Here is a 144,179-nt window from a genome sequence, read left to right as displayed (position 1 = left end):
CGTGGGAATTCATCCTTTCATACATATACATTGAGTACCTCTTATACATACTGAGTACTATTAAAACACTTTCATGTTTATGTGTATGATACAGTTCATACTTGCATGAAAAGTACAAATTTATTAATAAGATGTGGAGACTCACAGTATGATTTGAGGCCACATATCACTTATTCATGCAGAAAATATTAAATATCCCCTAAATACACATGGTGGGTTCCCAAAGAGATGGGGAAGAAGTGCCCATAGCTTCATGATGAGGAAAGTCTTGGAGTGGGCTTTATGTTCTGGGTTTTAGAAGGCAGATAACATTTCCAAACAAAAAGTTGGAAGTGGAGGGTATGTTAACTGAGGGAAATAGTATGGGTAGTTGAACATGTAAGGTTGAGAACACAAAGAAAGACATAGTGGCAAATGGGTTCTTGAGAGGTTCCCCTGTCTTCTGAAAGACTGAATCTCTGCTATATAACTTCAACCTTTACTCACCCATCCATATCTCACGGTCATATAATATAATTCAGAGCAGTGGGTCATTCTGCTCTTGTATTATGGACACACATCTTAGGGGACATGTTCAGGTATACAGAAAACATTACATATTTTTTCCTGTATAATTGTTCTTGTAAACCTCAATTCCACTGGGGTGGTAGAAATGTAAATCTTCATTAAATTGTGTGTCCCTCTAGCTACCCCTTCTCTCTCAAGTTGCATCATCTAAGTTCCAGGAGCTTTTGGGGGGAATTTAGTAGGGCCCTGATAACCTTCAACTCAGCATCTGATACCTAGGTTATCAGGCATAGGCAAATCGCTGCTGAGTTGACCCTAATTCCTATACTCAAGCTGCCTTCAGGTCCCACTGCTATTCCCATGCTACACTATGGCATGATACACTCTGGCACTTTGGGAGTTGGCTTTCATGTTCTCCCAGGGTGGGTAAGAGGCAAGGTCTCATTTTTCCTTAAACTCCCATCATTTCCCTTTCCCCTCTTCTTTTCCCTCTACTCATAAAATAATTTTTAGTGACAAGGCAGGAGTTGGTGCAAATATTATTCAGTTTTTTTCCGTCCCAAACATTGTTTATTCATTGAGCACTTTCCATCCTTAAGGGTTTTGAAACTCCGAAGTGAGAAAGAGACATCCTGTTCTCTTTCTGCTCTCATAGCTCGAAACGGAGGGTGGAAGAAAACATAAAAAGTAACAGGGCAGGGAATAGAGTGAGGCATCTGAGATACCTACAGCACAAAATGTAAGGACATACTCACTTTCAGGATCATATAAATGCTCACTCTACAGAACTCTGAGAATGAGAGCCTCCTAAATTTTGTGCCCTAAACACCTCACTTGCCTCACCCTAATCCCAGACTTGGAAAGAAATACCAGTCATTACCAAAAAAGCATTTAAGAATTAACATTTTAGCCTGACGTAGATAAAAGAAATGCCAACAGTGGCTCTCTCTTCATAGTGGATTATTGATGATATCTATGTTCTTTATTCTATTAAATATTTTTAATAATTTTCTCCAATAAACATGTAACAATTCTATAATTAAAAATAAAACTACATAAAATAAAATTACTGTAAAATATTGACAATTAGGAAAGCTAGGTGAGGTATGTATGGGGGTTCTTTGTACTATTCTTACAGTTTTTCTGTGAGCTTGAGATTATTTCAAATTAAAAATTTGCTTAAGCCATGAAAAATCAAAACCTTTATTCAAAATTAAAAAAATATGTATTAAAATAGTTAAAACCCCTGTGGTCCAAAGTATGTTGGAGACCAGCCCAAAATATTTGTAAGTCTTGGAGGTCAACATAGTTTCTCCAACTTTGCCTATATGGGCTACTTGGTGGCTGTTTGGATCACCAAATTTAGGAAACTTTAAAAAAAGATTCATTTACATTTTTATAATGAATAAAGGTTAGCATGTGTGAAACAGATGATGTTACTTGAAGACTTTCGAAAAGAATTTCTATGCAGCTTGAGCTGTTGGTCAAGCTCTATATCCAGTGGAGTTTTTATTTTTATTTTTTGGTTTATTTTCTAATGTTATACCTGCTAAAGTAGTTGACCTTAAGCTCCACTCCAGATCATTTGGACTGGCAGCATGTTTTGGTTATCACAGTTAGCTACTCCTCAATATATGATCAAGTGTAAACCCTGAAATCACTGAGCAATTTCTCACTGATGCCATTTTCAACACTACATGAACATATACCCCAAACTAGAAAGGTAAATATTTCAACGTGGAATAGAGAAAAAATGGATTCTTTTTATTTGTTTTTGTTTTTGAGATGGAGTCTCTCTCTGTCGCCCAGGCTGGAGTGCAGTGGTGATCTTGGCTCACTGCAACCTTTGCCTCCCATATTCAAGCGATTCTCCTGCCTCAGCCTCCCGAGTAGCTGGGATTATAGGTGCCTGCCACCACGCCTGGCTAATTTTTGTATTTTTAGTAGAGACAGGGTTTTCACCATGTTGGCCAGGCTGGTCTTGAACTCCTGACCTCAGGTGACCTGCCCTTAGCAAATTTCAAGAATACAATATAGTATTAACTGCTGTCACTATGCTGTACAATAGATATCCAGAACTTATGCATCTTGTCTAGCTGAAACTTTATACTCTGTGACCAACAGGGGCTGGGTTGGAGGGATGTGGGTTTTAAAAATATAGGTAAAATATGGGATATGTGGTAAAAAAGAATACACTTTATGCTTCGGAGAATTTTTAGGTTTACAACAAAATTAAACAAAAACTGCAGAAAATTCCCAGATACTTTCTACCACACATATGCACAGCCTCTCCAACTATCAACATCTTCCAGAGAATGGTAGACTTGTTACAATCAATGAACCTACATTGACAACTCTGTGTCACCTGTAGTCCATAGTTTACCTTAAGGTTCACTCTTAGTGTTGTACATTCAGTGGGTTTTGACACATCTATACTGGCATGTATCCACTATTATATGAAATGGCTATGCAACTATTCTGAATGGTATTATAATAGTGAGAACAGATCCTCTGTGCTTCACTTATTTGTCACTCCTCCACACTAACCTCTGGCAACCACTGATCCTTTTATTGTCTCCATAGTTTTGCCTTTTCCAGGATGTCACATAGTTGGAATCAGGCAGTATGTAGCCTTTTCAGATTAGCTTCTTTCACTTAGTAATATGTACTTAAGTTTCCCCCCATGTCTTTTTATGGCTCAGTAGCTCATTATTTTTAGTGCTGAATATGATTCCATCGTTGGATATACTACAGTTTATCCATTCATCTACTGAAGGACATCTTGGTAGCTGCCAAGTTTTTGGCAATTATGAATTAAGTTGCTTTAAACATGAGTGTATGGGTTTTGTGTGGACATAAGTTTTCAACTCCTTTGGGTAAATACCAAGGAGTATGCTTAATTTTCTAAGAAACTGCCAAACTGTCTTCCAAAGTGGCTATCTCATTTTGCAATAAATGAGAGTTCACATCCTTGCCAGCATTTGGTGTTGTCAGTGTTTTGAGTTTTGGCTGTTCCAATAGATGTGTAGTGGTATCTCATTGTTGTTTTAATTTGCATTTCCCTAATGATATGTGATGTGGAACATCTCTTAATATGCTTATTTCCCATTTGTGTATCTTTCTTGAAAAGGTGACTGTTCAGAGTCTTTGCCAATCTCCCTTCCAACTTAATTGAGACAAATTAATGACAAATTAAACTTAATGACAAATTAAAAATTATATATTTTAAAGATGTACAATGTACTATTTTGGTATATGTGTACATTGTAAAATGATTACCACCATCAAGCTAATTAACATATCCATTACCTCATATGTTTACCTTTTTTTTTTGGTGAGAATATTTAAGTTCTACTTTCTTAGTGAATTCCAAGTATATATGTTATTGTTAACTATAGTCACCATGCTATACATTAGCTCTCCAGAACTTATTTCTTCTGCATAACTGAATCTTTGTATCCTTTGACCAACATTTCCCCATTTCCTCTGTCCTATATCCCCTGGAAACACCATTCATTCTACCTTCTGCTTCTATGAGTTCGACTTGTTTAGATTCCACATAAAAGAATTATCATGCAGTATTCATCTTTCTGTGCCCGGCTTATTTAACTTAGCATCATGTCCTCCAAATTCACCTATGTTGTTGCAAATGACAGGATTTCCTACTTTTTTTTTTTTTTTTTTTTTTTTTTTTTTTTTTGAGACGGAGTCTCTGTGGCCCAGGCTGGAGTGCAGTGGCGCAATCTCAGCTCACTGCAAGCTCGCCTCCTGGGTTCATGCCATTCTCCTGCCTCAGCCTCCAGAGTAGCTGAGACTACAGGTGCCTGCTACTATGCCCGGCTAATTTTTTTTGTATTTTTTTTAGTAGAGACGGGGTTTCACAGTGTTAGCCAGGATGGTCTCGATCTCCTGACCTCGTGATCCGCCTGCCTCAGCCTCCCAAAATGCTGGGATTACAGGTGTGAGCCACCGCACCCGGCCGATTTCCTACTTTTTAAAAGTAGAATAATATTCCATTGTGTATATGTGTGAATATATATATATATGTGTGTTTGCGTGCGTGTGTGTGTGCTGCAATGCATCTGGGAATGTAGATATCTTTTCAAGATACTGATTTTATGTCTTTATGTCTTTTGTTTCCAGAAATGGAATTGCTGGATCATAGAGTAGTTCTAGTTTTAATTATTTGAGGAAGCTCTATATGGTTTTCCATAGTGGCTATGCCAATTTACATTCCCACCAACAGTATACAAGAATTTCAATTTCTGTATATGCTTGCCAACATTTGTTATCTTTTGATGTTTTGATAATAGCCATTCTAAGGTATGAGGTAATATCTCATTTCAGTTTTGCTTTATTTTCTTTATTTTTTTGAGATGGAGTCTTACTCTGTCACCCAGGCTGGAGTGCAGTGGCACGATCTCGGTTCACTGCAACCTCCGTCTCCCGGGTTCAAGCAATTCTTCTGCCTCAGGCTCCCGAGTAACTGGGATTACAAGCATGCACCACCACCCCCGGCTAATTTTTGAATTTTTAGTAGAGACAGGGTTCCACCGTATTGGCCTGGCTAGTCTCAAATTCCTGACCTCAGGTGATCCGCCCACCTCAGCCTCCCAAAGCGCTGGGATTATAGGCATGAGCCACTGTGCCTGGCTTAGTTTTGATTTTCATTTCCCTGATGATTAGTGATGTTGAGCATTTTCTTTCATGTACTGTTTGGCCATTTATATATCTTCTTTTTAAACTTTTTTTATTTGTTTAAATTTATGGCATAGTATGTCTTCATCTAAGAAATGTCTATTCAGGTCTTTTTCCCATTTTTTAATTGTGTTTATCTGTTTTCTTGCTATTGAGTTCTTGTTCATTTTCTTATTATTAACTTTTAAGAGTTCTTTGTATATTTTTGTTAATAGTCCTTTATTAAATATGCATTTTGCAAATATTTTCTCCCAGTCTATGGCTTGTTTGTTTTCTCATTCTCTTGACAGTGTTCCACAGAGCAGAAGTTTTCATTTTAATTAAGTCCAGCTTATCAATTATTTATTTCTTGGACCATCACTTTGGTGTTGTATCTAAAAAGTCATCACTATGCCCAAAGTCATCTAGATTCTCTCCTGTGTTGTCTTCCAGGAGTGTTATGGTTTTGCATTTTACATTTCGTTCTATGGTCTATTTTGAATCAATTTTTGTGAAGGGTGTGAAGTCTGTGTCTAGATTCATTTTTTTCTATGTGTCCAGTTTTTCCAATATCATTTGTTGAAAAGACTATGTTTTCTACATTGTATTACCTTTGCTCCTTTGTCAAAAATCAGTTGCCTATATTTATATGTGGGTCTATTTCTGGGATGTCTATTATTCTGTTCTGTTGCTCTACTGTCTATTCTTTTGCCAATAACACTGCTTGGTACTGTACTTTATAGCAAGTCTTAAAAGTTGAATAGCTTCAATCCTCCAACTTTGCTTTTATCTAATATTGTGGTAGTTATTTTGGGTCTTTTGGGTCTTTGTGTAAACTTTAGAATCAGTTTGTTGAAAACAACAAAATAACTTGCTAGGATTTTGACTGAGATTGTGCTGAATCTAGAGAATAAATTAAGAAAAATAGCTATCTTGATAATAGTGAGTCTTCCTACTCATGAACATGAACTATCTCTTTATTGTTTTAGTTCTTCTTGGATTTCCCTAACAGAGCTTTGTAGCTTCTTTCATATAGATCTTGTTGCTGCCCTTTTAAAAGTATATACATAGAAAGACATATATGTAATGTGTTGCAATTTATGTTTAAAGTTTTCCCAACTATTTATTTTATTACTCTACTTGCATAACATGGTAAAATAAAACCAAGCTATTGGCCAATTTCTGAAAGTTTCCCACAAACAACAATTAGGTGGTGACAATTAGCTATAAATGGTGACAACTTTTGATCAAGACTGTCATGGAAGGGCCCTGTAGATACGTTTCATTCCCAACAAGAATATGACATCATGGCTAACATAAATTGTACTAACGTTGATAGTTACAGCTGGTTACAATTCCGAATCTCCTTCATGAAGCTAGCAAGTCAGGTGAAATAATTTTTTAAAGTCTTACAATGGTTAAGATCAAGAAATATAGAAATACATGGAAAAGTGTTAGGAGTGTTCCTGACTACTGATTAAAGGAGACTAAAGAGACATGACAATGAAATGTAGTGCGTTATTCTGGACTGGCAGAAACACAGCAATAAAAGGTGAATTAAAATCCGTAAACTTTAATATGGGTAGTGAATTAGATAATAGTATTGCATCAATGTTAAATTTCCTGATTTTGATAATTGCACAGTGCTTATCTAAGAGAATCTCCTAGTACTTTAGAAATATACACTGAAGTATTTAATGGTACAATGTTTCCCTTTTCCAAATGATATAGAAAGAATACATACATTTGCATATACAAAAGTGTTGCATTGCTAACACTTTTCCATGTATTTCTATATTTCTTGATCTTAACCATTGTAAGACTTTAAAAAATTATTTCACCTGACTTGCTAGCTTCATGAAGGAGATTCGGAATTGTAACCAGCTGTAACTATCAACGTTAGTACAATTTATGTTAGCCAAGAATACATACATTTGCATATACAAAGTGAGGATGATAAAGCAAATGCAGACAAATGTATGCAAACTGGGTAAAGAGTGTATGAAAATCTGTACTAGTCCTTGCAATTTTTCTGTAAGTTAAGAAAGGTTTACAACTATGGGACAGGCATGGTGGCTCACGCCTGTAATCCCAGCACTTTGAGAGGCTGAGGCAGGTGGATCACTTGAGTTCAGGAGTTCGAGACCAGCCTGGCCAACATGGTGAAACCACATCTCTACTAAAAACACACAAAAAATTAGCTTGGTGTGGTGGCGCATGCCTGTAATCCCAGCTACTTGGGAGGCTGAGGCATGAGAATCACTTGAACCCAGGAAGTGTAGGTTGCGGTGAGCCAAGATTGCACCACTGCACTCCAGCCTGGGTGACAGAGTGAGACACCATCTCACATACACAAACACACACACACACACACACAGGTGTACAACTATGTCTTTGACATAGTTTCTCGATTTCATTCTAATAATCTAGACTTTTTTTTTTTACCTCACTCAATGGCTGCAGTTAGACTATTTGGCCTAAATATGTAAACATAAGAGGAAAATTTTTTAATTATCACATAATGTTCTATCAATACATAGCTGCTAGATGGAATATATAAAATTGAAGAGAAAGAAAAGTTTCATCATAGAATCTTACAACATTTTGTTCTGCTATTCATGATATTAACTCTGATGTAAAGGTGACAGGGCTGTAAGTAGTTTTTTCCTTTAGTGAAGGAGATCTGGGAGAAGATGGTATATCTCTTTCTTTTCATAAGAAATTGGAAGCATTTAGGAGTAAAGGGCTGTGACATCAGCAATTTTAATCACAAATGATCCAGAAAATAAAAATATGAGAGAGGGCCGGGCGTGGTGGCTCACGCCTGTAATCCCAGCACTTTGGGAGGCTGAGGCAGGCGGATCACGAGGTCAAGAGATCGAGACCATCCTAGCTAACGCCGTGAAACCCTGTCTCTACTAAAAATACAAAAAAATTAGCTGGGCGTGATGGCAGGCGCCTGTAGTCCCAGCTGCTCGGGAGGCTGAGGCAGGAGAATGGCGAGAACCCGGGAGGCGGAGCTTGCAGTGAGCCGAGATAACGCCACTGCACTCCAGTCTGGGCGACAGAGCGAGACTCCGTCTCACACACACAAAAAAAGGGCATATTGATGCTACACACTTGCTTAATTGTATAAGCTGCCAAATGATCCTGGCCAGTCTGACCAATCCTGATGGATTTTCTCTGTATATTGAAGTTCTCAACTGACTCATACTCACGTATACGTAGTCACAGTGTTTGAGATGCAGGCTGAGAAAAATGCAGTAGCAAACTGAGGTGGAGCTAGGCATTTGCCACTGTAGACAACTACCTTATAAAGACGATCATGTTACCTGGATTTAGTACTGATACTAGAGAATGAGGGTTATGAGGAGAAGGGACTATATGAGAATTCATAATATACTTGTTGATATTTTCCTGTAATTTTAAAATTTTGAAATAATTTTTAAACAACAGAAAAATTGCAAGACAGAGAAAAAGAGATGTACAAAGAACTCTTGTATACTTTTTTTTTTTTTTTTTTTTGCGACGGAGTCTTGCACTGTTCCACAGGCTGGAGTGCAGTAGTGCCATCTCGGCTCACTGCAAACTCCGCCTCCCGGGTTCTCGCCATTCTCCTGCCTCAGCCTCCCAAGTAGCTGGGACTACAGGCACCCGCCAACACGCCCGGCTGATTTTTTGTATTTTTGGTAGAGACGGAGTTTCACCATGTTAGCCAGGATGGTCTCGATCTCCTGACCTTGTGATCCGCCCGCCTCGGCCTCCCAAAGTGCTGGGATTACAGGCATGAGCCACGGCGCCCGGCTTCTTGTATACTGTTTATTGCAATTCACCACTTGTTGAAGTTATGCCACCTTTGCTTTATTAGTTTCTCTCTCTCTCTCTGTCTCTCTCTCTCTTTTTTTTTTTTTTGAGACGGAGTCTTGCTCTAAATGGCCAGGTTCACGCCATTCTCCTGCCTCAGCCTCCCAAGTAGCTGGGACTACAGGCACCCGCCAACACGCCCGGCTAATTTTTTGTATTTTTTAGTAGAGACGGGATCTCACTGTGTTAGCCAGGATGGTCTCGATCTCCTGACCTCGTGATCCACCCGCCTCGGCCTCCCAAAGTGCTAGGATTACAGGCCTGAACCACCGCGCCCGGCCGCCCATTTTTAAATCTATGCTGTTCAGTTGAAATCCTAAAAACGTAACAGAAGCTACTTTGCATTGAAAACAGATTACTTTGAGGTTTTCTATTTGCATAAATACTCAGTAACTGAGGGCTCTGCAACAGCTGTCTGCAGCTGACCTGATGTAGTGCACTTTGGCCTCTCCAGACTTCCAATCTCTGTGTTTATAATATTTATTTTCATGATTTCCTTCAGTATTAAGTCAAGGTCAATTAGCATATTATTCCTCACCAAAACAGTGAATAAAGCAGAATGTGGATTGACATTCAGTCCAACCTTTTTTATTTGCCCTCCCTTGCTGTCTATGTAATCAGTCCAGATATTAAAAGCACACTTTCCAGACTAGTAGTATTATAAAAAATAATATTAATTAGTAATATTACTAATTTATTTTATTGGATTTCAGATATTTAAGATAGCTAATAAGTAATTTATATTTAGTAGAGGATTTGAAAAGGAAGATATGTAATCATATGGTTATCTATGCTCAGGAATGTTTAGTGAAAAATATTTTGTAAATAATTTAGTGTAAAATATAATCAGTGGAATTAGATGAATATGTTTCGATCAGTGGAGTATTTGGGGACTGATATGGTTTGGATATTTGTCCTGCCCAAATCTCATGTTGAAATGTAATCTTCAGTGTTGGAGGTGGGGCCTGGTAGGAGGTGTTTGGGTCATAGGCTAGATCCCTCTTGCCTTGGGGCTATCCTCACGGTAGTGAGTGTGTACGCCTGAGATCTGGTTATTTGAAAGTGTGGCACCTCCCCTCCCTTGCTCCCACTCTCACCATGTGATGTGGCTGCTCCTGTTTCACTTTCTGCCATGAGCAAAAGCTCCTTGAGGGCCCCATCAAAAGCTAAGCAGATGTTGGTGCCATGCATATGCAGACTACAGAACCGTGAGACAATTAAACTTCTTTTCTTATTAAATTATCCAGTCTCAGGTATTTCTTTACAGCAATGCAAAGAATGGTCTAGCACAGGAGCACAGGCATGATAACAAAGAAGCATTGGTACAGTTTCTACAGTCTTGTAGTCAAAAAGTGAAGTGAGACAAGAAAAGAGGTGGGATCTGACCAAGGGTGATGGAGGTCTTGACTGAGAACAGATTGCATAACCATATGATTGCATGCTAATGACTTCTGCCCATGTGAATTACATTGTAATGGGCAATGTTGCAGGAAAATAAAATAAGTTGTATACCAGAGGTAATGGAGCACTTAGGGGTTTATTGGAAATATGTTATTAGAAAAAGTTTGAGGAAAAGACTTAAAAATTAAGGCTGGGCACAGGTGGCTCACTCCTGTAATCCTAGAGCTTTAGGAGGCTGAGGTGGGAGAATCGATCACTTGAGGCCAGGAGTTTGACACTAGCCTAGGCAACATAGTGAGAACTATGTCTCTGCAAAAAATAAAAAAAATTAGCCAGGCATGGTGGTGTCTGCTTTTAATCCCAGCTACTCAGGAGGCTGAAGCAGGAGGACTGCTTTGAGTCCAGGAGTTTGTGCCTGCAGTGAGCTATGTTCACACCACCATACTCCTGCCTGGGCAATAGAGTAAGACCCTACATCTATAAAATATATATATGTATTAAATTATCTGGCATAGGTTTTAGATAAAAGGGATATACTGCACCTGTGTGTTCCTGAGTATCTTGGCCACCATGTGCACCTATTGTTTCTTCCCCTGGTGTAGTTACAACCCGTGGAAACCAACCAACAATCTGTGGATCCATATGGAGTCACTTGTCTTGCTTATCAGTGCTACTGTATGGAGAAAATCCGAAAGGGAGACAACAAAGCTTCCTATTCTCATTTCTTTTGAGCATGACTTGATATGAACATGAGAGGAGCTGGCTATTCTATTTCCCCAGTCCGTACAGGAGATGTGAGACCAAGGTGAGATGGGTCAAACTCAAAAAAGAAAACATTCTCCTGTAAGATGGGCTTTGATAATAAATAGAACAAGAAGTCATTGAGCAGTCTTTCCTATTTGCCAAGAGCTGACTCCTGCTCTGCACAGAATAGCTTTGTCCAACTAAAGAGATAAATATCTGTGAGAATACATACATTATAATTTATTTTCTATGTCCAATAATGTCATTTGATAAATCAGTTTTGCGCCAATAGTTCATTCTGTTAGCTCTCCAAGCATCTTTGTCATTAATTTTGTTGCGTGAATTTTCCAAGATTTGTTAACCACAATGTAATTTTTTTTTTTTTTTTTTTGAGACGGAGTCTCACTCTGTCGCCCAGGCTGGAGTGCAGTGGCGCGATCTCAGCTCACTGCAAGCTCCGCCTCCCGGGTTCACGCCATTCTCCTGCCTCAGCCTCCCGAGTAGCTGGGACTACAGGCACCCGCCAACACGCCTGGCTAATTTTTTGTATTTTCAGTAGAGACGGGGTTTCTCCATGTTAGCCAGGATGGTCTCGATCTCCTGACCTCGTGATCCACCCGCCTCGGCCTCCCAAAGTGCTGGGATTACAGGCATGAGCCACCACACCTGGCCAACAATAAAGGAATTTATTCCTGTTTTTGTTACCTAGAGTGCAACATTGAATGATGTTTTTCTAGTTTGGGTCTCTTCTCCTATGTTTGTAACAAGACATACTAGCTTTATTAGAAGTCATTATTTTGCACTAATTCAAGAAAGACACACAATAGATTTTTACCAGCAAGGTCACTGCTCCTTTTTGAAAACAAAATTATATTTTGATGAATTTATACCAGTAATTGACAAAGTTTCAGAACAGACTATATACTGTGGACTAGGGAAAAATGAATTTCTGAGCTCCCCACAAAATGTCCAAATAGTCATAGTCATATAAAAAATCTAGTTGTATACATATATCCATTATATATTTGTTCTAAAGATCTGTGACAACTCATCAGGAGCTACTTGTTTTTGTTTGTTTGTTTGTTTTGTTTTGTTTTAAACAGAGTCTCACTCTGTTGCCCAGGCTGGAGTGCAGTGGTATGATATCGGCTGACTGCAACCTCCAACTCCAAGGTTCAAGCAATTCTCCTGCCTCAGCCTCCCAAGCAGCTAGGATGACAGGCACGTGCCACCATGCCTGGGTAATTTTTGTATTTTAGTAGAGATGGGGTTTCACCATGTTGGCCAGGCTGGTCTTGAACTCCAGGCCTCAAGTGATCTGCCCGCCTTGGCCTCCCAAAGTGCTGGAATCGCTGGTGTGAGCCACCACGCCCAGCAAGAGATCCTTGTTTCAATCCACTTTTAAAAGTCTTAAGTCCCCTCATCATCCATAAAACAGCCTTTTCCTCTCCAGAAAGAGGTGGGGAAGGGATGAAAGTTAAAATTTGAGGACAGCTGTTGACTACGTTGCTCAAGAAAGTCACATTAAAATCTCTGAACACTGGCCTGCCGCGGTGGCTCACGCCTGTCATCCCAACACTTTGGGAGGCCGAGGCGGGTGGATCACGAGGTTAGGCGTTCAAGACCAGCCTGGCCAAGATGGTGAAACTCCGTCTCTACTAAAAATACAAAAATTAGCCGGGCGTGGTGGCAGGCGCCTGTAATCCCAGCCACTGGGGAGGCTGAGGCAGGAGAATCACTTGAACCTGGGAGGTGGATCTTGCAGTGAGCCGAGATCATGCCACTGCACTCCAGCCTCAGTGACAGAGTAAGACTCCATCTCAAAAAAAAAAAAAAAACCACACACAAAAAAAACTCTGAACATCCTTCTTAGAAAAATAAATTGTATTCTATTTTATTGTTACAAATTAAACATTTAATACTTGCACACAACTTCAAAAAAACTGTTGCAGAATTTGTGGCAAATAGTTGGGCAGTTCCTCAAAAAGTTCAATATAGGGTTACTATGTGACTCAGCAATTCTACTCCTAGGTATATACCCAAGAGAAATAAAAATAGACAAAAATGTGTATGCAGATTTCATAACAGTATTATTCATGACAGCCAAAGAGAAAAACAACCCAAATGTCCATCAACTGATGAGTTAATAGAGAAAATATGGCATATTCATACAATGAAATATTATTCATCCATAAAAAGGTAGGGAGCAGTGATACATGCTACAACATGAACCATGAAAATACACTAAGTGAAAGATGCCACCATAAAAGACTGCATATTGTATGATTCCATTTACATGAAATACCCAGAACAGGCAAATCCACAGGACAGAAATTAGATTAGTGGTGCCTATGAGCTGGGAATTCCCTAGAGGGAGAATGGAGCGTGAACTCCTAAAGGATGTAGGGTTTCTTTTGTGGTGATGAAAATGTTCTGAAGTTAGATAGTAATGATGGTGGCACACCTCTCTGAATATACTAAAAAAAAAATTGAATTGTGCACTTTAAATGAGTGACTTTTTTTTAAGACAGCAGACTTAGGATGAGTTTTGTGGTATATAAATCATAACCCAATGAAACTGTTATTTTTTAAAATGTGCTAACTTTTTGTTTAATATTGCAACTAAAGAGCAGGGAGGAACTTGCTCATGAAGCTAAGCTCAAGTGGGTAATGGATTTATGATTGGATGTCATCCCTGCCAATCTTTACTGCCCTAAGCTGGGTTATATTGGGGGTTGGAGCAAACATCTCCTTTAAAGCCAGTGTCTGGTTGAGAGGATAATCTCCCCTTCCCTAATGCCTTCCCCTCAAAAAAGTTGGAGGATCTCACAGCAGAGGTTTAAGAATTATTTAAGAAAAGGACTGAAATTGTCCGGGCATGGTGGCTCATGCCTGTAATCCCAGCACTTTGGGAGGCCAAGGGAGGCAGATCACCTGAGGTCAGGAGTTCGAGACCAGCATGCCCAACATGGTGAAACCCCGTCTCTACTAAAAATACAAAAAATTAGCTGGGCGTGGTGGTGGGTGCATGTAATCCCAGCTACTCAGGAGGCTGAGGCAGGAGAATCACTTGAACCCGGGAGGCAGAGGATGCAGTGAGCTGAGACCGGGCCACCGCACTCCAGTCTGGGCGACAAGAGCGAAATTCCATCTCAAAAAAAAAAAAAGGACTGAAACCAATGTGATAGTACCTGAATGTTGTTCATTATGATTTTCCATTGAGCAGTAGTTCTCAACCTTGTCAGCATGTTGGAATCACCTGGGGAATTTTAACAATACCAATGCCTGGGTCCCACCTCCAGAGATTCTGACTTACCTGTTTTGAGGTGTGGCCTGGGGACTGGAACTTTAAAAGCTCCCCAAGTGATTCCAGGGTGCAGGCAAGGTTGGGGGGCACTGCCATGGAGAAAAAGGAGCAGCAGAATATTTCACTAATTACTGTTTCTTTGGAGTTCTGAAATTTCCACTTATTGTTCATTTTTAAAGTCTTGAAATTGGGCTTAGCCCAAATAAATGATGTTGACAAATGCCTAGAACAGCTAAATTATTCTTAGTAGTAGTATTTCAGTTACTGTTTTCATTACTAACTTTTGGCTTCCAAGAGCCATGTTATTAAGTTTGGCAAAAGTAAACAATCACATAGAAATAACTCCAAAACACTCTGGCAAAGATAATCTATATCTGGTTAACTGAACTTTAGTCAAAATGAGCAGTTCAGATCCTTCTTTAAGACTGAAATTGCTGATATACCTTCAGAACAGTGTAGAAAAAAAAGACTGTAATACTTATAAGAATGTAACCAGCTTTCTGAGAAAGTCACAGTTAATCTTTTATTTCAAAAGAATGAGTAATATTGTTTATTGCTTTTTCTTCAGAAAACTCCAAAGTGCTTGAGAACCACAGACCAATGCTTCTGAAATCATACCTTCAGAAACACTTTTAGTGGCTTATCATTTCCATCAACAGTAAATTATGCCCGAAGCCACATCTGTAAAGCTTTTTATGGTTCCTTTGACTTATTTAAATGTATTTTTTAAATCAAAATTTTACTTGTAAATGTGAACATTTATGCATACATATTGTATTTCAATAAAATATTTTAATTATACACATGAATAATAATTTTTTTTTCCAGACAGAGTTTTGCCCTTATTGCCCAGGCTAGAATGCAATGGCACAATCTCGGGTCACTGCAACCTCCGCCTCCAAGTTCAAGCAATTCTCCTGCCTCAGCCTCCCAAGTAGCTGGGATTACAGGCATGTGCCACCACACCCGGCTAATTTTGTATTTTTAGTAGAGATGGGATTACACCATGTTGGCTACGCTGGTCTCAAACTCCTGACCTCAGGTGATCTGCCCACCATGAATAATTTTTAAAGGTCAAATAGTTCAATAAACCTGACAGTAAAAAATAGCACACCTTTCCCCATTTTTCCTTTCCACTCCCCATAAGTAACCTGTTTAAGCATTTTTTTTTTGGTATTTACTACCATATTTCTAAATACCAGTTTATGAGGCCATTTAAAAATTTTTTTCAAAATTAAATATTAGCTATTCTTTTCCAAATGGAAATTGAGAATTTATTTTTCTTACATGCCCATTTTCCTTTCCTCACTTTCATTTCCTCTCATCCCATTTTTCCAATATATTTAAATCACAATTTGTGGTTAGCTTAATATTCATAGTAATTTTATTATGAACTATGTAACTATTGTTTATTACTGAGCCACATAGAAAATTGTGATTATATCTCCTTTCTGTGCAATTTTTTGTTCATGCAACCTGTGGATATATAATTGCCTTGGTTTTTTGTTTAATATTTCACATATTTAGCATTGATTCATTCTCAAAATATTTGTAAGAATCATAAAACTTTTCCCAATGGCTATAAACACATAGAAGTTTATCAGTGCAATTGCTTGATATTTTTCCTGGATCCCTCTGTTCTGTCCTAGCCTAGTCTGATTGCTTTCTAGGTGGGCTACACAGCTGTCTCGACTTCATTTTACTAAAATTCAAGAAATTCCCTTCCCTGGTTTATTGTATCTTGGATTCTGTAGTTTTCTCCTTCTTGGTTTATACCTGTATATTGTCTGGATTCTATACTTTTCTCCTTCTTGGTTTATACCTGTATCTTCTGAGGCATATCCTCCACTGGAAGATAAATTATTTAAGACCTAGTATTTCTAACTGCATTTATTCTACACTTATTATTGAGTGGTTTGTCTATAGAATTCTATGTTGTAATTTAGACATTTTAGAAGACATTGCTCAAAGTCTTCTGGATTTCAGTGTTTTCGTTGAGCAGTTGTAGAATGCTTTATTTCAATTGTAGTAAACTTTCAGGTTGATGTATCTTGACATAGTTCATTGTAATGTATTTTTCCAGGCACTCATTGACCCTTGCAATCTGAAAATCCATGTCCTTTAATTTGTAGAAATTTTGTCTTAACTCTTTGAAAATTTCTCCCCTCTGTTTGCTCTGTTTTCTCTTTCCAGAACTCTTATTTGTTGGATGTTGGACTTCCTGGACTAGATGCCCTCACTAATTTTCATATTTTTTTCTTCTATTTTTCCATATCTTTGATTTTTGTTCTGCTTTCTAGGTGACTTCCTCTGTTGTAATTTTCAACCTTTCTATTGCAAAGGGGCTACAGGTCCCATGCAAGTTTGAAATCCAATAGGGCAGTCATTGAACCTTAAAGTTCCAAAATGATTTCCTTTGACTGTATGTCTCACATCCATGTCATGCTGATGCAAGAGCTTGGCTCCCATGGCCTTAGGAAGCTCGACTTCTGTGGCTTTGCAGGGTACAGCACCCCTCCCAGGTGCTTTCATGGGCTTGTGTTGAGTGTCTGCAGCTTTTCCAGATGCGTGCTGCAAGCTGTTGGTGGATCTACCATTCTGGGGCCTGTAGGATGGTGGCCCTCTTCTTACAGCTCCACTAGGCAGTTCCTCAGTGGAGACTCTATGTGGGGGTTCCCACCCCACATTTCCCTTCTGCACTGCCCTAGTAGAAGTTCTCCATGAGGGCTCCACCCCTACAGCACGTCTCTGCCTGGACATCCAGGTATTTCCATATATCCTCTGAAATCTGGGAGGAGGTTCCCAAACTTTAATTCTTGACTTCCGTGTACCTGCAGGCCCAACACCACATGTAAGCCACCAAAGCCTGGAACTTGCATTCTCTGAAGCAACAGCCTGAGCTGTACATTGGCCCCTTTTAGCCACAGTTGGAGCTGAAACAGCTGGGATGCAGCACATCATATCGCATAGAGCAGGGGAGCTGCATAGAGAAGAGGGAGGCCCTAGGCCCAGCCCACAAAATTATTTTTGCCTCCTAGACCTCCAGGCCTGTGATGGGAGGGGCTGCCATGAAGGTCTCTGACATGCCCTGGAGACACTTTCCCCATTGTCTTGGTGATTAACATTTGGCTCCTCTTTACTTATGTAAATTTATGCAGCAGGCTTGAATTTCTCCCCAGAAAATGGTGTTTTCTTTTCTATTGCATCATCAGGCTGCAAATTTTCCAAACTTTTATGCTCTGCTTCCTCTTGAACACTTTGTTACTTAGAAATTCCTCCTGCCAGATACCCTAAATCATCTCTCTCAAGTTCAAAGTTCCACAGATCTCTAGGGCAGAGGCAAAATGCTGCCAGTCTTTTTGCATAGCAAGAGGAGTGACCTTTACTCCAGTTCCCAAGAAGTTCCTCATTTCCACCTGAAACCACCTCAGCCTGGACTTTATTGTCCATATCACTATCAGCATTTTGGTCAAAGCCATTCAACAAATCTCTAGGAAGTTCCAAACTTTCCCACATCTTCCTGTCTTCTGAGCCCTCCAAGTCTCTAGGAAGTTCCAAACTTTCCCACATTTTCCTGCCTTCTTCTGAGCCCTCCAAACTATTCCAACCTCTGCCTGTTACCCAGTTCCAAAGTCACTTCCACATTTCAGGTATCCTTATAGTAGCACCCCACTCCTGGTACCAATTTACTGTATTAGTACATTTTCATACTGCTATGAAGAAATACCTGAGACTGGGTAATTTATAAAGAAAAAGAGGTTTAATGGACTTAGAATTTGACATGGCTGGGGAGGCCACAAAATCATGGTGGAAGGCAAAGAGGGGGCAAAGGCACATCTTACATGGCAGCACGCAAGAGAGCATGTGCAGGGGAACTGCCCTTTATAAAACCATCAGATCTCATGAGACTTTTTCACTATCATGAGAATAGTGTAGGAAAAACCCATCCCCATGATTCAATTACCTCCCACTGGTCCCTCCCATGACATGTGGGGATTATGGGAGCTACAATTCAAGATGAGATTTGGGTGGGGACACAGCCAAATCATATTACTCCCTAGCTTGAACCCTGAATTCAGTGCAATTCCAATAAAAATCCCAGCAGGATTTTATACAGAATTTGACAAGCTGATTCTAAAATTCAAATGAAAATGCAAAGGTCCTACAACAGCTAAAATCACTTTGAGAAAGAAGAACAAAGCTGGAAGACTAACACCACTTACTTTCAAAAGGAATAAAGCTATGGACATCAAGACAGGGTGGTATTGGCATGAAGAGAGACAAATAGAGCAATGGAACAGGATAGAAAGAAGAGAAATAGACCCATACATATATGGACAACTGATTTTCCCAAAGTATGCAGAGGCAATTCGGTGGAGAAATTATAGTCTTTTCAACAAATGCCTCCACAGGAACAATTGGGCATCCATATGCAAGAAAAAAAACGAAACAAAAAATTTAAAAAACAAAGCCTTTGGCCAGGCACAGTGGCTTACATCTGTAAGCCCAGCACTTTAGGAATCTGAGGTTGGAGGATTGCTTGAAGCTGGGAACTCAAGACTAGTCTGGGCAACATAGTGAGATCCCATCTCTTAAAAAAAGAAAAAACCTGGGTGTGGTGGTGCGCACTGGTAGTCCTAACTACTCAGGAGGCTAAGGTAGGAGGATAACTTGAGCCTAGGAGTTGGAGGCTGCAGTGGGCTAGGATTGCACCACTGCACGCCAACCTGGGTGACAAAGCCAGGTTCTGTCTCTAAAAAAATTTAAAAAATTAAAAATTAAAAAAATTTCAATTAAGGGCTTTTACCCTATACAAAAATTAACTCAAAATGGATCATGGACATAAATATAAAACTACAACACTCCCAGGAGAAAACATTAAGAGAAAATTTTTGTGACTTTGGATTAGGCAAAGACTGCTTAAATATAATGTCAAAAGCACAATCCATAAAAGAATAAATTGGTAGAGACTGGGTGCAGTGGCTCATGCCTGTAATCCTAGCACTTTGGGAGGCCATAGCAGGCACATCACCTGAGGTCAGGAGTTTGAGACCAGCCTGCCCAACATGTTGAAACCCCATCTGTACTAAAAATACAAAAATTAGCTGGGCTTGGTGGCACATGCCTGTAATCCCAGCTACTTAGGAGGCTGAGGCAGGAAGATCACTTGGACCCTAGAGGCCAAGGTTGCAGTGAGTTGAGATCGTACCACTGCACTACAGCTTGGGCAAGAGAGTGAGACTTCATCTCAAAGAAAAAAAAAAGAAGAAGAAATTGATAAATTGGACTTCAACAACATTTAAAATGTTCTACTCTTCAAGAGACACTGTTAAGAGCATGGAAAGCCAAGCCATAGACTCAGAAAAAATATTTTCAAAGTAAAATTATGATAAAGAGTTGTATCTAAATTATATTAAGAAATCTATAGTGCCAATAATAGAAAAACAAACAACACAGTTAAAATATGGGCAAAATATCTGAACATACGTGTCACCAAAGAAGACATATGGATGAAAAGATGCTCAACATCTTTAGTCATTAGGACAATGTAAATTAAAATCAGAATGAGATACCATGGCAGACTTATAAAATAAATAAAATTTAAAAGACTGACTATATCAACTGTGGTCAAGGATGTTTCTACACTGCTGGACAATAATCACTTTGGAAACCAACTTGGCAATTTCTTAAAAGTTAAACATATACCTATCATACAATCCTGCCATTCCAATCCTAAGTAGTTACCCAACAGAAGTGAAAGCATATATCCATACAAAGATTTGTTCACAAATATACGTAGGAAGTTTATGTAATAGCCCAAAACAGGAAATAATGCAAATGCTCATCAAGTAATGGATAAACAGAGTGTGGTATGTCCATACAACAAAATATTATTCCACAATAAAGAGGAATAGACTATTGATACCTTCTACAACATAACTCTAAAATAATTATGCTGAATGATAGAAGCCAGACATAAAAGATTACAAACTGTATGATTTCATTTTTATGAAATTCTAGGATGGAAACCAATGTATAGTGACCAGAAAGCAGATCAGTGGGTGCCTGGGAAAGGGTATTGGATGGGGAAGAATCTGAAGAAGGGGTTACAAAGGGACACAAGGAAACTTTTGGGGATTATAGGTAAGTTCATTATCTTGATTTTAATGGTGGAGATGCATATACATATATATACACACACACATACGCATACACTTATAAAACTGTGCACTTTAAATATGTGTAGTTTGTATGTCAAGTGTACCTCAATAAATCCATTAAAAATTCAAGTATAGTTGTTTTGGTGAAGTTTTAGAATGTAGCAAAATAAATAGATACAGTTCATTTGTCATGTTTAACTAAAAATCGAATCACATAACTTTTTGAATAATTCTGTTCTCATTTCAAAAACCACCCTTTTTTTGCTTTTGCTTTTTTGCTTGCTCTCTTTCTCTCTGTCACTCATTAATACTTCCATTCATGTATGCCCCACCTTGTTCATTTATGCCCCATCTTGTTCTCCAATCCAACTAAGTTCTGGGTTGGGTACCAGGTTGGCCCCAGTGCAGTAAATTACCAAGAGTGGTTGGAATGTTATTGCCCAAGGATTAATTCCTAAGTTGAATCAGGTATAGATCTGTCCCTGAAGCAAGAAAATAGACTAAGCTGTCATTCAGGTTCTTTTCTCTTTTATATTTTACGTGTATATATATATATACACACATAGATATACATACATATATATATACACACACACACACATATAATATCAAAGTCATTAGTCATGTTTAATGACTTTAAAATATATAAAATATATATTTGATATTTTGATATATATGTCAAACTCATTAAATTGTCATATTATAAATGGTTAATCTTAAAAGTAAAGGAGGCAGGTAAATTAGACTATATATATTTCATATATATATATTTGATATTTTAATATACATATCAAAGTCATTAAATAGTCATATTATAAATTATAATCTTAAAAATGAAGGAGGCAGGTAAATCAGATAGTGGGTCTTGGCATTTGCAGCTTCATATACACTTCAACCCCTACCCCCACCCCCACCCTTTATTCAAGTCTTAGTAATAACTGAAACAGTCCTTGACTCTACAGGTTCCTGGGAGAGGTGGGGTGAGCATGAATGATGTGCATAGGTAAGGTATGCCTAGGACATGTGTGCACATGCCAGAGGCACACCTATACCATGATTGGTAGATTTAGATTGAAATTATTTTCCCCAGAATTGCTTCAATCATGCATTACTTCTTTTAATAAAAGGAGCCTCTGGTCTTACCAGTTATATTTTACTTACAACTCCTTACAACATTAGGCAAATAATGTTTTTAATTTAAAATGTTTTTGTTCTCACAGTGAATGGGAGAGTCCCAAAATGTTCAGGAATTTTTCTTAAGTATAATTCCAAAATGGAAACCCCCAGATCGCAAAGATATTTAAACAGAAATCAGAAGCCTCCAATCTGGAGTAGCACCTTACAAATGAGGTAAAACACTTTACTAAAGTGTCAAATGAATCAAGGAGGAAAAAGGAAGAAGATTGGAGAGAATGAGCCCATTAAGGGTAGTGTCCATGTTTTATTACCTCTGTATTCACATTGCCAAGAACAGTGGGTAGATATCTGTTGGACATATGGGTGTGATTTGCATTCCTTTCCTCTTACGCTGGTAGTAGGACACCCCTTCTCTGTAGGGGAGCCATTTCATGTGGTTCTGGTGAGGCTCTCCATGTTCACTCACTCATGACCAGGCCTAGCCATTCTTCTCCATGGAAACAGTGATTGGTTCAGACATGGGCATGTGAACCAAGCTGGACCAATTAGAGTACTCTCCAGGGCTTTTCTTGCTTTTTTGTTGGAATGAGAGTTTTTTGAGAGACTGACATAGCTGCTGATTATAAGAGAAAAACATGAGTCCCTGAGAACTGTGTTTGAGCCCCCAAATCCAACTGTAGTTGAAGGTAACCACAATCCTTTTCTATTTGAGCTAGTTTGAGTTTTTGTGACTTGCAACAACAAAAAAATCCCAACTAATGCAATCATAATGATTTAAAATACAATTTTAAAAATAAATATAAAGATCAGCTGTTTTCCAACTCAAATGAAAACAAAATATGAGAAAATAAAATTTAAATACATCTTGAGAGAGTACAGTTTAAAAGTAGGAACAAGTTTAAAATAGTAACATCTCTTAGACAATGAATAGACATAGTGAGGGAATATACACAATTCTTTTTTATAATTTTTAGAGACAATCATTCATCAGAAGTGATTTAGCTACCTAGAACTGAAGAACAAGTCATATCATAAGACCTCTGAGAATGCAACAATAGCCTATATGCCTAAGTTTCACTAAACTTAAAAATAAAATGAAGCTTGGCCAGGTGCAGTGACTCATGCCTGTAATCCCAGCACTCTGGGAGGCCGAGGCGGGAGGATCACTTGAGGTCAGGAGTTTGAGACCAGCCTACCCAACATGGCGAAACCCCATCTCTACTGAAAATACAAAAATTAGCCAGGCCTGGTGGTGGGTGCCTGTAATTCCAGCTACTTGGGAGGCTGAGGCGGAGGTTGCAGTCAGCCAAGATTGCACTACTGCACTCTAGCCTGGGTGATAGAGAGAGACTGTCAAAAAAAAGCAAAAAAAAAGCTACATTTTCTTTAGTATTCTAATTACAATGACTTTGAGCTTCTGCCTACCCACTGAAGAACCTAATCTCTGCTCATATATGCCCTGTCTGTTCTCATAGTTCCCCAGGTGTTGTCTCACATGCTGGGGACAAAATTACTCTCACTCTTCTGCTCCTGCTTCTCATTAGCTTCCTTGACTGTCTGGGTTCTCCAAGAAGAGTCCTTTCTCCTGAGTTCCCTATTACCTCCCAGGGCTGCCAGAGATGTGTGGGCTCTCAAGTCAAGGTGGGGAGAATGCCCGCCCCATACGTGCCTATTGCATATTATCAGCTGAGTGCATTAAAGTCTCATAAAGCTAATCATGAAAACAGGCTGAGCCATAAACTTTAACGTGGTCACACATACACAGACAGACACACACATATATTTATACACTGCTCTTTAGGGCATAGAATATAATCATTTTTCTAAAATAGTCTGCCTATGGTATGAAGAGATTTTATCATTGTCATACTGAGCAATTTAGTAATGTGAAGTCTTTCACATCTCCATTTCAAAAGAAGCTTTTTGGTTTACTTAAAAAAGTGGGATTGGCATAATTTATTACTTTCTTCTTTTTGTATTCTTTGGATTTTTATTTTATTTATTTATTTTATTTTATTTTTATTTTTATTTTTTTGAGATGGAGTCTCACTCTGTAGCCCAGGCTGGAGTGCAGTGGCACGATCTCGGCTCACTACAAGCTCTGCCTCCCGGGTTCACGCCATTCTCCTGCCTCAGCCTCCCGAGTAGCTGGGACTACAGGCGCCCGCCACCACGCCCGGCTAATTTTTTGTATTTTCAGTAGAGACAGGGTTTCACCGTGTTAGCCAGGATGGTCTCGATTTCCTGACCTCATGATCCGCCCGCCTCAGCCTCCCAAAGTGGTGGGATTACAAGCTTGAGTCACTGCACCTGGCCAACTATTTTATTTTATTTTTTGAGACGGCGTTTCCCTCTGTCACCCAAGCTGGAGTGCAATGGTACGATCTCGGCTCACTGCAATCTCCGCCAGCTAGGTTCAAGTGATTCTCCTGCCTCAGCCTCCCGAGTAGCTGGGATTACAGGCGCCTGCCACCGCGCCCGGCTAATTTTTGTATTTTTGGTAGAGACGAGGTTTTACCATGTTGGCCAGACTGGTCTCGAACATAATTTATTACTTTCTTCTTTTTGTATTCTTCGGATTTTTATTTTATTTATTTATTTATTTTATTTTTTATTTATTTTTGTGTTTTTTGAGATGGAGTCTTGCTCTGTAGCCCAGGCTGGAGTGCAGTGGCGTGATCTTGGCTCACCACAAGCTCTGCCTCCCGGATTCACGCCATTCTCCTGCCTCAGCCTCCCAAGTAGCTGGGACTACAGGCGCCCGCCACCATGCCCTCAGGTGATCCACCTGCCTCGGCCTCCCAAAGTGCTGCGATTACAGGTGAGCCACTGTGCCCGGCCTTTTATTTTTTTGTGTCAACATTTTACCAATTTAAGTGAAGTACAGAACAGTTACCTCCCTTTAATTCCCTTTACCCACCCCATTGACAATATAATTGTCTAAAATGTTTCCTCTACATATTTTGGGAATCACATAAGCCAGTGTTATAATTTTTGCTTCAACAATCAAACATAATTTAGAAAACTCAAGAAGAGAATTCTGTTGTATTTATCTACATTTTTACACTTTCCATTGTTCCTTTTTCCTTCCTGATGTTTCATGATTCCCTCTAGTTTTTTTCTGTTTAAAGAGTTCCTTTAGGGCGGGCGCGGTGGCTCACACCTGTAATCCCAGCACTTTGGGAGGCCGAGGCAGGCGGATCATGAGGTCAGGAGCTCGGGACCATCCTGGCTAACACGGTGAAACCCCGTCTCTACTAAAAATACAAAAAAAAAAAAAAAAAAAAAAAATTAGCCGGGCGTGTTGGCGGGTACCTGTAGTCCCAGCTACTCTGGAGGCTGAGGCAGGAGAATGGCCTGAACCTGGGAGGCAGAGCTTGCAGTGAGCCAAGATGGCACCACTGCACTCCAGCCTGGGCGACAGAGCAAGACTCCGCCTCAAAAAAAAAAAAAAAAAAAAAAAAGAGTTCCTTTAGTCATTCTTTTAGAGTTGATCTGCTGGTGACAGATTATTTTAGTTTTTCTTAATATGAGAATGTCTTGATTTTTACCTTCATTCCCGAAGACTATTTTTGCCCATATGTAAATGCATAGGTTCACAGTTCACAATTCTTCTTTCTTTCCCTTTCTTTTTCTTTTCTTTTCTTTCCTTTCTTTTTCTTTCTTCTTTCTTTCTTTCCTTCTCTTTTTCTTTCTTTCTTTCTTTCTTTCTTTCTTTTTTTCCTTCCTTCCTTCCTTCCTTCCTTCCTTCCTTCCTTCCTTCCTTCCTTCCTTCCTTCCTTCTCTCTCTCTCTCTCTCTCTCCTTTCTCTTTCTTTTGACAGGGTTTCACTCTGTTGCCCAGGCTGGAGTGCAGTGGCATGATCTGGGCTCACTGCAATCTCCGCCTCCCAGATTCAAGCTATTCTCCTACCTCAGCCTCCTGAGTAGCTGGGATTACAGGCATGCACCAGCATGCCCGGCTAATTTTTGTATTTTTAGTAGAGATTGGGTTTCACCATGTTGGGCAGGCTGGTCTTGAACTCCTGAACTCAAGTGATCCACCTGCCTCGGCCTCCCAGAGTCCTGGGATTACAGGCGTGAGCCATTGCGTCTGGCCCACAGTTCTTTAAACACTTCAAAAATCTTGTCCCACTTCCTTTTGGCCTGCATGGTTTTGGATGAGAAATCTGCTGTTTGAATTGTTTTTTTCCTACAGGTAAATCATTTCTGTCTTATTGCTTTCAACTTTTTCACTGTCTTTGGTTTCCCAAGTTTGATTATAATATGGCTTGGTTATATTTATTTGTTTGTTTTTTTTTTCTGTTTAAGCCCCAATTAGCCTGTGAAATCTATAGCTTTATGTCTTATGCCAAATTTAGGAAAATTTTAGCCATGAGTTTGTTGAACACTTTTTTAATCTCACACTCTTATTCCTCTCTGATAATACAATTTATTGGTTTTTGTTAAGGTTCCACAGGTCTCTGAGGTTCTGTTGATTTTTTTCTTCAGTATATTTTTCTTCATGTTGTTGAAATTGGTTACATTTTATTGATCTAACTTCAGATTAATTGATTTATTCTTTTGTCTTCTTTAGTCTATTATCGAGCCTATCCTGTGAGTTTTAATATTTTATTGTATTTTTTTCAGTTAAAGGTTTTATTTGGCTCTTCTTTACATGTTTATTTCTTCACCAAAGCTTTCTACTTTTCATTTGTTTCAAGCACGTTCAAAATTTCTCATCGAGTCATTGTATGATGGCTGCTTTAAAATCCTTGTCAGACAGTTCAAATGTCTATGCTGCCTCAATCTGTGGATTGTCTTTTCTCATTCTAGTTAAGATCGTCTTGGTTCTTGGAATAAGGAATAATGAATGATTTTTAAAATGCAATCCTGGATACTTTGGTTATTATGTTGTGAGACTCTGGATCTTATTTAAATCTTTGGTTTTATCAGGTTTCCTCTGATACTGCACCAGTTGGGGGAAGGTTGATGCGCCTTGTTACTGCCAAGTGGAAGTGAAGGTCCAAGCTCTTCATGTGGTCTCCCCTGAAAATGTGGAGAATGGAGGGGCTTGTTACTGCATGATTAGGGTGACAATGCTAGGTGCCCCACCTGGTCTTCTCTGACACTATAACAGTGTTGGGGGAGAAGGAGAGGAGGAATATTTCATGCCAGCTGGGTAAGGATGGAAGTCTAAGCTCTCTACTCAGCCTCTAAGTTGCTGACAAGGGTGGGGATGGGGACCTCAATTTTTCCTGTGGCATTTCACTACAGTAGGACAATTATTGTCTAAGTTTTCTCTCTTGCTAGGTCTCTCCCGTTTTGTCCCTTGGTGAGAAATAACAGGCTTTACCTGGACATTTTTTCCCCCTTTTATTTATGTCTGTTGGCATTTCTGGTTGCCATATCTATATATCTATCTATATATAAAACTATATATAGATAGATAGATACAGTTCAGCCTAACCGCTGGCACATAGTAAGTGCTCGATACAGCATTGAGCTATTATTATTTACAACACAGCATAACCTAGATATATACCAGATTGTACCAACCCATGGATCAGCAGGCTGTCACTTCTTGTTTCAAGGTTTTGCACTATCTAATATATTCCAGAAGAGAGTATCTCAAGTCCACTCCTGAATAATCCACACTTGAACCCAACCTTTCCTATTTGCCACCTCATGGTCTCAATCCTCAGCACCAAAACCGGCCCTTTCCTGCTGGTCACCATTTCCCATATCATAACTGCCCCAGGTAGTTGCAGCCCTCTGCTGCATCAAGTGTTCAAAGACGTCTTGCTTCAGTTTCCCCCACAGCACCTCATATATCAGGCTTACCAAAAGTTTTAGCATATTATTAGAGTATTATTATAGAAAAAAATAAAACATTAAAACTGTTTACCAAGGCCAAGTGCAGTGGCTTACACCTGTGACCCTAGCACATTGGGAGGCTGAGGTGGGAGGATTGCTTGAGGCCAGGAGTTTGGTACCAGCTTGGGCAACATAGTGAGACCCTGTCTCTACAAAAAAATTTAAAAATTAGCTGGGAATGTTGATGTGCACGTGTAGTCCCTTCTAATTGGGAAGCTGAGGGGGAGGATGGCTTGAGCCCAGGAGTTTGAGGCTGCAGTGAGCCATGATAGTGCCACTGCTCTCCAGCCTGGGTGACAGAATGAGACCCTGTTTCAAAAAATAAAATAAAGGCCGGGCATGGTGGCTCACACCTGTAATCCCAGCACTTTAGGAGGCCGAGATGGGCAGATCATGAGGTCAGGAGATTGAGACCATCCTGGCTAACACGGTGAAACCCCATCTCTACTAAAAAATGGAAAAAATTAGCTGGTGCGTGGTGGCGGGTGCCTATAGTCCCAGCTACTCGGGAGGCTGAGGCAGGAGAATGGCGTGAACCCGGGAGGCAGAGCTTGCAGTGCGCCTAGGTCGCACCACTGCACTCCAGGCTGGGCGACAGAGCAAGACCCTGTCTCAAAAAAATAAAATAAAATAAAAACTGTATATCATCAGTCATCATTACTCCTAAATCATCCATACTATAAAATGCTGGTTATTTTGTATCAACTAATACTCTTTGCTTTATTTTTGTCTTTTGCTTTATAGGTTGTTAGACCTGTACTATTTTCCCTAACAACCTATAAAGCGAAAGACAAAAATTATGGCCATAATTTTTCAAACAGCAATATTTTTTCTTGTCCCTATAATACTAGAAACAGCCTACAACAAGGAAGTATTAAAAATATCTTTAAACAAATTTTTATTTTAGGTTTGGGAGTACATGTGAAGGTTTGTTACATAGATAAACACATGTCCATGTCACGGGGGTTTGTTGTAGATATTATTATATCACCTAGGTATTAAGCTCAGTACCCAATAGTTACCATTTCTGCTCCTCTTCCCCCTCCCACCCTCCCACCTCAAGTAGACCTCAGTCTGTTGAAAAACATCTTTTATAGTATGTTTTTTTCTGTGTCATTCCACCACAGATTTAAGCATCTTAAGGTAACATCTAATTAATAACTTCCTAAAGGCTTAATTAATAAACAGATGTAAATATCTTAAGACATAACTAATAAATAATTAATTATGTAACTTTAATTTATATAACTTCATTCCTCCAAACACAGATACATTTTCTTTTTATGTGGCCAAGAAATATTTACAAAGCATGATGAATATAATAGTCCATACAAAATAATCAGGCTGCATTTTGGCTCACGCCTGAAAGAAATTGAAGAGGACACCAAAAAATGAAAAAATATTCCCATGTTCGTAGATTGGAAGAATAAATATTGTTAAAATATACATACTACTCAAAGCAGTCTATAAATTCAATGCAATCTCTATCAAAATACAAGTGACATTCCACATATGTTTACTGCGCACTGTTCACAATAGCAAAGACTTGGAACCAACCCAAATGCCCATCAATGATAGACTAGATAAAGAAAATGTGGCACATATACACCATGTAATACTATGCAGCCATAAAAAAGGATTCATTCACATCCTTTGCAGGTACATGGGTGAAACTGGAAACCATCATTCTCAGCAAACTAGCACAAGAACAGAAAACCAAACACCGCATGTTCTCACTCATAAGTGGGAGTTGAACAACGAGAACACATGGACACAGGGAAGGGAACATCATACACTGGGGCTTGTTGGGGGGTGGAGAGCTAGGGGAGGGATAGCATTAGGATAAATACCTAATGTAGATGATGGGTTGATGGGTGCAGCAAACTACCATGGCACGTGTATACCTATGTAACAAACCTGCAGGTTCTGCACATGTATCCCACAACTTAAAGCATCATTTATAAAAAGACAAAAAGATAAAAAATAATTTGTAAAATGTGTTAATGGATACCCAATATAAAAACATGTAATTTGTGACATCAAAAACAAAAAACAAAAAACAAAATACCCAGTGACATTCTTCACAGAAATAGAAAAAAAAATCCCAAAATTTATATGAAACCACAAAAGGCCCAGAATAGCAAAGCTATCCTAAGCAAAAAGAACGAAACTGGAGGAATAAAACAGAGCTACAGTAACCAAAACAGCATGGTACTGGCATAAAAACAGCACATAGACCAATGGAACAGAGTAGAGAACTCAGAAACAAATCAAAACACGTACAGTGAAGTCATTTTTGACAAAGGTGCCAAGAAAATACATTGAGGAAGGCAGTCTCTTCAATAAATGGTGTTGGGAAAACTGGATATTCATATGCAGAGGGATGAAATTAAACTCCTATCTCTTGCCATATGCAAAATGAAATAAAAATGGATTAAATGCTTAAGTCTAAGACCTCAAACTATGAAACTACTACAAGCTAACATTGGGGAAAATCTCCAGGACATTGATCTGGGCAAAAATTTATTGAGTGGTACCCCATGAGTACAGGCAACTAAAGCAAAAATGGACATATCATATATGATACATATATATGAGATATAATATATAATATGATAAAACATATCATATGTTTGCATATATATAGTATCATATATATATGCAAACTGCCCATCTGACAAAGAATTAATAACCTGAATGTATAAGGAGCTCAAACAACTCCATAGGAAAAAAATCTAATATTCTGATCAAAATGGGCAAAAGATTTGAATAGACATTTCTCAAAAGAAGACATACAAATGGCAAACAGGTATACAAAAAGGTGCACAATATCACTGATCATCAGAGAAATGCAAATAAAAAATACAATGAGATATCATCTCACTCTAGTTAAAATGACTTATATCCAAAAGACAGGCAATACCAAATGCTGGCAAGGGTATAGAGAAAAGAGAACCCTTGGCATCATTGGTGGGAATATAAGTTAGTACAACCACTACTGGAAAACAGTTTAGGTTCCTCAAAAACTAAAAAATGAGCTATATGATCCTGCAATCCCACTGCTGGGTATATACCCCAAATAAAGGAAATCAGTATATCAAAGAGAGATACCTGCACTCCCATGTTTGTTGCAGCACTGTTTACAATGGCTGAGATTTGGAAGCAACCTAAGAGTCCATCAACAGATGAATGGATAAAGAAAATGTGGTACTTAGACACAATGGAGTACTATTCAGCCATAAAAAGAATGAGATCCTGTCATTTACAGCAACATGGATGTATTGGAGATCATTATGTTAAGTGAAATAAGCCGTGCACAGAAAGACAAACATCACTTGTTCTCACTTATTTGTGGGATCTAAAAATCAAAACAGTTGAACTCATGGACACATAGTGTAGAAGCATGGTTACCAGATGCTGGGAAGGGTAGTGGGGAGCTGGGGGGAGGTGGGGATGGTAATGGGTACAAAAGTAGTTAGAGATAATGAATAAGACCTATTATTTCATAGCATAACATAACCTATATGTCCATAATTAAGGGACCAATTACCTTAATTATAGTGGATACATACAACAGAATATTCAACAACCTTTACAAAAGGAACAGCACTATGTGTACTGGTTAGGAGCTGTCTCCAAGATACAGTATCAAATAAGAAGGCAAAGGACAGAATAGTGATAGTGTATGATACCATTTGTGTATAAAACAAAAATAAACCCACAAAACCACATATTTAATATAGTTATTATACATTTATGTATTATATGTGTATATTTTTATATTTCTGGAAGTTTACCCAAGACACTGGCAACTTTGATTATCCCCTCTTAGTGAACTGGGTGGCTGAAGGAAAGACAAAAGAAGGAGTATTACTTTTCACTCTATGTCCTCATCTTATGTCAGTTTCCCTATAATTAGAGTCTGAGACAGAGATTGTTGAGTCTGTGCTCTTCTAAGAGGGGTGAGGCAAGGAGGACAGGGCCTGGATAAAAAATCAAGCAACGTGCCAGGCGCGGTGGCTCACGCCTGTAATCCCAGCACTTTGGGAGGCCGAGGCGGGCAGATCACGAGCTCAGGAGATCGAGACCATCCTGGCTAACACAGTGAAACCCTGTCTCTACTAAAAATACAAAATACTAGCCAGGCATGGTGGTGGGCGCCTGTAGTCCCAGCTACTCAGGAGGCTGAGGCAGGAGAATGGCGTGAACCCTGGAGGCAGAGCTTGCAGTGAGCCGAGATCACGCCGCTACACTCCAGCCTGGCCAACAAAGCGAGACTCTGTCTAAAAAAAAAAAAAAATCCAGCAAGGATGTGGTCTTAGCTGGAGCCTAGCTTCTACTGAAACCCTGAAGAGCTCTGGAGTATGAATAGTTCCATCGAGTTGGTCCTACCTGGAGACAAAGGGGTCAGGCTTTTGTACCTTTCTCAGTCAGTCATTGGCTGTGAGCTGCCCTCAGTGGGAGGAGTACCATTTTAGGAGAGGTGGCTCCTATTGGCCAGGGCAATTCTCTAGAAAAGGAGGCAGCTCTGAGCAATTAGCAATTCACCTTCAGAGCCGCCAAGGGACCAGATTAGAAAAAGAGATCTGGGCCTGATAGGTGTCTGCTACAACCTCATTTTATTTTCTGAAATCTATAAAATATGTATTTACCTCCTCAAAAAAAAAATCAGTTAAAAAATCAATATTACAGAAGGATCTCTTTTTGTGGTTTGCATGGATTCTAAATTCAGCATGTATGCCAAAATTTAAAACAGTAAAAGTTAGCCTTGGAAATCCTTAGCAATTTTTGGGACCCAAACTGGTCATTTTTTCCATCAGTATTGGAACAGATTATGTTTCTTTGGACCAGCACTACATTTAATAGTTGGCTTGCATTTAGGTAACCTTCTGTTTGGAAAATCTACAACATTAAACATTGAGCTCATATTCCTCGATCTGAGTCCCCAGGATGCTTAGAGGAACTGAAGACGAGTAGATATTTGAATCCCTTATCTCAGGCTCACCCCAAAATGGACTGGTAGGGAGATCAAGCATATTATTTGTCTTTATCCCTTATTTTTCCATGTCTAATTATGTGGTTATAAATGTAGTACATGTTATACAGGAAAAATTTTCCAAAATTGAACAAAAGGCAAAAAAATTCTACTAAGTGGCCTTCTAAAATCACATTAGACATTTTCTAATAGACCCACCTGAGGGTGATATTGCTCAGGAAATGTGACTTCATGGAAGTTATTAATAGATGTTAACTTGTAAAACCTGGTAAGGTATGAGTTTTTCCTTCTCTCTGGTAGAGAAGCTAACCCAAAGGTTATGGTTTTATTGACTGGTTGCTTTTTTTTTGTTTGAGACAGAGTCTTGCTCTGTTGCCCAGGCTCGAGTGCAGTGGGGCAGTCTTGGCTTACTGCAGCCTCCACCTCCTGGGTTCAAGCAATTCTCCTGCCTCAGCCTCCCAAGTTGCTGGCGTTACAGGTACCCGCCATCACACCTGGCTAAATTTTTTTTTTTTTTTTTGAGATGGAGTCTTGCTTTGTCACCCAGGCTGGAATGCAGTGATGCCGTCTCGGCTCACTGCAACCTCTGCTTCCGGGGTTCAAGCAGTTCTCCGTCTCAGCCTCCTGAGTAGCTGGGATTACAAGTGCCCGCCACCACGCCCGGCTAATTTTTTTGTATTTTTAGTAGAGACGGGGCTTTCACCATCTTGGCCAGGCTGTTCTTAAACTCCTGACCTTGTGATCTGCCCGCCTTGGCCTCCCAAAGTGCTGGGATTACAGGTGTGAGCCACCATGCCCGGCCACATCTGGCTAATATTTGTATTTTTAGTAGAGCAGGGGTTTCCCCGCGTTAGCCAAACTGGTCTTGACCTCCTAACCTCAAGTGAACTGTCCATCGTGGCCTCTCAAAGTGCTGGGATTACAGGTGTGAGCCACCATGCCCGGCCTTATTGCCTTGTAGCTTATAACCAGTTTTATATCTAACTTTTTTTTTTTTTGAGACAGGGTCTCACTCTGTCACCCAGGATGGAGTGCAGTGGTGCAGTCTCAGCTCACTGCAGCCTTGATCTCTGAAGCTCAGGTGATCCTCCCACCTCAGCCTCTTGAGTAGCTGGGACTACAGGCGTGCACCACCATGTCCGGATAATTTTTGTATATTTTGAAGAGATGGGGTTTTGTCATGTTGCCCAGACTGGACTTGAACTCCTGAGCTCAAGTTATCCTCCTGCCTTGGCCTCTCAAAGTGCTGGGATTACAGGAGTCAGCCATGTGCCCAGCTCATATCTTGTATAACAATCTGATTTCAGCATTTCTTTTCCCACTGACACATATATTCCAGTTTCTCATATCCTCATCAAACTATTGTCTTTTTCTTCTGGTGTCTTCATTAATTAAATAAAACTTTGACATACACTCACTATATGAGATTCATACTTTTAACAATTTGTGAAAATATGCTTTTCAGTATAAATTAGCACATTGTAAATATATGTGGTTAAATGGCCATATGATGTAGCTTGCTATAACATAGTACATTAGATGATGGTGAATCCCAGTGGAATAAAACACTACCAGATTCAATGTACAATACCTTCTCTCTTGAAGGCAGGATTATAGGTGTTTACATCTGAGTTTGTGACTATTGGCTTGACTGCTGAAGTATTTGACATACAGACCCAGGTAGTGCTTTGAAAAATGGCTATACCGGGAAAGAGAAGAAAAAAATAAAAGATATTCATGAATTTTTTTCAATGTATTTCCCCCCTCCACCAAATCTTCTTAGCAGAGCTCTGGGGCTAGGGTTGTCAGATTTAGCAAATAAAAATACAGGATATCAAATCACATTTGAATTTCAAATGAATAATTAATTTTTAGTGTAAGTATGTTCCAAACATTGCAAGTATTTTATTTCAAAACTTTACGTGGGGCATCTCAAAGTCCGGATGGGGTTGCAGGAAGCAGGTGGGGGAAGCAAGGTAGTTGCCAGAAGTGCCAGAAACACAAGGGGTCATTGGCAGAGTTTGAGTCCAGTGCTGGGCAGTAACAAAGGCCAGGTCGTGGAATCCTGTTCGCAATTCCAAGGAGTGAACTGAGGACCAGAGTGAAAGTTGAAGTCTTGAATCAAGAGCTGGGTGATGGCTCATGCCAGCATTTTGGGATGCCAAGGTGGGAGGATCTCTTGAGCCAGGAGTTTGAGACCAGCCCTGGCAAAGACTTCATCTCTACAAAAAATTTAAAAATTAGCTGGGTATGGTGGTGCATGCCTGTAGTCCCAGCTACTGGGGAGGCTGAGGTGGGAGGATCGCTTGAGCCAGGGAGGTCAAGGCTGCAGTGAGACATGGTTGTGCCTCTGCACTCCAGCCTGGGCAGCAGAGTGAGACACTGTCTCAATAAATAAATAAATACAAATGGTCAATCAGCACATGAAAAGATGCTCAACATAATTAGTCATCAGGAAAACACGAATCAAAAACAAAGATACAACTTCACATAGTACTTGGATGGCTATAATAAAAATTTCTGACAGAAGTTGCAGCTAGAACTGATTGGTGGCTGTTGGCCATCTGAGTTTTCATAGAACTGCTCACAATGGAGACAGTCTGCAGCCAACACATCCAACAGAAACCGCAATCTGCCCAGCATCCTGGTGCAATGACAGAATATAATCAAGCAGGACTCACCTGTCCATACTGAGGAGTTTCTATAGCAGTATAATCACCACAATTCCAATGTGGAGATTTTCAAATACCAACCAAATAAATTGAGCAAAGAACTAGCAGAGCTGGTTCTGTTTATGGCACAGATTGTTCACTGCTACCCGGAGCATCTAAGTAACTTTCCTCAAGAGCGCAAAGATCTTCTCTCCTACCATAGCCCTATCTTGGGTCCAGATTTTCTAATGACATTTTGCAAAACTTTGATCTTGCTAAGAAGAATCTCACTAATCTTGGTGACACACAGCCTCCCCGCTTGGGAGGCTGAGGTGGGAGGATTGCTTGAGCCCAGGAGTTCAAGACCTGCCCAGGCAACATAGTGAGAACTCATCTCTACAAAAAATAAAAAATTAACTGGGCAGGGTAGAGTTAGCCTGTAGTCCCAGCTACCCAGGAGGCTGAGGTGGGAGGATTGCTGGAGCCTAAGAGGTTGAGATTGCAGCGAGCCATGATTATGCCACTGGACTCCATTCAGCCTGGGAGACAGAGCAAGACCCTGTCTCAAAAATAAATAAGGTTAAACTAAAAATTTAAAAAGTAGATAGAGAGTAGATTTGCATACAGAAAGAGAGTAGATTTGCAGTTGCCAGAGATTGGGAGAAGAGGGAAGCAGGAGCGACTATTTAAAAATATAGTTTTCTTGGCTGGGTGCAGTGGGCTGTGATTGTACCACTGCACTTCAGCCTGGGTGACAGAGCAAGACCATGTCTCCTCAAAAAAAAAAAAAAAAAAAAAAAAAGTATATTGCTGAATGTTTGATAGACTACTATTCTATTATTTTTTCATAAACTTTAAAAAAGTATCTTTATTGGTATTTAGGGCTTGGAAGTTTCTTAAAATTTTGAGTAAGGAATAAAATTTGTTGAGTTAAAATAACAATGTGTGGAATTGATAAGGATGTAGAAAATACATACTATCAATAGTCTACTGCTAAGGATACAAATTGGTACTAAATTTCTGGAAGGCAACTTGGTAGTATGCATCAAGATTTTAAAACTGTATGTAATAATTGACTTAACAGTTTTAATTCTAGAAATATAGCCTAAGAAAATAATTGAATCAATGTGCAAAGTTCTTTGTTTATTGTATCACTATTTCTTCATTTAGAAACTATACTGCAAGCAGTGTGAATTTTTGCCAGTAGGCATTAAGTTTGACATTCACACAAAGACATACCCTGTGGCCATAATGATATTCATTATCATGGAAAGATGTCTAAAATATACTATTGGTGAAAAAATCAGGTATCAAACAGCATTTATGGACTAATCCCACTGAAATCATAGAGTTCATTCTTTCCTTATTTTTTGCATTTTTGCAGTGCACATGTGTTATCACTTCTCTGCCTTTTGGCTAAGATCAAGTGCGGTGCACATGTGTTATATTTATAATCATAAAAATCAGTAAAGCTATTTCCATCTTAAAGAAAAAGATCCCTCACTTTGCAATAATGAGTGGTTATGCCTCCCTGCCTTGTCTTCTTTAACTACTAGGCAAGATTCATGCCTTGGAATTCCTCTGAACTTCCCTACTACACTACATTACAAGGAAGGCAATGCGGGTATCTCCCTCCTCCGTGACAACTTAAGAGATGCAAGGTCAGGGCAAAGGTCACAACAGAGAAGGACACTGATGGCTAATTCTGGGGCCTTTCACCAGTTGTCCCATTCTGGGCTTTTTAGGTAGAGGGGCTGCTTTCTGCTTCAACGTTAAGCTTGCCTAATATTCCTCTAGGAGCTTTAATGAGCTAAGCACAAATCACTCCACTGAACCCACCAAATACTATGCCTCTCTCAGCCTTGCAGACTTTCCCAATCCACTGACATCACTCTACTAAGCCAGTCCATCCCATCCCCCCTGCTCTGGGAGAATCCTACAGAAGCTTGCTTCAAGTGGTCTCTAAAACCATTTTTGGCCTCACTTCATTAGAGGAGAAGAGGTGCTTGCTGATATCAGTATTTCTTACCAACTCTGTTTCCATCACAGTAAGTATCAGGTATGCTAAAAGCATGTGTTTGCCTGGAAAAAAGTTCCTTTTACTTAGCTGCTCTAGGGTATCTCTATGATTTTGTTCTGCAACCTTAAGGATGATATAACTAAAAAGTAGGAGTATAGAACATCCCCAAGTTTAACATAAGCTGCATTAATTATTATAACCTTCCCTCCTCCCAGCCAAATAAAAAATCAGACTCAGAAACCCCACTGATCTTATGCATGTTGGTACTCCCACATAGTTTACTTTTAATATGTGTCTATTAGATATCGTTATATAAAGTTAACATTGCAGGGAAGCTTAAATGTGTCATTTGTACACCATGGTTGGACCTTGATATGCTGGATATTTTTTAAAAAGCCTCTACTACAACCAAAGTTAGATCCAAATCAATAAACAGATAGATAACATTTCTTTTTTATTTTTTTGAGACAGAGTCTCACTCTGTTGCCCAGGCTAGAGTGCAGTAGCGCGATCTCAGCTCACTGCATCCTCTGCTTCCTGGGTTCAAGGGATTCTCCTGTCTCAGCCTCCTGTGTAGCTGGGATTACAGGCATGTGCCACCATGCATGACTAATTTTTGTATTTTTACTAGAGATGGGGTTTCACCATGTTGGCCATGCTGGGCTCCAACTCCTGACCTCAAGTGATCCACCCACCTTGGCCTTCCAAGGTGCTAGGATTACAGGCATGGGCCACCACACCTGGCCATATAGGTAAAATTTCTATGTATTAAGAGAAAAGGCTGGGGGCAGTGGCTCATGCCTGTAACTTTAGGAGGCTAAGGCGGGTGGATTGTTTGAGGCCAGGAGTTCGAGACCAACCTGGGCAACATGGCAAAACTCCGTCTGTACTAAAAATACAAAGAAGAAAATATTAGCCGGTCATGGTGGTATGCGCCTGTAGTCCCAGCTGTTTGGGAGGCTGTGGCACAAGAATTGCTGGAACCCAGGTGGTGGAGGTTGCAGTGAGCCGAGACCTCACCACTGCACTCCAGACTGGGTGACAGAGTGAGGCTCTTTCTTAAAAAAAAAAAAAGAAGAAAAATTGCATTCTACACAGAGCACTTAAGTCCATAATTCTGTGAGAGAAGTATTTATATAAGACTAAAAAAATTACAGTAATCAGGAGAAATGAAAAAAGTGGAAAATTTGTTTGCCTCAAAATTACCAACCCTGGGCATATTTCATAAAGCTTCCACAAAAAATGGTTTATGAAGCTGAAAATTAATGTGACTGAATCCTAGATTATAAAAATTAGGCAAATCTCAGTCTTTGGAATTATCTATTTTGTGCTTTTTCACACTGACTCTGGGACAGTCTGAAGTTGGTAGTGTCTGTTAAGCTCCTCTAGCTTGCCAATCCAGGTGCCTGGTACCTTCCCAGAACTGCCTTTTTCATGTGACCCTGATATTCATTCCTTTCCCAGTGCTCTTCCTGGGTAACCTGAAAAATAGCCCCAGGATGTTGAAAAGTAGTCTTCTTTCTCATCCAGAGATTAAGTGCATTTTAAGCATGGTCAACTTCTAAAGGAATGAATCATCCTAATCAGGAAAATCTGAGGCACTAGAAGAAGTAGTTATATTTTGCTCGGAAATGCTTTTAGGGATACTGTGTGAGGTGGTATGTACCCATAACCCCAGCTACTGGGGAGCCTGAGGCAGGAGGACTGCTTAAGCCCAGGTGTTTGAGACCAGCCTGGACAACATAGCGTCAAAAACATTTTTTTGAGAACCTGTCTCAAAAAAAAAAAAAAAAAAAGAAAAAAAAAAAAAGGAAATGACTTTAGGTGCTCCTTTATATTGTTGTGAGTCTTGTTCCCATGAGACAGGCTCTATAGTATCTGGCTCTTTTCCTAAGCACTGCAAGAAAGCTAAACACAGGCCACTCTGCCAGGCCTACCAAAGTATGTCCTCAATCTTCCCTATTGCAACATCACTCCCTACCAAGATAGCCCACCCCACCATCTCACACTGGGAAGATTCTGTTTAAGTTTTCTTGAATCTTTAGAAACAATTTTGGCCTCTCTGCTGGGGGAAGGAGTAGAGAATGCTGTTATCTGGGGACTGATAGTTGCGTTTGTTCAGAGGAATAGCTCAGTGGACCACCATTCTTGGTAATGGTATAGTTGACCCTTGGAAAACATGAATGTGAACTGCACAGCTCCACTTATACGTGGATTTCTGCCACCCTGGGAAGAGCAAGACCAACCCTTCTTCTTTCTCCTCTTTCTCAGCTACTCAAAGTGGAAAATGAGGAGAATAAAGACCTTTATGATGATCCACTTCCAGTTAATCAATAGTAAATATATTTTCTCTTCCTTATAATTTTCTTAACATTTTCTTTTCTCTAACTTACTGTATTGTAAGAATACAGTATATGTGTTATATACTGTATATAATACATGTTATATGAAATATGTTTTAATCAACCGTTTATGTTATCAGTAAGTCAATAGTAAGCTATTAGTCATTAAAAGTTTAGGGAGTCAAAAGTTACAGGCAGATTTTCCACTGCGCAGGAATAAGCACCTCTAACTCTGTGTTGTTGAAGGGTTAACTGAAATTCATACAAATTTTCATGAAAAGTTTAATTACTTTTTGTATATTTCTGGACATAGGCTCCCTCTTGTGGTTCATAGGATATATGATATATAAGAGACAGGAAATTTTATCTGCATTTTTGCAGTTGCAAAGATTACTTGGGCACTGGTAGAAAGATGATTATAGCTGAAAGTATTGATTTTTTTTTTGAGATGGAGTCTCGCTCTGTTGCCCAGGCTGGAGTGCAGTGGTGCAATCTCGGCTCACTGCAACCTCCGCCTCCCGGGTTCAAGAGATTCTCCTGCCTCAGCCTCCCCAGTAGCTGGGACTACAGGCGCGTGCCACCACGCTCAGCTATTTTTTGTATTTTTTTAGTAGAGACGGGATCTCACCGTGTTAGCCAGGATGGTCTCGATCTCCTGACCTCGCGATCCACCTTCCTCGGCCTCCCAAAGTGCTGGGATTACAGGTGTAAGTCATTGTATCCAGCCTGCATTGATAATTTTTAAATGAGCATTGTAAAGACCTAAGTTAACTTATTTAAGAATTATGCTTGTATGAAGACCCAGTAGGCAAGAAATTATAGCATTTGAATAAAGAAAAATCTGTTTAACCAGCATTTTAAAAGTAATAACTGGCCGGGTGCAGTGGCTCATGCGTCTAATCCTAGCACTTTGGGAGGCTGAGGTGGGCGGATCACTTGAGGCCAGGAGTTTGAGACCAGCCTGGCCAACATGGCAAAACCCATCTCTACTAAAAATACAAAAAATTAGTTGGGTATGGTGGCGTGCGCCTATAATCCCAGCTATTCGGGAGGCTGAGGCAGGAGAATTGCTGGAACCCAGGAGGCAGAGGTTGCAGTGAGCCAAGATCATGTCACTGCCCTCTGGCCAAAGTGCGACTCTGTCTCAAAAGAAAAAACAAGTAATAACCAATATTTATTGAGTTATTTAATGTTCCAGGTACTATTATAAACACTTTATGTAAACAATTATGTAACTTTTTTTTTTTTTGAGATGGAGTCTCACTCTGTCACTCACGTGGAGTGTAGTGGCATGAGCTTAGCTCACTGCAACCTCTGCCTCCCGGGTTCCAGCGATTCTCCTGCCTTAGCCTCCCGAGTAGCTGGAATTGCAGGCGTGTGCCACCATGCCAGGTGAATTTTTTTTTGTATTTTTAGTAGAGACGGGGTTTCACCATGTTGGCTTGACTGGTCTCGAACTCCTGACCTCAAGTCATCTTCCTGCCTCAGTTTCCCAAAATGCTGGGATTACAGGCATGAGCCACCACATCCAGCCTTATGTAACTTTTTATTATGGAGAATTTCACACTTAAGAAATAAAGAAAAAAGCAAAAAGAGCTTCCATATGTGCATTATCCACTTTCAACTATTTATCAACATTTGAACATTTTGCTATACCTATTTATCTATCACTATCATTCCCCCCGCTCATTCTTTTTCTGGAGCATTTAAAGCAAATGTCAGACGTCCTATAATTCACCTAGAAATATCATAACATTCAAAGCTTTTAATATATATTACCTATTTTAGTCCTTGACAAAAAGTGGATATTATTATTGCCATTTTATGTATGTATAAACTGAGGCAAACAGTATTCAGTGACCCGCGGGGCTCAGGACTCAAACCCTGGAGTCTGAATGCAAAGCTTTATAAGTATGTCATTTCTGAGATTAGGCTGTGGCTTCTCTCTGGGGTTCCCTCTCTGTCTCTCTTTCCTGGATCACTAGTACTTGAGGAAGCCAGCTTACATGTCCAGCAGTCCCATGCAGAGGCCTGCATGGTGAGAAACAGGGCCTCTAGCCAACAGCCAGTTAGGAACTGAGGGCTAACCACAACCACATGAGAGAGCTTGGGAGCAGATTCTCCATTCCTTATGTAGCTTATATTTTAGTGGGCAATATAGACAATGAACAAGTAAACAAATAAGAAAACAAACAAAAAATATATATATATAATGTAGTTTCAGGTAGTGATTAAGTCATATAAAGAGAAATAAAGGAGGATAAAGGAGCAGTGTGTGATGCGGCGGGAGACACTCTTTTTGATGGAGCAATAAAATAAGGTATATCAGTTCTTTTACTTTTGGTACAAATAAGAGAAAACCCAACTGAATGTGGCCCAAACCAAAAAGGAAATTTATTATATCACATAACAACAAGTCCAGAGGTAGGAGGGATCTTAGTTAGTAACAAGCATATCATCAGGGAACCAGGTTCTTTCTGCTTTGCCATCCTTGGTATATCAGTTTTGACTTCCAAACAAAAGAAAAATAGAAATTCTGGGGCAGAGTAAGTTTTTAGCTGAAAAGATATAATTTGAATACAATTTTAGTGTAAAGTCTTGAGTATTTACACATGTTTATAGGTATATAAAAGGAAGCACAGATTTCTGAAGCCTGTGTCTCCAACCAAAGGCAAGAATGGCACCTCTAAAAGCAGAAATCACACATTTTCACAAGGAAAAATGATTGCTTGGTTTAAACAACCCCTTGGATTGTCAGCTCAAAGTTGGTTGGTTACAGTAGAGTTTGGCACAGCTGACTGTTATGCCCCAAGTCAGTTTGTTGAATCCAGATAGTAGAGGCACAAATTTATCATCACGCAGCTTTCCTACTGACTCTGATGAGCTTTCTGAAAAGTGGTTACTTTTGTTCCATCTTCTGGAGCTCTGGGTTATACAGTGTGCAAATCTGAATGCACATACTCAAAGTTCAGCAAAAATTTATTTTATTCTTCTCTTCATGGATGTAAGATGGCTGCAGCAGTTCTAGATGTCAGATCCAGATACACAATATTAAAGGGCTATCTTGTATTATGCTGTAACACAGTGATTTATTAAGTCTTCATTAATCCCTCTCAGCAGTTAAGACTGGATATATACTGGATATAATGTACTGAATTAAAAATGCAACATTCTTTTATCCTCTAGCAGTGAAGCAGTAAAATATCGGTCAGAATGAGAATCATGGGTAGGTCTAATCATGCAGGAACAGGAGATTCTAAATAAGTTGCCAAAGAAATTCATTTTGCATTAGATTATCTTCTTTTCTAGGCAAATGTTGTTTAGGAGCTGTGTTTACATACCAAATAATCCCTGAATTCAAGGCTGTTGTGTGATTACTGAACATCTTAAAGAGCCTACTTCCTTGCACTGCCTGCCTGCAAGATCCATGTCAAGTCCTGTCTAACTACCTGTACAAAACTTGAGGAGGAAAGTGGGCTTTCAGCAAGCACACACTTGGGATAAAAGTAGAAAATAAAGGCCAGAAATCATGGCCGTTTCCTCCAGAGAAAATACCAGAACATATTTAAACTCAGGGGTGGTATGCTGTCTCTGGGGAATTTGCCCTGAGGCTATTTTGATACATGAATTAGGAGTATCTTTGGTGATAGTTTCAACATACTACATATGTTCTTTATAATTTGGAAAAGTTACAGGGAGAGTGGAGAAAACAGGAAGGGATTGTTAGCCTAGAAAAAAGGTTGAAGGAGTGAGGGGGGATCTAGGGGCCACACAGACAGACCAAGCCAGTTTCATGAGCTTACCCGGGGCCAGGTTGAAATGGTTCCTTTGAACCACATCTCTACCTCAGGTTTTCTGTAAATTTCATTCATTATTGCAACTGGCTTGCCATCACCTAATTCAATTCTTCTTCAATGAATCTGGCAGTGTACTTCTTAGAAATAACATGAATGATGACTTAAACCAGTTTTATGTCAAATATCCCTTCCTGGTTTAGTTCATGTTTTGGGGGCTCTTTTTAACATAAGCAGCAATATATCCCTTTTAAGATATGTAGAAGCTTTATAGTCCAGTTTAAATTTTGGTTAACTAGTTATACAGTTTAGATTGGCAAAGCAGATACAATGCCAGCATAACATTTATTCATTCAAGAAATGTTTACTGAGTGCCTGCTGTGTGCCATAAGTAAGATAGCTGTCTCTTTAAGGTTTTAATAATACCTGTTTAGCAATTATTCTTTATCGCTACTGAAGCTGATAGATGCTATCTGACACAGTAGAATTTATTTTAGGAATATATGCATATTAATCATGTTTCTGACCTATAACGTAATAGTTCATGCTCATCAACATTCAAATATTTTTATTCGACCAGCCTGGGCAACATGGTGAAACCCTGTCTCTACCAAAATTAGCTAGGCATGGTGACACATGTCTGTAGACCCAGCTACTGGGGAGGCTGAGGTGGGAGGATCGCCTGAACCTGGGGAGGTGGAGGCTGCAGTGTGCCAAGTTCGCACCACTACACTTCAGCTGGGGCAACAGAGAGAGATACTGTCTCAAAAAAAAAAAAAAAAAAAAAAAAAAAAGGCTAGAGTGCAGTGGCGCAATCTCAGCTCACTGCAGTCTCTGCCTCTCCAGGGTCAGGCAGTCCTCCCACCTCAGCCTCCTGAGTAGCTGGAATTACAGGGACATTCCACCAAACCTGGCTGATTTTTGTATTATTTTGGAAAGACAAGGTCTCACTATGTTGTCTAGGCTGGTCTAGAACTCCTGGACTCAAGTGATCCGCCCTCCTTGGCCTCCCAAAGTGTTGGGATTACAGGTGTGAGCCACTGTGCCTGGCCAAAAATTTTTTAAAAAATTTGAAACCAGCCAGGCGCGGTAGCTCACACCTGTAATCCCAGCACTTTGGGAGGCTGAGGCAGGTGGATCACGAGGTCAGGAGATCGAGACGATCTTGGCCAACATCGTGAAACCCCGTCTCTACTAAGATACAAAAACTTAGCTGGGTGTGGTGGCATGTGCCTGTAATCCCAGCTACTTGGGAGGCTGAGCCAGGGGAATCGCTTGAACCCGGGAGGTGGAGGTTGCAGTGAGCTGAGATCGTGCCACTGCACTCCAGCCTGGCGACAGAGCAAGACTCCATCTCAAAAAAAATAAATAAAATAAATTGAAACCGTACACACAGGCTCACCTTACACAGACAAAACCCTCTTTTGACTCACTGGTTTCTATTCTCCTTTCCTTACCATAGAGTTGCTATTCCTGCCATCTTTACTTTCCACCCTCATACTCTCTTCGGCCCACTTAGATTAGGCTTTCATTCCACCAAAATTGCTCTTGAAGGTTGACCTTAATGATAGCAAATTTAATAATCAAATTTCATTCTTCCTAACAGCACTTTGCGTGATTGATCATTCTCTCTTTTTTGAAATATTTTCTATACTTTGGACTCCAGGACACCATTCTCTTATGGTTCTCCTCCTATGGTTCCGGCTGCTCTGTCTCCTTTGCTGGTTCCTCTTCGTTTACCTGACCTCTAAATATTGGAGGGACCTAGGCTTATATATTGGTGCTTTTTTTTTTTTAACTGTCTACCTTATGATCGCACCCAGTCCTACAGCGTTTTTAATCTTTATTTTTCAATTTTAATTTTATTTTGTTAAAATAATACATACATATTTTAAAAGGTTAAGTAGTACCAAAAAGGTTATGATAAAATGCAGCATTTCCCTTCCCCATTCCTCTCTACTTTCTTCCTTCCTTCCTAGAGACAACTATTTTTTTATGCTTTTAGCTCTCTCTGGCATTTACACCTCTACCTAATTTGTAAGTAACAGGCATATACTATCTTTAGCTATTATCTATCAGCTTCATATTGTAGTAGATGAGAATTTATCTGTCTTACAATGTCATTCTGTCTTCTGCTATCCTTAAATTCTCAATATAGTTATATTACAATAGTTGGTCAAATCAATAATCAGTGTTTACATTATTACATATATGCGAATATAATTCCCAGCAGTGTCGCAGTGTTTTATGATTGTGTTTTCAATATATCTTCCAGTTTGCTATCTGCTGGAAACCCATTCACTTATCTTAAACTTGATTTATGGTTTCTTTCCATTGTCAAATCCAATCAGATTCTTTTTAAAACATGCTCTGTTGCTAGTTATAGTTTCCAGTTTCCTGTTGAAATTTTCAAGCATAATTTTTGTGTCCTTTAACATAGTAAATATAGTTGTTTTATTATTTGTGTTTAATAATTCCAATATCTGGATTCTTTCAGGGCTGTTTGACATCATTTATTTCTGTTGGTTTTTGTTTTTGTTATCTAGCCTTATGGGTTCTAGTTAGATTCCCTGGGTCCTTAATCTGTCTTTCTACATTTAGATTTATCCCCTATTTGGTGAAGCATATCCATCAAGTTAAAAGTATGTTACAATGGCAGAAACATGGTAAGGACAGCGGTTGACATGGCTCTCTCTCATACCACACTGCCCCAATCAGGACTGCTGTGCAGTTGTCATTTGAATATCACAACTTCACCACCAGCATGGAGAGTCTTTTCCTTTTCTCTGTGTTGAATCTCTTATTTTCTATATTCCGTATTTTCTTCTTTCTCAGATGACTCTCTCATCTTAGTACAGGCAATGTGATTGTGTGATGTAGTAGACAGAATACTGGTTCCCTAAAATGTCCACATTCTAATCTCTAAAACTTGTGAATATGTTGCCTTAAATGGCAAAAGAGACTTTGAAGATGTGATCACATTAAGAATGTTTAAATTGGGAGATTATCCTGGATTATTTGGGTAGTCACAGGTAGTAATGAAGGTCTATATAATAGGATAGTAGGAGGTATATGTGTGCATGTGTATGTATGCATGAGAGAAAGAGACAGCGAGAGATAGAAGAGAGAGATGTGCTGGTTTTAAATATGGATGTATGAAGGAAGAGACCACAAGACAAGGAACGCAAGCAGCCTCTGGCAGCAAGGAAGGTAAGGAAATGGATTCTCCTCTAGAGCCTCTGGAAGGTAAACAGTCCTGCTAACATCTTGATTTAGGAATCAAGAACTGTAAGAGAATAAATTTGTGTTGTCTTAAGCCACTAAGTTTGTAGCAATTTGTTATAGCAGCAAAGAAAATCAATATAAATGATAATTTTTTCAGTTTTTTTTTTTGAGACGGAATCTCTGTCGCTCAGGCTGGAGTGCAGAGGCGTGATCTTGGCTCACTGCAACCTCTGCCTCCTGGGTTCAAGCAATTCTCCTGCCTCAGCCTCCCAAGTAGCTGGGATTACAGGCACCCACTACCACATCTGGCTAATTTTCATATTTTTAGTAAAGACAGGGTTTCACCATGTTGGCCAGGCTGGTCTCGAACTCCTGACCTCAAGTGATCCGCCCGCCTTGGCCTCCCAAAGTGCTGGGATTACAGGTGTGAGCCACCGCGCCTGGCCTAATTTTGTTCAGGTGTTACAAGTGTCTATAGTCAATCTTCACATTGCCAGTTTGGTTGGTTATAGGATTTCTAGGTTGGAAGGCATTTTCCATCACATTGAAGACACTCTTCCATTGTCTTCTTCCTTCAAATGTTGCTGAGAAGCCCAGAGTCATTTTTATTATCATTCCTTGTACATGGCCTGTTTTTTCTCTCTCTCCAGACACTTAGAACATTATCTCTTTGTCTCTAATGTTCTGATATTTCACAATGTATGGGCCTATAAGAGTAGAAAATTCCACATGTCAGAAACCTGATGCTTTAAAGTTCCATAAATATAACCAAAACACAAGCAAAAAATTGGGGAAAATATTTGCAACTTGAAAAATAAAGGGTTATTACTCTTATAATGGAAAGCACTCTTAGAAGAAAAATTCTCCAAAAGAAATATTCAAAATAGCAATTTAAAAGAGTACATCTGTAGGTCTAGAACTGAAAGGGAAAAAAAGGAAAAAAGTACAAAAGTGTACAAAAAATCAGCCAAGAAACATATAGAAAAATCCATAGCCTTACTAGAAATAAAATTAATGCAAATTAAAACTGTGAGAAACAATTTTTCACCTTTTTAATTGGTGAAGACTAAAAAAAGAAATTCAAAATAGCTAATGTTGGTTAGGTTTCAGTACTTTCATACACTGTTGTTAGAAATGCAGTCAACCATCTCTTCTAGATGAGGCAAAATTCCGTAAGCCAGATCAAAAGCTTTTAAAAATGTCCATGTTAGGCCAGGTCAGTGGCTCAGGCCTGTAATCTGAGCACGTTGGGACTGAGGTGGGAGGATCACTTGAGCCCAGGAGTTGGAGACCAGCCTGTGCAACATAGTGAGACCCTGTCTCTACAAAAAATAAAACAATTAGCTAGGCATGGTGGATGTGCCTATAAGTCCTAGCTGCTTGGTAGGCTGAGGCAGGAGGATCATTTGAGCCCAGGAGTTTGAGGCTACAGTGAGCTATGATTGCACCATTGCACTCTACCCTGGGTGACAGAGTGAGACTCTTGTTTCAAAAAAAAAAAACAAATCAGTACTTAGAATAATCAGTACTTTGTTGGAATAATCCAACAAAATAATAATGAATGACAAATGCACATAAAGAGTTAACTACTATCTTGGCCATGTTGTTTACAACATTAAGAAAGTGGAAACAGGTCAGCTGGGGTGACACATCTGTAACCCCAGTGCTTTAGGAGACTGAAGCAGAAGGATTGTTTGAGGCCAGGAGTTAAAGGCCAGCCTGGGCAACATAGTGAGACCCCATTTCTACAAAGAGTTTAAAAATTAGCTGGGGATGGTGGTGTCTGCCTGTAGTACTAGCTACTCAGGAGGCTGAAGCAGGAGGATCATCTGAGCTCAGGAGTTTGACGCTACAGTGAGCTATGATTGCACCACTGCATTCCATCCTGGGTGATGGAGTGAGACCCTGTCTCTCTTCAAAAAAGAAAAGAAAAGAAAAAAAGAGTAGAAACAACCTAAATACTCAAAAATAGAAAATTGGCTTAAGTCACTCCCATGGCAATGGGAAGTTTCAGCAGTTTTAAAGCAAATAAGAAGGCCACTAGCCTGAGGTTGTCTCTGCACCCTGAGCCCTTACATAAGCAAGCTGAAGCCTTATTTATTTATTTATTTATTTATTTTTATGAGATGGAGTCTCACTCTGTCACCCAGGCTGGAGTGCAGTGGCATGATCTCAGCTCATTGCAACCTCTGGCTCCCGGGTTTAAGCGATTCTTCTGCCTCAGCCTCCCAAGTAGCTGGGATTACAGGAGCGTGCCACCGCACCGGGCTAATTTTTTATATTTTTGGTAGACAGGGTTTCACCATGTTGGCCTGGCTGGTCTCAAACTTCTGACCTCAAGTGATCTGCCTGCCTCAGCCTCCCAAAGTGCTGGGATTACAGGTGTGAGCCACTGTGTCCAGCCCAAAGCCTAATTTAGAGGTATTTCTTATAACTGACTTAAATAGACAAACAAAAATACAGCCTTAACCAATCACAAACAGCCATTGAGTGAATTGGCTATATAACTAGGGGTCTCCCATCAGACTATACCCAAATAAGGCAAACACTTAGCTGTAGCAATTCAGGTAATTTCTTTACTTTGTTTCTGTGTTCAGCCTATAAAAGGTAGGTGCTTCCAGAGCAGAGCCCATAACCTCTTTTGGTCTTGGTGCTTCCCAATTCGTGAATCATTCTTTTACTCAAATAAATGTGTTAATTTCATTTAAACTTTTTTTTTTTAACAGCAAGATATCGTATTAAATTTATCATATAAAAAGTGGCCGTTATTGGTAAGAGGTTGACTCGGGGAAGTGAAATGAGATTTGGTGAGAAAAAAAATTCTCTGCACTCTGTCCGTCATTTATTAATAGAATGTTTTCTTTCTAGAGATGAACTATTTCTACTTCTAAACATTGAGGAGATACAAAGAAGGGCTTTTGGCTAGACATGGTGGCTCATACCTGTAATTCCAGCACTTTGGCAGGCTAAGGCAGGAGAATCACTTGAGTCCAGGAGCTCAAGACCAGCCTGGGCAAAAAGCAAGACCCCATTACTATTAAAAAAAAAAAAAAAAAAAAAAAAAAAAAGAGGCTTTCAGCAATGATAGTGATAAAATTACAAAAAAAAAAAAAAAAAAAACCAACAGTAACTAACATTGAGTATTTACTGTGTTCTGGGCAACCTGTCAGGTATTTAATGTATTTTATTTAATTCCCATGATATAGCCCTTTGGGGTAGGTAGTATTCTTTATCATCTTTAGGTGTGAAGACTCAGGCTTGGAGATGTTGAGTGAATGGCCTAGAGTGACACAGCTGATAAATATTGTAGTTAGAATTTAAACTCTGGAAGTCAGGATTCCAGACATTCTTATCCACTGGACTGAACTGCCTCGAATAAGCAAAGCATCTCCGTTAGTGGAGATCCCCTAATAGCCCTTTGTTCTGGGAGACACACTGAGAGATCATTTTAATTAGGTAGATGTAAGGAAACACAAGGGAAGGTTGTAGCTGGACATGTGGGAATTGACAATGAAGCTCTTTTCATCATTTTCTTTGGTACATGAAGTTCAAAGGCTGCTGGGAGAAAGTCAGCAAATTTTCCCAAAGACTAAGCTTCTGGGAAGGCAGTTACTGAGACCCCCTGATCACTTCCTTTAGGAGGGTTAATATTACTATATCACCTCTGGACTGGAGTGGCCCTGACCTGACGTGGCAGCAAAAGACAGGAGAAATTCACCATGGAGAGAGGAGCCTGGACTGCTTACCTGGACTTAACAATCCTGGTAGCAACAAGTTTCTAGCTCAGTTCCTACAAATTTTACTCTAGCATCACAGGTGTGTCCTAGGAAAAAAGCCCTTTGTGTTTGTAACTTTGGAACCATAGATTGTCAGAGCATTTACATTTTTTTTTTCTTGGTGACAGAGTCTCGCTCTGTCAGCCAGGCTGAAGTGCAGTGACGCGATCTCGGCTCACTGCAACCTCCGCTACCCGGGGTCAAGCGATTCTCCTGCCTCAACGTTCCGAGTAGCGCGTGATCTACCTGCCTTGGCCTCCCAAAGTGCTGGGATTAAAAGCATAAGCCACCGCGCCCAGCCCAGAGCATTTAATTTTAATAGCTCCATCCTGTGAAAGGTCGTGCTATAGTAGATATTCTGTGTCTCAACAGTGACACCTTGTGGGGCAGAGGTAGCAAAGGCTGGGGTCTGTTTGGACTGGAGTAGTTTTCTATCTTTCTTAAAGTCAGTTATAAGCAGGATTGATCTTTTGGACTCTGTTCCTGAACTTAACATGGAAGGACAAAAACACGTAGAAAAATGATGTACTGTGTACACCTAATCAATTTGAATGTTGAGTTTTGATTTCACTCACAATTCATTCATTAAACATAAAGATTAAAAGTACAATGATACACTACTTTTCGTCTAACAGGTTAATAAATATTAAAAAGTAGGACAGAATTTAGTATTAGTGAGGGTATAAGGAAACTATCAAAAACTGTTACTGGAAATAAAAAATCGTGCAAAAAATTGGAAGATAATCTATGATAACATATACCCAAATTTAAAATGCACAGATTCTATAATCCAGTAATGCCATCATTAAGAATTTAGGACTGTTGCTGGGCACGGTGGCTCATGCCTGTAATCCCAGCATTTTGGGAGGCTGAAGTGGGTGGATCATGAGGTCAGCAGTTCAAGACCAGCCTGACCAACATGGTGAAACCCTGTCTCTACTAAGAATACAAAAATTAGCCGGGCATGGTGGTGGGCGCCTATAATCCCAGCTACCCAGGAGGCTGAGGCAGGCGGAGGTTGCAGTGAGCTGAGATTGCGCCATTGATTGCACTCCAGCCTGGGCAACAGAGCAAGCCTCCGTCTCAAAAAAAAAAAAAAAAAAAAAAAAAGGAATTTAGGAGTGTTTTCTAATGATTTTTTGTTTGTTTAATGTATCAATTAGGATGCAGTCATTTGTAAAGAACAACAACGAAAAAACCCAATTCAAACATGTTTGAACAATGGAGGGGATTTATTAGGCAATGGACTGAGATCCCAGAAATAGAGTGGACTTCACCTGGGGTTTGACTCAGCATCTCAGAGACATCATCGTCCACCCAGTTTCTTTCTAACTCCGTTTTCTGGCTTCTGGGACATCAAACTAATTCCCTATCAAAGTTATAAGGTGGCTGACAACAACTCTCAAGGTATAGTGGACATATGTTTTCTTTATGGCCACAAGGCACCCTTGAAAACCTTTCCTATGGAGAGTTCTCCATCTTATAAGTCCTTATTTCCTCAATGTGAAAATCAGAAATTGTTTCCCAGTCTCCCTTGCAGCTCTGTGAAATCTGGTGACATGAAGATGCAAGCACCATGCAGAAACCCTCCTGGCAAGAGTGGCAGTACTAGCTCCAGAAGCAGCAGTTGCAGAGGTTCAGGTGAAAGTCCCTAGGGACCAGCACCCTTGCCAGTGGGGTATTTGTGCTCATTGGGAGCAACGGTGGTGTTTTCTTTGGAGCAGTTCTACAATAGGATAAATTGTTGTGTGGCCCTAAAGCCGGATTCTCTGGTCTTCCAGAGAGTGTATGAACTCCTTGATATCCTTTAATAAATTTGCTTTCTGCTTAAATTATCCACAGTTCATTTCTATTGTGTGCAAGAACCCTAATATACAGAGATAGTTTTTTTCAGACACATCTAGAGAGTAGGGTCACTTTCAGAAATTCCCTCAAAAGAGCTAAGAAGCTTCCTTCTCTGATGTCTCTGGCAAACCTCTTTTTACATCTCTATAGTCAGAATTGGGTCATTTTTTTTTCTCTACTACTGGGGCTTGAGGACGGGATTATGATAATGATCTAAGGCCTGAGCCACATTCTTATCCCTTAAGGCTTAAGACAAAGAACAAAGAGGGAGAGGCGAGGACACCCAGGTGAGATCAGGATACTAACTTCAGAGAGGGGTGAATGGGTGAAAGTATATCAGAGGTAGAAGAACCACAATGCCTACCAGACAGAGCAACTTACATCAAACCCTTTGAACTTCCAAGCTGGCTCCTCACGTGTGTGGAGAAGTCTGCATAAACCACTATATTATGTTGCTGTTTGTCACCACCTGGAACATCTGGACAGAGTCCTCAGGATAGGATACAACTTCCTTTCCATGGGGCCAGTCACACTCTTTGCTGTCTTGTTCCTTCATTCTGCCTTTAACGAGGGTGGGGTCAACAAAGAAAATGGCAGTAAATTTCTCTTTAGTTTAATGGAAAATTCCTCTGGAAGTTCACCCCTCATTGATATATTCCACTTCCTAATTTTTCTCCCCTATTCTTAGGAGCCAATATCTCTGCAACAATGCTTCCTTCTTCTCACCTTTCAAAGCAAGACTTTATTCATTCTCTGGAACAACCCACCCCTTGCAAATAGATCAGACTATACCCCTAGCAGTATATTTCTCAAAATTTGGAGCCTGTTCTGAGTAATATGCTTTTCAAGTGAATTTTACCCTTAGTACTAGTAACATTTAGGGCTGGATAATATTTTTGTTATGAGAGACTGTCCTGTGCATTGTAGAATGTTTAGAAGCATCTCTAGCTTCTATCCACTAGAGGCTAGCAGCATCCTCTCCCACCAAGTTGTGACAACCAAAAATGTCCATTGGAGAGCAAAATTACCCATTTAATAACAAGTAAGCTAGAATAATACTCTGGGGGAGACTGTGCTGGGTAAGAGTAGAGGAGTTCTCTCATATTCCAAGTTAGGGTGGAGAACGTGCGGAACTTTATCCAGGTTTCACCAAAAAGTAAAGGACAGGTGAAGGAACTCACTTCTCTTGGGAGTTATCAATGAACTTCTTTGCTCTCCTGACTGTGCTGCAGGGGACTGCTGAATCACCATCTCCCAAGGACAAATATTAATTTTCATAGAGTACAGCCTAACCACAATGTAGAAGATACATACTTTCCTATCTGTCCATCTGTCCTATAATTGTACAAGGCCATCTCTCTCTTTCTTTTTTATGAGATGGAGTCTCGCTTTGTCGCCCAGGCAGTAGTGCACAATCTCAGCTCACTGCAACCTCTGCCTCCCGGGTTCAAGTGATTCTCCTGCCCCAGCCTCCTCGGTAGCTGGGATTACAGGCGGCTGCCACCACGCCCGGCTAATTTTTTTGTATTTTTATTAGAATTGGGTTTTCACCATGTTGGCCAGGCTGGTTTCAAACTCCTGACCTCAAGAGATCTGCCCTCCTCAGCCTCCCAAAGTGTTGTGATTACAGGTGTGAGCCACCATGCCCAGCCATGGCCACATCTCTTATAATGAGGTATGACAAATTATTATTCAGCACAGACTTAATCCACCTATCTTGCTTCCAAATGTATCTTCTTTGGATCATCCCTGAGTAATATTTTTTAAAATTCCCTTAGCTACTCACAGAGTTGGCCAAAGATGAGAAATTATTACTTGGAAATGTAATCCTATAGTTTCTTTTTTATGATGGTGGTTGCTGTGTTACTTGGTACACAGATATTTTGGGTTATCTGATACAAAAGTTTGATATTTCAAACTCTTATCTTTATTGTGGCTTTTAGCTACATTTTTTTTTCTGGATAATTTTAGCCTTTAGCATTATGAAATGTCCTTAATTACATTTAAGCCTTTTTGGTCTGAATTGTCTGATATCAAAAGAACGACCCTGCACTCCTATTGTTTCCATTTGTCTGGTGTTTTAATTAGTCCAAGCTGTTATAGATTGGGTGGCTTCAACCAACATTTATTTCTTAACTATGGAGGATGTGAAGTCTAAGAGCAGGGTACCAGCATGATTGGGTTTTGGTGAGTGCCCTCTTACTGCTTTGCATATAGACACCTTTTTACTGTATCCTCACATAGCAGAGTGAGAGAGGAAGCAAGTGCTGTTGTGTCTCTTCTTATAAGGGCACTAATCCTATTCATGAGGGCTCTGTGCTCACAATCTAATTACCTTCCAAAGGTCCCACCTCCAAATACCATCGCATTTGGAACTGAATTTCAAGAAGTGACTCTTGGGGATACACATTCAGTCCACAGCACCTAGTATGTCTGTCTATTCCTTTCTATTTAGCCTTTCTGAATCATTTTGTTTTAGGTATGTTGCTTGCATGTACCATAATGATAGTGTATCAGTTAGCTTCTGTTGCATAACAAACCGCAACAAAACTTAAAAACCAGCCATTTATTTAGCTCATAATTCTGTAGGTTGGCTTAACAGTTCTGGTCTAGATAGGCTCAGCTGATCTCTCAGGTGCTTGCTTCTGTGTCTGAGGTCATCTAGGGTGTTGCCTGGTTGTTGGATGATCTAAGATAGTCTTGTTCATATGTCTGACAATTAGCAGATTGTTGGTTAGGGCTAGGAGAGTGACTCAACCACGTCTCTCATAATCCAGCAGGCAAGACGGCACACATGGAGGTCACAGGGTTGCAAGTGCAGTAAGAGAGGACAAACCCTGATGACTGAAGTGTCTGCTTGCATCACAACTGCTAATGCCCCACTGGCCAAAGCAGCTCACGTCAATGACCTAGACTTAAAGGGTGGAGAAAAAGACTCCACTTCCTGGTGGGAAGATCTGCAATGTCACACTGCAAAATCATGATAAAGGGAGACGAAGAGTTTGTGGCCAATTTTATAATCTATCACATTGGGTTTTCTTTTGTGAGTCATTTTAAAAGTCTTTTTCTTTACTTCCTTTTTTCTTTACCTCCTTCTGCTATTCGATTTTTTAACTTTAAGCGACATTCATTAATATCATTTAAATATGTTTTGACTCCCATCAATTGCCTATTTACCAATAAATTTACTTATTTTACTTTTCCTTTCTGATGACTGCAACTTACTATGAAATGGATCCAAAAAGCAAGGTAGATTTATGGGTGGATAGAGGGAAGATTAGATGGACAGATGTGAGATAAAGCATGCATAGTAAAATGTTAATGTTAGACTCTAGGTGGCGGGTAGGTGAGCATTTATTGCAAAACTCTATGCTGTGTCTGAAATTTTAAAAATGAATTGTGAAGTTGAGGCAGGAGAATCCCTGGAGTCCAGGAGTTTGAGACCAGCCTCGGCAACATAGGGAGATTCCGTCTTTACAAAAAGTAAACAAATAAATTAGCTGGGCATGGTAGTGTGCACCTGTAGTCCCAGCTACTTGGGAGGCTGAGGTGGGATAACTGCTTGAGCCTGGGCCTGGAAGGTTGAGGCTGTAGTGAGCCGTGATTGCACCACTGCACTCCAGCCTGGGCGAAAGAGCAAGACCCTGTCTCAAAAAAACAAAACAAAAAAACAAAGAAAAGAAAAGAAAAGAAAAGAAAAGAAAATATTGGAAGAAAAAGAACACAGGAGCCAGCTTGAGGGTGTTCATATCAGTCAAATCTTGGACAACCTGAGCATCAAAATAAATAATAATAACAGATTATAATCTACTAAATTAAATAAAAATCTATGGGTCCATGCTGGTATAAACATATAAATGAACAAATAAGGGAGAAAGGAAAATTCTTCTTTCTAGAATAATGTCAGCTAATAGATATAGGCAGAATAATGGATAAGAAAATTACCATTTTGCAATCATCACAGAAATACTAGATTCATGGAAGAATCATCAAAGTATGCTAAAACTAGTGGAAGAAAGTTTAATGTGGAACAGTATGTTTATATAGCCTCAAATTATATTTCCACAAATTAGTTGTTAATTACAAAGGGAAAAGAATAATTTTTCCAACGAGAATCCCGGTGGTTTTTATTCTATCTAATCCCTCCAACCTTTTTTTTCTCCTCTATTGGATCTTCCTCCTGCGCCCCTCCACCCGCTTCTTATTCCGGGCTAGTTGTACTTTCTGCTTGCTGCAGAGCTGCCATTTTAGGACTTTCCTTAACTGCTTTCCTAGACCTCCTCCTATGAACTATTTGCTGAACTACCTTATATAAGGGTGGAATAAAGACCTCTGTAAATATATACAATAGATTAATAGATTGGTCATAGAATTCTCTTGAACTACATTTTGTTTGGCACACAGTATAAGCTCAAAAAATATTTGCTGAATAACTTAGTCAGGTCATCCAAGTATTACCAAAACTTTGTACCATGAAGCTTGTAGGATTTGGTTTTCATTTAATGTATGTTATAAATATTAAATAAGTGAAGACAAATGAAATTACATACATTTTGTATATATGCTTACTTTTTCTTTTTAAAAATTTATTTATCTTATTACAGTTCTACACGTTCAGAAAAACTTCTCTATTAACGAACTACAGACATGATATCTGAAAGTAATCTTTATGCATAGTTTTCTTCTAAGAAACTCTAATGTGTTTTATATGAAGAACCACTAATAACCATTTACTACTCTCTGCTACTAAGTCTTGAACAGAGAGCTAATGTATGCCTAAGGGAAAACCAATTAAAGAAACGTTCTTATATAGCTTCAAAAACGAATTAACAACAATAGTCAGGGTGAAAGGGGAAGGTGCTCCTCTTTAACTTGAAGTGCTTAAACAAATATTGGATTTTAGTGAAAACAGGAGTCTTGAAATGTATCCTTAATGTCCAGATACTCACAAGATAACTTTCAATTATCCAGAATTATTTTTTACTCTATAGAGCAATTCTTCCAAAATAGTACATAAATTTATTCTCAGAAGTTATCTTATTCAAGTACAGTGACTCTCATCCAAGAGAGACACTGGTAGCAAAGGGCAGTAGTTACTTAAATAGCAGTGAAACTGATATTAGAGAACTGCCAACTGATAGAAATTTAATCAGCAGTATATGGGATTGGAATGGGCTTATACAGGGAGTAATTCTGAATATAAGGTGTTCAGTAGTTTCTGTTTCTTTAAAATTTTTTGTACAAAGTGGACAAAACTTACACACCCATATTTGAAAAATGGGTAATTTTTCTTTCATTCATTATTATTTTTTAAAATTAAATATGCCAATAAATTAAGGAGACAAATAGTTCTCAATTGCATGTTGTAAAAAATCCAGGGCCCCTGTCCCTTACCATTACCTTTTTTCCATTCCTTACATGAAGTGTGTCTTCCCAGGTGACACGGGAGCCATACTTGATGTTTTTTGTTTCATCAAGTCTATTTGGGTGTTCCTATTCTATGCTTCCTCCCCGCTAGATTCCCGCCTCTACCTCATACTCTAGGTTTATCCTGAGTATGGAGTAGGGAAGTGTGAATACCACATTTACATTTTCCTTTTGTTCTTCACCTTCTCTCTCTTAGACTGTTCCGCTCAGCACCAAAAGGACTTTCTTTCTTGCACTGCAGGAACTTCCCTTACATCAAATCCTTATACTGTTTACTCTCATTTATTGTAAAAATATTACAGTCTTCTGAATCTGACTTCTGTAAGCCTCTTTTCTGCTTAATAACAAAGGCTCCTCCAAAAATCCTAAGTGCTTACTTTCAGGCTATTGTCTCCATGTGGACTTGAAACACACTATTTTGAAACTCAAAGCTGCCTTCAGCAGGGTTCTGTCCATTTGAAGAGGCAACTATTTCCACTGGTTCAATCAGTGGGGTTAATGATAGGCCCAGAACTAAGAATTTTCAAGAAGGAAAATCCACTGACTTAATATTCCCCAAATGTACTCATTATGCTGAGAATACACACTAAGAACATATGGCATTTCATTACATAAATGAAAAACATCATCATAAGCAAGTTTGGCAGCAGTGAAACACACCCTTGGAAGGCATTATGAATGCTCCCTAATATCTGATTCTCCCTTCCCAGTCCCATTGCAGTTTGGTGGAGCCATGTGAAAGGTTCTAGCTAGTGAAATGCAAGTGGAAGTGGGAGGGCTGAGGTAGTGACAAGCTGCTGCATGATGCTATAGATTCCCTCTTCTGCAGTGAAAGTGGAATCTCATGTTGGGATGGCAGAGTTACAAGATCAAAGTGGTCTGGATTGCTCAGACACTGGTTGGAGGACAACTCTAAGCCTGTTCCATATTAGACTTTGTGTGAGCAAAGAACAAATGTTTATTAGTATCTTTGAGTTTAAAATTGAAACTGAGATTTTGAAATTGTTTATTGTCAGAGCATAAGCTAGCCAATCTTGACTAATATGCCATCATTCTTTGCTTATTGGCCTATTGCCTAATTAGCTGGAGTGCTTGTTGTTGGTGAAAGTGTGTTACTTTGGAAGTAGAGAATATATATTATATATATATATATATTTTATAAGGGTGAAATGTATTTAACAATATTTATTGAGTGCCTGCTATACCAAGTGCTAGAGATGCATCAGTATACAAAACACACAATTTTTGCCCTCATGGAGCTTACATTCTAGTGGTGAAGTCAGATAAAAATTAAATCAACAAACAAAATACTTGCAAGTTAGGATAAGTGTTATGAAGGAAATAATGGCTGCGCTAGAGGTTAACAAGGGAGGGAATCTACTTTAGATAGTATGATGATGAGGAGAGGAGAGCTTTTAACTGAGATATGAAGAAAGGGAGAAAACATTCTAGGTCACATGAGGCAAGAAAGATCTTGGTGAGTTTGAGAAACTAAAAAGACCATTGTGACTCAGTGGTAACAAATGAGGAACAAGAGGCAAAATATGAAGTTGCAGAGAAAGATCATCATGTTGTGGCAGGGAGTTTGGTTTTCATTCCAAGCATCAGATAGTATCACCTTCATCTTCCTTTGGTCAATGCCACAAAACTAACCACATCTATGTTAACTTTCTTTTCCCAGACGTCTGCATCAACAAATGTCATGTCCCTCATCTTTCTGATGGCTAATCACTACCTTTGTATCCTCCCTCCTCTGGTTACCCTTTCTCCTCCTCTTTTCATATACTTTGCTTCTTCATTATCTTCCCAATGGGTCAGTCCTGTCAACCAACCTACAAGACACCACCCATCCCCCACCCTCTTCCATGGGTTATCAACTGGTAATGATTCTACTAACCACTCAGATGTTCAGGCCCCAAAACCAGGATCTATCTTGACCACTCTCTTTTCTTTACTTTCCTATGCAGTTCATTGGTAAATGCTTCAGTTTTAAACTCAAAGATATTATCAGTTTGGTTCACTCTTGCTAATGTTAGCTTTCCTGATTTCATCTTGATTTCTGAAATGGTCTCATGATTTGCCTCCTTGCTTCCATTCTTTCCTTCCTCTAATGTTTTCTTTATGCATCAGCCAAGGGTGGCTACTTATTTTAACATAGAATAGTTTAATTAAAATAAACAAAATTTTTTATAAATTGTGGTAAAATAGGCCGGGTGCAGTGGCTCACGCCTATAATCCCAGCACTTTGGGAGGTTGAAGCGGGTGGATCACTTGAGGCCAGGAGTTCCAGACCAGCCGGGCCAACATCGCAAAATCCAGTCTCTATTAAAAATACAAAAATTAGCCAGGCATGTGGCATGCACCTGTAGTCCCAGCTACTCAGGAGGCTGAGGCAGGAGAATAGCTTGAACCTGGGAGGTGGAGGTTGCAGTGGGCTGAGATTGTGCCACTGCACTCCAGCCTGGGTGACAGAGTGAGACTCTTTCCAAAAAAAAAAAAATTGTGGTAAAATAAACTTTTACTATAATGAAAGTAGTCTATGTGCTGCAAAAGTTACAATGAAAAAGATAGGCAAACACAAAGAAAAAAATACACATTTCCACTTCCAAAGATTACCAATACTAACACCTTAGGGTATAAGCCCACTATTTTTTTCGTTGTACATAAATACATATATGTGCATTTTTAAACCAAAATGAGACGCTGTAACATACTATTTCGTGACTTGCTCTTTTCAGTTAATGATCTTTTCCATGGCAATACAATTCTATTTTATCCAATACTCAGTCCATCTACATTCATATTTCTTTAATGGTCCTGAAAATGCATTTTATAGACAGTCTGTTCAAACCAGGATCCAATTCAAACTGTTATGTCCCTTAAATTTCTTTTCATAAAGCAGTTGCTTTTATCATGACAAATTGTTGAAGAGATGGGCCAGTTATCCTGCAGAATGTTTCACCTTCTGGATCTGTCTAGTTACTTCCTCTGGCATCATTTAGTTTGTTCATCTATCAGTTGTATTTTTTATAAACTGTGTTAGATGCAAAGGCTTGACAGATTCAAGTTAAATATTTTTGCCTGGAATATACCATGATGATACTGTATACTACATCCCATCAAAAGACAAACTATCCGATTGAGCTACAACGTGGCCTTTAAAAAATGTAAATTGTAAGTGTATAGCTTCCTCTGCATTTATTATACAATACTAAACAAATTCTTCAACTTGGACTACAAGGTTCTGAACGATTTGATGCCTGCTTACTCATCCAGCTTTATTCCATCCCATTCTATTTGTTTTTAAAGGTCTTGTCACATGTTTCGTTTCTAGTCCCGAAACATGGTAAGTACTTGCCTCCTAGGGCCTCTGCACGCAGGCTTTTGGTTTGGAGGCTCTCCTTTGCCAATCCACCCCTCTCCACTCTTCTCCTTTTCTGATATCAAGCATCTTCTCAAATTACAGGTGTCGTTTTTAATTTATTTAAAATTTTGTTCTTTCTACAAAACAGCAACCACAGACACAGTTCATTTTCAGTTCACCTACTCGGAGAAAACCTACTTTCTTTATCTTATTTAAATTGGGGTCCTCCAAGCGGTCTTAACATCTCCTAAATCGCAAGCACCCTGTTTTTTTTCCTGATACTTTTTCCGTTTACCTTAAGGTCTGTGTGAACCTGAGAGTAAGCTGCACGATGGCAGGGGTCTTGCCTACTAGGTTCCCTGTGCACTCCGTACCTGTGCACAGCAGCCCGTCAACAGTAGTTGAATAAACATCATAGGTCACAATAACCCTGGGACTGCCTCTTGGGGAGGTAGCCGCAAACTCTCGCAGGTGGCAGTGACAGCAGTACTTCTCCAAGGGGTTGTTCGAGTGGAGGAATACTCTTACGTGAAAGTGCTCAGTACATCACTGCGGCAGGAAGGTGGAAGGGAATAATTCCAGATGGGGAGAAAGTAATATTTTGCAGCATAGTACAGGGTAAACTCGGTCCATGTGGGCGTCGCCGTCGCGACACCTTCACGTGACCGCGGACAGCTTAAGGACCCTGCATCCAGTGCGCCTGCGCTGGAGCTCCCGGAAGTTGCCGGACCCGGAACGCAGGCGGAGCGCAAGTCCGTCAGCCAGTCAGTCCGCCAGTCCGCCAGCCCGGTACCTCTCTCTCCTCTGCCCTGGTAAGCTGTCCGCGGTCTGTTTGGCCCGAACGGCGGCAGAGGCGCTGATCATGGCGACATTCATCTCGGTGCAGCTGAAAAAGACCTCAGAGGTGGACCTGGCCAAGCCGCTGGTGAAGTTCATCCAGCAGACTTACCCGAGCGGCGGGGAAGAGCAGGCCCAGTACTGCCGCGCGGCGGAGGAGCTCAGCAAGCTGCGCCGCGCCGCAGTCGGTCGCCCGCTGGACAAGCACGAGGGCGCGCTCGAGACGCTCCTGAGGTGGGCGCGGGGCTGGGAGTGGGTAGGTTGTCTGCCAGCCGTCCCTCGCCGCCCCTCTTCCTGTCTCCCCGCTTCCCTCAATCCTGTAACCTGGGCCGAGCCGCCCTGTCCGGTAGGCCAGGCGCGTAGGTGTGGTCTGCATTCTTTGCTGGTGAGCAGGACCCGCCCTGCAGGCCCGCTGTGACTGCCCGCTTGTCCTGCCTGCACGCCTGCTCCAGCCTTGGTCGGTGAGGGCTCCGTGGATCAGATACCTGGGAGCAGCAGTCTGCCATGTACTGATCTCTTTTGCCACATTTACTTAGAACTAGTTTTCACTTTTTTGGGTCTCTAACTGAAGCTTCCCCTTTCCCCCCATTTTTCCATCACTGTCTTTCTTGGGCCACGTTTAGATTTCATAATAGTAGTGGCTTGAAGGAAGTGGGGGAAGTGGGGGAATTGGAACACTGGACCAAATGTCTGATCAGCTCATCACATTGTCCACATGAAATGGATCGTCTTCCTCAGTTCAAAATAATCAAATGATAGATGGAGAATTCTGAAAGTTAGGAGCTACAACTATTTGAAATAAAACTCTAGTTACATAATAGAACCGTTCAAGGTAGGTTGTTTAAAAGCAGTTTGTTCACAAGCAGGTATATACACAGTAGAGTAAATTTGTTATTTTAGCAAACGCTTATTTAGCCCATGCTGATTTAATGAGGGTTCCTTTCATGATACTTAATAGTTATAAGAACATTTTTGTACGATTTTATAGTTAAAAATTTCTTTTGCCTACCTTGTTAATCTCGTTTTCTCTGTATGGTATATTCTACTTGTTTCATAGGAGAATCACAATTGTATTCCAATCCAAGTAGCAGAAACCCAGGCTAAACTAACTTGAACTAAGAAAAGACTTATTCTGCCGGGCGCGGTGGCTCACGCCTGTAATCCCAGCACTTTGGGAGGCCGAGGCGGGCGGATCACGAGGTCAGGAGATCGACACCATCCTGGCTAGCACGGTGAAACCCCGTCTCTACTAAACATACAAAAAATTAGCCGAGCGTGGTGGCGGGCGCCTATAGTTACAGCTACTCGGGGGAGGCTGAGGCAGGAGAATGGTGTGAACCCGGGAGACGGAGCTTGCAGTGAGCCGAGATCGTGCCACTGCACTCCAGCCTGGGCGACAGAGGGAGACTCCATCTCAAAAAAAAAAAAAAAAAAAAAAGAAAAGTAAGACTTACTCTGCTAACTGAAAAGTCTAGGGATATTCCTTCCTTAGCTTTAGGTAGCACTGGAGATCGTCTTGCCTCCATGATGCTTCCTTCGAAAGCTTTGTTCATGTATTGGGAGGGATGGCTGTAGTGTAATAACAATCGTCCACAACACTCAGTATCTTATAGAAGAGAGTGCTTTTCTCCTTAGCTCTGGTGGAAGTCCAGGGGAGGCTCCTGGGTTTGTTTGCACCCATTTATGATGGTGGGAAATGGGCTAAGTTAGTTGCCCTTATCTGAGTCATCCAACCGGTTTAATTTCTCCTTACCCCATGGATCAAAGCAAGATGAGTCCGGACTGGGGAAGGGTTGGTTCTCCGAAGGAAGGGGTATTGAATAGATTGCTCAGAGGAATTAAGACCCCTTGGTGTCAAATTTTAGAGCTAGAACTGTTGGGCTGCAAGGATCATTAGTCTAATAGCATAAGCATTTTTTTTTAAAGTTAACCTAGAAATACTTAGCCATTCTTTAGAATTAACATAATTAAACAATTTCAAGGTAATTTTTATGTAGGCATGAATAGCATTCAGTGAGGATTTTCCGTTAGTAGTATTAAGAAAACATAGTCGTGGTATAATGAACCCTGTGATAAAAATCTTGTTGAATATATCAAATTTGGTTCCACCCCTCAGATTTGGGGTCTTCAGAAGCACTTGGTGCATGGGTTTTAAGCTAACAGACATGGGAGGTTGGTGGATAATGGTTTGGATACGGTTCTCCTGTCAATTTTAAAACTTAATTCATTTGTTCCTTCCTTTATTCTTTTTACCAGACTTAAATGTGTGAACTGTTCCTAGGTAGTGGACCTGTTGTAGATATAGTTAGTCTCTTTGAAACTGACCATGTTTCTTTGGTCACCTCTGTATAATCCCCTCCTGCCACATTAATTCAACAAATATTAAGTATTTTCACTTTTTGGTCTTCTAGAGGGGTTAGGGGAAGCTTGGAGATATTACTAAAGTTTATAATGGAGGTAGGTACAAAAGTTTCGTAGGTATATATGCTGTAAAATTAGATGTGGATCAGTTGTGTGATGTTCATTCAAATCCGGCAGAATATCTTATTTTTAATAATTATGTTTGGATAATTGTGTAAACTTAACATTAATTTTTTAACTTAATGAACTTTTAAACTAATGAACTTTGAAAAAGAGAGTTTAAACTAATTCCTAAATAATTGAAGCCAGCTTGATAAGTCCTGATGTGCAGCTCCATATATTGCTCCAGTGATAGACTTGTTTTATTACTAACTTGTAGGTGTTCTATTAAAATTTCCTAAAATATACATTTATGCATATTATAATAATGAGAATGAGTACTTAAAACTCATTTGTTCTGGGTGTGGTAGCATGCACTCATAATTCCAGCTGAGGCAGAAGGATCACTAGAGCCCAGGAGTTGGAGACCAGCCTGAACTACATACTGAGACCCTGTCTCAAAACAAAACAAAACAACAACAACAAAAAACCTTTTTATATGATACTTCTTCCTTTATAAAGTGGCTTTTACTAAAAATTGATTAGACCTTGGTAAATGGTGACCTAGGGTGATCAAATGGGAACCGTGCTGGTTTTTTATTTTTTATTTTGTATTTTATTTGAAGCTCCAGATATACCAGTTACCAGCATTGTGTAATTTCTTATGTGGTGATCAGTTTCTTTAGAGAGAAAGCTTCTAGTCTTCCATGAAAAAGTCTGCTTATCAGCTTTCTAAATTTTATCCTGGGGAATGGAGGTTGGGAATCTTAACAATCATGTATGCAGTCTATCAGGTACATCTATTTTTATTATGACACCTGCATTAGGGTTAGGTTCATTTCTATGTGGTAGATCCCAAATTATCTGAGTTAAGATTTTATTTTGTAAAAAGTTGGTAGGTAGGTAGTTCTGGTAGCCCAGGGCTGCTGTAGTGGTTCTGTGGAGTTAATTGGGGCTCAGATTCCTTTCAGCTTTCTGCAGTTTGAAACCTAGAATATTGTTCTCACGTCCAGGTTGCAATCATATCCAAGTTCCAGGTAGTAGGATGGAGAAAGGCATGGGGCTCACCCTTTAGGGTGTTTCCTGGCAACTGTTCCACAACACGCTGCCTTTATGTTACCGGCCATTTTGTGTGTCCTTCTCACAGGATGCTAGGAAAAGGAATTTTCATTATGAGCAGATGTATACTCGGCTAAAGGTACACAGTTTTGTTAATAAGGAATAGGATAGACTGGTAATGATGTAGTCAATTAGCATTCCCTACCCCACTTAGCAGTGCTTGATCTCCACCTTAGTTGTATTTGATATCTCTGACATTTTTTTCTTTTTTCTTTTTTTTTTTTTTTTGAGGTGGAGTTTTGCTCTTGTTGCCGAGGCTGGAGTGCAATGGCATGATCTCGGCTCACCACAATCTCCGCCTCCCGAGTTCAAGCGATTCTCCTGCCTCAGCCTCCTGAGTAGCTGGGATTTACAGGCATGAACCACTCTGCCTGGCTAATTTTGTATTTTTAGTAGAGACGGGGTTTCTCCATGTTGGTCAGGCTGGTCTCGAACTCCTGACCTCGGGTGATCCACCTGCCTTGGCCTCCCAAAGTGCTGGGATTACAGGTGTGAGCCACTGCGCCCGGCCAATCTGACATTTTTCTGAGAGTGAACCTACCTTCAGAGTAGGGGATCTGGGAGCCTGAAGTTTTCTTTGAAGGATTTTCAACCATACCTTCTCATTCCAGCCTCACATTGAACTATCTTCAGAGGTACCTCATGTTTCTTAATTCAGATCCTTTTCTGGCTTCTCTGGCATGAGTTGGCTTCTGCTTTGGCTCCCTTCCCTCTTAGCCAGTTAGATTTTGGCTTTCTCTTTTTCATTCACTTTTCACCTTTTAGTAAATTTTGTTGAAACCTCTTATATCCTGTGTGCCGTTTCCCATTCTTTTTGTCCATGTTCATGTACATCTTTACATTTTTAAATTCTTGTTTTAGTGGGTTTTGATGAGGAGCAAAGAAGGGTGTTTATTCAGATTTATTTGTTTAACTGTAAGAGGAACTTGTTTGCATTTTCAGCTCTCCACAGTGCTTGTAACAATTTACATTCTCATCAGCAGGTATATGGGAGTACTTTATTCCTCCATATCCTTGCTAATACTTACTGATTAATAATTTAATTTATTGCTTTTTGCTAAACTGATGGGTGAGAGATAGTACCTTTAGTTTGCATTCCTCTTATTTTGCTGAGGTTGAACAGTTTTTGTTTACTGGCCACTTTGTTTCTTTTTCTGTGATTGCTTGTTCTTTTCTTTTGCCCATTTTCTATTGAGTTGTTTTTTCCTTACTAATTTGTAGGAGTTGTTGCATTTTCTGGATATTTATACTTTTTTCATTAGGTATGTTGCAAAAATCTTCCAATCTGTTTCTTGTCTCTCAACTGTGTTTATTCTATCTTTTGTCACATGGAAGTTCTCCCAAAATGTTGTCATCTCATAATCTGTAGTTAAGATTTTTTTTCTTATTCCTAATGTTGTGCATGTGTTATGTGTGATTTTCCTCTCTCAGATTTGCCAAAGGTTTGGAGCCACCTTTTCTTTGTTTAAAACCAAGGCTTTTTGGTTGGTTTTTTGCCTTTGTCATTCATTTTTTAAAAAAATGGTCTTTGTTCCCTTTTTCTATCTTTTTGTATTGATTGGTTAGTTTTCCATCTTTTTGGTTTTTCTAATATATTTTAGGACTGTGTATTTTTTTCTCAGTCTGTATTGGTTGCATCCTACTGTCTTTTTCATTTGTAAAATGAAGTTGATGGAATACTCTTTTAATTTCTGAAATATTTTCTACATGGTAGTGCTTTATAGATCAGTAAAGAAAATGTTCTGTTATACTTCACAACTGTTGTTTGGATTCTCATTGTTGGTTTGGTGGTGAACATACTCTTTGCAGAACTTTTCCTTGTCTCATGGCCGTGAAAATTTAGGCTTGCAGACGGTTTGAAGGGTGAGTAAAGCAGGGTTTTATTGGGTGAAAGGGAAGAAAAGGGGGAAACAGGAACTCTCACAAGGCTAGAGTCCCAGTTAGAGCATGTCCCACCCGCAGCTTGAATCTCAGGTTCCACACAGGAAGAGGAGGGGCCAGGTTCCTCCCTATGGAACTTCCCAAGGCTCCACCTTAGTGAACAGGCTGGTTGGAGTTTCTCCAGGGACCCCCTCCTACCTGGCTGTCTCAATATTGAGGTAATATTAGCACAATGACATTGCTATAATTTGTTAACCAAATACTAATGGAGAGTCTGTGCGAACCATACTGTAGGAGACAATGTGGAGGATATAAAGATATACTTGGTCCCTGGTCTCAAGGAATATCTGTAATTGGCAGAACTTTTTGGCTCCGTAATTTTATTCCGCATAGATGAATAAACATACGGGAAGATTTAAAATCTGATTTGTTTTTCTGTGTTTTGACTTTTCTGATGTTTAGTAAATAGCTTATCAGGACTATCATCATTCTGTGTATCTGTAAGAAGAATCTTCTGAGGTACTTTACACAGGAGGTTTAAGCCCACACAGCTATCTTTATGGCAGAACTGGACTAAGATCCTGACCTCTTGATTCCCCAGCTATTTACTTTTTGCCATACTCTCTGCTGCAGTAGTGCTTGATTAATGATTTTTCATGTGTTAAATTGGGTGAAGAAAGAAGTGTGAAAATAAAGTTCACAAAGAATCTATGAACTCCAGCCAATATCTCTGGCCTAGCTCTTCTGATTCTCTTGTTTCATCCTCTAGTTGGTGGTCTGGAGTTGCACATCCATAAATACAGATTGCAGCTGAATAGCGTTGTGTGAATTGTGTGAATTAGCATTGCAGTATTATTTTGGCCATGTGGATTGGTTGTTCTTGATCCCCACACCTTCCCTTTAAATTAAAAAATTCTTTTCCAGCCGGGTGCGGTGGCTCATGCCTGTAATCCCAGCACTTTGGGAGGCTGAGGCGGGTGGATCATGAGGTCAGGAGTTCGAGATCAGCCTGGCCAAAATGGTGAAACCCTGTCTCTACTAAAAATACAAAAAATTAGCCAGTCGTGGTGGTGGGTGCCTGTAATCGCAGCTGCTTGGGAGGCTGAGGCAGAGAATTGCTTGAACCCGGAAGGTGGAGGTTGCAGTGAGCCGAGATCACACCACTACACTGTAGCCTGGGCGACAGAGTGAGACTCTGTCTCAAAAAAAAAAAAAAAAATTTTTTTTTCCTTTTTAAAAATTAAATATAGAATTTAATCTTTATTTAAAAATTTTAACATTTTTGTTTTTTTAAGACAGGGCCTTGGCTGAGTTGCTCAGCTGCCCAGGCTGGAGTACAGTGGTGCCACAATAGCCTACTGCAGCCTCGATCTCCTGGGCTCAAGCAATCCTACTTCAGCCTCCCAAGTGGGTGCATACCACCATACCTGGCTAATTATTAAATTTTTAGTAGAGAGGAGGTCTTGCTGTGTTGCCCGGGCTGGTCTTGAACTCTTGAACTCAAGCAGTCCTCCTGTCTTGGCCTCCCAAGTGCTGGGATTACAGGTGTAAGCCACCATACCTGGCCAATTTTTTTTTTTTTTTTTAACTAGAATTTCTTTTTTTTTTTTTTGAGATGGAGTCTCACTCAGTCGCCCAGGCTGGAGTGCAGTGGCGCTTTCTTGGCTCACTGCAAGCTCCACCTCCCGGGTTCACGCCGTTCTCCTGTCTCAGCCTACCATGTAGCTCATATTGCAGGCGCCCACCACTACGCCCGGCTAATTTTTTTGTGTTTTTAGTAGAGACGGGATTTCACCGTGTTAGCCAGGATGGTGTCGATCTCCTGACCTTGTGATCCGCCTGTCTCGACCTCCCAAAGTGCTGGGATTACAGGTGTGTGCCACCGTGCCTGGCCTAAACTAGAATTTCTAATGGGAATTTGTCCTGTACCTATTTGTGGTATTTCAAAGAAATGTATTTATTTCCTAGTTTCTTTTTCCCCATGAGATTTTTAAGTTGAGTTATTATATATTTGTGCCAAAGTGGTTGAGTTTTATAAAATACTGGAGAACGTATATAAGTACTTCTCCATAGTTGCAAAACAATAATCTATAACTACCATTTGTCATACATGTACTTCTGTGTGTCCAGGCACTATTTTAAGCACTTGATATACAGTACCATTTATTCCTCATGCTTAAAGGAGGTATTATTACTCTTTAGGAAAGGTTCAGAGAGATTGAATAATTTTTTCATGATCACATAGCTAAGAGTTGGGATTCAAACTCAGGGCTATCTGACCTGAAAGACTGTGACATTATACCTTTTAAATATATTTGGGATTTTATAGTTTTGGTTAAAAAAATTCGCTTATTTCTAAAATAGAATCTATAAAGACACCAATTTTTTTGCACCATTATTTTCCACAGTGTGCTAGTTTTTGCCAACTCCCTGGCTTAGCATACTGGCTTTCCCTGTGCCTACTTGTACAAAACTTGCAGCCTAGGTCTACTTTGTTAGAGATACATCCTAGGCTAGAGTCTGCTGCTATAGTAAAGTGTACTTAATTGTTAAAGAGAAGGGTGTGGTAGATTCTCTTGTTTCTGTGGATTCCCTATCTAGAGAACTTTGATACTTGTGATCTGGGCTGAACTATGAGGGATAATACCTTGTGGAATTATATTGAAGGAGTAGCTTATGGTAGTTGGATCTCCTGGAACAGATTTTGCTCGTGGTAACTGCAGTTAGCAATGGCTGCTTTCTTTTGTAAAGCATTTGTTGATCTCTCTCATTTTGTTGGGGTTTTCTCCATACTGATCAGACATTGTTGATTTCCAGTGATTGCCCTCCTGTTGTACTTTTATTTCAACTTCTATAATCTGTCCTAAGATAGCCATTTTACTTTGAGGATTTCATCACATGGCTTCTAATCATTCAAATACAGGATATAAATGCCCTGTTCCCCCCATACAGCTCAGGTTTTGTTAGTTGGCCTCAAAAACTTTGGGGTGAAGAGAATGGGTATAAAAATTTTAGTGCATTCAGTTTAGCCATTCTTCTTTTCCTCACCCATTTGCAGAGGAAGTAACCTCATTTCCTACTACTCCCTTCCTTGTTTACTTTATAGCAAGGGTCAGCAAAATAAGGCCTGCTCAGCTGCCTGTTTTTGTATGGCCTATGGGCACCACTCCAGTGGGTTAGCATTGTGAGTGTTGGAGAACTAGCTTAGCTGTTTGCCTCTGTTCCATTCTCCCCTTTGCTTCTAGCTCCTGTCACCCTGGCCAGTGGCCATGCTTTATTGCTGCCCAGGCTTACTTTGGTGCTGCCTACACGAGAGTGAATATTCTGCTTGGCATTGGCTTGGCACTAAACGGTAGAATCTCAGTCTGGAAATTGGTGACTCAGCAAATTATCTCACCTCCAGCCAGCTGGAGCAGGTGCCCACAGTAGACCCTCCCTGAGAATTTTGGTCTCATTGGGGCAGAGTAAAACTAACCATGTTGATCACTCCTCCTGTCTCCCCATGACTCCTCTCCATGAGACAGGTACTTTTTCTTTGGAGAATGTCTCCAGGATGGCACCTGGGCAGCTGTGTGCCACAATTTTGGGATGGCCCAACCTAGGCAAAAAAGGTACAGGACAGGGCAGAGGTTTTTCCTCTTGTTATATAAGAGTAGTTTCCTCTTGATTTAGCCTTTTTCCCAGCAGAGTCTAGAATATCACTGTTCAGAAAAAGTTTGCCAGTCCTGGCATTTATAGCCATATTGGCCTCCTTGCTGTGCCAAGCACACCTTTAGGCGTGGTTGCCTCAGACCTTTAGCACTTGCTGTTCCCTTCTTATGGGCTTGTTCTTTGATAGCTCCTGTTCATTCACAAACCAGAATTTTAGGTTTTATTTTTCAGAGACAGAAGAAAACTTTGCATTTTACCGATTGATTTGCTTGGGGCTAGCAACAAAACAGAGAGCAAATAGATCTAGTCTTTGCTTTCATGGAATTTAGAATCCTTTGAGAGAAAAGACAATAAACATAATCCCACAAATAATATATCACAAATTGTGTTAAATCCTATGAAGGAAATGTTCAGGGACCTGAGAGATTATACATGGAGGAGCAACTAATTTTAAAAAGGGGTTATATTGACTGTATTTTTTTGAGACAAGATTTCATGCCATGTCCCATCGTGGAGTACAGTGGTGGGAGCACAGCTCACTCCAGCCTTGACCTCCTGGTCTCAAGTGATCCTCCCACCTTATCCCCCTGCATAGTCCCTTTGGGACTGTAGGCCCACCACCACACCTGGCTGACGTGTGTATGTCTGTGTAGAGATGAGGTCTCACTATGTTGCCCAGGGTGGTCTCAAACTCCTAGGCTCAGGTGATCCTCCTACCTCAGCCTCCCAAAGTGTTGGGATTACAGGCATGAGCCACAGCGCCTGGCCTAGATTAACTTTATCACTTCTGCTGCCACCGTGGACTCCATTGATCCGTGCTAGCATCATCTCTTGACTGGATTACTACGGTAGCTTCCTAACTGATCTCTCTACTTCTGCTTGTGCACACCTGCGGTCAGTTTTCTACACAACAGTCATGGTGACTGTATGAAAATAAGTCATGTTGCTGTTTTGTCCAAACCTTTTGATGATTCACCTTCTTACACTATATAGTAAAACTCAGAAGTCTTGCAGTTGCACTCAAGGCATCATTACTTCTTTGACTTCATCACTTAATATTTTCTCCCTTGCTCACTCTATGACCATATTGGTCTCCTTGCCATGCCAGATACATTCTTAAGTACCCTCTTGTCCCAGGGTATTGGCACTTGATTTTCCCTAGATTGGAAATTCTCAGATATCTGCTTGGCTCACCTCATCACCTTTTTCATGCCTTTTATGGTCATGCTGTTTTAAGGTTAAAACTTTTTTTCACGTAGTCAAATGACCATGTTATTTAAAACGACAACCTTCTTACCTCTCCTCATATATTCACTTTACTCCTTTTGTCTCTTTATTCTCCATGGCACTTACCACTGTCTTCTATATAATATTTTTGCTTTTTTGTCTTCCCCTCTAAAAGCTTCACAAGAGCACAGATTTTTAGATGTTTACTGCTAAATTCTTAATGTCCTAAAACTATGTTTGGTGCATAGTAAGCTCTTAGTATATATTTGTTGAATGAATGAATGAGGAGAACTTTCTTTGATAACAGTGTCAGCCTAGACAAAAGTGAGAAATGGTGATAAAAAGAGTGAAGGCCCTGAGCAAGGAGATCATATAATTTAGTGACTAGAATGTATAGTGAATATCCTGAGATGAGGCTGGAGAGTTGGATGATAGCCATATCCTGTAAGACCTTCAACATTTTTGGATGTAATTTTAAGTATAATGGGAATCCACCAAAGGGTTTCAGTACTTAATACTTCAGAGTTTATTTCCTGAGTACAAAGATATTCTCCTATATAACCATAGTACAACTTTCAAAGTCAGGAAGTTGGCATTGATTCATTATTACCATTTAATCGGTAGAATTCATTCAAATATTGCTGATTTTCCCAATATTATTTACAGGTTCAGGATCTAATCTAGAATCATGCAGTACATTTAATTGTTATGTCTCTTTAATCTCCTTCAATCTGGACCAGTTCTTCAGTTTTTCTCGTCTTTCATGACCTTGGCATTTTTGAAGAGTACAGGCTAATTACTTTTTAGAATTTTCCTCAATAAAGGCTTGTCTCATTTTCTTGTGATTTCTGCATTTTTGCATAGGAGTACCAGCGAAGTGATGCTGTGTTCTTTCTAGTGCATATCAGGAAAAATAAGATGTGGATTTGTTCTGTAGTGGTAATGTTTATTTTTATCTCTTGGTTAAGATGGTGTTTGCCAGGTTTCTTGATTTTACAGTTAATAAGCATGTTGTACTAATTAGTAAATATTTTGTGGGGAGATACTTTGGGACTATATAATATCCTGTTTCATTACACACTTTTCATTATTTTATCATTTATTGATGAATCTTACCAGAATTAGATATTATACTCTGAAAGGTACCAAATGGTAATTTTTCTAATTTCATCTAGACTATGGTACCGTAGGATAGAGTTTTCCCTATTCACCTGTTTATTTACTTCAGAATGGTGTTCTTTTCCTCAATGGGTTGTTATTTTTTACTGTTATTTTATTTAGATTGGTTCAATGCTTAGCCATTGGGAGCCCCTTAAAGCTACCTCCTGTGCCCTTTTGACATGTCCTCATCATTTTTTGAGTACTTCCTTAACTTTCTGGCATAGCAAGATGTTTTAGGCTTGAATATTGAATTTTTTCAGTCTCAGCCCTTGAGTCAGCCGTTTCTCTAAGGAACACTTGGCTCCTTTTAATGCAAAAGATTATCTGGGCAGTAGGTGTGCTTATTGCTACTGTGAAGTGTTACTGCTTATAGGCCCTCTTAGCATATACATGTAGGAAATACATACTTATATATTTATACTTGTTTTTATTTCTCTCTGCTACCTTTAAAAAATGAGTTGAAAAACTAGCTGGGTGTGGTGACGTGCACCTGTAGTCCTGGCATCTCAGGGACTGAAGTGGGCAGATTGCTTGAGCCTGGGAGTTCAAGGTTACCATGTACTGTGATTGCGCTACTGTACTGCAGCCTGGGCAACAGAATGATACCCTGTCTGTAAACAAACAAAAAAAGTTCACATTGATATCTCCAGTTCCAGTTTAAAACTGTGGAGTTATTCTAACCTTCTGCCTTCTCATATTTGTGGATTTTTTTTTTTTGAGACAGAGTCTTGCCCAGGCTGGAGTACAGTTGGCGTCATCTTGGCCCACTGCAGCCAAGACCTCTAGATCAAGTGATCCTCCCACCTCAGCCTCATGAGTAGCTGGGACCACAGGTGTGCGCCACCATGCCTGGCTAATGTTTGTATATTTAGTAGAGACCGGGTTTCGTTGTGTTGCCTAGGCTGGTCTCGAACTCTGGGCTCAAGTGATCCACCCGCCTCAGCCTCCCAGAGTGCTAGGATTACAGGTGTGATCCGCTGTGCCTGGCCCTTTCAGGTATTTGTATCTCTGACCTTGAGAAACTTGGCTTCCATTATCTTCAATGTATTTACTTAATTGCGTAGTTTTTCCTGTTTATAACCAAACTCATAGCCATGCCAGCCAAAACTTGGTCTCAGATATGTTGCCCACTCCTGCTGAAAATTTGCCCCCAGAAATAATCATTACAAAAATACCCCTGATGAAGGGGTGGGGGAAGTATAAGGGAAAAGGGAAAGGAGGAAAGCTTAGAGGCCAGTTAGAAAGCTTGGCCTGACCCCTTTCTCCTCCTTTCCCTGCCAGACTTGCTGATTGACAGCTCACGCTGATGGGGGGAAGACTGCTTTATATTTTGTGATCATTCTGGGTGCTATGCAGAAAACAGGTTGGAAAGAATGAGAAAGGAGATGGAGAGGTTGTCTAGGAAACTTTTGGATTTCTAGCTGAAAGACAGTGGTAGCTTTGATGTGCTGTGTGGCAGTGCTGGAGGTAGAGATGGGCTTACCCAAAACATTTGAAAGTTGGTAAACCTGTTTTTAATTGGCAGTTTACCAGAGATACTAATTTGTCTAATGGATACAAACTTATTTATTTTAGTAAGAAATAGTATTTTTAAGAAATATTTTGGTTTTCGGAGCAGATGTTTGCTTTTAGCCAATAACAGTTGATAAATATTTTTCTGTGGTGGTGGGTATGAGTTTTTGTTCATAGTTTTTCACTGCATATATTTTTTAGCTTCTGGTTTACGTACTAAAAAACTTTTTTTCATATAAAATAGCTGCTCAAAGTAAGCATGATTAATTTTTGTATCATTTTAAACCAGTTGTAATTACATAAATGCATGTAATATTTAGCTCTGGTAATTATTAATTCTGCTCTATTTTTTAGATATTATGATCAGATTTGTTCTATTGAACCCAAATTCCCATTTTCTGAAAATCAGGTAAGTCATTAATTCTGTTAAAATTATATGGTAATAGCACCCATTTCCTTCTGCCAATATCTTCACTGTCGTTAGAGTTTTATGAGATAGTGTTATAAAAATAGGAGCTTTTAGGTCTGTCTGATGCGAATATATGTGCTTCTGAGGAAAGAATCTCCTGGAATTCTGTTCATGTCATTCTTCAGTCACTTCTGGGGCTCATGTAGAGCAATGGTTTGTGTTTTTTTGGACTTCATTTTATGTCAGTAGGATCTATTGACTGATTAATCTGCCGTGTCCTTCCCTTTGACTTTTTCAGAATTAGGAAGGAAACTGCACAATTCAGGAATTATTAGTCTCAGTTTATGTGCTTTAAAAATTATTTGCACAAGTTACATTTGCATGTAAAAGTTGCAAATGCTGTTTTGATTAAATGTTAATTACATGAATGTCAACTTTATTTTCTCCTTAAAGGCTAGATGTTGAAAATGCTGATAATTTCTTATAGTTTTATTTTGGAGATTGGATAAAGATTTTAAAATTAGTGATACTTTTAAATTTTAAAATAGTTATAAGAAAAGTACTTTAAACATTCTTGTACTAAAGTTTTTACAGGTGAAATAATTATATGTTGAGATTTCCTTTAAAATATTCCTGGAAAAAAAGTGTAGGTGGCTGGAGGCAGGGCAAGTTGGGAGGTAGATGAACTAAGAAGGGCAAAAGACTAAAGCTGCTGATGGATATACTGGAGTTCATTCTTTTTATTCTCTTTAGTTTTTCTGTATGTTTGAAAATTTCCCTAATCAAGAATTTAGAAATTTTTGTATTAGATTGCAATAAATAATTTAAATGAGGTTTATTTCTTTCTAATCTTTGTATGTGATAATACATATTTCAGGAGCAGAGAGAGAGTTTTTTAATAAAGTAAACATTTAATATTCATGTAGCATACAGAAAAGTGAACAAATCATGGGTATAGCTTGAATCTTACAAAGTGAATATGCCTGTATAACCACCACCGAGATAAATAAATAAAATATTAACCCATCCCCCAAAATAACCATTCTCCTACTTTTGTCATCATGGAATAGTTTTTAATTTCATCTTCTAGGAAACCTGTAGTACTTACTTTTATTTCCCTTTCTTCACTTGGCTTATTTGACAAGCATCTACTACTTATTTTGTTCCGTTAAAGTCATTGTGTGTTTATAAAGATGAATAAGATAGTGTTTATGATTACCAAGGCAGAATGACCATTTGAAATATCCCAGTGCCAGTATTTTACTTTTTTAAAATTTCAATGTAAAAGGAGAAGGAAAGGAAGTTGGGTGGTTATAGGAGATAATATTTTGTGCTTTTGTCCTTTTTTTCATGGTGGATTTTTCTTCAAAGAAGACTTAATATTTAATGAGATTCAGGAAGGTAACATAATTTTCTGTTTTCTTTCATTCTATCCAGATCTGCTTGACATTTACCTGGAAGGATGCTTTTGATAAAGGTTCACTTTTTGGAGGCTCTGTAAAACTGGGTATGTAATTTTTAATAAAAGTGATAGGAAAATTGGTCTAACTACTTTGCGTTGTTTTTAGTTTTTAAGATTGTTAATCCTAATGACTCTTTGTAAATACTAAAGTTTTTTACATCTCATTCTCTTTTTAACTTCAACTTTTAATGCAATTTTGAAATATTTGTAGAGAGCCCATGCCTTGCCAGGCACTGTCCTAGTTATAAAAATGAATAAAACCGATGTACTTAGTTGTTGGGAAGATAGTTGATCATTTAAAAGTGTAATATGTAATATCAGCCTATGAACAAACTCATGGAAGCATATATGAGGAAGAAAGTAATTCTACCTTTTGAAAGCAGACAATGTTTGAGTTAGGCCTTGAAGGATGGATTTGTAGAAAATAATATTACAGATACAAAATCATAACCATAGGTCAGAAGGGTGAGGACATTTGATCTACCAGCTCCAGCAAGATAACCTCTCTGTGCCTTAATTTTCTTATCTGTGAAATGGAGATAATACTGTTTATCTCATTGGATTATTATTATTTTTTTTGAGACAGAGTTTTGCTCTTGTTGCCCAGGATGGAGTGCAGTGGCACGATCTTGGCTCACTGAAACCTCTGCCTATTGGGTTCAAGTGATTCTCGTATCCTCCTGCCTCAGCTGGGATTACAAGCACCCACCACCACACCCGGGTAATTTTTTTAGTAGAGACGGGGTTTCACCATGTTGGCCAGGCTGGTCGCGAACTCCCGACCTCAGGTGATCCACCCGCCTCGGCCTCCCAAAGTGCTGGAATTACAGGTGTGAGCCCCTGGCCTATTCCATTGGATTCTTATGTGGATTAAATGAGTGAATACATGTAAAGTCCTAAGAACAGTGCTTTATTAGCTGTAATGAATAATTATATTATTATATAACATTGTAATGTATATGTGATATATGTATATTTTATGTATATATGTATATACAATGTATATATGATATATGTATTATATGTATATATGTATTATATGTGCACCTATAATGTGTATCATATGCGCACCTATAATGTGTATCATATGCGCACCTATAATGTGTATCATATGCGCACCTATAATGTGTATCATATGCGCACCTATAATGTGTATCATATGCGCACCTATAATGTGTATCATATGCGCACCTATAATGTGTATCATATGCGCACCTATAATGTGTATCATATGCGCACCTATAATGTGTATCATATGCGCACCTATAATGTGTATCATATGCGCACCTATAATGTGTATCATATGCGCACCTATAATGTGTATCATATGCGCACCTATAATGTGTATCATATGCGCACCTATAATGTGTATCATATGCGCACATATGTGTATCATATATGCATGTATGTATATGTGTATATAATGTGTATTATATGTATATATGTAAGTATATATAATATATATTATATACATATATCTATATACTTACATATACACATATATAATATATATTTGTATACATATATACATACATATATACATTTATGTGTATGTATAGTATATATAATATGTATACTATATGTATATATTCATATACATATATGTATATTATATATACACATATATGTATATTATATATACGCAGATAATATGTATATTTTATATACACATATAATATGTATATTTTATATACACATGTATATTATATATACACATATGTATATTTTATATACACATGTATATTTTATATACACATATATGTATATTTTATATACACATATATGTATATTTTATATACACATATATGTATATTTTATATACACATATGTATATTTTATATACATATATGTATATTTTATATACACATATATGTATATTTATATACACATATATGTATATTTTATATACACATATACTATGTATATTTTATATACACATATACTATGTATATTTTATATACACATATACTATGTATATTTTATATACACATATACTATGTATATTTTATATACACATATACTATGTATATTTTATATACACATACTATGTATATTTTATATACACATATACTATGTATATTTTATATACACATGTATATTTTATATAATATATAAGAAATATATGTATATATACACATGTATTATATATAAGTATGTATAATATGCCTTATGGTATATCCTTTTTATAGTATACATATACATTAAGATATGGTATAGTATTTACTATATACCTTATAAGATATAGATATATAATATGTATTATATAGTATGTGCATACCATATACATACATATATCTATATATCTTATATAAGGTTTATACTTATATTTAGGTGAGGAAATGGAAATATATATTTTATAGTAGATATTATATATAATGTTAATTTAATAATAATTATTGTTATGGCTTGTAACCATAGGTTGAATTGGGGATTATGGAGGGTGATGGTATTAGAAAGCAGATTGTGAAGAGTTGCAAATATTATGCTCCTGACTTTGTACTTTTCCCTCTTATATAATAATAGTGCATGTTTATTGGGCATTTATTTTACCCAGGTACTCTGGAAGGGACTTTATAAATAATCTTACTGAATTCTCCAGTAGCTTAATGAGGAAAAGGCACTATTATTGCCAGTTCAACAGACTGGTTTAGAAAGATTACGTGATTTTCTGAAGTCATATGGTTAGGATTTAATGAAGCTGGGATGTGAATCTAGAAGGTCTAACTCCCAGGACTAGAGAGAAATAGACCAGTTAGGAGACTGATGAGAGATGATGAGGTTAGACAAGCTAGTGTGTGTGAGTCACAGAAGAGAGGGATTTCAGACTTTTCAGAGGTGAAGTTGACTGAATTTGCTGACTTCCAGTCAGAAGGAAGAGTAGGAGTTGAGACTTGACTCTGAGATTTAATAAGTTGGTTTGACCTGTTGGATATTTATTCCTCTTAGTAGAAAGGTTGACTCTGATTTTTCTGTGTTATGTCTGGGTAGACATTTCTCTGGCATTTTGAAATAAAGGATTTAAAGCTCAGAAGAGAAAGAGATATACATTTGGAAACAATTATTAGGTGATAATAAATTTATTCCTTCTGGCAGATAATTGAGAAAAGTATCAAAGTCAGAGCTAAGTAATATAACATTCAGGAGAAATAGAGGAAGAGGTTCTGGGAATGAGGTTGAGAAAAAGCTTTCATATCTTACAGGAACCAGGGTAAAATAGAGATGTGAAGGAATGCCAGAAGAGTTTCAAAGGTGATGTGGTCCAGTGGTTCCCAAACCTGGCTGCGTATTAGTATTACCTGGGAAAAATGTTAAAGGTTTATCTTTAAAGATGAAGATACAGAGTGCCAGATGTGATAGGAGAAAGTTTTGGAGTAGGGCACTGGAATTAGTATCTTTGGAAATATCTCCGGGTGGCCGGGCGTGGTGGCTCACGCCTGTAATCCCAGCATTTTGGGAGGCCGAGGCGGGTAGATCACGAGGTCAGGAGTTTGAGATTATCCTGACCAACATGGTGAAATCCTGTCTCTACTAAAATACAAAATTAGCCAGGTGTAGTGGTGCACGCCTTGTAATCCCAGCTACTCAGGAGGCTGAGGCAGGAGACTCACTTGAACCTGGGAGGCAGAGGTTGCAGTGAACTGAGATTGTGCCATTGCACTCCAGCCTGGGTGACAGAGCGAGATTCCGTCTAAAAAAAAAAAAAAAGAAAATATCTCCAGGTAATTCTGATGATCATCCGAGGTCCAGGCTGGAACATCCTTGACAGAGTCATTGTGGCAGAACTCAAGTCATGTAAAGTTGGAGAAGTCACTGGATTTAGCAGAGAGAAGTTTCTCTTGGAGTATCCTGAAGAAGCATCAGATTGAGGGGTGAATGGGAGGTGAGGGAATGGAAACAGTAAATGTGGGTTGCTCATTTCAGGAAATCTACTGATTTGTAAAGTAAAAGTAAAAATCTACTGATCATTAAAGATTTGGGGACAAAGGGAGCGTCATTCTGAGAGGGAGCTAAGGTGAAGAAAAGGATTTTTAGTGTTGTTATGACTTAAGAAATTTGGTAGGCTGAGAATAAGGAGCAGATCGCAGGAGAACTAGGAGACACTTGAGTGATGAACTCAAGTATCCAGAAGAACTGGGAAGCAAAAAATTAGATCATAAACAGGAGGTGGTTCATCAAGGCATTTCTAGTAGCAAAAATTGGTAATTAAATGTCCTTCAGTAATGTCTTCGTTAAATAAAAGGCTACTTATTCATTTGAATATTGTGTACTTTTGGAATACTAAGAATAAAAATGCATATATGTATTTGTTGATATGTAAAGTTATATCAATGGAATATTGAATAAAAGGCCTGCCTTAGTTCAGAGTTGTTGCATTGTACAACTCTAGGTTCCCCTGAATTGGGCTCCTTGGGACACTCCTCATACAGAACCCAGAGTAATTCCTCCTCCCTCGAGTTGTGCATTCCAGGCAACTCGAGTGTGGTATAGTATCCACTTTGTGAAAAGTTATGTGTGTGAATGTTTATGTAGTTATTTGTGAGATACCAAAACATAATTTCTACTTAACTCTGGAAGATGAGATCTTGGGTGATTTTAAATTTTTTTTTGTAGTTAGGAAAAATTGTTTGAATTTTAGAAAGCTGTTATTTTCATTTTGAAAAACTTAGAGGCTGGAAGTGGTGGCTCGTGCCTGTAATCCCAGTACTTGGGAAGGCCGAGACAGGCGGATCACTTGAGCCCAGGAGTACAGGACCAGCTTGGGGAACAGATGAAACTCTGTCTCTACAAAAAATAAAAAAATTAGCCAGACATGGTGGCGTGTGCTTGTAGTCCTAGCTGTTTAGGGGGTTGAGGTGAGAGGATTGCTTGAGCCTGGGAGGTTGAGGCTGCAGTAAGCCATGATCACGCCACTGTACTTCAGCCTGGGTGACAGAGTGACACCTTGTCTCAAAAAAAAAGATAAAAGAAAAACTTAAAAGAGAGCAAGTAAGAAACAAGAATACAGTTAAATACTTAGAAAGTCATCTTTGAAAAAAGGAAAATTAAATATTGTTTTGAAAACCTGGTTTAAGTTTAGATGGATAGAAGAAAATAAAGGAAAAAAAGATAAAATAGCTCTTATATGTAAAATCTCATAAAAGCTCTTATACATGAGAAATTGTCAGAATAAAAGGAGAGACTACAGTCTGATATGATAATATTTATGGGCAACATAATAGACTGAGATATGTATCTGATATATAAACAGTTTACTTTTATTTCTTGTTTGGAATATATTTCATTCTTGTTTTTTTTTTTTTTTTTTTAGAACAGTCTTGCTCTGTTGCCCAGGGTGGATGGAGTGCAGTGGCATGATCTTGGCTCAAAGCAACCTCTGCCTCTGAGGTTCAAGTGATTCTCGTGCCACAGCCTCCTGAGTAGCTGGGATTACAGGCATGCACCACCACGCCTGGTGAATTTTTGTATTTTTAGTAGAGACAGGGTTTCACCATGTTGGCCAGGCTGGTCTCGAACTCCTGGCCTCAAGAGCTCCGCCCACCTTGGCCTCCCAAAGTGCTGGGATTACAGGTGTGAGGCACCACGCCTGGCTGATATTTAATTTTGTTCCTTGCTCTCTCCTGCCACACTGGCCTAATGTATATATTTATTGAATTAATTAAAATTATATTCAGAACTTGAAGGCATTGATCCCTTGCCTTTTTTTTTTTTTTTTTTTTTTTTTGATAGGGAGTCTCAGTCTGACGCTAGGCTGGAGTGTAGTGGCACGATCTCGGCTCACTGCAACCTCCACCTCCAAGGTTCAAGTGATTATCCTGCGTCAGCCTCCTGAGTAGCTGAGGCTACAGGCGCATGCCACCACGTCCAGCTAATTTTTGTATTTTTAATAAGAGACAGGGTTTCACCATGTTGGCCAGAATGGTCTTGTTCTCTTGACCTCGTGATTTGTCCGCCTCAGCCTCCCAAAGTGCTGAGATTACAGGCGTGAGCCACTGCACCTGGCCAATCCGTTGCCTTTTAGTATCTAGTGTTACTGAAGAAAAGTCTGATTTTTGTTATTTTATAAGTGATCTGTTTCTTTGCTCTTGGGAATATTTTTACAGTCTTCTCTTTATCTTTCATGTTTAGAAATCTCAAAAGACTTAATGGGATTTCATTTTATTCGTGTGTAGGGCATTTCTTTTTGGCCCTTTTAGTTTGAACACTTATATCTCCCTTAAGCTCTGGAAAGTTTTCTTATATTTCTTTGATAATTTTCTTGTCTCTTTTGTCTCTCTTTCTTTGGAATATTTTATTAGATGTTGGTTGTTCTGAGTTGTTCACTCATAATTTTTATATTTTTTCTTGACTTTATGTTCTTTCTGAGAGATTGCCTAGATATTAATTTTAAAACTTGAAAAAAAATTTTTTTCCTTCCTCCACCCTTAAAACTTTTGAAAAAAATTTAACAAGTTTTTAATTTTTAGGAGCTTTTTCTTATTAATTAAAAAAATCCTTTTCTTTTGTGGATGTGCCATCTTTGAATCTCTTTAAGGAATGCTAATTGTGATCTTTGGAATATTATCTTTTATGACTGGAATTGTCTTTATTTATTTTGGGCTTAGTTTTTCAGTTCACATTGCTCTTCCTTTATTTTGCTGCAGGCTTTTTTCACAACCTGGTTATTTTAGATTTTCCATATGTTTAATAAAGTAGGTTAGAGTAGCTGGTGTTTATGTCTGCTTTAGTTTAGAATGAGGAGACTAGAACTGGTTTGGAAGCAAGTTGAAAACTGGCCTTTATTACCTAGGAGGCCACCAAAGTACTATAACAAGGAGGGCTTTACTTTATGGTACTACTCTGTGGCACAAACATACAAATGTAGTGTTGTTCTGATTCTCCTAGATTGGTTTGTTCAGTGTTTTTTGTAAGGAGCCTTATTTTGCCTGGTGGTCAATGCCTTGTACATTATGCAAGATCTTGAATTCCAAAGTGATTGAATTCTGTGAGTAATAGGGATCTATTGTAGATTCTTTTTTGAAAGTTATTTTTCAGTTGCGATGCAATATACACAATATGCCTTCTTAACCATTTTAAGTGTACACTTCAGTGGTATTAAGTACATTTACATTATTGTGCAAACATCGTCTCGAGAACTCTTTTTCACTTTACAAAACAAACTCTGCCCAGTAAATGATAACTTCACAGCCTGGGGGCGGTGGCTCATGCTTGTAATCCCAGCATTTTGGGAGGCCGAGGTGGGAGGATTGCTTGAACCAACGAGTTCAAGACCAGCCTAGGCAACATAGTGAGTCCCTGTCTCTACAAAAGATACAAAAATTAGCCGGGTGTGGTGGCCTGTGCCTGTAGTCCCAGCTACTCAGGAGGCTGAGGCAGGAGGATTGATTGAGCCCAAGAGGTAGAGGCTGCAATGAGTGTGATTGCACTAGTGCACTCCAGCCTGGGTGACAGAGTGAAACCCTGTCTCAAAAGAAAAAATACAATTATAATGTCCCATTCTTCCCTCCCCCCTCAACCCTTGGCAACTAGCATTCTTTCAGTCTCTGAATTTAACTGTAGGTACCTCGTACAAGTAGAGTCATAGACTGCATTTAAAAAAAATTTCACAACATGAAATTTATTATCTTAATCATTTTTAAGTGTACAGTTCACTAGTGTTGGGTGTATTTCACATTGTTATAAAATACATCTCCAGAACTTTTTCATCTAGCAAATCTGAAATAATGTACTGATTGAACAACAGTCCCCCTCCCCCCACCACCATCCCTGATAACCATCATTCTGATTTCTGTCTCTGAATTTGATTACTCTAGGTAACTCATATAAGTGGAATCATACAATATTTGTCTTTTTGTGACTGACTTATTTCATTTAGCTTAATGTCCTCAAGATTCATCCGTGTTATAGCATATGATTTCCTTCTTGTTTAAGGCTCACTAATATTCCATTGTATGTATATACCACGTTTTGTTTATATATTCATCAGATCACAGACACTTGGGTTGCTTTCATGTTTGGCTTTGTGAATAATGCTGCTGTGAACATGGGCATACGTATAGCCCTTTGAGACTCTGCTTTCATTTTTTTGGGGGTGTATACCCAAAAGTGGCATTGCTGGATAAAATAGCAGTTCTATTTTTAATACTTTGAGGACCCACCATATTGTTTTCCACAGCAGTTGCACTTTTTTTAATTTTAATTTTTTATTTTGAGACAGGGTCTCGCTCTGTCGCTCAGGCTGAAATATAGTGGCATGATCATAGCTCACTGCAGCCTTGAACTCCTGGGCTCTAGTGGTCCTCCTGCCTCCGAGTAGCTAGGACTATAGACATGCACCACCATACCTGGCTGTTTAAAAACAATTTTTTTTTTTTGTAGAGATGGGGTCTTGCTGTGTTGCTCAGGCTGACCTCAAACTCTTGGCTTCAAGAGATCCTCCTGCCTCAGCCTACTAAAGTGCTGAGATTACAGGAGTGAGCCACCATGCCCAACCACGAGTTTGCGTTCCCGCCAACAGTACAGGAAAGTTCCAGTTTGTCTATATCTTCATCAGTGCTTATTTTCTGTTTGTTTTTTAATAGGAGCTATCCTAAGTGGATGCGAGGTGTGTAGATTTTTTTTTTTTTTTTTTTTATCAGAGTTGGGTTTTAGCCCAGCTAATCTGCTAGCCCGTTGAGAAATGTATTTGCATGAGGGAGTAAAGCATAAGGCCAGCTAGGAGGTAATTGCATTGACTTAGATTTGTCGTAATGAGGAACTGGTTTGATTGTGGTGGGACAATGTGATTTTGAGAGGTGATGGAAAAATGGAAATAATTCATTCAAATTTAAGAAACTGAGAGAAATGACATGAAAATGACTTTTACATTTGAATTTGATTGTAATAGAAATGTGGAAGTAAAGGGAAGGAGAGAAAGAATAACTTACTGTTCTTTAGCGTTTTAGGTGATGGGAATATTGTGGAAATAAACGCCTGTAAGGGCAGCTTGAAATATGGGAGCATGTGACAGCAAGAAAACAGGTCTGGAAACTTGTTTTTGTGAGAGTCAGTGGGATGATAGAGGTCATAGTATTTCTCTTTGAAACATTTGTTTTCTTTAGAAAAAATAATCTGATGAATTTTTCCTTCTCAATTTTTTACAGCTCTTGCAAGCTTAGGATATGAAAAGAGCTGTGTGTTGTTCAATTGTGCAGCCTTAGCTAGCCAAATTGCAGCAGAACAGAACCTGGATAATGATGAAGGATTGAAAATCGCTGCTAAGCATTACCAGGTATGCGGAAAAGTAGTTACTACAATAATGATCAACACTAAATTGGATTAAGTGGAAAATAATTTGCATTTAGGTTTATAGATACTTCTTATGCAACAGATGTTTTCTTAAACGAAGGCACTTTTAAAATGAATTGATTCTTACTTTTGAAGCCCTTAGATAAACTGTCTATAGACCAGGTCTGTTATTCCTCATTGTTTTATACCCAGCGCCTAGCACAGTGCCTGGCACATAATAGAGGCTCAATAATTGTTGGTTGAAGAAATTATGAAATGTCTGAGATTTCGTCTCAGGCATTTAGGGTAAATCCATTTTAAATAAATTACCTAATTAAAAAAAATTTGTACATTATTTTCATATGTTTTCTTAGAGTGAGACACACTTGAAATTTCACTGTTGTTACAAAAATAAAGACAAGAAATTGGCAAGAAAATAAAATTTTAACTTTGAGACTTGTGGAGAGGTCATATTTAAATATGGTCAGACACATAATGTTCATAAGTTGCCTAATCTGTTTTACGTACTGATCATTTACTAATATGGCATATTATTTTGTGGCAGTTTATTTTATTTTATTTTATTTAATTAATTTATTTATTTTTTTTGAGACGGAGTCTTGCTCTGTCGCCCAGGCTGGAGTGCAGTGGCGCAATCTCGGCTCACTGCAAGCTCCGCCTCCCAGGTTCACGCCATTCTCCTGTCTCAGCCTCCTGAGTAGCTAGGACTACAGGCATCCACCACCTTGCCCGGCTAATTTTTTTTGTATTTTTAGTAGAGATGGGGTTTCACCGTGTTAGCCAGGATGGTCTTGATCTCCTGACTTCATGATCCACCCACCTTGGCCTCCCAAAGTGCTGGGATTACAGGTGTGAGCCACCATGCCCGGCCAGCAGTTGTTTATTATTTATTCAGCTTTTTTTTGTTTTGGTTAAAAGAACAGTAAATGATTACTGTTAAGTAATATATATATATAATCATTGTTGTCATTTTATATTACTTTCTAATTTACAAAGTGTTTTCATGTACATTATTCGACTCTCAGATAAACCTTGTGATGTATGTCATATAATGTCATTCCCATTGTACATATGAGGAGACTAAAGGTCTGAAGTCCTAATAAAGCAGTCCATTTGGGTTTCAGTAGTTCTGATTCCAAATTTCATGTAATTCCAAATGTCCTTCTACTGTTTCACCCCCAAACCTCCCATGAAATTTGCTTGTCTCAGAGGTAGTCTGCTTTTTCCTGTTGTTTATGTTTAGGAAAGAGGTGAGTGATGCTATTCTGAGAAAGTAAAAGGAAAATATACCTTAAGCAAACAACATGCTCCAAATTGTGGCTTGCCTTACAGTTTTGAATGGGCATAGATAACAAACATAATGCATACGCTATTTCTTTTTGAGGCTATACATGGCAAATATTTTAAAATGTGAAAACGAGCTGGGCGTGGTGGCTCACACCTGTAACCCCAGCACTTTGGGAGGCCGTGGTATGCGGATCACGAGGTCAGGAGTTCCAGACCAGCCTGGGCAACATGGTGAAACCCTGTCTGTACTAAAAATAGAAAAATTAGCTGAGTGTGGTGGTGGGCGCCTGTAGTCTGAGCTACTTGGGAGGCTGAGGCAGGAGAATCTCTTGAACCCAGAAGGCGGAGGTTGCAGTGAGCTGAGATTATGCCATTGCACTCTAGTCTGGGCGACAAGGGCAAGACTCTGTCTCAAAATAAATAAAATAAAGTAGTGAAAACGAAGTAAAATTTTATTTAGCTTTTGGTTAACTGTAACTCAGTTAGTTGGTATATGAGATTTTAGAAAGGTCATTCTGAATTATGAAAGAAACATTCCATTCTGTGAGGGTTCACAGCAGGGCACCTGGTATCATGGAAAGATAACTGGTGGTATTAGACCTAGGTCCTTGTCTAGGCTGCTTGCCACTCAGAAGTTTTGTGCCGTTGGGCAAGTTCTTTAACCTCTCTAGTACCTCCAGTTCCTTATCTGTAAATGAGAGACTCAGACACCTTGCTGTTCTAGACTTTGATTCACTAGTTTACTAAACAAGTTCAGTTGTTCATTCCTAGCAGATACTCTGGTCTTATAATACTTAGTGACTGCAGAAACATGCTGTTCATTTTAATACATTTGACTTTGAGTTTTCTCTGTGTTGTCTATTTATCTAACTCATGACACCTTTTATTTTTCTTTTTTGAGATGGAGTCTCGCTCTGTTGCCCAGGCAGGAGTACAATGGTGTGATCTTGGCTCACTGCAACCTCCGCCTCCTGGGTTCAAGTGATTCTCCTGCCTCAGCCTCCCGAGCAGCTGGGATTACAAGTGTGTGCCATCACGCCCAGCTAATTTTTGTATTTTTAGTAGAGACGGGGTTTCATCATGTTGGCCAGGCTGGTCTTGAACTCCTGACCTCAGGTAATCCGCCCACCTCACCCTTCCAAAGTGCTGGGATTACAGGCGTGAGCCACCACACCCGGCCAACTCGTGACACCTTTTAATCCCAGACTGATTTATTTCTTTTTCTTAGTATAATTTGTTTCATAAAAGCAAAGTTATTTTAGTATTAACAAAATATAATTGAGATGAAAAATCTGATGGGGAACATTTCACTAGCGAGCTCTGAAGGCCAGACAGAAATCACTAACAATGGGTAGTAATGCTGTTCCTCAGAGGACTAGATGTATGTACTATCTGGGGTGTCCCCTAACTACGGCATGTTTAATTATTTGAAAGATGAATTTGTTTGGGACCAAAGCAAGAGCATTGCAGTACTAAAAATATTTTAATGTTTATCCCTGCCTCTATTCTCATGTTAATTTTGAGGAAGTATATCTAAAAATAGTTTAATCAGATTGTTCCATTAGTTTACTTTGTTTTTCCTTGTAATTTACTTTTAATCTTTGTTAAATCTCTTGTTACGCTATAGAGTTTTAGAAAGATAACCTTATTGTCTGTAGGTCAGATGTTTTAGATTGGTTTTGCATAATATAAAAATTTAAATATATTAACTCTTCACTGAGTTAACATTTGAAATGACTTTTATATGTAACAGTAGGAAATTAAGTCTTGCTGAGTTCCTATAGATTTTAAAGAAATTCTTTTTCCCCCCTTTAGTTTGCTAGTGGTGCCTTTTTACATATTAAAGAGACGGTTTTATCTGCCTTAAATCGAGAGCCTACCGTGGACATATCTCCAGATACTGTTGGGACCCTCAGTCTTATTATGCTGGCACAGGCTCAAGAAGTATTTTTTTTAAAAGCCACAAGAGGTAACTCCAATTTGTCTTTTTGTTGCATGTGAAAAGAAGTGATAAGGCTTTTAAATTAAGAAAGTGATTAGAATATAATATGTTCAATGTCGAGCTTTCCTTCTTGAACTTGATACAGGAATTATGGAAAATTTTCAGCTATCCTTTTCTGAATTTGTGGCACAAATTTACATTTAAGAATGTAGGCTGTGTTTGAAGTCATGAAATGGATCTTCAGTAATTGTCTTTAAACACTGCATTCTGGGATAGTATTTATGTATGTTTTTAACATGTCAGACATTTATTCGCAAATATTTATTGAGTACTTACTCTGTGCCAGTCACTGTTCTAGTTTCTAGATAAATGGAGTTAGAAAACAACCTTATGTTTTGGTGATGGGAGAGATGATAAGCAAGAATTAAGTAGACAGGATAATTTCATAAATAATTGCTATAAGATTTCAGTAATAATTGCTATAAAAAATAAGAAAGAATTATATGATAGTGGCTGGTGGTATGGTTATGGGATAGGGATGTAGGGGAAGCTGGGCTAATTTTAGATTCATTAGTCAAGAAGGCTTTCTTTCAGGAGGTCCTCTTTAAAGTAGACCTAAATGACAAGAAGGAGTCATCCAGGCACAGTCCCTGGCCCTGGGAATGAGGGAATAAGAATAATTCTTATAAGCCATATAAGTTAGCATGAGAGATTGAAATACGGGCTGAATATGTAATATGGGCTGAAACTGAAAATAAGAGATAAGTCATCATGTGGAAGAAATAGGAATTGGAATACTTTTATAATAACAGCTTATATTGAGGTAGAATTTATATACACTAAAGTTCACCCTTCTAAGTATACAACATAAGATTTTTAGTATATTCATAGAGTTTTGATTACCACTATCTTATTTTAGAACATTACCATCATCCCAAAAAGAAGCTGTGTACCCATTAGCAGTCACCCCTCACTCCCCTTTCCCCCACTGCTGGCAACCACTAATCTATTTTGTCTGTTCTAAATTTTGTGCAGAAAATGTGATTTCATCAAGAAAGATGTTTTAAGATGCGTGTACATACTTGTGATCTCAGTTTTTATACTGAGACATGTCAGATTAGCTCATATTTATTTTAATTGTAATGGTTAACTTCATATTGTATTCCAGATAAAATGAAAGATGCCATCATAGCTAAATTGGCTAATCAGGCTGCAGATTATTTTGGTGATGCTTTCAAACAGTGTCAATACAAAGATACTCTCCCCAAGGTCAGTTATTGTTTTTATGAACACTTGCTTACTTTGCATGTGGAAATATTTAGACTTTTTTATGTATAAGAAGCAAGTTGAAATTTATAAAGAAATTTGAAGTTTTAATAGAGTTATCTGAAGTATATAGTAGAAATAGTTTTTTTTTTTTTTTTTTTTTAATTTAAGATGCATGAACAATTCTTTTATGTTTAGGGGATGCCTTTGTCTTTACCTTTTACTAAACTTGTTTTTCCAAGCTAGAACTCTTTCTGGAAAATGTTGACCATCTGTTTTCAATACTTTTATCAAATCAAGGCATTGTGTAGTTCTGAATCATTGGTGATTTGGTACAAGCGTGTATACTTACTTGAGCATGTTGATTATTCACACTTTTAATTATTGTCCTGTTTTCTTAAAGATGAGCCTTAAAGCGCAAAAACAGACATAAAGAAAAAAGGAAAAGAAAACTTAACAAATTCATCTGATACTTTGATTAGAATTCAGTTTTGCCAACAGGGATAAAAAATTGGGCTGCTAATGGACAGCTAAGGAAAAGCAACCATCTTAAACCACATATCACAGGAAGTATAATGTTTTAATGTAAACCTTTCTGAAGTGACAATTGAAAAGACTATTCAGTGATGATCATTTGTTAATGACAAAGCAAATCACTAGTAAATATGGAATGATTAGTAAAGAAAACTTAAAGATTGAGTGAAATATATGTTTCAACTACTTCCTTCAGAAATGTTCAAGGAATTAGTTTCATCATATGGTATCTGTTACATGATTTTTTTTGGTAGGGGAATTTATTGTTTTATAAGTCATATTCAGGAATCTTTGTACATTAAAAAATTGCAGACAACTTGGGGGTGAAGTAAAAATGCACATAAGTGCATTAACAGTACTTATTACTCAGAAAATGATCAATAAGGAATTAATGTGACGATTCCTGGGGATTTAAGATACACCAAGAGCCTAGTAGAAATTTGCCCAGGACTCTTGGTTATTAACAGCCTTCCTCTTAAAAAGAGACTTGGGATCTCCTCTCATGTTTTTTTCATCTGAAAGACCTCATGTTCAGCTGCACAGTGTTCCGTTACATCCTGTTGGGCCATTAGTTCAGTCCTGTCATGGAGAGAAGAAAGTCACCTACAAAGACTTGGAAGCTACCTCTGCAGCATTCCTGGTATTCCTTGAAAATCTCCTGTTTCAGAACCAAGTTGCTCCAGCCTTACCCTGAGAACTGGCATGAGTGTAGTTTGAAATTTAGATGTCTTTTATTTTTTCCTTTTTACTAATAAAGCTCATAAGGTATTTTCATATTCTAGTTATAAAACTGAAAAGTCTGCAAGTAGTGATCCAGGAAGGTAGGAAATTATTCCCTGGGAGACAGGAAAGCACACAAGGTAGTAATTCAGTTTTTGATTCTCTTACATTTTTTGTTTAGATAGTGATTGTCTAGCCTAATTCCTTGGATTTTTTTAATATCATATACTTCCTAAAAGCAGTGAGGTTACAGGTTAGATTTTGACGTTTTGGAAGAGCCACTACTAGTATAATTGCTTTCCTGCTTTATGTCTTTGGATCTTTTGAAATTAATTTTGACTGGAATTATTTTCAAAACAAATAGGCAAAATAACACTTTATCATTATCACTGGTCATATACTTAGTGCATTTGTCTATGATATGTTTTTGAGTATATGATACTGAAATATTAGTGTTATCTATGATACTAAATCATTTTTATATGGCTAAAATCATCTTTAGTAAGAACCCTCTTAGGATATGAATTTATGAGAATTTACTGTCTTTTTTTTAAAACATGATGAAACAGTCATCTATAGAGCAATTTCATTAGTATATGTGAGTAATGATGGTTTAGTTAACTCTACAGGCTGGGTAAGGGCTCATAAGAAAGCTTCTAAAGCCCTGTGCTTGGTGTTCCTCTGTGAATGTCCATTCTACTTCTCTTTCTAATAATGCATGCTTTTCTTTCTTTTTGTAAACAAAATGTTGACTTCATGGCTCAATTAAAGAGAATTGTAAAAACCTAAATTGGCTTCAGTTAACAGTTAAAAAAAACCCCTTCAATTGGAAGAAAAAAAATTTAATTCATAGATTTCAATCCACACAAAATCATGTTGTCTTCTCTGTTTACACCTAATGACTAACCTTAATCTCTAAACCATTAATGGGGTGATTCTAATTTCTGTCTTCTTTTCCTTTTTCTTCCTGCATCCCATGTTGTCTGTGGTGGTTTGTGTGGTTGGACTCTCCCCTGGTCAGTATTTTTATTTCCAGGAGGTGTTCCCTGTCTTGGCTGCCAAGCACTGTATCATGCAGGCCAATGCTGAGTACCATCAGTCTATCCTGGCAAAACAGCAGAAGAAATTTGGAGAAGAAATTGCAAGGTTACAGGTGAGTCTCTTGGTAATAAATATTTAAGTAAGTAACTTGGATCTCTCTTTTTTTTCCTAGTGAGATTTCCAAGTTTGCCCATAAAAACGTTTCCCGTTCATCACCCCTATCAGCAGCGACAAGTGATTGTTTTTATCTTTAGACTTTACTGCATGTTTTTTTGAGGTCTCATATTTTATCTAAAAAATTGATGCAAAATTTGCATTCAATTCTCTTTTTTATCCATGTTTATTTTAATGTAAAAATAATTCTAAATTAATTGCCATCTCCAGATTGTTTTTGTCTTTAGACTTTACTGCATGGTTTATTGAGGTCTCATATTTTATCTGAAAAATTCATGCAAAATTTGCATTCAGTTCTCTTTTTTATTCATGTTTATTTTAGTGTAAAAAAAATTCTAAATTAATTGCCATGCTCCAGGAGTATGTGTAGTGTTTAACTTGTGGCCTGTTCTTTGTCTAAACTGGGGCATATACTTCCACAACTTGAGAAGGACAGTGGAGAGATGTGTGTGCATATATCTATCTATCTGTCTGTCTGTCTATCTATCTATCTATCTATCTATCTTGTGAACAGCAGAGTACCTTCTATGCAGTTGTGTTCATACTGTTGGTATTGGGGTTGTCAGAAACTTGCTGTGACATTATGGCACCTGAGGCAACTTGCCAGCAGGAGCAAGAGCTGTTTGTATGAGTTGTTTGTGTTTTGAGTATTGGTAGACAGAGGATAGAAAGATGACTTATGGCATTTGAGTTAGGGAAGTTTAAATATGTACTGATTTTTAGAAGATACTATGGATGTCTTGGTTCATTTTGTGCTATTATAGCAGAATACCACAGACTGGGTAATTGATAAAGAACAGAAATTTGTCACAATTCTGAAGGCTGAGAAGTCCAATATCAAGGTGCTGGCACCTGGTGAGGGCCTTTGTGTTGTGTTACCCGTGGTGAAATGTAGAAGGGCAAGAGAGTGCTAGTGAGTGAGAGAGAGCAAGAGGGAGCCGAACTGCTCAGTGAAGCCCCTCTCTTGATAACTAACCCTCTCCCGTGATAATGACATTTATCTATTCATGAGGGCAGAGCCCTCTTGACCTAATCACCTCTTATTATGCCCCTACGTCCCAACACTTTGGGATTGGGAACACATGAACTTTGGGGGACACATTCAGACCATAACAATGGAAATGTCGTTTAGGAGGTTCAGATTAATTAATTAGCCTTTTCATGGGAAAACATTTCACAGTGACCAAATCAGAGAAAGACTTTTTAAAAAAGTCAGATCCAGATGTGTCTGGGGCTTCACTTTGATTACAGTAACTTAGATTTATATATACAAATGATTCTGAACAAGGAATTTGTGGGAAGGATTCTTTTTTTTAAGGCTAGCATATTTAAATTATAAGTTTAGTTTCTTTATTTTCTGGTTTCTGGGACTATTAGATTTAGGTAAGCCCATATTTAGTCTCTATAATAAATCAGTCAGAGAAAGAACTCCTTTTGAAATTTAATCTCATTTTTAAGTACCCCTGAAAAAGGAAACTATTTCAAATTCACACAATGGGAGGGAGGTAAAGACTTTTCCTCAGTTATAGACACATAGATTTTGCAGCTTTAGTTTTACAGCTTTAGTTATAGGTTAAAGTTAAGACAGAAGTTGGGTGTGATGGCACCTGCCTGTAGTCCAGCTACTTGGGAGGTTGAGGTGGGAGGATCGTTTGAAGCTAGTAGTTTGAGGCCAGCCTGGACAATATAGTGACACTCCTTCTCAAAAAAAAGTTAACACAGAACACACTCACTGATCCATATTTCAAAGAGCAGTTATTCTTTCCAGTAGGCATGAAATATTTTTTAATTGATTTGCACTCCCAAGAAGGCAAACAGAACAGACAAGAAGTTGACCAATAAACCATATTCGCTGTAGTTTCTCACTCAGTAGAGAATAATCCCCCATGATTCTGACGGAGATCTTAGGAGGTCACACTATTAAACCAACTTTCTAGTTATGGCTACTAGCAAAGAGAAATAACTTATTGGTCCTGTGCAAACCAGAAATGAAAATAAAATCACAATCAGGAAAATCAAAACAATAGATAAAATGGCAGCAAAGGTAAAATTACTGCTTGGAATCACTTCTGGGGCCAAGAAAAATTGTACCTGAGCTTAATACAGCTCATGAGTTGCACTTCTTGAACAGTGCAGTTTATGTGGCCCCAGAAGATGGATCTTCTTGGTCATCTTGGTGGATCTTTAAAGATGAAGAAATACAATTTTCAAAAAGATATAGAAACACACACACACATACACAGATATAAAAACATGACTCACATAGAATGACTACATGTCAAAGATTTATTTGACTCATTGATGAGGGACCTAGCAAGATTGTAAATCTGATTTTGTACAAGTATTGTTTTCTTAGTTATGATACTAGGTTATAGGTATTAAGGAGATTGTCCTTATAGAATACTTGCTGATGTGTTTAGGGATGAGGGCTCATAACATCTAACTTCAGTTTCAGATAGTGCTGCAATAAAAGAAAAAAGGTACGTGATTATGTGTTTGTATGGGAAAGGAATAGATAAAGCAAATGTGGCAAAATGGTAATTGTTGAACCTAGCTAATTATTTTGTGGGCTTGAAATTTTTCAAAATTGGGAAAACAGGTATATATAAGGTTATATAGTTCAATTCCTGTTCCTCTTTTTCCCTCTATCTTGTTCCCTCCATCCATTATTCCCACTGCCCCATAGTTAATTTCCATTAATTTCTTGTTTTTTTTTTTCTTTCTTTGAAATGGAAGCAAATATATACATACACAGCACACACACACACTTTGGACATTCTCACTTCTCATTCTTACTGAAGTGGTAGTATGCTATTAATATATACAGTGTTGTGTATCTTCTTTTCTCATATAACAGTGTATCCTGAAGATCTCTTCATCTTAATTCAGCAATAGGGAGACCATCCTTAGAGCTGCATTGTACTTCACTGTGTAAGCTACAGTTTATTGCTGTCTCCTATTGCTGGATACTTGAATGTTTCCAAGATGCACTATTATAAACAATGCTACAGTAAAAAATCACGTACACAAGTTATCTTATACTTCAGCAGGTGTCTTAGCTTAGGCTGCCATAAGAACACCATAAACTGGGTGGTTTAAACAACAGAAATTTATTTTCTGATAGTTCTGGAGCCTGGAAATCCAAGGTCAGGGTGCCAGTATGGTCATATTCTGGTGAGATTTACAGATGGCCTTCTCTCTGTGTCCTCATATGGTGAACAGGAAGAGGAAGCCCTCTGGTGTCTCTTCTTGTAAGGGAACTAATCCTCTATGAGGCTCCACCTTCATGACCTCATCTAAACCCCATTATTTTCCAAAGGTCCCATGTTCAAATACCATCACATTAAGAGTTAGGGATTCAAAATACGAAATTTAGGGAGCACAGTCTCGTACATAGCAGCAGGTGTATCTTAAACAAATTAATAGAAATGGGATTGCCAATAGCAAAATATAAATACGTCTGTAATTTGTTACATATTTGGATTGTTGATCCACTTGGAATTTATCCTGATGTGTGGTGCTAGATATGGATCCAGTTTTTAAAGTCTTCCAAATGGCTAGAAAGTTGTCCCCAAACCATTTATTGTAATAGCCTTGTTTACCTCACTGATCTGAGATTCTGACTTTATCACACATTAGATTCACAGTATATATTGGGATCTATTTCTGCTTTTATTGTTTCATTGACTTGTTTATCTGTTCATACTCTAGTTCCATATCATTTTAGTTATTTATACTTTAGACTGTTTTAATGTCTGATAGGTATTATCTCTCATTTTTTGAATTTTTCTGCCTGTCCTTGCTTGTTTCCTGAATTTTGTCATTTTCTGAATTTTCCTGACTATTCTTGCATATGTTTCTTCATATGAATTTTCTTTTGTTTAACTATGATGGAAAACATATATAAAAGTGTAGTTGTATAACTATGATGGTCAAACATATATAAAAGTATGAATCATTGAATTTCTGTTACCCAACTTAAGTGATTATCAGTATTTTGCTATTTTGTGTTTTAGTTATTTCTCCTTTCCTCCTTATTTTTTTGGAGTATTTTACAACTATCTCACGTATCATTTCATTCTTAAGTTTTTTAGCCTGTGTCTCTAAGAGATAAAGATTTAAAAAAATTAAAAAACAAAAATTTAAAAAATTAAGAAATTTTGCTAGATGGGTCATTATCCCAATCTAGCAAAATTAATATTAATATGAATTAGTAGTTAATAGTCATAATCCAGTATTATCCACATCTAGTTTTGTTTTCCCTGATTTTTTACTCAGGGGTCTTGGTTTGTTCAAATCAGGATCCACACAAAGTCCTCACTTTGCATTTGATTGATATGCCCTCTAAATCTTTAATTTGTAACAGCCTCCTCCTTCCCAACTTCTGTGTTGTTTTCTTCACTTTTTGTTGTTCTGTATGTTTTTTACTATGATTTCTGTGATGTCCGTTTTCCCTTTTGCTCCTTGTATAAATGTCTCAGTCTTGCTTTCTTAAATACATTTGGATTTTTCTTTACTTTTGTGAGTTCTGTCACTTTCTGTTTCATATTCTTTTGCTATTTGGCTATCACTCACTCTAGTTTGGGCCATCCAGTCCTCTGTTCTTTTGGTACTGTCATTGTGTTCTTAAGTGTTTTAGTTTAGTTTAGTTTTTAGCATGCTGTTTTCATCTACTTTGCGGCAATATTTCTTTGGTGAGCTTTCATTATCTACTGGAAAGATATACTGCTTGTTTTCAGTTTTTTCCTTATCGTTTTTTTGTATTGAGAGATGAGTTGCTTTTTCAGTTACTTATGTTTGAATGAGATTGATTTTGCTGGAGGTTCCTGTGTGGGGAAATGGGCAGGGTTAGCTTTACAAGCATCATTGTGTTAAGGGCTCCCTCCTAAGGTCCACTTCTCTGGCTCTTAAAGGCTACCCTGGATTAAGAAGAATCCCACTACCTCTGTACCTGTGCTTCCCTGAATTCCTCACAGCCTTTGCATTTCAAGTTGATGCATCTACTTTTAGGGTTTATATTTTGCTGGCATTTTCTGAGTGCTTATGCCCTTTCTTCTCCCTCCCTACGTTCCTGTTCTCTCTTTCTGCTCCCCCTAGCAACCTTGTCTTTTTAGTTAATCTGTCTACTTCTTTTTCTCAGCAGCTCTCTTGGGATGAGGCCCCTCAGCATCACATTTTTTTCGTGGTTCCCTGGTGGCATGATAGGGGCCAGTTGGCTTTGCCTTTACCGTCACCTGGCAAGGTTTTCTCATCCTGTTTTGTTGTTTTCAGATTTGCTTAAAGTAGTTTTAACTTAGGGTGGCACCCTTAGCACTTCCCTTTCTTCCCCCTCTGTGTGTAGCATACCTACAGTTCTGGTACTAGTGTTTGCTCTTTGGGGGAGGGTTCAACCACATTTACAAATCAAATTTGATTTACAAATTTAAAAGTGATTTAAATTTGTGCAATTTCCCATTTCCTAGTTTACACTGAAGGGTAGCTTTTGTTTTGTTTTGGTTATCTTTCTCTAAGCATGATACCAGCTTTGGAGGTTAAGATTTTTATCATGTTAAGGAACTATAATTTCTATTTTACTAAGATTTTAAAAAATCAAGAATATTGAATTTTATCAAATACTTTTTCAACATCTATGGAGAAATTTGATTTTTTAACTTATTATTTTGGAGAATTATATAAGTAGATTTTCTAGTATTAAACCATTTTTGTATTCTTGTTATTTTGGTGTTTTAGACTTGCCTTATCTCTTCATCTGGTCATTTTATAGATGTAGAAGCTTTCTATATGCCTGAGAATATAATATATTCTCTATTTGTGGAGTCTAGTGTTATGTCTGGTAAACCAAACTCGTTAATTGTGTTGCTCAAATCTTCTATAATCTTACACTTTTTTAAAAATCTGGTCCAGCCATTGCTGAGACAGATATGTTAAAATCTTCCACTTTGATTATGGGTAAATGTATCAATTTCTCATTATAATTGTTTATATAGATACTATTACATGCAAAATATAAGAAATTTTACATCTTTCTGGCAAATTGGCAAATATTAAAAGATTATGTATTATATTTATCCCTAATAATGCTTTTGGCCTTATTGTCTATTTTATATGGTGTCACTATATCTAATACCACCTAAATTTGTATGTGGCTTATGTTCATTTTTTTATAAGGCCAAACTTAAAAAAAAAAATTCTTACTGATGTTGACATGTTGTTCACTTCCTGTGTTGTTGGATAATTTTTTTCAGATCCACCTTTTCACTGAGAGTTAGGCCCTTTGAGGTTCCTGCCTTCATGTGAAGGAGTGAAAGAGGTGCATCTCAATTCTCTGTGTTGTGTGGTTTCAAGACCCTTGTTTCAGGTCTCCATGAGGGCCTTTAATAAGTTTTAATTGCTAATTCTTTGGATGTAGTAATAACCCAACAGCCAGACAGGGCACAGTGGCTCATGCCTGCAATCCCAGCACTTTGGGAAGCTGAGTTGGGCAGATCACTTAAGATCAGGAGTTGGAGACTGGCCTGGCCAATATGATGAAACCCAATGTCTACCAAAACATACAAAAATTAGCTTGGCGTGGGGGTGCACGCCTGTAATTCTGGCTTCTTGGAAGGCTGAAGTGGGAGAATTGCTTGAACCTGGGAGGTGGAGGTCACAGTGAGCCGAGATCGCGCCACTGTGCTCCAGCCTGGGCGTCACAGAGTGAGACTCTGTCTAAAAAAAAGAAGGAAAGAAAGAAAGAACCCAACAGCCAGCTTTCTTCGATGTCAGTTTATACTGATTGGCTCATGGATTTCTCTTATTATCTTGATAATTTGCCTGTGTGTTTATAGGGATAGCTGTTGTGTATTATCCTTCAGTTTTCGGGTATTTTGAGATTGGAGAATTTCCAGGTAATCCTGTCAGCCACATTGCTGGAAATGCAAGTCTTCAAATTAAAGATTTTTTTTTGAAACCAATGCTTAAATACTTGGTGGGGAAAGAGAAAGAAAATCACCTCCCTCTTTTTTTTTTGTTGTTGACATTTTTCTTTTTAGCATGCAGCAGAACTGATTAAAACAGTGGCATCTCGCTATGATGAATATGTTAATGTGAAGGATTTTTCTGACAAAATCAATCGTGCCCTTACTGCAGCAAAGAAGGATAATGACTTCATTTATCATGATCGAGTTCCAGACCTTAAAGATCTAGATCCTATTGGCAAAGCCACACTTGTGAAATCTACCCCAGTCAATGTACCCATCAGTCAGAAATTTACTGGTATGTCAGTTATTCAGACACACTTTAATCTCATTTTTCTCTAGTTTACTCTGTTTTTCCTAGCTAAAAATCACATAATTGCTGTTGTATGCTTTGAATATAATTTGTATTCCTGTTGTTTAAAATGAGTATGAGAATAAATATTGTGTCAGTGCAATGTTAAGATGGAAAGTAAACAATAATAAAGCATATGTAAAGTATACAATAGTTAGAAGACTTGAAACTGTGTGTTTGATTAAGACTGTAGCACTTGTCATTTTGTTAACGTAACATTTGTTATTTAAGATGCTGCCATTAAAAATAAACAAATATGGCCGGATGTGGTGGCTCACACCTGTAATCCTAGCACTTTGGGAGGCTGAGATGGGTAGATTGCTTGAGCTCAGGAGTTAGAGACCAGCCTGCGCAACTGGCGAAACCCTGTCTCTACCAAAAAAAAAAAAAAAAAAAAAAAAAATTGGCATGGTGGTGCATGCCTGTGGCTTTAGCTACTCTGGAGGCTGAGGTGGGAGGCTCGTTTGAGCCCAGGAGGTGGAGGTTGCAGTGAGCTGAGACTGTGCCCACCATACTCCAGCCTGGGTGACAGAGTGAGATCTTTTCTCAAAAATAAATAAATAAATAAATAAAATAAAATAAATATAAATATAAACCACAAAAATATTTCTTTTTTTTTCTTTTTTTCTTTTTTTTTGAGACGGAGCCTTGCTCTTGTTGCCCAGGCTGGAGTGCAATGGCGCTATCTCCCTCACTGCAACCTCTGCCTCCCGGGTTCAAGTGATTCTCCTGCCTCAGCCTCCCGAGTAGCTGGGACTACAGGCGCCCGCCACCTCGCCCAGCTAATTTTGTATTTTTAGTAGAGACGGGGTTTCTTCGTGTTGGTCAGGCTGGCCTGAAACTCCCCACCTCAGGTGATCCACCTGCCTCGGCCTCCCAAAGTGCTGGGATTACAGGCATGAGCCACTGTGCCCGGCCTATTTCTTTAAACATGTAAACTTCTGGAGTGGTATTTGTATGAGATAAATAAATGTTACTATATTGTAGATGTATACAACAGATGGTAGCCTCTAGCTGAGATTCCAAGGAGAATATTCTGTTACTGGGAAAGGGTGATTATATATTTATTTAGCAAACACAAAGTGTTTACCATGTGCCAGGCACTCTTTAAGCACTTTACAAATATTAGCTGATTAGTTTTCAGAAGTGCCCTGAGATGGGTACTGTTATTATCCCTATTTCATGAGGATACTGATGCACAGAGTGGTTAAGTAATTTCCTCAAGGTCACATAGCTAGGAAGTGTTGGAGCCAGAAATGGAATCCTGCTGTCGTGACCCATTCAGTCAATTTTTTTTTTTTTTTTTTTTTTTGAGACTGAGTCTTGCTCTGTTGCCCAGGCTGTGGTGCAGTGGCGCAATCTTGGCTCACTGCAACCTCCGCCTCCTGGGTTCAGACGATTCTCCTGCCTCAGCCTCCCCAGTAGCTGGGACTACAGGCTCCTACCATTACACTGGCTAATTTTTGTATTTTTAGTAGAGATGGGGTTTCACTGAGTTGGCCAGACTGGTCTTGAACTTCTGACCTCAGGTGAGCCACCTGCCTCGGCCTCCCAAAGTGCTGGGATTATAGGTCTTAGCCACTGCTCCCAGCCCCTCATTCAGTTTAATCAACAAATGAACAGTGTCGCTGAAGATCCCTCAAACTCAGTGATGAACATATCTGAAAAAGTTAAAGAAAATTAAGTTCAAAGAAGAAACTTCATTGTCGCCATTGTCCATGAAGGTAGTGACCTAAAAATTCTCTTTATCATTATGCTTTAAATAGTGATTTAGTTTTGATCTTTAAATGTCAGTAGACTATTGATATTTTGATCTTTAAATATCAAATATTTATAGACTATGTGAATATTGGAAAGAAAATATAAACAGTCACTTTTACAGTTCGGGTTTTTGTCTTAACATTTTGTTGTAATTTCTCTTCCTAATTTTAGATCTGTTTGAGAAGATGGTTCCTGTGTCAGTGCAGCAGTCTTTGGCTGCCTATAATCAGAGGAAAGCCGATTTAGTTAACAGATCAATTGCTCAGATGAGAGAAGCCACCACTTTGGCAAATGGGTAGGTAGAGCTTAATTTTAGAGCCTAAAGTTTTCCGTTTGGTTGTTCTTTAGTTTATGAACATTTTAGTTTCTGAGCTTAGAGCTAAATGTCAATAGTATGTAAAATAGAAAATGTAGACACACACTTAACAACTATTTTTGTTGGACACTGTATTTATGAAGCTCTAGCAAATATAGTTGGAAGAAATTATGGAAACAAGGTGAGGATATTTGACTAAAAATTTGTATTTTAAGAGATATTTATTTGGGGGAAATGAGAAGTAGAAATGAACTCAGATACATGGTATGTTTAGTGTTCTGAACCAATTTTTGTTTCTGATGGATTGAATACTAAGAAAATAATTCATTGGTTTAAAAAATTTTTAGGTATATTTTACACACACAAAATACACCTATTCTAAGTACGCAGTTCAATTATTATTATGTGTGTGTGTGTGTGTGTGTGTGTGTATATATATTTATATATTTTTTTTTGTTTTTTTGGGAGAAGGTCTTATTGTCACCAGGCTGGAGTGCAGTGGTGTAAACACTAAACATGGCTCACTGCAGCCTCAACCTTCTGGGCTCAGGTGATCCTCCTGCCTCAGCCTCCTGTGTAGCTGAGGCCACAGGTGCAAGCCACCACACCTGGCTAATTTTTTTAATTTTTTTATAGAGACGAGATCTCACTTTGTTGCCCAGGCTGGTCTTGAACTCCTGGGTTCAAGTGATCCTCCTGCCTTGACCTCCCAAAGTGCTGGGATTACAGGCATGAGCCACCATGCTTGGTCATTTAGTTAGTTTTGATAAATGTATGTACCCATGTAACCGGCACTATGATTAAGATAGAGAACATTACTGTTACCCTAAAAAAACTCTCTCAGGCCCCTTTCCCAGTCCTTCTTCTTCTGGCCCCGGCCGCTATTGATCTGCTCCCTGTCTTAAGTTTAGTTTTACTTTTTATACAATTTAAAATACATGTAATCATTCTAGCATATACACATACAGTACTTACAGTATGTACAGTATATAGTTAGAATGTGTTTTGCTTTTTTTCACTTAGCCACTGTTTTTGAGATTCATCTATATTAAGTGTATCAGTTTCAGTCTTTTCTATGGCTGAGCAGTATTCCATTTTATGGTTATAGAGCAGTTTTCCATTTTGTGGTTATAGAGCAGTTTGTTAACTCTTTCACCTGTTAATGGACATTTCAGTTTCTGTGAACATTCATGTATAAATCTTCGTGTGGACATATTTTAGTTAGTTCTCTTGGGTAAATACTTAGGAGTGGAATTGTTAGGTTGTGTGGTTAGCATATTTAATTTTATACAAAATTGCCAGGTTGTTTTCCAAAGTGGTTGTTCCATTTTATATCCTATCTGCACTGTTTGAGAAATACAGTTGTTCTGCATCCTCACCAATACTTGGTATGTCAGTCTTTTTAGTTTTAGCTACTTTAGTGTGTGTGTGTAGCAGAATCTCACTGTGATTTAATTTGCGTTCTCCTAATTGCTAATGATACTGAACAGCTTTTCATGTGCTTACTAGCCATTCATATATTTTCTGTAAAATGTCTATTGAAATCTTTTTCTCAGTTTTTAAAACTGAGTTTTTCTTAATATTTAAAGAGTTCTTTACATATTTTGGAGGCAAGTCCTTTGTCAGATACATATAATTGAGAATATAGTTGACCCTGAGCAACGTGGGGTTATGGATGCTGACCCCCCTGCATAGTCAAATCTGCATTTAACTTCCGAGTGCCCAAAACTTAACTACTAATAGCCTGCTGTTGACCAGAAGCCTTACAGATAGCATAGTCAATTAACACATATTTTGTATATGTATTATATAGTATATTGTTATAATAAATAAGCTAGAGAAAAAATGCTATTAAGAAAATCATAAGGAAGAGAAAATATATTTACTATGATTAAATGGGAATGGATCATCATAAAGGTCTTCGTCCTTGTCTGTTTCAAGTTTGAGTAGGCTGAGGAAGAGGAGGAAGGAGGGTTGGTCTTGCTGTCTTACAGGTGGCAGAGGTGAAAGAGGTGAAAGTCCACATGTACATGTGGTTCAAATCTGTGTTGTTCAAGGGCCAACTGTATTTCTCTTGTAGTTGGCTTGCCTTTTCATGTTTTTAGTTTTGATTAATGCATGGGTTTTATCATCATTTTTCTCTAACAAGAAAGGAATGTAAGTTTACTCTAGCATATGATAAACAGGCAGTCTGAGATTTTACAGAGCTTATTTTCTGAGGAGTTCATTGTATTACATCATTTCATTTGCCTTTTTATAGTAGGTAGGGATATGTACCTCCCTTCCCCATCATGTAACTGAAATAACTGAGGAATTGTTATTGTGCTACAAAACTGAGAACAGATGAAGATTCTGTAATGAATACTTAGATAATCTATTTTCTGTTGACATTTTGCCTAGATGATGTGAAATTATAACTATTGATTCTGTTGAAAGAGAGCAAAAAAGAAAAAAATAACTATTTTGTGTATTGTTTCTGACTTGTTAGAGATGCTGTAACAATCAAAAGTATAAAAGACTGCTTTTTTAGGATGGAATTTTTGACTTTTAATTACTTAGACTGACAGAAGTTTGAACTGTAAGCCAACGATACCTAATATATTTTAATGCAGTCATAGTTTTTCTTATTTTTTGACTTTTTTTTTTTTTTTTTTCTGAGACAGAGTCTCACTCTGTCGCCCAGGCTGGAGTGCAGTGGTGAGATCTCGGCTCACTGCAACCTTCGCCTCCTGGCTTCAGGTGATTCTTGTGCCTCAGCCTCCCAAGTAGCTGGGATTATAGGTACTCACCACTACGCCTGACTAATTTTTGTATTTTTAGTAGAGATGGGGTTTCACCATGTTGGCCAGGCTGGTCTCGAATTCCTGACCTCAGGTGATCCGCCCGTCTTGGCCTCCCAGAGTGCTGGGATTACAGGTGTGAGCCACTTCTCTAGCCTATTTTTTGGCTTTTAATTCTGAATTGTGAACTTCATTTTTTAATGATTTTGGTTTAATTTTATCAATCACTGATTTTTTTTTGTTTTTCTGTTAATCTTTGCTTTGCTTTTCATTGATAGGGCTTATCCAGTTTTTCTGGGTGCTAACTCCGTTGCCGTTGATTTGGTTATAGAAGATTAAATTAAATAAAGGAAATATTGATGAGTTAAATTGTTTTAGACTTCAATATAACATAGTATCTCATTTTTTCAGGGTGCTAGCTTCCCTTAATCTTCCAGCAGCAATTGAAGATGTGTCTGGAGACACTGTACCTCAGTCTATATTGACTAAATCCAGATCTGTGATTGAACAGGGAGGCATCCAGACTGTTGATCAGTTGATTAAAGAACTGCCTGAATTACTGCAACGAAATAGAGAAATCCTAGATGAGGTATGTTTTATAAGATTTGCTTTTCAAGTATAAACACTGTGATCCCTTGATGTCCAGCAGGGACTGGGACTGGAGACTTCCTCATTCTAGTGCAGTGTAGTTAGTATTCATCACTTTGGTGAATTTACTGTGGCCCAGAGCCTTCTCTTTAGCATAAGAGAAATTCTGGTTGAGTGAGAATAGGTTTCATTCTTATCTTAAGGGTAAGTAAGTACACATTAATGAAACTCAAATGACCACTGTGTAAAACTAGTATACTGTGAGAAATCAACTGTCATACAAACTGTTCAGTCTTTGTAATTATTGATTTATTTTATACATAGCATGTAGCAAGATTTTTCTTTTTAATTTAATTTGTCTTAACCTGGAAGGTTAAACCCTTTAATTTATCCCTAATTTCTTAAAATATATTAAATATATTTATTTTATATTATTTATCTTATAATTCCAATATCTGTAGTTTTTGTGGGTTTGATTCTATGATTTGTAATTTTTGCTGATTCTTGCTTATGGTGGCTTGTTTTCTCTTGTGTTCAGTTTTTTTGTTAGTTTTTTAAAACTTTAAAAAATAGTTTCAGATTTACAGAGACTTTGCAAATTTAGTGTGGAAAGTTCCTGTATATTTTTCACCTAGCTTCCCTGAAAGTTAAAATCTTATGCGGTCATGGCATATTTGTTAAAACTAGGAAATTGACATTGGTACAGTATTATTACTCAGATTTTACCAGTTATTCCACCAGTGTTCCTCATTCTGTTCCAAGATCCAGTACAGAATACTGAATTGCATTTAGTGTTCAGTGAGTTTTAATTGCATTCATATTTCCTGTACTTATTTGTGGGAATTCATTGAGATCTGGGTTTAAGGTGAATTCTAGAAAGAATTTGTGTTTGCTTCTGCCATAAAAATGCATTATATACCTGGCACCTCCTCAAACTTAAGAGGTTTTTTCCTTTCTTTTATAATCTTTTAATTATAGTAGTAATTTATCTGAAGACTTTGTGTCACACAGATAGTGTGGTTTCTAGTCCCAAGTTCAGGGTTTTGATCAGGAATCTCAGATAATACTTCTTTTTTTTTTTCTTTTTTCTTTAGAGCCAAGGTCCAGAAAGGCATGTTTTCTTCTGTAGGGTAGTTTTCTGTTTTAAAAATTCATCCACTGAGAATCACCTATTTGGAAGTATACCAGTTTGAGGGTGGAGAGTGCTTTTGATCTGACCTCTCACCTTTTATTGTCCCTACCTATGTTTCTTGTTGACTTTTCATGTTCTAAATTCACAATCCAAGTCAATAGTGAACTACACAGCTGGTGAACTATGGATGGTGGGCCAATGCTGGCTTGTGGCCTACTTTTGTATGGTTCACTAGTTAAGGATAATTTTTATCTTTTTTAGAGCATTGTCAAAAAAGAAGAATTCTATGTACCATAGACTGTGGCCCACAAAACCTTAAATATTTACTCTGTGGTGTTTGACACAAGTTTGCTATTCTTTGTCCTAAGCTATCAGGGATTGTCATATATTGTTGGTGCTAGCACTGTGTCTACTGGTGGATTAGTATTTCCTTGTGTTTCTGGCCCCCTACTATCCTGTCATCTTATCTATGCATTAAAAAGGCATTTAAAAATATATTAAACATAATTTTCTGTTTGTTGTATTGGAATGAAAGTCTAAATCTTATTTTTTAGTGTAATCAGTTTTCCCCTTTGTTTTGTTTATGGCTTCTATTTATTTATTTTAATCTTAAAACTTTCTTTAAATTGATATATGGATGTAAATAGTCTCTTATTTAGTCTTCCTTTTTTTTTTTTTTTTTTTTTTTTTACTGAGAAAGGTGATAGCTAATTCACCATTAAATTTATAAGACTTTTTGTTAAATGCATTATAACTTAGATGTCTGCAAGAAAAAAGTCGATTTATATTCTAACCTAGTATTCCCATCTCACCAAATTCTCACTTATATTGTGTATGAACATTTATTAAATGTATTAAAGTTTTTATACCAGAAATGACATTTCAGGGTTCTTTTTGCTTCCTTTTAAAGTCATTAAGGTTGCTGGATGAAGAAGAAGCAACCGATAATGATTTAAGAGCAAAATTTAAGGAACGCTGGCAAAGGACACCATCCAATGAACTGTATAAGCCTTTAAGAGCAGGTAAAAATGTGTATAAATGACCTTCGTTTGAATAAATTCCCAATTTCGACCCACATCTTTGCTTGATTAAATTAGGCTCAGTTGTAAATTCGTTTTTACCCAAACTGTTTTTCCTAAGTTTTAGTGTAAAGATTAAGAAAGTTCACAGAAGTAATCTGCCAATTGTCAGAAGTACAGATTTTTAAGAAGGGTATAAAGTGAAAAGTTAAAATGATCCTCCAACTTTCATTTTCTATTCCAAACTCTGTGCATATTTTATTTTATTTATTTTTTTTGAGACAAGGTCTCGTTCTGTCACTCAGGCTGGAGTGCAGTGGCAGGATCACAGCTCGCTGCAGCCCCAACCTCCAGGGCTCAGGCAATCCTTCTACCTCAGCCTCCTGAGTAGTTGACACTGTAGACATGTGCTACCATGCCCGGCTAATTTTTGTATTTTTTGCAGAGATGAGGTTTTACCATGTTGCCCCTGGCTTGTCTTGAACTCCTGGGCTCAAGTGATCCACCTGCCTCCACTTCCCAAAGTGATGAGATTACAGGCTTGAATCACCATGCCTGGCCCCTGCACATATTTTAAAAACATGAATGAGAGCATATTACATTTATGGCTTTGTAATTTTTTTTTCATTTAGTAGTGAATCCTGGGTGGTAAAAAAAAAAAAGAGCTTTAAGTTATTTTAAGGACAAATTTATGCTTCTTAAGACTTTGATTATTAAGATTTTGTGCTTACTGAGGTAAATGCTGTCGTCATGGTGGCTGGAGATTAGTTTTATTTATCTTTGTAAAAAGTTTGTATATTATTGAGATTTTTCTAAAAATCTTTTTTTTTTTTTTTTTTAAGTCACATTGCTCTTTTGAGAGAGGAATACTTTTAAAATAAATGGACCAATTTTTGGAGAGAATGATTTCTTCCTACATTCATGAGTTATAGGAAAAGATTAATATTAATTAGCTTTTATTTGGCAGATAGTAACCACCAAATGTATTTTAAGGTATGGCTATGCTTTTGATTTTATAAGTGATTTTGTCATCTTTCCAAAAGCGAGAACGCAAAGACTGTAAGGAGCTGTTTTTATTATTAAGTGAATTGGGGTCTGTAGAAGGGGAAGATAAGTAAAGTTGGAGACTAGAACTCAACATATAACCAGCCCATAAACGTTGCTGTTAGAATCACTTCTGTGCTCTGCAAACTTTTATTTTCTCCCAGAGGGAACCAACTTCAGAACAGTTTTAGATAAAGCTGTGCAGGCAGATGGACAAGTGAAAGAATGTTACCAGTCTCATCGTGACACCATCGTGCTTTTGTGTAAGCCAGAGCCTGAGCTGAATGCTGCCATCCCTTCTGCTAATCCAGCAAAGACCATGCAGGGCAGTGAGGTAAGAAGGGCACTTTCGTGTGGGTTGTCATCTGCTTAAGAAAACCACATTCAAGCCATTTTATATAATGAACTGCCAATTTCTTATTGTCATCTTTAAAAAAATGCAGAAATAAATTGGAGTTGTTATATTTAAAGTAGTATATAGACTGTGTAATAGGTAATTATACTAATATTAACTATCCTGTAATAGTAACTTCCATTTATTGAATGCCCTTTTTTGAACTAAATTTTAGATACTTCATAGGTCAACAGTATTTAATTTGGGTTTTATAAAAGGGAGAAGCTTGGAAGTACAGAAATTTCCTGAAATGAAAGGACTGGGTATGGCCAGATACACAAATTCTTTATTTCTTACATTATTCTATACTCCCTTCCACCTTGTTTCACCGGGACTACCTTTGACAGGAAGATTGACAAGGCGTGCATGTTAATAAATGGATAGCACCATCATGGTATTTCTACTGATGACAGGAAAGAGAAAATTGAATAGCAGGGCATCTGATTTGGAAAGTCCTAAAAGAAGAGAAAGTGCAAGTATAATTTAATGACCTATCACGGGGAGGTAGGGTAAGTTAGTAGGAAAAGATAGAGGTCCCAAATCTCTGCACAGGAAAACAAGCCAAAGGGCAAGAAATACTGCTGAAAACTTCTTGAAAAAAGTGAATTTCCTGGGATAGTAAGTTCTGAAAAGTATGAGTTTTGTTCCTTATTTGTCTTTCCATAGAAGCATTTTATATATTTCATATATTTATTCCAAGACCTACTGGATATCTGCTCTGTGTAAGGCACTATGGTAGGTACATTGGAAAATTAAGATACAAATTATACACAGGCTTTACCCTCAATTTATGATCCATTGTGGAATATTAGTCATGTACAAGGATGACTGTAACATAGGGAAGAAGTTTAAAAATGTCACAGGGAAAGTATAGGAAGTATGTTACTAGGATTTAGATGAAGTACTTAAATTTCAGTAATTTGGAGTAGTTCTCTTCAGATGCTTCTTAAGAGATTGGCACATTATGAGAAGAGTGGATAGGCAGAAAAAGTAAACGTGTAGGATCGGAGAAGGGCTGAGTAGTGGCTGTGTCTAGAGAGTTATCCGAGGTACAGAGGGTCTGCAAAGACAGCTTTTACTCCTGATTTCTCGTGACAGAAGGTTTATAGACATGTTGAGAATGGCTGGAATCTGTTTGTTTATTTATTTATTCACCAAGTGTTTGAAGGCCTACTGTTCCAGAACAGTGCTGAGCACCTTGGTCCCTAACATAAAGAGACAAAAAACTGCTCTGGGTTACCTTTAGCGTAGAGTAAATGCACAGTTACTGGGCACCTCTCAAAGGGAAGAAAAGGCTGCGTAGTTGAATGTGCATTGAACCTGGATCTAACGGGGGAACCCAATGGAACAAGGAATGTGAGTTGTTGCTTTGAGGACATAGGGGAGAAACGGGAGGTGGTCAGAAGATTAACTTGTGAAGAACAAAGAACCCGAAAAAGAAACTGCAGACCCTTCGAACAGCAATAAATTCTGGTACCTTTTTTATTTTAGAAAAAGATCTCTGTTTAGTACTCTCTTTGTATTCTTTTTGGTGTCTTGTACATGACTTAGAATTATGTGGCTTTCGTCCTTTGATTCTTCTGCTTTCAGTAGAAAAGCAAAAATGGTTTGTGCTAAGCAAAATCTGCATTAGTATGCACTGATTTATTGATATTTTATTCAGTTGTATCAGTTTTATTAATCCTTACTTGTGTTACACAGGAGAAAGGAACTTTTATAGTCAATATGAAGTAATTTTATGGAAGATAGATTTTCTTGACAGGGTAACCACAAAAATTTCAGTACTCTGTGTATATTCGTTTGTCATGTGCCTTAATCAAATAAGGCAAGCATCGGGTTTATCAAAGCTATTTCAGATGGTTGTCATAATAGTTGATGACTCATTTTAGCCAGAATTTTTATGATAAAAACCCAGTTTTTTGATTGCTGATCAGAGTGATGCAAATGTACATGTTTTATTAAAAAGTCCAAGTTTGATGGTAGGGCTGTTTTTTCTTTTATTGTGAAGAAGCCTACTGTCTAGTTACTTATTTTCAGTCTCTTTGGGCATCTGGTTTTAGATATTGAGATACTCTGAAAAATTTTGCAGACTAGTGGTAATTTTTATTTAAATATTTTTGTATTAAATACCTAGGATCACTGCTTGTGATTGGTTGCTTATGATCTACTGTGGCCTGAAGTCTAGTCTATGGTTGGCTGGCCAAGCCTTGGCCCTAATGTATATGGGACTGAGTCTAGCCAGAGGAAGGAACATCTATTTTTTTGCACAAAGGTGATGTTCATTTATACTTAAAGTGTTACATCTGCTGGGAGTAATGAAGGGGGTACCTTTAAAAAAAGACAACCCTTTACCTCCTTAGAGGTAGAGCATAAAGAGAATTGTTTAAAACTGTGTGCCCTCCCAGAGGAGTGCCTTTTTTGGATTCACAGACTAGTGGAGGATCTGCAAACACAGCTTTTACTCCTGATTTCTCATGACAGAAAGTTTATAGACATATTAAGAATGACTGGAATCTGTTTGTTTATTTATTTACTCACCAAGTGTTTTTTGAAGGCCTACTATTCCAGAACTGTGCTGAGTACCTTGGTCCCTAACATAAAGAGACAAAAAACTCCTCTAGGTTACCTTTAGTGTAGGGTAAATGTATCAAGTTTCTGCGTTCGTTGCTGTAGACATAGTTGCTTATTTGCCTTTTCTGAAAATAAAATGACAAGGTTATAAAAGTAAAATAGAAGATTTCATTGAGGGCATTTCTTTCTTTCTTTCTTTTTTTTTTGAGACGGAGTCTTGCTCTGTCACCCAGGCTGGAGTGCAGTGGCGCAATCTTGGCTCACTGCAACCTCTGCCTCCTGGGTTCAAGCAATTCTCCTGTCTCAGCCTCCCGAGTAGCTGGGACTACAGGCATGCGCTACTGTGCCCAGCTAATTTTTGTATTTCTAGTAGAGACGGGGTTTCACCATGTTGGCCAGGATGGTCTCGATCTCTTGACCTTGTGATCCACCCACCTTGGCCTCCCAAAGTGCTGGGATTACAGGCGTGAGCCACCACGCCTGGCCCATTGAGGGCATTTCTTGTCTCATATTGTACTTGGTGCTGTTAAATGCCACAGAGGGTTTTAAATCTAAAACTGGGGTCAGGAACCTGTGGCTTGTGGGCCAAATCCAGCCTGCCTCTTCTCTTTGTATGGCCTGTGAGCTAAGAATGAGTTTTACATTTTTAAAATGTAAAACTCTACTTTTTACTTCATTTTTTAAATGGCTGAAAAAAAGTCAAAAGAATATTTTAATATGTGGGCATTATATAAAATTCAGATTTCAGTGTTAATACATTTTTGTTGAAACATAGCTGTGCTCATTCATTTACACATTGTCTTTCACACTACAAAGCAGAGTTAAAGAGTTGCAACAGAGACTGTGGCCTACTGAGGCAAAAATATTTTCTGTTTGGTCCTTTACCAAAAAAGTTTGTAAGTTCTTGATCTGAAAGACAAAGTATTGACAACCTAGGTGATGCCATTCCTGCCATTTTGTTTGACCTCATCTCCTGTTCTGCCTTTTGTTTACTATGCTTCAGCCAGAGTGGTCTTTTTTTCTTTCCTTTGATCCTGCCAAGCTTGTGCCTGCCACAGGACTTTTACATTTGCGTTTCTTTCTTTGCAGGGCTTTCTCCCCATTTCCGTGGCTATTACCTCTTTTTCATTAGTCTCAGATGTCACCTCTTCTCCATCTTTGTCATTGTCTACCCACATTATTCTATTTTTGTGTATTTGTTTAATCCTCCCCTTTGCATGTTTATTTAATCCTCTCTGGTCCCCAAATGAAGGAAAAGACTGTTTTTGTTAGTAGTTGTGTCCATAGCATCTAGAATGGTACCCAAAACAAAAAGTATTTGTTTGAATGATCATCACTGGCAGCCTAACTTAATAAAGGGATACATTTAATTGCAGTTGAAAGGTAGCTGGAGCTGTGTATAAGAAATAAATATGCTAGGATTCTAATTATTTTTATACTTTGATAACATGTTAAACCTCAAATTTGAATTTGTAAGAAAATTTAGGCAGTGGTTTTCTTATTATCTTGGTCATTCATTTGTGGAAGCAGTTTAATTCATTTTCTACTTCATTTACTCTGTTAAAATGAGGCCAGTGTCATATAATCTGAAATATGTTAAACTAGTGTACTGCATATGAATTTTTTAAAAAGATGTTCATAATATAAGGGATCTCTATCTTTGTGTGGTAGTCCACAAGTTTGTTCATAAATTCGTTGTTTGAAATGGCATTTTTTTTCCCCAGAAAGTTAAAATTATTGCATTTTTGTATATCACAGGATTTGTTAACTATTTGACCTTCTGTATCAGTCTGGTTAGAAAGCTTCTGTATCAGTCTGGTTGGATACCATGGAAGTTGCGGTTAGCTTTTCTTCCTAATCTAGATAATATGATTGAATACTTACCCTTTGTTAGAAGTTATGTTGAGCACTTTATATAGATTATCTCAGTCTTGACAACAGTCCTGAAATAGGTACTATTATGCCCATTTTGCAGTTGTGAAAATTGAATTTTCTAAGTAGTAACCTGTCCTTGATTGCACAGTAATGAAGTCCATTATGGTCTCTAAGGGAGTATAGTCAGAGTTGAAGTGTTTTTTATTTTCTATGGAATTAACGTTTTTTTCTATGTAATTACGTTTCACTTTGATAGACCATTAGTTCATTTGTTTCCATATTCAAGTTTTGACTTAATGTCGTTTTTTGAGTGTGTAAAAAATGTTCATGATTCAAAAGGTACATGCAGAGAAGCCTCATTCCTTTTCCTTCTACTTCTTTCCTGTATACTTCCTGTAAGTAACCATATTCGTTAGTTTCTGGTTTGTCCTTACTGATTTTCTTTTTGCAAGAACAACAACAAACAAAAAACCCACCCCCCTCCCAAAATTATGCATACATATGTATACATATATACATATTATGTATGTGTTTATTTATTTTCTGATTTTCCTTCTCTCTAACTCAAATTGCAGCATACTATATGCTTTTGTATCCTTTTTTTCTCATTTAATAATATGTCCTGGAAGTCACTTGGAAGGAAACTTTTATTCACATCGTCTGATATCAAGTTCTACTAGGTCTTTAAACAGACTTTGTCATATCCACCCATGTATGATTCTTTCTCCTCCTCCTTCCTTTTAGAGTTTCTGTGGTTTGATGCTTTCTAGACTCTAGGAATCGTATTTCTTTCTCTTTCCACAGCCTTCTCCCCTGTACTCTCTTCTTTATCTCCCTCCCTTTCTCCTTCCCTTCCCCCTTCCTTCCTCTCTTCTCCCCCTCCCTCTTCTCTTCCTTTCCTTTCCTTCCATTTTAAAATTAGGATGTTTAGGAGATATGGATGTAAACGAGGCCAAAAAGGAAATTCACCTACATTTAGCAGAAACCTCGAGTCTCTGGTCTTCACAAAGGGATGTTACTTTGGACGTTCCTATCAAGGAGCTAACTAAGACTGTGGAAGAAAGAGTAGGATAGGAATTTTTAGAAACAGGCAGTTGGTAGGGGAATCCATGGGAACTGGAATTGCTGCTGGTAATGAGAAAGACAAGGGTGGAGACAGGGCTCGTGATGTCCTCTTCTTCCTTTGTCTTTCCCCCAGTTTTCTTTCTATGGGCATCACTGGGGCAAGCAGAACAGGGAGATTGGGTTGATGTTCTTGGTGGTCCTAGCAAAGTAGGAAGAGATGAGTGAAAGGGGCAGCTTGAAAGTGCTCATTAGAAGGCGCTTGAACACTATGAATATAAAGGGGTATTTATGAATCAGGTGGGTATAGGTCAGAGAGTGTCTTGACTGAATACAAGAGATAAATCTCTGTTTTGTTTTTGTATTTTGTTTTGAGACAGGGTTTCTCTCTGTCACCCAGGCTGGAGTGCAGTGGCATGATCATGGCTCACCGCAGCCTTGACCCCCTGGGCTGAAGCAATCCTCCTGCCTCAGCCTCTGGAGTAGCTGTAACTGCAGGTGCACACCATTGCACCCAACTAATTTTTTTTTTTAATGTAGAAATGGGGTCTCACTTTGTTGCCTAGGCTGGTCTCGAACTCCTAGGCTCAGGTGATCCTCCTAAAGTGCTGGGATTGCAGGCATAAACCTCTACATCTGGCCTAAAACTCTCAATGATATGAAGAAAGGCACAAGAACCCTCTTTCCTTTTCCTCTCCCAGTATATAAAATAAATGTGGTATATACCTTTATATCTATATCTTTCTCTATTTCTTTCTCCATCTACCATGCTTGCTTCATAACTATCTCTATTTCTGTCTTCACCTCTGTTTCTCTATATCTCTATCTCTCAGTCTCTCTAGGCAAAATAGGATATCTACTTACCTAGCAAAATCATACCTTCCCCTGCTTCACAGCCATGATTGGGAGGGAGTAGAGTGTAGAGTGGCTAAGAGATTGGTTTTGGAACTAGTCAGACTTAGGTCTCAAATTTGACCTCTGCCCCTTAGTAGCTGTATAACCATGTAACTTAATTTTTCTGAGACTCGTTATCCCTATCTTTGGAATAGAGGTCATAAATATATATATCCCATGGGTTATTGTAAGGAATACATGAAATTATATTTCTGAAGTGTTTTAGCATGGTGCCTAACACGTAAGAGTTCAGTAAATTGTAGCTGTTGGCTATTGTTATTAATGCTGCTTTTGTTTTAACATGAGTCAACTGAAGGTACAATGTCTATCTATATAAACCTGATGTTCAATTTATATTTGGCTCTCTGAGAAATCATCTCTCTCTCAGCCCGAATGAACCTTTATATATTATTTCCTTCTTGAAATTGGCTTTTTTTTTTTTTTTTTCAGTTAAACTAAGGTGTCTTTTTTATTGTTTAGGTTGTAAATGTCTTAAAATCCTTATTGTCAAATCTTGATGAAGTAAAGAAGGAAAGAGAGGGTCTGGAGAATGACTTGAAGTCTGTGAATTTTGACATGACAAGCAAGTTTTTGACAGCCCTGGCTCAAGATGGTGTGATAAATGAAGAAGCTCTTTCTGTTACTGAACTAGATCGAGTCTATGGAGGTCTTACAACTAAAGTCCAAGAATCTCTAAAGAAACAGGAGGGACTTCTTAAAAATATTCAGGTGAAATTTATATATTTAATAAGATCTATGTTTTAAAAATTACAGAAAAGATATGTCTGGACTAAACCTATATTCAATTAGGAAAATGACATTGGAGAATATCTGTAGTTAAGAGTAGAACTTAATACATGTATATTTTGTAAAATTAAACTTGGCACATCAGTTTTATTTATATCTATGAAACAAAGTCACTTCTTTTTTTTTTTTTTTGAGATGGAGTCTCACTCTGTCGCCCAGGCTGGAGTGCAGTGGCGTGATCTTGGCTCACTGCAAGCTCCGCCTCCCGGGTTCATGCCATTTGCCCGCCTCAGGCTCCCGACTAGCTGGGACTACAGGCGCCCGCCACCATGCCCAGCTAATTTTTTGTATTTTTAGTAGAGACAGGATTTCACCGTGTTAGCCAGGATGGTCTCGATCTCCTGACCTGGTGATCCTCCTACCTTGGCCTCCCAAAGTGCTGGGATTACAGGCGTGAGCCACCATGACCGGCAGAAACAAAGTCATTTCTATGGCTAAAATGTTGCATATTACTTAGGAGTGCTTGATACTTCAGATATTTTTCATGGTTCCGAGTTTTTAATAGCTTTGGTTTTTTTTCCATATGGGAGCAAAATTGAAATTAGTTGGAATTACTGATACCTGTAATTATATGGCTAACATACATACAGACTTCAGTCATTTTTAAAAAAAATAATGCAAAGTAAATATGTTGAGAAGTTTGAAGTTAGTTTTCGTGTTTACAGATAGGTAGTTTGGACTAACAAAGACTTGAAAGTTTGCCCTTTTAATAGTTGATGTGCAAAATTAAACATATATTTCTACTCCTAAACATTGTATCTATATATGATATAAAATACTCCAAAAGGTAAAATAATTTTCATGTTATATTTTTTGCAAGTGTTATATACTAATAGAAATCTGTGATCATTATTGGTTGTTTTGACTCCTATTGGATTTTTGAAATTTTTACTTAAGAAAGATTTAAAGCATAATGAGGCTTCAAAAGAGTGTGCTAGGTATTTCTAGTAATTTTGCATATGTATTTAATTACATATGATTTTCATAATTCGGAAAGAGCAATAAAAATGTTATGAGCTATATTAATTTTATAAATAAATGTAAATACATAAATCTTTCTTTTAACAAGGTCTCACATCAGGAATTTTCGAAAATGAAACAATCTAATAATGAAGCTAACTTAAGAGAAGAAGTTTTGAAGAATTTAGCTACTGCATATGACAACTTTGTTGAACTTGTAGCTAATTTGAAGGAAGGCACAAAGGTATGAAGTACATGCAAAAGGAACCATAGCTAGCAAGTACAGATGTGAACGTATAGTTTGGAAGTTAAATGGTATTTCCAGTTGAACCAAATTACTCTTTGCCTGGAATTTTAGCTTTAATGCCATTGCCTCTGCGAAGTTTGTTATAGGAGGGAGAAAGCTTAATGAAGGTGGCAGCATTTCATGGGAACTTTGAAGAATGAATTGCATATTTCAACTGGCAGAAAAGGGGTATAAATATTCCAGGTAGCAGGAATTAGCAGAGATGTCAATGACACCTTTTTAAGGGATAGGAAATTGACTAATTTGATGAATTTTGAGGGGACAGGAGTAGTCAAAGCTGAATTGTGATGGAAAAGTGGAGGGGCATGACTTTTATATTCTGTGTGGTGGTTTGCTGAGGACAGACTTGTGGCCTGCCCAAGTGTCAGAAGGCTTACTGAATATGTAAGTACTTTCTTGCCTTGTCTTTTAAAAAGTTTAGGGAATTCGCTTATATTTCTTTTTACCAATTTGTTTTTGAGGGAACAGTGATTTTTAAGTTTTTTCAGATGCATAATTCCTTTTGGTACTTAACTTCATAATAATCACTGAATAAAGTTACCTAGATATAAATACAGTAGTTAAAATGTAAAACCCTCTGAAGAGAGGGTGAAAATACTGCAAAGCCTTCCAAATAGAGAGGATAGTAAAATGCCATTTTAATGCGGTTTAAAATGCTTTGTTTAAATAGGTAAGCTGAGAAAACCCTCCAGAGAGCCTTTAGAAATTCTTTTAAGGGTTTCTGAAGTATGCTTGCATTTCTGTAGTGAATTTGAAAACCTAATCCTTCCACTTAAATAGGTTTAATGTTATTAAACAATTGACTTTTCTCTAGGAATTAGGAAGATTTTCATGATCATGAAACTTTTAACTTGTTACATTTTTGATGATAATGTTCTGTAAAAATGATTTTATTATTTTTATTTTCTTTAGGAGCCTTAGATCATATTTAATATTAAGTTGTTGGGCCTAGTAAATTGTATGAATGTATTTCATGCAGATCTCAGTTCTTCAGCTTTAACTATCATTGACAAATTAGCTTTAGATCACATTACTCTCTGGATTAAAAAATTGTTCTTGTTCATTACTTGTATTTGTTCTTTGCTTATAGTTTTACAATGAGTTGACTGAAATCCTGGTCAGGTTCCAGAACAAATGCAGTGATATAGTTTTTGCACGGAAGACAGAAAGAGATGAACTCTTAAAGTAAGTCTGTTTTGTGTATCAAATTGTACTTAAAGAATTTTCTTTTAAAAAATCATGTAGAGACTTGTTATGAACTTGGTAGTATGAGATAGCAATTTTCCTCCTTTTCTCATGGAAGAAGGAACTAGATAGAGTATTTTACAAAGCAACAAGTAAACAGCTGCATAATCTGGGAATGAAAGGATGAAAAGAAGCAGAAACTCTAGATGCAGGAAGTACAGTGAGGTCACAGAAATGATAAAAACAGTTCAGGTGGCAGATCTCAGGAAGTGCCAGTAAATACAAGCAATTTATTTTGAAGTGGCAAATAGGTTCCTTACATAAAACTAGAGCTATAGGACATGGAGGAGACAGCATGAATAGCTCAGAGAATACCAGCAAAATCACTTTCAGAAGGAAGGCTGCTGAGAAAGCAGGGCCAGTTAACATGCGACTCATTTCCTGCTGAGTAATCAATACAGAGTAGCACAGCGCTGATAAAAGGTGAAAAACATTAACAAAATTTAATAAAACTTCATAGATAAAGAAGACTTACCAAAATAATATTGTCACAGAATAGGTGAAAATTATGAGCAAACATCTGACCATGAACTAAACAAAAACAACAACAACAACAAATGTAAGAAGGCAGTCATTCTAAGGCCGGGGTCCCCAATCCTGGGGCCTTGGACTGGTACTGGTTCGTGGCCTGTTAGGAACTGGGCTGCACAGTAGGAGGTGGGTGGCAGACAGGTGGGTGGCTGGGCGAGTATTACTGCCCGAGCCCCACCTCCTGTCAGATCAGCCACAGCATTAGATTCTCATAAGAGCGCAAACCCTATTGTGAACTGCCCATGTAAGGGATCTAGGTTGTGCGTTCCTTATGAGACTCTGACTAATGCCTGATGATCTGAGGTGGAACAGTTTCATCCTGAAATCATCTTCCGCTCCCCTGTGGAAAAATTGTCTTCCATGAGACCAGTCCCTGGTGCCAAAAAGTTTGGGGACTGCTCCTCTAAGGAACACTTTGAGCAGAAATTCCCAATCTGCAGGAATATGGTAAGAAAACAGGAAGTGATAAGATGTGAGGTGTCAGAATTCAGGAAAGAAGTAGAAGGGAAGAATAAAACCATGACATAGGAAAGAGCACAAAGGGTGAATAAACACTGAGGAACACAAAGGAACACAGAGTAGAAATGAGGAAATTAAAATGAAACCAAAGTCAGGAAAGAATTAGAGAGAAAATGGGCACAGAAGATCTAATATAGGCAAAACTGAATTTCTCTCAGAAGAAAAACCAGACAGAACAGTTATTGAACGTTCTGTAAACAGAACACTTATTTAATGATACTCAAGAACATTTTCTTAAAACAAGTGAAGATTGTTGAAAGAGGATATCATATGGTAGGGGAAAATGATCAAGAACTGTCAGCATCAAGGCATATAAATTATTGGCCTTGAAAGATAATGGCAGAATCCTTTAGGCAGTCAGGCAAAACAGTCAAGCCAGTTTATAAAAAGGTGAAAAAAATTAGGCTGGCAGCTCTGTATGCCAGAAGAGAGTGGAGTGATTGCTGTAATCTCAAGGATAGTAAATATGAGCTAAAGATTTTATATAGTAAATACATGCTAAAGATTTTATATCCAAACTGTCTTTCGGGTACATAAAAAGCCATATATTCATTAGTAATAAATATAAAGAGCTGAAAGAGTCTTATATCGATGATCCTTTCAGCCAACTAGATCTTTATTCATCTCTCTGTTCATATTCATGAACAGAGAATGAACATGTTCATGTTCATTCACCTCTCTGCTCATGTTCATGAGAGGTTATTTTCTTCTACCTCTAAGAAAGAGCAGGTTAGTTGTTTTTAGAATATTTCTACTAAACCTTTAAAAAGCAAATAATTAGAATGTTTTAAAAATGGTTCTAAATGTTTAAAAAAAGGTGATTTTTTTTTAGATGGAGTTTTGCTCTGTCGCCCAGGCTGGAGTGCAATGGTGCAGTCTTGGCTCACTGCAACCTCCGCCTCCCAGGTTCAAGCAGTTCTTCTGCCTCACCTTCCCAAGTAGCTGGCATTACAGGTGTGTGCCACCATGCCTGGCTAATTTTTGTATTTTTAATAGAGACAGGGTTTCACCATGTTGGCCAGCCTGGTCTCGAACTCCTGACCTCAGGTGATTGGAATTATAGGCATGAGCCACCCTCCCCCCCGAGCCTAAAAAAGGATGAGTATTCTCCATATTAGTCTTAATGATAAAAAAAACTAACAAAGATTAATACAAAACAGTCTACAGACCAGTTTCAGTTATGAATATGGATGCAAAAGTCCTAAATAAAGTATTTGCCAGTAATAGTCACCAGGACGTTAAAAAATAATTATTGACCAAGGGGAGGGGGGCATTTATTCCAGTATTCTGTATTCAGTGTTTTCACATCAAAGGAAAGATCACAGGTTTGTCTTAATAGATGAGGCAGAAGCATTTGAGAAAATGAGCGTTCTGATACTCAGTAAAATAAGAATAGATAGAAGATAGATGCTTCCGTAACATGAAAATATATATATGTATGTGTGTGTATATATTTCTGCCCAAAACTCAGTATAGTGATTAATGGAGAAGCACTATAAACAGTTCCCTCTGAAGTCAAGAACAGACAACAAATGTAACTGTCAGCACTATTTTTAAATACTATACTTCAGTACCAGCCAAGACAATCACATGAGAGATAAATTAAAAAATTGGAAAGGAAGAAGTAAAAGTAGCACTATTTATAGACATTATGATGGTACAACTACTTGAAAACCCAAGAGAACCCCAAAACTCTGCAAATAATAAAATAGTTATTACTGAAGTTGTTGATCATAAAAATAATTCGTAGAAATCAGTGGCTTTCATGTAAATAAACCTATAGAGGATAAGATGAAGAGACCCACTTACTGTAGCAACAAAAAGGATAAAATATAAAATATAAGTTTGTCATATATGAAACCGATGTGAAGAAAACACTATTTCAAGGACATAAAAGAAGGCTTGAGCAAGTTAAAAAACATGTTCTTGGACAGGATGACTCAACTTCATAAAGATGTCAAGTCTAAGTTAACTTATGCATCAGCTGGGCGTGATGGCATGCACTTCTAGTCCCAGCTACTTGGGAGATTGAAGTGGGAGGATGGTTTGAGCCCTAGGGTTCTAGGTTGTAGTGCGCTATGATTGTACCTGTAAATAGCCACTGTACTCCAGTCTGGGCAACAGTGAGACCCTATCTCTAATAACAAACATAAATAAAGAAATAAACATATGCGGCCGGGCGCAGTGGCTCACGCCTGTAATCTCAGCACTTTGAGAGGCTGAGGCGGGCGGATCACGAGGGCAGGAGATCGAGACCCTCCTGGTTAACATGGTGAAACCCCGTCTCTACTAAAAATACAAAAAACTAGCCGGGCGTGGTAGCGGGCGCTTGTAGTCCCAGCTACTCGGGAGGCTGAGACAGGAGAATGGCGTGAACCCGGGAGGCGGAGCTTGCGGTGAGCCGAGATTTGTGCCACTGTACTCCAGCCTGGGCGACAGAGTGAGACTCCGTCTCAAAAAAAAAAAAAAAAAAAGAAAATATGCATTCAACATGCTTTTGATTAAAAAAAATCAGCAGCTTTTCATTTGGAGTTAGACAAGTTGATCCTAAAATTCAAGTAGAAAAAGAAACAAGGTCAGCTAGGAAAACAAAAGGAGTAGTGAAGGGATACTAGTTCTACCAGATGTGAAGGTATATAATACCGTATTTAATTAAAACACAGTGGTACTGGTACATGATTAGACAAAGAATAGAAAATAGAAATAGATTCAAATACATATGTGAATTTAGTGTAAAAGATCTTCAGCCAACCAGAAGAGGTTGTGGACAACTGCCCAGCCATTTAGAAAATAAAAGTTATCTTTATACCAGAGTAAGTTCTGAGTGGACCAAACTTGAAATTTGTAAATGAAATATAAGGTATAAAATAGAATGGAGGAGAATTCCTTAATAAAGCTGGGATGAGCAGGATCTAATAACTCCTACTTAAAATCCAGAAGCCATTAAAAAAAAAAAGGAAAGAATAAGTTTCTCATAGAAATATGATAAACAGAGTCAGGATATGACAAATTGGGAATCCAATATTTGAAACTTATTCACAGGCAAAAGGCTAATTTACTTTATTTAGAAAAGAACTCCTAGAAATGAACGAGAAGAAAACCCAATAGAAAATTGAGGAAAAGACGCAAACAGAATTTGGCAGACAAGGAAATACGAATGGCTCTTAAGTAAATGAAAAAAAAATGAATACCCTCATTCATTATAAAATACAAATTAAAATTAGTCTGAAGTAATATTTTTCAGATTGGCAAGAATCTGAAAGTTTGATAACATGCTCTGCTGTCACATGTTGGAGAAATAGATTTCATACATTGCCGTGAGAATACCCAATGGTGCAATCCTTGTGTTGGGCAGTTTAGCTGTAAAGAATAAGACTGCAAATTCAAACATCCTTTAATCCAGCTGTTCTGTTTTTGGGAGTCTATTCTGAGGATATATTAGAATATGCTAGAAATGACGTATTTATGAGCTTATTCATTTCTACATTGCAAATAGCAGTAAAAAAGTAGAAACAAAGTGACCAGGGCTGGTGAAATAAAGCTATACTTGTATAGTGAAATGCTGTGCAGCTATTTTAAAAATCAGGATGTTTTCAATTTACTGATATGGAAAGATCTCCAAGATAGTTATGGTAAAAAGACACAGAACAGTGTGTAGGGTATGCTTTGTGTAAAAAGGAAGAAAATAATAAATACAGAAATTGGCTTGTTTACTCACAAGGAAGCTCTGGATATTCTAAGGAAGAAAGATTGGAATATCGTCATTTAAAATATTTTATATTTCATATATCTAATTTAAAAATCAGGTTTGTTGTAAACAAGTGTATATTTTATTTACACTTGTCAAGTATTTTCAGCTCAGTGATTGAAAGGTGAATGAAAGATGGAAAAGTAGGCCATATAATAATATTAGCTTTTGAATATCTGAGAGTTTATTTTGTTAAAGTCATTGTTAATACTCAAGGCCAAAATCCCTTGAAATCTTACTGGATATAATGTATACCGGAAAAGTATACATAAGTGTGTATCTTGTTGAATGTTCACAAACTGCGTACACCCAGGCAACCAGCACTTAGATCAATACACAGAAAATTCTCAGCACCCTAAAAGCATTGTTAATGCATCCACCCAGTCAGTCAGTCTTTATCTTTCTCTTCCAGGGCAACCGCTATCCTAACTTGTAAGAACATAGATTACTTTCTCCTGTTTTTGCATTGTATATAAATAGAATCACATATTATGTACTCTTCCATGACTGGCTTTTATTCTACATTATATTTGTGAGATTCATCAGTATAGTTGTATGTATTTGTAGATCTTTTATTCTCATTTCTGCATATATTTTATTATGTGGATATACAAGTTATTTATTCTACTGTTGAATATTTTGAGTAGTTGCCAGTTTTGAGCTTTTATAAGTAGTGCTGGCATGAATGTTGTAAATCACTGCTGTCCAATATTGCTGGTAGCAGTAAAAATATGGAAACAAGTCAAATGTCTGGTTCTGGTTAATTAAATAAAACTACATTTATGTGGTGAAGTACTATGCAGTGACATATGCAATTGAAAATGTAAAATTTGTAGTAGCCATAGTTAAAAAAAAAAACAGGTGAAATTAATTTCAGTATTTCATTTAACCCAGTATGTCCAAAGTATTATTTTAACATATAATCAATGTAAAATTACAAATGAGAGATATTTTACTTTTTTTCACACTAAGTCTTAGAAATCTAATCTGGTGTTTTTTTTTTTTTTTTTTTTTTTTTTTTTTTTTTGGTGAGGTGGAGTCTTGCTCTGTCGCTCAGGCTGGAGTGCAGTGGCACGATCTCGGCTCACTGCAACCTCCGCCTCCCGGGTTCAAGCAATTCTCTGCCTCAGCCTCCCGAGTAGCTGGGATTACAAGTGCCCACCACCAAGCCCAGCTAATTTTTATATTTTTAGTAGAGACGGGTTTCACCATCTTGGCCAGACTGGTCTTGAACTCCTGACCTCCTGATCTACCCGCCTCCGCCTCGCAAAGTGCTGGGATTACAGGCGTGAGCCACCGAGCCCGGCTTAGTATGTATTTTATACTTACAACACATCTCAATTCAGACTAGACACATTTCAGATGTTTGATAGCCATGTGTGGCTAATGGTTACCGTATTAGACAGTACATGCTTTTGGTGAGCATGTCGTATGCAGTGCTGTTGGGTATATATCTAGGTCAAAGGGTATGTGTATGCCTAGTTGATATTGTCATAGTTTTCCAACGTGATTGTACTAATTTATATTCCTCCTAGCAATATATGAGAGTCCTGGTTGCTCCACATTTTTGCCCTTAGCTGTTCTGCTGGGTTTGTAGTATTATCTCATTGTATGATTTTAATTTTCATTTTCCTGATGACTAATATGTCCTTTTTATATACTTACTAGCTGGAGGCTTTGCTGTTTAATTTCTGTTTTCATTGAAAATCTTTCATCAGAAATGTAAAGCGTTTAAGAAGGATGAATGTTTTACTCTGAGCTTTACTTTCTTTTGACTAATGGTTTGAATACTACTGTCAGGTTGTTGGGCATAGTACTGGTGGCATTTTATTTTGTATCTTTTTGCTCTTTTACATTATTGGTTTTATTTAATAGCATTGATTTATATCTTTTATAAGTGGCTAGGAAATTATCATTTGCTCTATAAATGTGTTATTTACTGTAACCATCCCTAGAGTTTATCAAAGGAAAAGAAAGGTATTATGTTAAAGCTTTATAATATACGTATATATTTTAGATATTTCAAAATCTGGCCTTTTAGAATTTTGATATTGATTAAAAGCTTATTTACTTTATAAGCAGTTATTTACTTATATTAAGAAGTAGTTTTTTTTTTTTTTTATGAATGTATACTAGTTTTCTTTATATCTGGAGTGACTGGGGCCCTTCTTGAGAGGGAAGGTTGGATGCAGACAGTGTGGGGCTTTGCTATTAATTGTTAAATGAGGGCAAAAGGTACTGTCTCAGATGTTTTGGGACATGTCATATTTACTTCTTTGTGTACGTTAATCAGTGCAGTGAAAAGATGATTGACATCATGTATTACCTGGAGTGCATTTTACCTTGGGTATTGTTTAGTGTGATTTTGGGATAAATTTCAATTTACTGTTAGAGGAGACAAAATTTTCTAATATTTAATACTAAATTGTAATAGTATTTTCAGCAATATATCTTTCATGAGTTTACCTTAGTGACAGGTAATGTGTTATCTTTTAATATAAAATATTTCAATGCCACATTTCTTTGAATATCTTCAGGAAGTTTTTATCTAGAAATTTGCATAATGGTTTGCTTAAAAGGTTAGCCTTTTCACCTGTTTTATTTTGTATAAACACTGATACAGTGATTAAAACATTAGCTACATAACTATGAGTCATTGTAGTTTTCTGATAACTTTTAGATAGATGATGTTAGGAGTTTTTTAAATCCAGGGACTACCTTTTATTAGAGGGTGGGCAGTCTTTTAGGATTACTTGCCCAGTTTGACATGTTTCTTACTCTAGCTGTAACTGTGATCTCTGAAAATGTTTACTTTTTCCCCTTAGTCTTCAGAAATAGAAAAAAGATACAACTTCATTTTATTAAACAATAGGAAGAAAGAGGATTTAGATTCTAGTCAAGAATAAAAATGTATATTTTATTTTTTTCAGTTTTTGTTATATTGATAAATAATTATACATATTATGGGGTACATGTGATACTTTGATCATGAATACAATGTGTAATAATCAAATCAGGGTAATTAGGATATTCATCACATATTTGTGGGGCACATGTGGTATTTTGATACATGAATACAATGCATAATAATCAAATCAAGGTAATTAGGATATTCATCTCAAACGTTTATCATTTCTTTGTGTTGGGAACATTCCAAATCTTCTCTTCTAGCTATTTTGAAATATACAATAAATTATCATTAACTATCATCACCCTATAGTGCTGTTAAACACTAGAACTTATTTATTCTCTCTGACTGTATTTTTGTACCTATTATCCAACCTCTCTTCATCCCCACCCTCTACTCTTCCTTGACTCTAGTAACCATCATTCTACTCTGTCTCCTTGTTTTTAGCTCACACATATGGAGGAGAACATGCAATATTTGTCTTTCTGTGCCTGGCTTATTTCACTTATCATAATGGCCTCCAGTTCCATCCATGTTGCTGCAAATGAAAGAATTTCATTATATTTTTTTTTATGGCTGAATAATATTCCATTGCGTATATATACTACACTATATCCATTTATCTGCTGATGGACACTTAGGTTGCATTCATATTTTGGCTGTTGGAAGTGCTGCAATAAACATGGGAATACAGATATCTCTTCAATATATGGATATCCTTTCTTTAGGATATATACCCAGCAGTGGGATTGTTGGATCATATGGTAGATCTAGTTTTAGTTTTTTGAGGGACCTCCATACTGTTTTCCATAGTCACTGTACTAATTTGAAATGTAGTATATTTTAAAATACCACCATTGTTTGGAATCCATTTTCTATGTTTCATGTATGAAGAAAAGAAAAGCTGGTATTTTATGTGTGTTAATTTTTTTCTATCATGTTAATTTTTAACACTCTGTCTTTGATAAGGGACTTGCAACAAAGCATTGCCAGAGAACCTAGTGCTCCTTCAATTCCTACACCTGCGTATCAGTCCTCACCAGCAGGAGGACATGCACCAACTCCTCCAACTCCAGCGCCAAGAACCATGCCGGTTAGTAGGCAAATAAATATTTTAAACAGAGGTTTTACATTAATGATGATTACTTGTTCTAACGGATAAGACATAATTTACATAGGAAGGATCTAGTGGTTACCACCTGCATCAGGTAACCAACCTTCTGATATTTTGCAATATGTAGAACACAGCATCGTTCAAGAATTCTTGACAAAAAAATGGTTAACCTGAATCTAATCAAGCCCTTACAACTTTCTGTTTACAGCAAATAAAACATGATAAAATAAGAAGTTAAATTATGCTATTAGGAAACAATTGGACAAATCTATCACATGGGACATTTATGTGAAATAACTGAGTTGATCATTTCTAAAAGTGAATGTCATAGATTTTTTAAAAAAGAGGCATATTCTAGATGAAAAGAGATGAAAGTTTCCTTATAATCAAATGCAGTATATGAACTTTATTTGCTTTTGGTTTATAAAAATAGCTATATGAGCTTTTTTGTGTTAATTAGGGGAAAATTGAATTTGGAGTGGATATTTGATGACATTGGGGAATAGCATTAGTTTTTTAAGGATGAAAATGGTATTGTGATTATGTAGGAGAATATCCTTATGAGAACTTGAGTGCTGAAGTCTTTAGGGCTAGTGTCATGAAGTTTGCAACTTACTTTCAAACGATTCTGCAAATATATATGGATGTAGTTATAGATAAAGCAGAAATGGCAAATGTTAATAGTTGTTGAATTTCATTGGTAGATGTGTGATTATTTTATATACTATTCTTTTAAAATTTTCTGGTGTTTGACATTTTTCATATAAAGTTTGGGGACTAGGAGGAGATGATGGTAGTAAACAGTACCTGTGCTGCGTCCTTACACCTCAAATGGGCAACCACTGGAGGAAGCAGTAAATGATTAAATATTAGGCACCAGGAAAAGAGCAGTGGCTATGGAGTTTCCACAGATTGGAGAATTATTCAACTATGATATATTTCTATAGTAATAAGCCGGTATTTAAGAATGGGAATTAAAAATATATTTGGTTGGATTCTAGAGTTTCTCATATGTCCTTATTAATTTTAATTAATAGCAATTTGAGAGAAATATGAAACATTTTATAGTCAATGCTGACTTTTTCTTATAGCCTACTAAGCCCCAGCCCCCAGCCAGGCCTCCACCACCTGTGCTTCCAGCAAATCGAGCTCCTTCTGCTACTGCTTCAGCTCCAGTGGGGGCTGGGACTGCTGCACCAGCTCCATCACAAACACCTGGCTCAGCTCCTCCTCCACAGGCCCAGGGACCACCCTATCCCACCTATCCAGGATATCCTGGGTAAGGCTGCAACATTGTGTATCCCAAGTTGGCTAATGTTGTTTCTAGGCTCTGGCTAACCTGTTAAAAACAGGGTCACCCCTTCTCCAAATGGAGGTGTCATGAATGAATAAGCTACACTGTCAGCTTATCCAGAAATGAAAATAATGTTATGGTCACTTATATGAATAGGGATAGCTATTTCCTAGGCTTTTAAAATTTATGTTTTTATATTTTACATATTGGGTTTATATTAAATAATCTTTTCTGTATTATAGAGTTTAGTAGGTGTTTCCTTGGACTTTAGGTGATAAACAGGTACCTTTTCTGAGCGTAGCATAGCAAAACTGATAAGGCCTTGTTTACGTCCCTATACTTAGAATACTTGGCATTTAATAAACAGTTGAATAGAAATTTATCTAATTATGGGTTGCACTTTCTTAAAGGTTAATCTCTGTGGTAATTTCTTAATTTTAAAAATCCAAACATTTGACTACCTTTTAAGATGTGCTCTAAATTTTACTTAGTAAGTACATGTTGTCTGCCAAATATTAGAACTTTATAAGTTGTAAATTTATGTACATCACAGTGAATGTTGAATATTGTGGAAGAGGAATGTATTTAGATGACTAGTTTTGCCACGTTAAAATGAAGGGTCTCCATTTTTTTTCTTTCTTTAATACTTGAATATTTAATCTTATTTTCTTCAGTATTTTTTTTGGATAGTATTAAACACTTGGTACTCTTGTTTTAATTAATAACAGGATAGGAATGCTTTTCTCTGACAAGTGCCTTGAAATAGTTTTTTTCTCTCCACTGTTCTTTAATAGACTAAAAAATAGAAGTGACTTTCATGAAAAATGTAGTTGTAGAATAATTATTGTTTTATTTTTTAGTATTTGATTTACCAATCAAGATTTTTTTGTTTTCTTCTCCCTATCAGGTATTGCCAAATGCCCATGCCCATGGGCTATAATCCTTATGCGTATGGCCAGTATAATATGCCATATCCACCAGTGTATCACCAGAGTCCTGGACAGGCTCCATACCCAGGACCCCAGCAGCCTTCCTACCCCTTCCCTCAGCCCCCACAGCAGTCTTACTATCCACAGCAGTAATATGTCTACTCAGCAGCTCAGCTGATTCAGATCAGAGGGAAAGAAATACCAACCCTGCAATAAGTGTACTAAACTCTACGCTCTGGTTAATGTAATGTACTCTCCTGGACTGAATGCAGTGTATAATTTCTGTCTGCAGCTAGAAGCTGTGCCCCAGTTCCACATTTGATTACACATGTGAGATTTGCTGCTGTTGCAGTATAAACACTAGGTATAATAGGATTTGAAATTGCATTACAGTTCATAAAAATTGAAAATGAGAAATTAAACCTGCAAGTGAAACATTTGAAACGATTATACTTTCTACATAAGACATGGTTGGGACATCAGATACTTACAAAGATGGTTTAAGTATGGATACTTGAGAAAATTAAGTTTTCCTTCTCTTTGGTTTATTGATTTGGTTTAATTTCCATTATGCTATTTTGCATAATCAAGGCACTGTAAATCTTATAATTTTAAAATAAATTACTTAAGAACAGTTGTCATTGTTATGTTTTGTTATTGATTCTCATTACTGTCTAATTTTTTTTTCTGGTATTAGTCTCTTTGTATGTATATAAGTTAAACAGATACTGTTTTTAAGTGCATGAATAGTACAAGTTATTATCAAGGATGTTTTACAGGGAAATCAAAAGAATAGTATCATAGTTTATCTTTCGTATGCTGATTAGTAAACGATTTTTGACATTTATTTTAAAAAGTCCTATAATGTGGAAGAAACAAACAATTGCTACCAAAGATTCTTCAAATAAACATACAAATAAATGTGTATATTTAATGTTTTATTGTTAGCTTCTCCAGAAAATTGATGCAAATTCTGGTAATAATTCTTGCATTTTTTTCCCATAACCTGGTTAAAATAAATACGCCATTGGCAATACTTAATAATGTAATGGAATTGTTTGAGGAGCACTTATTGTACCCTCTTATCTTTTTTTTCCACCTTACTGTGTTAACTTAGTGACATTTAATGCCCAATATGTATGAATAGATCTAAGCCATTTAATTTTTTTTCCTTGAAGATTGGACTATTTTATAATTCAAGGAGCATACAAAACAATGGTTGGGAACATACGCCGATTCTGGAATAGGCTGTGTATTTAATATTAATCTCTGCCGTTAGGATATCTACTCACCTGTATAAACCTCAGTAAAAATAGTGAAGACATGCATCATGGAATGAGAAAATGAGAAAGGAATGAGTTGGTTAACATCACAGTGGGATCTGTTTTTTGTGAGGTTTATTTCTGAACACATTAGGCGTATGAGCAGATTTCCAGTGAATCTGTGTTTATTTTCTGAGTTTCAACGCTGACCTTTTCTTGCATTATTGTTTCATTTTAATGATAGTGTTACTTGTCCCACTGTTGTTTTCATTGACAGTTTGGATTTATATTTTAAATGTTCGAATGAAAGTATGATTGTAAAAGGGAGTGAATTGGTTTAAAAATATATGTATATTTTAAACTTTGTTGTGTGTAGAAAACATGAAGGCATGTTAATTCAATATAAATGACCTTTGATTTCATGGAATATTAAAGTTGGTTTAAAGTCCAATAGTTAAACCTTAGCAAAAATAGTTTTTTACTTTATCATTGGCTAAGATTTAATACTTTGGATTCATCAAAGTGTGATATGGGCTTGTTTGACTATTCTGTAAGTGGCATTTAAGTTCCACATTCTTATTACTTGAGGTACTTTATACTAACAGACACTCAGTGAGAGTTAGAGGTATTACAAGATGCTAGTTTATAATGTCTTACTAATGCAGAAAAAAGGAAACAAACAAAATTGGCCTGAATATTCTCTTGGGGAAAGAGGGCACCAAAGAAAAGGGTAAGTGCATCTGAGGGCCAAAAGAGATGTATAAGCCTTTTAGCCCATTCCCCATGCTGGGCCTGCTCACAGAGCCACAGGAAGATCATTCAGAAACTAGGAAAGGAGGCCCCCACAGCTGCTCCTGCCACAGCACACCTGACTCACTCGGCTCTGTTAGTGTAACCTTTTAAATGTAGCAACCCAAACCCTTTCCCTCTTGTCAGTTCACTCATCCTTTGGTTTCTTTTTGATCACCTGTGTCTGGGCACAGACAATCACAATAAATGCAGCCCTTTATTGCTGTTAAGGATAATACTGTTGATTTGGAGTTGGAAGGGTACTACTCTGTGGTTCAGGTGTGTTGTACCCATGTTTATAATTAGGCTTTATTATCTTCCTAAACCAAGGAAAGGAAATCATCCCCAGACCATTTATGTTGAGCTTTGGAATACTATTTTAAACTGGATTATACTTAAATAATGAAGCTCTGCATAGAGGAACTAGTCAGAAGTGGGGAAAACACTGTCTTGTTATCAGTCTGGTATAAAGTATTGATCTAAGAGAACTCTCCCTGTGCCCCTTGGTCTTTATTCTCAATTAAGAAAAACAGTCACATGTCACAACAAACCAATCAATCTTTATGAGATATTCCTGTATCCATACCCCAGCTTGTTTGCAATTTATAAACCTCCCCTTCAAAACTAAGGAGTTGCAGAAAAAAATGGCTTTCACAGAGCCTTGTGTCCCTAAAGTTCTGTCCCAGTCAGCAGTCTTTATAGTCCAAACAGATTATAAAAAATGTTTTCCATTTGAACTTTACAGTTTGCAAAAGTGCTTTTATACATTTTCTAATTTCAGAAACAGGATAATATAATTTGTTAAGTAGGTTTCAGTTTGCTAATAGGGATTTTTTGTGTTTTGTTTTTTAATTTTCAGCATCTCTTGAATCTTGCTACAGCCAAATGGCATCTCACTTTTTAAAGACGTTTGCAATTATTAGTTGATTCACAGTACAGAACAAGGTATAAAGGAAAAAACCCTGCTAGGTAGTGTTATAATTGCTGGATTAAAAATAGACTTTAGAACTAACAGGTTCATTTCAAGATTTACATGGAAGAGCAAAGAAGGAAAAATTATATTTTTAAAGAAAGAGAATATTCAGGCTTTATTTCTGGTATGAAGTTTATATTTTTTAAAAAAATCCTATATTATCACACCAGAGATTTTAGATTCTTTTCTGGTTAGAAACATTGCTGGTAGTTGGATTATATTTTTATTGTATTCATTTATCTTAGGGGGAACATTGTAAAGAAACAAAAAGGTCCAGATGAATGTATCCTAGAAATAAAAGTTGAAAGATTCTTACTTCTTTGGAGTATGAATTCTTATTTAAAGTGTTCATTCTTCAGCTTTATAGTTTCCATTATTTCTTTGACAAATGGTGAATTGGAAAATGTAAAAAAAGTACCCACTTTGACTAAATGCATGAGACTACAAAAGGAAGATAGTGTTTAAATTTTTTTTTTTTTACACCTGCAACCTGATAATTTAGCGGTCATGGATGGGCCATGTTTTTCATTGCTTATGTGATTTACTCTAGGAGTATTCTTTTCAAATACCACTTTTTAGGTTAATTTTTGGAAATGATCAGCAAGATTACCATAATAATCAGCTGATGAGGGGAGTGGGGATGGGTTCTGCTGCAGCCCGAGTGAAGATGACTGAGAAGCTGTATGCTTGGCCTGCTTTAGTATTTACTGCTACCACAGGGCAGGATTGGCTTAGGAACTCCCTGTGAGCAGACGGACTAGAGCCTGTGAACCAGAGGGCTTCATGCCACTGAGCCTCAGGCCACAGGCTACTGCCAGTCAGTGTCCCTGCCCAATGACTGGCCTTGCCTTTCTAAGTTATCAATTTGAGGCACATCCAAGTTGTCTGCCTTTTCTCCTCATTGGTGTCTGCAAAGGATCCTGGCTTCACTCAGTTCTGTGGCTCCCGCGATCCTTTCTGCTTAAAAGTTGCATAAGTTATGAACACAGGTGATACAGGTGAAGAGGTTCGAGTCTATTACCATTGTTTTTAAATTTTCCTATATTTTTAGCTGTTTTAAGCTTTACACACTTTGAAGCTCACATGATTCACACTCATCAAGTATGTCTTTATTGTGAACATGAAGTGGTCCTTTTCCATCTTGCAGTATATTCTATTTTTTGAGGCAAGGTCTTGCTGTGCCCAGGTTGGAGTGCAGTGGTGCTATTTTGGCTCACTGCAGCCTCAAACTCCTGGGCTCAGTCGATTCAACCTCCTCAGCCTCCTTAGTAACTGGGACTACAAGCACCTGCCACCATGCCCGGCTAATTTTTTTTTGTAGAGATGGAGGTTTCACCATGTTCCCCAGGCTGGCCTTGAACTCCTCAGCTCAAGCGACCCACCTGCCGTGACCTCCCAAAGTGTTAGGATTACTAATAGGCATGAGCCATTGCACCCGGCTACTGTTTTATGTGACCACTCTTGTTTTGTTTTTGGATGCATTAGCAGGTTTTCTAACCTAATGTGTGCACCTGCTTTAGTTTTAGATGTTTAGATTTAGTTACTTGACTCAACCTTTTTTTTTTTTTTTTTTTTTGTAATTTAAAAGAACTTTAACAATTTTGGTAAAATTAACTGATCTGATATTTTTGTCTGATACAAATATTTTATCCTTTCTATTTTCTATATCTGTCATTGCTTGGATTATGTGTTCTTTTATGTTTCCTAGTTGTTTGAAATATTGTTTATTACCTATAATTTTTGAAAGCATTAATATTCTTTTTTTCCTTCTCAGCCATATGTTGTTTTTTAAAAAGTAGGGGATGGGCTGGGCACGGTGGCTCACGCCTGTAATCCCAGCACTTTGGGAGGCCGAGGTGGGAGGATCACCTGAGGCCAGGAGTTCGAGACCAGCCTAGCCAACATGGTGAAACCCTGTCTCTACTAAAAATACAAAAAATGAGCCGGGTGTGGTGGTGGGCGCCTGTAATCCCAGCTACTCAGGAGGCTGAGGCAGGAGAATCGCTTGAACCTGGGAAGCGGAGACTGCAGTAAGCTGAGGTCGCGCCATTGCACTCCAGCCTGGGCAACAAGAGTGAAACTCCGTCTGAAAAAAACAAAAAAAAAGAGGGGGATGGCGAAGGGAAAACATATAAACAGGGTTTAGGCTTATAATTGCTAATGCACTATTATTTTTACATTGTACATCTCGATTATAATTGTTAATGTTTGCATTTTTTTATTACTCTATAAAGTATGTAAACACGGTCTATTATAACTTGGTTGTAGCTGGTCCTCTTCTCTTGTTCCCTTCTTGGGGTGCTTTTGAACATTCAGGAGGTTTGGTCTTGCCCTCTCTCTTACACCAGTCTTACTCTGCCTCCAGCCTGTGGGCTTCTCTGTTGCCAGCAGATGCCAGTGATTCTGGATGAGGAACTCCCTGAGGGGAGTGTCTTCTTTTTCCACTGAACCCTGGAAGAAGGCGAGTGCACAAGAATGGCCCCTTCAGCCTTCATCAGCCTACCACAATGGACTGGGCTGCATAATGTGTTCTTTTTAAAAGTAGTGTATTTTTTGAATAGGCAATACACACACGGTATAAATTTCAAAAGGTAGAAAATGGTGTATGATAGTAAGTGTCCTTCCTGCCCCTGTCCCTTGACCCAGTTTTCTTCCTTAAGACAGTCTACACTACCAGGGCACACAGGGTTCACATTGTATTTAGACTTAACAACTCCCAAAAGCAGGTGTGTTGTGACCCTCTGTGGAAGGCACACAATGAATTGTGATAGTTGCATCTAAAACTGGAGTTTTATTCTTTCATAGAGACCAAAGACTGTTTTTACCTAGAGAATTATTTCTAAGTTCAGCTACACTTGACATTATTAAGAACAGTAACATGTATTGAATCACTGCCAATTTCTAATCCCACTATGCTTTCATGTTTTTTCGAAATTATCCAAAGTATCATAATTTTTTATAAAGATTTGCATTTTAGACTGATATTTAAGTAGTTTTTCAGCAAGAAACTTTTAACATCGAATCACAGAGAATAGCTATACTTAGAAAGGGAACAGAGCATAACCACGTTTAATTCCTTTTGACAATGTCAGGCTGAATAATGGCCTGTCTATGTCCGTGTCCTGTTCCCCAGCACCTGTGAATATGTTAGGTTATTTGGCAAAGGGGAATTAAGATTGCTAATCATCTGATTTGAAAATAGGCAGATGATTTTGGATTATCAGGCTGAATCCAGTGTGATTTCCGTTTCCTAAAAGTGGAAGGAGGAGATGGAAAAAGGAGAAAAGGACAGATGGCAGAATGAAAATGACTTGACCCAATGCTCCTGGCTAAGAAGATGGGGCCATGAGCCACAGAAAGTGGGCAGCTTCTAGAACCTGGGAAAGGGAAGGAAGATTCACCCCTAGATCCTACAGAAGGAAGGCCTACACAGGCCTGCCAGCACCTTGACGTCAGTTCTGTGAGACTTATTTTGGACTTCAGACTTCCAGAACTAAGATAAATTTGTGTTGTTTTAAGCCACTAAGTTTCTGGTAGTTTATTATCGTAGCAACAGGAAATAAATTATACTCAATTTGGCTTATTAGCAATTTCTTTGTTCTGCTCCCTGGGTTATACCGAATATACTGCATCCTCTAGCTTCTCTCATCAGCAGGAAGGTGGGAATTTACAACACGGTGGTGACTCCACAAAGGCCACGTGGGCCCAGCGTTGGCTGCACCATTCCCTTTAATGAAAGAGTATTTGGTTCCTAAAGGAAGATTCACTTTCTTGTTTCTTATTTCATATTTTAGGGTCTTTATGTTATTCCCTTTCCATAACAGTGTCTTTTATCAGTATGGGGGTTTTCAGAAAGGAAATACAACGTAGATGGAAGTGAGGCGACTGCACAAGGGAAGGCACTTGGAAACAGACCACAGTGCTGTGGAAGAGATATCTGTTGACTTTTTTTCCTTGTAAGTAATGTGGTACAAAACTTTTAACCATTAGAATTGAAATTTTTCTCCAGCAAAGATCCGTCTTTAGTCAAATTACCTGGTAACGTATGAACTTTTTTTAAAAAATAGATTTTTTTAAGAGCAGTTTTAGGTTTAAATAAAATAGAGGAGAAAGCATAGAATTCTCTTATACCCCCCTTACCCCACCCCCTCACAGTTTCTCCTATTGTTAACATCTTGTATTAGTGTAGCTCACTGATTACAATTGATGACACAGTATTCACACATTATTATTAACTAAAGTACATAATTTATGTTAAGGCTCATTTTCTGTGTTGAACATCTGTGGATTTTGCCAAATGCATAATGTCATGTATTCACCATCACAGTCTCGTACAGAATAGTTTCACTGTCCTAAAAATCGCTTGTGCTCCACCTACTCACCCTTCTCCCCAACCCTGGGCAGCCACTGATCTTTTTATTGTCTGTATAGTTTTGTCTTTTCCAGAATGTCTTACAGTTAGAATCATACAGTATGTAGCCTTTTCAGACCACCTGCTTGGCATGTAAGTTTCCTTTGTGCCTTTTTGTGGTTTCATAGCTCATTTCTTTTTAGTGCTGAGTAATATTCCATTGTATGAGAATACTGGATATATCAGTTTGGTTATCCATCTACCTTTTGAAAGACACACTTGTTGCTTCCAGTTTTTGGCATTTATGAATAAACATTAATGTGCAGGTTTGTATGGGCATAAATTTTCAACTTATTTGGGTGAGAACCTAGAAGCACAATTGCTGCATCATATAAGACTATGTTTTTTTTAAGAAGCTGCCAAACTGTCTTCCAAAGTTGCTGTACCATTTTGCATTCCCACCAGGACTGAATGAGAGTTCCTGTTCCTCCACATCCTCGCTACCATTTGGTATTGTCAGATTTTTGGATTTTAGCCATTCTAATAGGTGTGTAGTGGTTTATTACTATTTTTAATGTGCAATTTCTTAATGATTTATGATGTTGAGCATCTTTTCACATGCTTATATGCCATCTTGTATCTTTGGGGAGACATCTGTTCAGGACCTCTACCATTTTTGAATTGGATTTTCTCATTGAATTTTAATGCGTTTTTGGGGTATATTTTAATGTAGTTCCTTTATCAGATGTGTTTTGCAAATATTTTCTTCCAGTTTGTAGAGCAAAAGCTTTTTCACAGAGCAAAAGTTTTTAATTTAATGAAGTCAAACTTACCAGTTCTTTCATGGCTCGTGGTTGTGGTGTTATATCAAATCTATGTCAAATCCTAGATTACCTAGCTTTTATCCTATGTTATATTCTGGAAATTTTGTAGTTTTATGTTTTATATTTATGTCTATGATCATCTCCTTTACTTTTGAAGGATAATTTTGCCAAATACAGAATTCTAGGTTGGTGATTATTTTCTTTCAACACTGTAAATATTTCCCTTCTTCTCTTCTTACTTGCATTGTTTGTGAAGAGAAGTCTAATGGAATTCTTATCCTTATTTTTCTATAGGTAAGGCAGGTTTTTCTCTGCTTTCTTTCAAGATTTTCTCTGTCTTTGGTTTTCTGCAAGTTTGAATATGATTTGTTAAAGTGTAGACTTTTCTGTATTTGTCCTGATTCGTGTTCTCCAAGATTCCTGGATCTGTAGTTTTGTATCTGTCATTAATCCTGGAAAATTCTAATCCATTATTACTTCAAATATTTATTCTTCTCCTTTCTTTCTTCAGCTTCTGGTGTTCTCTTTGTGAATATATTACATGTTATGTTATTGTTCAACAGTTGTTAGATATTCTGTTCCAATTTTTCATTCTTAGCATTTCAGTTTGGGAAGTTTCTCTTGACATATCTTCAAGCTTACTGAATATTTTCTCATCTGTATCTAGTTTACCGGTGAGCCCATCAAAGGCTTCATTTATATTATAGGGCTTTTGATTCCTAGCATTTTCTTTTGTTTCTTTCTTAGAGTTTTGAGCTGTCTGCTTTCATTACTCATCTGTTCTTGCGTGCTGTCCACTTTTACATTAGAACCCTTAGCGTATTAAGTATAGTTATTTAAAATTCCCAGTCAAATAATATCAAAATCTTTTCCATATGTAAGTCTTGTTCTGTTGTTTGCTTATCTTTTCAGAGTGTTTTTCTTGCCTTTTAATGTGCCTTGTAATTTACTGTTGAAAGGCAGATTTGATATATTGGTTAAAAGGACCTGAGGTAAACAGATTTTTAGGATAAGGGTTTATGTTTATCTGGCTAAGAACTTGGCTGTGTCTATCACTTACCATAGCTGTAGATGTCTGAGATTACAGTTTTCTTCAGTGTCCTCATTTTTGTTTTCCCTGTTGTTTTTGGTTTTGCCTAGACATTCTTTCTTAAACTGAGCCTCAGGCTTGCAGTTGTTTCAGCTGTAATCTCTGTTGTCACACAGGAGCCTTATTGATGTGGTGTTGAGATGTGAGGGTAGAAGTATTCTATAATCCTGTGATTTGGTCTCAATCTTTCAAGGAGCCTGTGGCCATGGCCTGTGACCCTCACAAGTGCTTCCCAGCTTTTGTTTTACTCCTTAGGTGAGACAGGAAGTTAGTTAAAGGAGGCTGGAGTTGGGTACAGTTGTCTCTCTCAGTATCAGTAGGTGCTTGATTCCAGGACTTCTCACAAATACCAAAATGCATGGATACTCAAGTCCTTGATATAAAATAGCATAGTATTTGCATATAACCTATGCACATCCTCCCATATACTTTAAATTATCTCTAGATTACTTATAATACCAAATACAATGTAAATACTATGTAGTTGTTTTGCTATATTGTTTAGGGAATAATGACAAGTAAAGAAAGTCTGTACGTGTTCAGTAGTGATACAATTAAAAAATTTTTTTTTTGGTCTAACGTTAGTTGAATTTAGGGATGCAAAACCTATGGATACAGAGTGGGGACTGTATTTCCTTTCCCCTACATTGTAACCAGTATAGTTTCCCTTGAGGGCAAGTCGAGAACAGAATGCTCAGATGGTTACTTTCCCCTTCTGCTGGAAGCATCAGGGGATGTCCCCCAAATTTTCACCACGAGACCCTGGTAGGGCTTTGCAGGTGAAACTCATGAAAACATGGAGGCCCCTCTAGGACTGGGCCCCAGGAGTTTTTAACACACAGTCTAGGCCCCACTGAGTTTCCAGCAATTTGTCCATTACAGTTTTTTTCCTCCTAGATCCTGACTCCAGTGGCTTTGGCTCCTGGTTCTGTATTCGTCTGTTTCTCCAGTCTTGGGGGTATTTGTTTGCCCTGCGATCTGAATTCTCTGGTGGATTAAAAAAAGAGTTGTTGATTTTCAGTTTGTTCAGCTCTTTTTTGTTGTGAGGATGAAGGGGTGGTTGCTGAGCTCTTCACATGTCAGAGCAGAACCCCAGAAGTCCAGATGAGCTTTGGATACAAATACTCAAGCCTTTAGTAAGCTTGGAGGATTTTTCACTTCTCTTCCATGTGCTCTCGACTGCCTTCTGGAATCTCTATTGTTACAGATACTAGATCTCTCCACATGTTTTCTATCTATATAGCACATAATAAATGTTTAGTAATGTTAGCTACTATTATTTTTTACCCATTATTTTAATCTTCAACCTTTTTCTTGATTGGAGAAGTTTCTTGAAATAATCTAATTCACAATTCCTTTTTCTGTAGCACTTGGTCTGCCACACACTGTCACCAATGCATTTTAAAAAGTCCAAGCTTATGGGGTACATGTGACATTTTGATACATGTCTATAATGCATAGTGATCAAGCCAGGATATTCAGGGTGCCCATCACCCAAGAACAATACATTTCTGTTAAGCATAACCACCTTACTCTGCGATCAAACACTGAATTTATTCCATCTTATTCTATGTTTGTGCCCTTTACCCCACTTCCCTTCTTCTCCTTGCCCCCACTCACCCTTCCTAATCTCTGTTGTCTAGTTTTCCACTCTTTACCTCCAAGTGATCAAATGTTTTAGTTCCCACATTTGAGTGAGAACATGCGGTATCTGTCTTTCTGTGCCTGGCTTATTTCACTTAAGATAATGACCTCCAGTTCCATCTATGTTGCTACCAATGACATAATTGTATTCACTTTTTATGGCTGAATGATATTCTAATGTGTGTATATATACTACAGTTTCTTTACTTTATCCATTCATCTATTGATAGGTGCTTAGGTTGATTCCATACCTTAGCTATTGTGGATAGTGCTGCATAAACCTGTGGGTGCAGGTGTCCCTTTGGTGTTTGGATACTTTTTTCCTTTGAGTAGATACTCAATAGAGGAATTACTGGATCAAGTGGCAATTCTAGTTTTAGTTTTTTAAAAAAAACTAAAAAACCATTTTTTTGAATTAACTCTTTAATACTAAAGATTTTTAAGCTGCTTATAGATATAATTTTTTTGCAACTTTTTTTCTTTTACATTCTCAACATAGCAAAATACTGTAAGAATGATTAGGGACTGACATTTTTAATAAAATCATCACTAAGTTTTACTTCTCAATTTACTCTTTTTTATAGAGAATGTGTTATATGTCCAACCACTGATTTTTGGTTCTTGTGAAGTGCTTTCTTTTGTGGATAGTTGTTCACTTTGGTGTTCCTGCAGAGGGGATGATGGCTGGAGGCTTCTCTTTGGCCACCTTGCTCCACCTCTCCTATTTTAGGTTTTTTGATAAATCTCTGTACAGTTTTCCATAGTGGCTGTACTAGTCTACATTCCCACCAACACTGTATAAGAGTTCCCTTTTCTTTGGATCCTCACCAACACCTATTATTTTTGTCTTTTTAATAGTAGCCATTCTGACTGGGTAAGATGACATCTCATTGTGGTTGTGATTTGCATTTCTCTGATGATTAGTGATGTTGAGCATTCCAAAACATTTTCAAATATGGCCATGATATTTTATGATTTGGTACAATCTTTACTGATCTCACATTTTCCCCTGTAGTTAGCAGCTGCTTGATTTCACTGATATCATGGTAGCCGCTCTCTTTTATATAATCATTGTTAGTTGAAACTTAGCCCCCTGTTCCTGCAAGGATTCCCCCTCCCCATTTCCTTTAGATGTTATGTAACCTGAGCTAGAAATAATGCAGCGCTGTTAGAATTTAGCGAAACAACTCTAGGATGTGGGTTTATGCCGAATGTATGCCATACCAGCCCCCACAGTCAACCCCCATACACCCCCCACAGCGTGTGAGCTCAGGGCTGCCTCCTCTGCCTGTCAAGGAGCAGCCTGGCAGGTCAGTAAACTCACTTGCCTGACTTTGGTTCTACTGGTCCTTTCTCTTGGCTGACTTTACAATAGTGACTTGCTCAACATCAACTATGTATTTGCACTTGCTAGTTCTAAGCACTGGTGAGTGTTTGAATAATTCATTTTGTTTTTACTTTTCAGAGACAGAGTCTCACTCTGTGGCCCAGGCTGGAGAGCAGTGGCGTGATTATAGCTCACTACAGTCTCGATCTTCTGGGCTCAAAAACATCCTCCCACCTCAGCCTCTCAAGTAGCTAGGAATACAGGTGTGTGCCAACTTCACCTGGCTAATTTTCAATTTTTTTTTTTTGTAGAGATGGGGGTCTAATTATTTTGCCCAGGCTGATGTTGAACTCCTGGCCTCAAGTGATCCTCCTGCCTTGGCCTCCCAAAGTGCTGGGATTACAGGTGTGAACCCCCAAAATATGAGCCAGGTCTCAGTTAATTTAGAAAGTTTATTTTGCCAAGGTTGAGGACACACGCTTGTGACACAGCTTTAGGAGGTTCTGACGACACGTGCCCAAAGTGGTCAGAGCACAGTTTGGTTTATACATTTTAAGGAGACATGAGACATCAATTAACATATGTAAGATGAACATTGGTTTGGTCTGGAAAGGGGGACAACTTGAAGCAAAGGTAGGAAGACTCAAGCTGGGAGGGGGCTTCCAGGTCATAGGTAGATAAGAGACAAATGGTTGCGTTCTTTTGAGTTTCTGGTTAGCCTCTCCAAAGGAGGCAATCAAATGTGCATTTATCTCAGTGAGCAGAGGGTTGACTTTTAATAGAATGGGAGACAGGTAGACAGGTTGGCCCTAAGCAGTTCCCAGCTTGACTTTTCCCTTTAGCTTAGTAATTTTGGGGCCCCAAGATTTCCAAGGTTTTCCTTTCACACAGGCATGAGCCACCATGCCCAGCCAGTAATAATTCATTGAAGTTTCATATGAACCCTATGAAAATGGTATTTTTTCATTCATATTCATTCAAAACAGAGGAGTCAACTTCGTTGTAGAGAAGCTGAGCAACTTGTCCAAGGCCACATGGCTGCCAAGTAGCTGAGCTGGAGCTCAGATTTCTTTCACCCTGTTGCCTCTCATCTGAACTGCTCCAACAAGTGTAGCTTCCTCTTGTCTGCTGCTCTTGCCTCTGCTGCTGAAAACAGCTAATGTTTATTGAGTGCTTGTCATGTTACAGGTCCTCTTCTAAGAATTTAAAGTCCATTAACGTATTTAAGCTGAGTACCACTTGTGAGGTGGCCACTGATTTGATCTCTCATTTTACAGGACAGGAAGAAACAAGGCACAGGGAGCTTGAGTACCTGGGACTGGCCTGTGATGAAGCTGGGATCTTACTGCAGTTAGATGTTAGTTTTCAAAGTTTCTCCTGTTTCATGGAGTTTTGTTTTGTAGAAAGACTTTTGCTCTCATTCCTTATATCCATCATTTATCCCTTCATTTTTTTTTTCTTCCCAGTCATTCAAAACTGTATGTTGAGAGACTACTTACTCTTCTAGGTGCTGGGTATTAAACCGTGCCTGGGAATTTGCATTCCAGAACAGAAGGACATTGAACTAGAAGGATAGGTTTGCAAGTGAATACCGTATTAAGATGTGAATTTGTGGGTGGCAGTGCTCTTGTATTTGTCCCTGTTTTCATCTCCAGCCAGGTGGCTAAACCCGTTGCATATTCCTGCCCCTGGGATTGTTTGTTGGGTTGGAGGGTGGGTGGGAGCAGACGCTGGGGTCTCTGGCAGGAGTCA

At 38.1% G+C, this 144,179-nt stretch overlaps 1 protein-coding gene and 1 long non-coding RNA gene across 3 annotated transcripts; one reads left to right on the top strand and one right to left on the bottom strand.

Moving 5' to 3' along the window:
• Nucleotides 1-58,899: 58,899 nt before the first annotated feature.
• On the bottom strand, nucleotides 58,900-61,516 carry LOC134761018 (uncharacterized). The gene is made up of 2 exons (XR_010139220.1): nucleotides 61,389-61,516; nucleotides 58,900-61,230 (listed from the first exon to the last, which is right to left on the bottom strand). It is a non-coding gene; the product is annotated as an uncharacterized LOC134761018 (long non-coding RNA).
• Nucleotides 61,136-132,105, top strand: PDCD6IP (programmed cell death 6 interacting protein). Of its 2 annotated transcripts, none has more exons than XM_054550276.2 (18): nucleotides 61,136-62,164; nucleotides 75,296-75,350; nucleotides 76,788-76,857; nucleotides 85,953-86,080; nucleotides 89,200-89,353; nucleotides 90,495-90,595; nucleotides 92,868-92,999; nucleotides 100,093-100,315; nucleotides 102,302-102,425; nucleotides 105,638-105,815; nucleotides 107,857-107,968; nucleotides 109,174-109,343; nucleotides 116,286-116,534; nucleotides 117,682-117,816; nucleotides 118,970-119,064; nucleotides 127,800-127,923; nucleotides 129,036-129,223; nucleotides 130,146-130,801. In XM_054550276.2, the coding sequence occupies exons 1-18, from the start codon at nucleotides 61,725-61,727 to the stop codon at nucleotides 130,318-130,320; spliced, it is 2,853 nt and encodes a 950-aa protein (XP_054406251.2). In that variant the 5' UTR covers nucleotides 61,136-61,724; the 3' UTR covers nucleotides 130,321-130,801.
• The last annotated feature ends 12,074 nt before the right edge of the window (nucleotides 132,106-144,179 follow it).

The sequence above is a fragment of the Pongo abelii genome, chromosome 2, assembly GCF_028885655.2.
Source record: "Pongo abelii isolate AG06213 chromosome 2, NHGRI_mPonAbe1-v2.0_pri, whole genome shotgun sequence".
Lineage (NCBI taxonomy): Eukaryota > Metazoa > Chordata > Mammalia > Primates > Hominidae > Pongo > Pongo abelii.
The sequence above is the reverse complement of the archived record's forward strand: the minus strand, read 5'-3'. Positions and strand labels throughout refer to the sequence as shown.

Coding starts and splice junctions, on each gene's coding strand:
- PDCD6IP (XM_054550276.2), top strand. CDS start 61,725: ATGTGGGCGTCGCCGTCGCGACACCTTCACGTGACCGCGGACAGCTTA. Junction 105,816..107,856: donor ATAGAGAAATCCTAGATGAG/GTATGTTTTATA, acceptor TTCCTTTTAAAG/TCATTAAGGTTGCTGGATGA. Junction 129,224..130,145: donor ACCTATCCAGGATATCCTGG/GTAAGGCTGCAA, acceptor TCTCCCTATCAG/GTATTGCCAAATGCCCATGC.